At 36.1% G+C, this 144,179-nt stretch overlaps 1 protein-coding gene across 1 annotated transcript; it reads right to left on the reverse strand.

The window, feature by feature from the left end:
• Positions 1–20,069: 20,069 nt before the first annotated feature.
• FGF10 (fibroblast growth factor 10) lies at positions 20,070–108,072 on the reverse strand. The gene is made up of 3 exons (XM_060091678.1): positions 107,742–108,072; positions 31,465–31,568; positions 20,070–20,267 (listed from the first exon to the last, which is right to left on the reverse strand). Exons 1-3 carry the CDS (start codon positions 108,070–108,072, stop codon positions 20,070–20,072), a joined length of 633 nt encoding a protein of 210 aa, XP_059947661.1.
• Positions 108,073–144,179: the final 36,107 nt, after the last annotated feature.

Below are 144,179 nucleotides of genomic sequence, written 5' to 3' on the forward strand. Positions count from 1 at the left end.
CATGTATATTAAATATGGTGAAAAACACAAATGGGATTTATTCAAATACTGAATATATATTTATGAAAACAGTCTTCTAGACTATATATATAAAATTTGTAGTGGTAAGAATATAACTGTTCCCAAATGTTAAAGTTATAAAGAACAAACAAAAGATTCTGATGACTACACCATTAATTTTATTTTAAAATATGTCTTTAATAATAAAAATGTCTATTGGCTTCTTGGACTCTGTGGATGTTAAAACATCTGAAGATTATTTTTAAAATATAAATGCAAAATAACAGCGTCCTACATAATTTTTATGTGATCGAAGAGTAGTGGGGAAAGGTGATAAACTAGAATATGATTGCATGAAAAAGGAAAGGAGGAAGTGATTGCAAGGATCTACCACAGTGGTTTAATGTCAATATTTTAAAAATATTTTTTTGTTATGTAGAGTCTAAATGGACCCAGAACCTGAAAGATGGGTTGGGGTGGAGGAATTAATAACAGAAAGTACTGCATATTTAAAGACCTGGAGGTGACAAAGTTCATGGCACCTTCAGAAACCTGAAATAAGTTCACTATGGCTAGAACCTATGTTGGATTTAACAGAACATCAGGGGCGATTCCATGTGGATATAGAGCAGGATATTATGACTGATCTATATTCATGATTTATAAACATGTGATCTGTAACTACATATTTCTTAAATAATTAGTAAGTCTAATCTTACAATGCCTATCAAAGTTTAAGAAATTTAAGGGCAGGGTAATGTTATCTGGGCATTTCTATAGTTAGAAGCAAATATTCTTATAGAGCCAGTATAAATGATAAGGAAAAATCAGAGTTAAATAAGAAACATACCGTTCTACTTTGTTTCTACTGAATCAGCTATAACCTTAAAAGATACATAGCAACATTTTCCAAACATTAGTTTGGTTTTCAAAATTCTTGGCTCCCTAGGAAAAATAGATCTTGCTATAACACTATTCACGATTTGATAGAATTCACATAATGCTGTTTGATTCTTCATTTATTCACTAATTTAAGAAATAGTTGTTGAGGACAGACCTTATGCCAAGTATGACCTATAGACATATAAAGTGCTCATCTTTATTAATAATCATGGAAATTATTTTCCATGATTATTAATAAATGGTAACAATGAGATACCATGTCACAGGATCAGGTTACTAAAAATATTTTTTTAAGTTCTCAAAGTTCAAAGTGTTGGTGAGGACATGTTGTGATGGGAACACTGTGGGAGTATAATTATTACCATAGTGTGAAAAACCATGTAAATAGTAAATGTTCATACCCCAGCAATTCTGCTCTTAGGTGTGTGTATACTAGAAGATGTGTTTACAGGAGCAAAAGACAGAAACAAGCAAACAAACAAAACCAAATCCTTTTGTACTGGAATAAATAAATAGTGATACTTCATAAAACTATGCAACAATGGATATGAATTAACTGCAGCCAATTTATCAACATGGATGAGTTTCAAACCCCAATTTGGGAAAAAAAGTAACACAGTACATACAGTTTTGTTCCTTTCATAGAGAGTTCAAAAGTAAGCTTAACTAAACAATAAGTTGCTTGGGCATACATCCATATGTGGTAAAACTATTGTGAAAAATGAGACCTTGATTATCCCAACATTCCCTTCCCTTAGTATCTTGCTCCTCCTTCCTTTGATGGCACTATTTATTCTTTTTGCCTCTCCTCTTTCTTCTCCTCTAATATTCACCTGTTCAAATCTTACCTGTTTGTAATATTCTTTAACCACGATCCTCTTCCAGAATTTACCCAGTCTTTTCTGTAATATGTCTTTATTAAATTATTTGTCACATGATACCTTTTATAAGTTTATTTTCTTGTCTATGATTTCTTTTTTATATTGTTACCATCTCAAAGACAAAAGTCATAAGGCCTTAATTTTTACAGCCTCACAGCCTATAGCAAAGAATTGAGAATAAATACAAATTCTCACACATTTTTTATTGAATTATATTTTGACTAAAAGTCAAACCTTTAAAGAAAGCCTCATAGTGAAGTTATAGGAAGAAAGAACTCTTTGATGTGTATCTTCAAATTTTAAAATATAAAGAGGAGGATTGTTTTAGAGGCAAATGTATGAACATTAAAATAGTGAAAAAGGATTCACAGTGTGTGTGTGTCTATGCACACGGGCACAACTTGTTAGAGTTAAGCACAGAAATTTGAAATTTTATAAGTAATAAATATATATGTTTCAACATAAAATCATGTGACAATAGAAATATCTCCAAGCCTCTATTTTCAAATTATTCTTACCACATAAGAAATATATTTACTTAAAAAGCTTTACTTTTCAAGCTCATTGATAAAACCTTACTTTGAAGAGATTTTTTTTAAAACTTTTTCAGAAACTACATGCTAGTTTACCATGTGAGATTGGATTGCACTGTCATTGTTTTTAACCTTGTAAGGAAGCTAAAGCTTGTTCAAGAGTAGAAGTGCAAGTTCTATTTTCTAGTTGTTTGTGATTCTGTTAGTAATGTTATCTTTATTCTGAAATTTTTATATAAATCTTTTAAAACCATTTGTTCATCTTGTTAGAGTTAGTTTAATTAAAACTAGATTATATAACCTGTAAATCTAATTAATTGGCCACATATAAATTCCACAGTATGCTAATATTTTAAAAGCAAATACATCACTGTCCACCTTCTTTCTCTGAGGACACCTCACCTTGTAAGTGCTCATAACCATTGGACAAAGGGCCTATGGGAGGTCAACAGGGTCTTTGTATGTTAGGTATTAGGAAAGCTTTGTTTCCGTTTTACTTTTTCATTTAAAAGATATAATATGAAACACACAGATCATTTTGTGGCTTGTATGCCCACTTTCTAGAGCCTATGAATTAATCTTGTGATTGTCAATGGAGGGTAGGGAGATGAAGATGGAGAATCACCAAAGAAACTTTTTCACAATCAACATGTACATACTACTTCTCCACTACCCCTGGGGAGGATCGTGATATTAGATCCTAATGGCCTTTTACCCATATATAAAGAAAAAGAGAGTTCCATAAATGTAAAGACAACTGACTGTCCAGAATTGAAGGTTATAAACAACAGTAATTCCCCCAGAAGAGTATTCTTTTTTTGTGTTTCTTCAATTCCGTTTTTTTCTTCTCCCACTTCTTAAATCATAGGCTTTCAAAAAAACCTTGTAAAGTTATGTGTAGGCTATAATTCCAATACGTGAGAAGAAATATCCATATGAAAAGAGTTGGGAGAAATAATACCAGAAAAATGAAATGCTAGGTCATAGAATTATGAATTTCATGTTTTAATGAACTTTTTGTTATTACTTTAAATCCAGGCTGCCAAGGTCTGATCCCCTCCATCACTTAATTTCTCAGGGCCTCTGTTTCACTATCTCTAAAACAAATGGTTGAACCAGTTGATCTCTAAGGTATTCCAGTGTTAACATTATGTAAGTTGTATGTGACTGAAAAATTTAGGGGGCAAACTAATTTTTCACTTGAAACAAAAACTGGTAAAAAAAAAAAACCCTTTTAGGTGTTCTCCTCAGAGTTCAAATGATTTTGTGTTTATTGAGCATTTTCCATAATCCAGAAGCTGTGCTAGGAGCTTTACATGTATTGTTTCCAATCTTTATAGCAATATTCAAGAAAAAAATTACAATCCCTCTTTTACAATAATTCATAGCTGACACTGAATTCAGCTAATAAATGACTGAGTTGGGGTTTGAATGTATGTATTGCAGACTCTAATGTTCATATTCTCTCTACTACATTGAGATTGTTGAGGCTAGTTCTTTAATAGACCTGTGAAATAGATTATGAAAACCTATATATTCTCTTACTTTATCTTGGGTGTGTGTGTTGCAGGGGGGGGCAATAATGAGAAGAGGCAAAAAATGATAATGATTTTCATCATTGTACAGTATACTCCTATATTACTGAAAGGAATGGAAGATCGTTCTTTCTCAAACTTGGTCACTAAGTTTGGTTTTAGGCTGACCTGCATAACAACATGAAAAATATTTTCTACAGGTGTTTTTTATTTTCCTGTACCTTTATAAATTATTGTGTATGTGTGTGTACACTATCATATATATTTATTCTTGAATGTAATTCCACATAGGTGGCAACAGGTCTGTTGCATATTTCATGCTCATTTAAAAAGAAATCGGGCTTCCCTGGTGGCGCAGTGGTTGCGAGTCCGCCTGCCGATGCAGGGGACACGGGTTCGTGCCCCAGTCCGGGAAGATCCCACATGCCGTGGAGCGGCTGGGCCCATGAGCCATGGCCACTGAGCCTGCGCGTCCGGAGCCCATGCTCTGCAACGGGAGAGGCCACAACAGTGAGAGACCCGTGTAATGCAAAATAATAATAATAATAAAATAAAAATAAAAATAAAAATAAATAAAATGTATGTAGTAACTTTAAAAAAAAAAAGAAATCTTACAAGATTTCCATGTGTTGTGGAAAGATCGACATCTGTCCCCTATTTAATTAGGTCCATCCTGGTTATGTTAAATGTGTTCTAGCTCCCGTTAAGAAAATTCTCTAAACATACATGAAGAAGAACCTTGTTAAAAATGAATTGTCAGCAAGAAACAGGAGAGATTTAAACAAAGAAGTTCCAAGGAAAGCTTAACAGAGAAATATCTCAAACCTGAATGCTTAGACTGAATAAAATAATAACCCTTCCCCTTCACCTCTCATGACTAATCCACACCAAAATGCAAATGTAACTTGAAACCAATTGTTTTGGAGGCTCCAGAAGTTTGGTTAATTTTCCCTTCCTGTTACTTTTCACTTTGAAACACCTTTTGGCTTCTGGGATCTGACTGGAGCCAGGAGGGGAAATGCCAAAATTCTGTGGGGAAGGCTTGTTCTTAGGGTAATTTAGACCTAACTTGAGGAAGTCAACATTTGCTATAAATTTTATGTTAAAAAACTGAAATTTCCAGTGGGTTGAACAAATGCAAAAATTGCAGATAATAAAAGAAAATTTAGATAATAATGCACAAGTAAGGAATTGTCAGATACTTCATGGGGGAGAGGGGTGGAGTTTAAGCTTTAGATCTTGAAGCTCGGGCTCTCCCCTTTGTTTTACCATTAATTCAGTTATTGTTTTCAAACTTTTCCTCTAAATCTCCCTACCTTAAATATATGCAGCAGTAAAATCTCTTCATGCCCACTCATTAGGGATATACAAGACTTCTAAGGGTGTGCAAATACTTTTTTTATTCACTCAGACAATATTTTCTTGCCTTCTATATGCCAAGAGCTAGTCTAAGTTCTGGGTATATAACAGAGGAAAAAAAAGAATCTGACCTATGTACCTTAAATTCCATTGGGGATTAAACAAATAAATATATGTTAGATTGTATTAAGTGCCATGCAGAAAAACGAATCTATGTACAAAAATATTTTATATAGAGTGGTTGGGAAAGGCCTTTCTGAAAAGTGACCTTTAAGCAGAGACCTGATGGAAATGAGTGAGTGAGCCATGTAGATATCCTAGGGGAAGCGTCCCACAAAGTAGGACTAGAAAGTCTGAAAGTCCTATGTGTTTATGGGTTTGAGAAGCTGTGAGAACAATGTGCTGAGGAGGAGTGAACATGGAGGAGAATGGTAAATGACATGTTCAGGGTATGAACAGGAAAGAGATACTCAATTTTGAGTCTAGAGTACATGCTTATACAGAAAAGAAGCAGTAACCAGCATAGTCATTGAAATTGTTGATGTTCTCCTGTGATTTAGGAGCACAATTGAAAATGCTCTGCTACTTGAGTTTAGAATTTCAGTCTTCCCTTCACCAAATTTGTCACGACAATTGACAGGAATGTAATTTAAAAAGAGGAAACCTAAATATACAAGAGGTAGAAAGCTTGTTTAAACAAGAGGAGGAGACAATTGGAAAAAATTAATTCCCCCCTAATTAAGCTATGAATTTTCAACAATTGAATCAAAATCCCAAAATGATGCTTCCAATTCCTCTTTTCCTTCTCTTCCCTTCCCTGACCTCCCTCCCTTGCCCCTCCTCACTTTCTATTTCCTCCCCTTCCAAAAGGTTACATGCTATATGATTACATTATATAGCATTCTTGAAATGACAGAATTATAGAAATAGAGAACAGATCAGTGGTTGCCAGTTGTTAAGGAAGGGGTGTAGATGAGAAAAAGTGGGCATGGCTATAAAAGGGCAAGATGAAGGATGTATATGGCAATAAAAATGTTCTCTCATATTGACTCTTCTAATTCCAGTATCCTGGTTGTGATATTTGTCCTATAGTTTTAAAAGATACTACTATTTGGGAAAATTAGGTAAAGGGACACACAAGATCTGTGTGTATTGCTTTTTTACAACAGCATGTGAATCTACAAGTATCTGAAATTAAAAGTTTACAAATTTAAAATAATGAGCATTGTGATGCTGGAGGACAACTGACACTCTTCCCCTAGCATCTTTCTGTTAAGGCTGTTCTGACACCAAATCTTCTACAGCATGTTTATCCCTTGGTGCAGTAAAGCAACATTATCCATAATTTAAATTCACTGGTACTCTTTTAGGCAAGCAAGTTGTGATGTACCCAGCTGAGAGCAGGAAAATCACTCAGAAGAGCCAAAATAGTTTTCAGAGGAGCAAGATAATCTGTAAATTCATATAGAATAGAAAAGGGCCACAAGGTACCTTGGAACATTTTTGATGAAGAAGCTAAATAGATCTCTCTTTTCCCCTGTTTGCCAAGAGACCAGCAGAACATGAGATTTTCCATTTCACCAACTCTTCTTCAGTACTTAGTGCTATCAGAATTTCAAATTTTTCCTAATTTGATGGGTGTGAAGTGATCTCTTTTTGTTTTATTTTCTTAGAAATTTTTAGGAGTTCTTGATATGTTCTGCATACTAATCCTTCTCAATATTATGTGCTGCACATGTTTCTCAATCTGAAAAGTTGAGATTATGTGAAATTGTTTCTATACCTTAGATTTATCTTGTTTAAAATTTTGTTAAAACTTGCGTGAAACTATCTGGCATTATAAGCCTTTAATTATTACAACTGTGTGTTGCAGTTGTAGGAATAGACAAAAATTTTAACAGAGAAAACTAATCAAGAAATATACCCACACATTGAATTTGATTTATGATTAAAATGGCTGTATGTCCCAGTTTGCATGGGACTATTCCTGGGACTTATGCCTGTTGTCCAAGCACAATTATTAATAATGCACTTTTCAGTTTCAAACACCTTTTGGTATAGATGAAAAATATATACTGTCATCCTGTATATATGAGAGAGGTGGACCTAGAGTACGTAGAGATATCATTGGTTATCCATATTGAAGAGAATGAAATTTTATCCCTATTCAACACTAACAAAAATACATTCCATATTAATTGAAAATATAAATATGAAAGAAATCTTCATAACTTTTAGAAATAATTATAAGAGAAAAGCTTTACAACATTAAGATGGGAAGAATTTCTTTAAAATGATATGAAATCACAAACCACATTAAAATTTAAAAAAAAATCTTTTGGAGAAACTTTGGAGAGCAACTTGACAATGTGTGCAGAAATTCAAAGATGCTCAAACCCATCTCTAGATACACAATGAAGAGACCTTTTGACCTTGTACACCAAGGGACGTGTATGAGACATTTACTGTGTCAGTGGTCATAAAAATTTAGAAACAACCTGTATGTGCAACAGTTTGAGGATGGATAAATAAATTGTGATATTTTCATAAAATGGAATACCATGTAGCAATTAAAACAAATGCACCAAGTAAAATTTTGCACAGAATTGTATAGGAGGAGTGTCTTTTCCTTTCCTCTCCTAATTGACTCGGTCACTTGTTTTCTACATCTGCATCCCAAGTTTGCTGAAGACAAATGTGCACATCTCGTCAAAGATTATTTTTGTGAAAGTGAGAAAAGAGGGACATTGTATACTTTTATATTTTAAGATTTATTAGCAAACTCATAATTTTAAAAAAACCCTGTGTATAGCATGTTGTATTTTAGCCACCCAGTTATATCTTACATATAACAAAGAACAAGATCTTCAAAAAAATTCAAGGGTGCATATTAGAACTTAAAACACTTCCAAGATTTTTAGCCTATCCTATGTTAAACTCATTAAGTAATATAAAAATATAGTAGCTCATATAATATTTTAGAGCCTCCATAAAAGAAACATTGCACATATAAGGTGATTTAAATATGTGCTAAGTTTTCTTGGGTCAAACTGTTAGTTGTACCCTGTGACTACGTGTAAGACTTGTTTTCATTTAAGTTTATTTTTACATCAAAAGTCTTGTAATCCCTGTATCTATTTCTGACTTTTGGTTATTGAAATATTTCCTCTAATCCATTAAATGAATAAATCCATTAAAATAATATTTACCCTTGTCTCATGGAGGGTTGGATATTTCCACTGAGCTTGAGGAGTGTTTCTATTTTTCATCTTTGGTTTCACTACTGGCCACTGTAACTTTACCTCTGTGTTAAAACTGGCTAAAGGAATTTCTGTCCTGAAGCACATCATTTGCTTCCTAAAATTGGCAATTTGTTGTTGAGGAACCAATCCAAGGAACTCCAAGGTCTGGGTCATAAATAGTATTTCAGGTAAAGGGGAATGGTGGTCTTGTTCTTTGTCAACTCTAATTTTGCTTCTTCATCTCTGAGCAGAATATCTGTCTCATATGTCCCCTTATTCCTCCTTTTGCCTCTTTTCATGCCTCACAGATGATAGAGTACTTAATGGCAGGGCGTTGGGGCAGGGATGATGGCAATGAGGTTTTTAGTAGAATAATTAAGGACCTATTCCCTTCTACTTCATATTTCAATGAGAATTGGGTTATATTGCTGATACCATGAGTTGTCCTATTTGAGACCTATTTGAATAATTTATTTAAACATGTCTTTCATAGAAATACCATACTTTGCATTTTATTCTGTATTTCTTCAGAGGCATTCAGGGTGTGCTCATCAGAATATAAACTGACAAATACCAACATGCTAAATAACAGTGTGGAGTGCCCTTTGACTTGTGAGAAGCGCTGTACCTCATTTCTTTGACTGGCTTTTGCTGTGTGGTAATTGTCAGGGAAACATCTGGTTACTGTCACATATTTTAGTATCCGATCTCATTGCATGACATTTTGTTCTGTGACATTTAGTTCCCACTTGGGACTTGGAACTGGAAACCTAAAATTAAGTTTCATTTCCAACATAATAATAGGGAATTGTCCTGGTTAATGATGTTTGAGGTTCCCAGTAATGGAATTTCAACATAGCACATTGGAAAAAATTATAGTAAATTGTTATCCATGATTTTCTTTACAAAAATACAAATACTTAGGTCCCAGAAACTGTTTGGAGGGGCTACTCTGGAACTTTTCTTAGTCTTGAGAATATTATCATTTGCTTTTTAGACTCATGATAAATAGAAACAAAGTCTCTTAATGTGAAGTTCATATACCTACATATCTCTCATTTACCCTTTACATGGACATTTTTTATTCCTGTAAGGAAACATTTAGGAATATTCAATTTGAAATGTTTGAGTATACTTTTTTTTTTTTTAAGAAGATGTTGGGGGTAGGAGTTTAGTAATTTATTTATTTATTTTTGCTGTGTTGGGTCTTCGTTTCTGTGCGAGGGCTTTCTCTAGTTGTGGCAAGCGGGGGCCACTCTTCATCGCGGTGCACGGGCCTTTCACTATCGCGGCCTCTCTTGTTGTGGAGCACAGGCTCCAGACGCGCAGGCTCAGTAGCTGTGGCTCACGGACCTAGTTGCTCCGTGGCATGTGGAATCCTCCCAGACCAGGGCTCGAACCCGTGTCCCCTGCATTAGCAGGCAGATTCTCAACCACTGCGCCACCAGGGAAGCCCCTGAGTATACTTTTATATATATATATACTTTTATATAGAAAAGTATACTTTTCTAACTTAGGTTTTCCAAAACAGAATTGTATCTATCAGGCATTCTCTCTGCTGGTTCATAAAATAAAAAGGAAAGATTTTAGACAAATTTCCATTTTGCCTCTGCTTGATTTTGGCTATTAGCTTAGTGCCCATGTGCCTCTAGTTCATATTCTGGACTAGATGGGAAACCCATTCTTACTTTCCTATGCTGTTGGCTCAAGCTAGTCCTAACAACTGCTGCTTCTCTCATCAATTTTTTCCTAGGAAGTGTTGTGTGTTTTTAGGTTTCTCCATTGGACTTATTAAACTCACATGTTATTTAAGTTAAAACTGATGCAGCCATCATTCAGAAGAAGGGGTAGCTGGTTTGTTACAGTTTTGTTGAATAGTCTCCACCTTAAAAACAAACAAACTGCACTTATAGGATGTTTTAGATCTAGTTCCAGAGGAAACAGACTCTGTGGTGGAGACTTGCATGTAGTAAGTTTATTGGAGAGTTCTCTTGGGTCATCTCTGTGGGGTGAAGGAAGCAGGGTTAGGCAGAGTAAAAAAAGTTGATCTGGGATGAAGTCTCAACAAATGTTTCAGCTGGTCCCACAGGGCTGACCCCCATTGAATTATTGGTAATTGAGCAAGAGGACAATGGTTTTATACATGACAGTGAGCTGTCATTGGATGTGGCTGCCATAGAGGAGGGGCATGCAACTTACTTTCAGTATCTGGGGAATGAGTGCTCAGGTCCTGAGAAGGGTATCTGAGCAGTGCACCACCTGATAACTAGGCAGGTTTCTAAAAGCTGAATTGTTGTCTTGGAAACAAAGATGATAGGCATATTTCCCCTCATTTCCCAATTTATTTACAAACATATTAAGAATTTAGCAGGAGATAGGTGGCTGCACAGTGCAGAATATGCAAGATATTTTTTTCTGTTTTTGTGTGTGTGTGTGTGTGCTCCCTGTTCCCTGTGTGTTTAACAGCTATCACTTTCATTTTCTATGAAAATGAGGCTTTATTGGGGGGAAAAAAGCTGAAATATTGCTAAACCATTGCTATATTAAGACATATATAACTTTTCTAGAAACTATCATGCTTATAGTGTGTACCCTTAGTTTCAAGTGAATATTTTAAAACATTAGTCCCTCTTGGTTCTTAAACCAAACTTCCCACAGACAGTGCCATCTCCATAACTGAAGAAAGAAAGCTATGTCCATTTGTAAGTTATCTTGGCCTCCTTCGTTCTGATGCCTCAGAAAGCCCATCTTTCCAGGGGAGAAAACTGAGGTTCAAAACCAAAGTACCTCCTCATGAGCTTGCCTACGACCCAGTAATCCACAGTGCTGAGAGAAGCATGATTTTAACATACGTTGATGGTGTAGTCAATGGTCAGAAAAATGTTTCCTGGGAAGAAAGAAATAATACACAAACTGAGCCTGAAATCTGTGTAATGAAGTAATCTCTTGAGTGAATGTGGAGATTTTGAAGGTGACTCAGACATTAGTTTAACACATTAGGAAATTTTTTATAAATATTTACCATCGACCTGCAAGAAGGCAGAAAATCAACATGTACTGAGTACTTACTGCTTGCCGGTCATTATACAAGACTGTTAACTAATATAGTAACATTCAATCCTTACTACTGTCCCAAGTGTTATGAATTATTATCCAAGCTTTTTATTCATTCATTTTTATCTTAAAAGAGGTAACTTTTCTATGTTTACACTGCTAGAAAGTGGCAGAGCCAGGATTGAAAAATAGTCTCTCTGATTGAAAAGTACATGCCATTCCTCCCAAAAGAGTATCTGTAAAGAGAAACGTGTCATTTAAAATAAAACACCTTCATTATCCTTAGAATTACATTTCTGAAAAGAATTGAAAAAAATTGGGTTGTAAATGGTGTGGATCTGATTTTAAAAATCAATTTTTTTTTAAAATTTTGGTAGAGTGCCCATATAATAGAGAGAAGAGTAATTTTGGAATCAGGAGATCTGCATTCATTTCCTGGCAGTAAGCTCTGGGAAAGAAAATGAACTTCAACTTTATCACTTACAAAATTAGGGTGTAAAAGTAAGATGTAAAAGTAGAATTTCAACTAATTTACTGCATTTCATACTGGAGACAAATCTGAACAAATCAGAACTATGTTGTGTCCCAGAACTAATCTGTGATATTTTGAATGTCAGGTACTCCTTTGGTTACATGAAACATTGGTTTAGCATTGGGTTATCCCAGAGTGATTTTATCTCTGTAGCAGACATCCATTTTGTTGAAGGCCTGTTAGCTTTTTGCTTGTTTATTGTACAAAAGAAGATGGAAGTTCAGATGGTAAAGAAAGGAGGATAAAACACTGAACACTGTAGAAATCCTGCATATTATTGGCTTTGCCAGTAAATGATCAGAGAAGGAGAAATAAATGAGGAAAGAAGGGTTGGCAAATGTGACTATAGTTACAAAATGTCCTTGTAGTTTTTTGGTACATAACACAAGCATTCCATTGTTTTATACATCATTGGTTCTGGATGGATTTACTAAAATTTTTGGAGAGAGCGCCCGTTTTACCCACCCATCTTGTAGTTGCACACAGTAGGATGACAGGAACCTATTCAGTCGTGTATTTGGATTCAAAAGTTGACTCTGAAGTTCTACTGGGAAGATTAAGATTTAAAAAATGGAAGCTAGGGTTATAAATTAGTGTGTGTCCAGGTAACTACCTCTGGTGTAAACTGCTATACATGGGTTGAAATGGAAAGTCACTTGGATCAAAACATGCTTGGAAGGAGGTAGGATCTGGGTAAGAGAACAGCTGACTTCTAAGGTGAAGAATATTATTAATAAAAATATAGTCTCCTAATGTTCTACTCTGAAGTGAGCAATATTTATTTATATATATAAATTTTGATATATTAGCCAATTCTATTTAATAGGCATGTCTCCTTTATAGTCTAATTCCAAATATTTTTGAAATAAATATAATTATTTAGATGTTAACTCGTAAAAATTGTTATAATTTACCAGGAATAATTGGAGGCTGCCATAAATAGGTTTATATTTATATGTACTAGTTTGATTTTGTTTTTGTTGTTTCTCTAGTTAACAGAGAAGGTCAACATTTAAAATTATAAGAACTCTCAATAGAATATCTATTCATCACTAAATTTTCTGGCCTACATAGAACTCATCTAAATTGCATATTGAGACTTAAGTCAGATGTATTTATTTGATTTCTGTCATATTTAGGGTCATTGAGAAAACTATAAAATAAATTTATATAGAAAAGTGTGACATGATTCTGGGTATATTACAAAAATCTATGTGTTGATTAAGTAAAGATTTATTAAGCAAAACTGTATATTGGATTTTGTGGTGACATGGTTTAGGAGTTTGTTGAGATTGCTTGATATGAAGGTTAGTGTCAAACAATTCTGTTGTATTGACAAGAAAGCCTTATGGTTCCAGATGTGCCAGAGCACCTCCTAAACTTGAGTTCTAAGGGTCTTAAGTTACAGACTCTGTATTAGTTTTCTCAGGCTACCGTAACAAAGTACCACCATCTGGTTGTATTAAGCAACAGAATTTCATTGTCTCACTGTGCTGAAGGCTAGAAGTCTGAAATCAAGGTATTGGCAGAGTTGATTCCTTCTGAGCACTATGAGGGAGAATAGCTTATAGTGAATTGCTGGCAATCATTGGTGTTTCTTGGCTTGTGGACTCATCACCCCAATCTCTGCTTTCATGTTCATATGGTGTTCTCCCTATGTGCATGTCTGTGTTCAAGTTTCCTGTTTTTATTAGGACATCGGTCATATTGGGTTAGATGTTCACCCTAGTCTAGTTTGACCTCCTCTCAACTAATCACATCTGCAAGGACACTATTTCCTAATAAGGCCACATTCTAAGATACTGGGACGTCAAACCTTACTAGGGCCTATGTTTAAATTTCGTTTTAATTTTTTCCCAGTAGTAGGAATTAATAACTTAAATGATTCTGAACCATTAATTTTATCACTAGGGAATCATGGAGAAAATATAACTTAAAAAAACCCATAGGAGTGTGCAACAATAATTTCAGGTACTCAATATTGTCTCCAACAATCTCTACTAATATTACTGTGGAGTCTATAGTCATTTGATACAGCTGAAATAGATATTAGTTTAAATAAAGTCTATATTTTTCTTGTGAGTCTAATAAGGAAATAGATTTGACATAGCTATTTAATGTCACCTGGAGTCAAAAATTAGAAAGAAAGATAAATTCTTGCAGTTGAAATATGGTGATTTGACTATTTCTTAGGAGATCTTGGAGGATGGAATGCAGAACTTTCCTAGGGTAGGATGAAGGGGAAGGATCGCAGATACTGACTTTAAAATACCAGTATATATTTTTAAAATTTATTTAATTTATTTATTATTTTTGGCTGCGTTGGGTCTTCATTGCTTTCTCTGGTTGCGGCAAGCTAGGGCTACTCCTCGCCACAGTGCGCGGGCCTCTCATTGCGGTGGCCTCTCTTGCTACGGAGCACGGGCTCCAGATGCGCGGGCTTCAGTAGTTGTGGCTCGCGGGCTCTAGAGCGCAGGCTCAGTAGCTGTGGCACACGGGCCTGGTTGCTCCGCAGCACGTGGGATCTTCCCGGACCAGGGCTTGAACCTGTGTCCCCTGCACTGGCAGGTGGATTCCTAACCACTGCGCCACCAGGGAAGTCCCCAAAATACTAGTATTTAAAAAAAAATACTACTTAGTTTCATTTGTTTCCTACATGAGGGTAAGCTTGCATTGTAAAATGAATTTTACATCCAATTTTCAATTTATCAGGAAAACAAGTAAGATGTTTGTATCTTTACTTATTTGCAATACAATGTCAGTATTTCTCTTTCACTTTTCTCAGTTGGAAAGCTCCCTAATAAACAGATATTTTAATATCATTTTTATAGATATTGGCTTAAATATTATTGTTTAACATATTGATAGTGTCATGGAAAAAATGGCAATTGAAAAGTCTGGTGTTTAAATACCAGATGTTAAAATATTTTTAATGTTGAATTGATAACCCTTAACCCAAATGCCTCCTTTAACCATAAGAAGTAGTCTTTTTTTAATTTATAATACCTCACGAAACACTGATTTTAATTTACTGCTCCTTGAAAGACCTCTCTGAGAATATTTGTATTGTCAGCAGCTTAAATTGACCACAGAAATTATCACTAAATAATTTCAAAAATTGTGAGATTATGTAGGCATTTAAGATGTGTATAAAGTAATTAAAACCAAACTTTAGGAGGGTTAAGGCCTTACCATAGTTGGTTATTCTACAACTGGGGTCACTGCCTAAGTTGTATGAAGGCCTATGCTCAATTTACAGTTGTAATGAGGAACATGGGATGTCTTGATTCTTCATTTGCTGTTCTCATCTTTAGAGGATGCAATTGCCTATATTAAAACATGAACATAGGCTCTTTTGTGGAGGATAATAAAAACATGTAAGGTAATACATGCCACATGCATAGATGGTTGGCATATGGCTTTTCTCTTTGAGCATGGAATTGTTGCCTTTAGCTGCTATCATGGAACAGCCACATGGAAATGTTCATTAGTAGTCACTTAGGAATGAGACCAGTTCCTTTGATCTCATTAGTTTGATCATGATTATTCCATTTTAATATGGTTTTGTAAAGGTGTTTTCAGTAGATTATTCACTTACAAGGGCATTTTGTGTTTTATTATTTTCTAATCATCTGAAGAAAATAGATATTGATGTTATAAAGTTTTTTTTCTCTCATATTGAATAATACAAGACATAGTGAGAGACATAGAGCACATTTTCACTTTTTCTTTTTTATTTTACAATTTAAAAAACAAATGGCATTTGAGTTTCAGATTTTTCTCTTCATGTTGATATATTTGAAACTACTAGTACATACTCTTGGGATAAATATAAAGAAATACTTACAATATCATGTTGTGATATAGACTGATATTTAGTATGAGAACCACCTTTTGATTCAGTGCAAACTTGCATTCATCTCAATGACCAGTTTGCAGAATTATAGTGAGCGTGCCTATATTCAGGGCCCTATTCTTGGCTTTAGTACAAAACAAAATGAACACAATCTCTCCCTTTTAAAAAATGTCCTTAAAAATCTTGATATCTCTGATTTGAAGAAAAAGATGACGCCTAATTAGAATTAGCAAAAAATGCAAGATTGTCAGTAGTCTCATTTATATAGATGTAGCTAAGAACTGTTTTTGTTTTTACACCTGTCCTGCACCGCCCTTTCCTTGGTACACTGTTATTCACCAGTTCCAGTTCCAGTTCCAAAATCCCCACGGTGTAGCTCTGGATCATGTAACTGAAGCTTGGCCAACCATAGTGCCCATATGCCTTGTCCTGCTGTTTCCTCTGAAAGTTGGTATCTTATCCAAACTTAGCCAATAAGAGGTATACCTTGGATGTTTCCATTTTGGAATCTTGAGAAAAGGAGGTATGGGGTTTTGGGCTTTGGAGTTGGAAGAAATGAATTGGAGGCAAGCGGTAGCCAAGCAAATAAAGCCAATCAGAGGTAAGAGTACCGGAGAGGAAGAGGATTTTAGTTGCTTCATGTCTCGGTTCTGGTGGAACTCAGAATTGCCATTTTCCTTCCAGTATCTTTCTAAAATACGCCTCTTTTTTTCTTACAGCTTAATTTAAGTTAAAAAAGTCCTGTCTAGTGAAACAGACAAAAATCCTTAATCAACAGGATACTTGTTTGCATGTGAATGTGTTACTTCTAATGCTCTAGATATCTTCTCTTAAATATTTCATGGCTTCCTACAAATATCTTTATTTAAACAAAGTTTGGAACAGCTAAAACATTCCCTGATAAGGCAAGAGTAATTTTTATTTTTGCTGAATAATCATAAAACCTGAATTAAGAAACATCCAAATTATTAGAACTGTGCATACTAATGATGATCTATTTAAATAGTGTCCACAACCTTGCTTGGACCCTGGACTCAACTTGCATTATTATGTATTTTTTTCTCTCTACTTTTCAAATCAAACTCATTGGCTTACTCTATCCCCTTGAAATCAGATTTTGCAGCCTCCTGGCTTTCCTCCAAAAGTCTTTCATTATTTCACAAGCCATCCTTGTTTTTAATTCATCCTTCTTTATCCACTGAGCAAACTAGGTGGACCTGAATACTTAGGAAAAATTGAAATCATTTGGTTGTTATTAGAGTAGGGATAGCTGACTCACACATGTAAAACATTAAAGAAACCTTACAAATGTTTGAGTGATTTTTTTTCTGTTGTTGTGTTGTTTGGGCCTGTGGGGCACTTAACCACATCCTGCCAAGCACACAACACATGAGCTTCTCTCTTTATTACCAGGTATAGTTTTAGGCTAATAAAACAAACAAGCGCAATATTTTCATTTTTTTTCCCAGCATTTTTATTGATTCATTTAATGTAACATACTATACACTGTTCAGCCTTTTGGGAGGTAGGAGGAGGGAGGGAATCTATATCTTTATGAGGAGTCTCCTCGAAATCAACACTCAGATGGACAAACATTTGTGGCTGACACACCTTGACTTTGTAGCCAGGGGTCACACTTCCTACAGAGACAGAACCCCCAAAATCATGATTTTCTTTTTAAACATATGACATTTAGGACTGGAGCTGCTTTTCCTTCAGTAGCACAGTCCAGCTGCAAAGAGGACCAGAATTCTAACCCAATACCAAGCAAAGATGCCATTTTTAAATGTGGAGAATCTCAATACTCCTTACCAAACGGTTTCTGTCTTTCTCTCTGTCAATGTGTGTGTTTTGGGGGTGAGTCAGGGGAGAGGTGAAGGAAATGTTTTCTGTTTTTGGCTTCTGCAAGCTTTGATACATTTTGCTAGAAGCTGTTTTACTGTTGTAAGTACTATAATGATGACTGTTTACACATAGTCTCTTGGTAATCTAAATGGCTATGTGAAATACGAATCCAGTTTGTGCCCTATTTGCTGTTACCATGGTCATCTAATACTGTATTTGTCTCACCAAACATTTAATTTTGCTTGTGGGTGGTCCATGTTCATGTGTCAGGTGCAATTATTATTTTAAAATAAAACATTAAAGATAATCTAGTTCTCATAGGAATGCATTACATTATAGCTCTCAGACTCAGTTACCAATTAAATTTTAACAGATTCCAACCACAAAATTAAACATTTTTAGAATCCCATTTGTCAAAAAGCAAGTTGGAAGCCAAGTACCATAAAATGCAACTTTAGTCATAAGGCAAAACACTCTGCCTCAAATGCATTTTCTTTGAAATCCCAGCTTTTTAAGGAATAAGAAAAATATGACCTTTTATGGGATTACTTTATGGGAAAGTTTCTTAATAAAGCTAATTCTTAAATAACAGATTAACTGGAAGTGCTGGTAAAGCATTGACACAATTAAGTTATTAGAGAGGATCACAACACACCAGTCTTTCTAGAGGTTAAACTTTAGTAAAAAGACACATTTAGTGAGTCTTTCCTTTGTACCAAAATACTGTGTCCAAACAATAAAAATAAACAGACCTTTTCAAAACAAGAAATATGAAGGTAAAACTGCAGCATCAATACAATCTTATAGTTATCACTTAAAGTATTTAGAGCAAATAGTATTTTTCTACACTTTTAAAAATCACTACAGACACTGCAAATAAGGCTTATGTATTTATTTAGTGGAATACTATGTGATGATGACTGGTACGCTCTTATGTACTGTTTTCTATACCTGCTCTAACAAAATGAATTTCAACAAGGTTATATTATGGAACCTTCCAAAGCTCTTTAAATTTACAGAAAATAAGTTTTATTGGGTTTTGTAAAGACTAGATCATACAGCTTGAACAGGTTTCAGTATATGGTTACACATATACCAGAATATATTTGCTCAGTTTAAGCCCCTTGGAGGGTTGCACTTCATACCAAATTCTTTGATAGTTCCTTTGGGGGAGATTCACTATGTGAGACTTATAAAGTGTTCTTATATATGCAGACAGCCTCTTCATCACTTACCACTGTGACATATAGCCAAAAACTCATTAGTAAATAATGAGGCTAGGCTACTAAAATGTATGTAACAATTTTCCTTCTTTTAATATCTTGGAGACCCACTGATGTATTGAAAAAGGAGAATTTGGCCTTCTGGTCTATTTCTTAGGAAAAGAAGCCTTAGGAGTGATGTATGGTTTTAAATGATGGCAAACATCTCTCAATCAAGCCATGCCATAGCACTGTCATATTTATTGTTGATGATTCTTATGGCAGAAGTGCAGATTAAGTCAACTGATAACACATGGGGCACTCACACTCTTTCCCCGATTTTATCTCCTACTCTTGAAGTGTTTGCCAAGTTTTAAAAACACTTTGTCATGAACATGCATGTGATGTGCTAAAGAAAAAGAAAAGGTAAATCAGAGGGCAGCTGATGAGGATACTCTTTAAAACCCCAAAAGATATTTAACATCCTATTAAATAAATAACTTAGAAAGAAATAGAAAGGGATGAAGGCAGAATGCACAAGCATACCATACTATTTGTTTTGTTAGAACAGTTTTACACTACCATGATTATATTTTTTAATCCTATCCAATTCTTCCATGATGCCACGCCCAAAGCTCCTTTGGTTGTGCATATGATATGACCCAAGTGCTTTCCAGTAAATGCTTGTGTGTCTTACTGCTCATTGAATCATTAGGCTTGAATGAGCAATGAAAGTCTTTGATATGAGTTCGTATTCCATAAATAACTTTCCCGAAGATCATTCAACAGACTGTTCCTTGTCCTTTAAGTTCTATCTCAGAGGTTAAAAACAAAAACATAAACAAAAACTTAACCCAAAAACTCGGCCACAATATTGTTCACTTAGGAATAACTTCCATCCCATCTGATCTGCTTATATCTCAATTACAAAGCAGGACACAGAGCTAATTAAGAGAACATCATATGTCAGCAGAGAGTACAAAAACCTTCAAAGGCTTCCTTTCTTTCAACCAAGCAGATACTTGCAATGTGTCTTTTCCTTTTGAGCTACTATCTTCACGAAGAATACCAACTATGCCTGGTTAAAGAGCCTTTGGTTATACTGCATCCACAAACATTGCCTTCCTCTATGAGTGTACCACCATTGGAAGAAAATGAGCTGAGGTGTTTTTCCTTCGTGTTTTCTGTCCTCTCCTGGGAGCTCCTTTTCCATTCAATGCCACATACATTTGCCTCCCATTGTGCTGCCAGTTAAAGGATGCATAGGTATTGTATCCGTTTTCCTCAATCCTCTCCTTCAGCTTACAGTCATTGTTAAATTCTTTCTGCAAGGGAAAAACAAAATCGTTTATTCCTATGGTGATGATACTTGATTCTATTTCACACAAACCATCCAGAGAACTCCAGTTCCTGGGTTTTATTTACTGTTGCCATCTGTACATAAGTTGTGCACTTAATACAAAACATCAACAACAGAAGAGTAAAACTCATAAAGACAAAACAGGTTCTACATTAGAAGGCATGTGATTTATTTTAATCTATCATCATAACCACATATTGGGGCCCTTTTAAAAAGCTGATGTGCTTTGAACATGACATGTTTAAGTGCCTAGAATGATTGTTAAGAAGCAAGCATTCCAGTAACAATATTTGTGATGAGCCAATGATAAAAAGTGTTGTTATAATCCTTTTTTTTCAGAGTAATAACTGGGGTTCCATGGGAAAAACAGAATTACAGGAAAAAAGTGGGCTTATCAAGTTTGCAAATGTTATCTACCTATAAATCCACAATAAATCCACACACAGTGATAAGAAAGCAGATCTTAAAGCAAAACCATAATAGTTCTAGATAACCAAGAGGCCCTGGGATTGAGGGATGTCCCTCTCTTCCAAATACCAGATTTCTCAATTTTGTAAATTATTTACAATTTTCCATAACTTGGAATTTTGACCAATTTTACTCTGAGGTTTAGGAATAGTTGAACAGTAGGACATGAGACAACCTTGCTTTGTGAATTTCCATGTCAAAGAAACTATAAATCTGGTGACTAGCACTGCTTATATTGTATAAGCCTGAAGACTTGGATCCTGGGAAATTCCACTTTACAGACATAGTCCATTAGCTTTGTTTCAAGTGGCCAAGTTTTTTTTTTTTTTTTTTTAATTTAATTTAATTTTTTTTATTTTATTTTACAAATTTAATCAGTTATACATATACATATGTTCCCATATCCCCTCCCTTTTGCGTCTCCCTCCCACCCTCCCTATCCCACCCCTCCAGGCGGTCACAAAGAACCGAGCTGATCTCCCTGTGCTATGCGGCTGCTTCCCACTAGCTATCTACCTTACGTTTGGTAGTGTATATATGTCCATGCCGCTCTTTCACTTTGTCACAGCTTACCCTTCCCCCTCCCCATATCCTCAAGTCCATGCTCTAGTAGGTCTGTGTCTTTATTCCTGTCTTACCCCTATGTTCTTCATGACACTTTTTTCTTAAATTCCATATATATGTGTCAGCATACAGTATTTGTCTTTCTCTTTCTGACTTACTTCACTCTGTATGACAGACTCTAGGTCCATCCACCTCATTACAAATAGCTCAATTTCATTTCTTTTTATGGCTGAGTAATATTCCATTGTATATATGTGCCACATCTTCTTTATCCATTCATCCGATGATGGACACTTAGGTTGTTTCCATCTCCGGGCTATTGTAAATAGGGCTGCTATGAACATTTTGGTACATGTCTCTTTTTGAATTATGGTTTTCTCAGGGTATATGCCCAGTAGTGGGATTGCTGGGTCATATGGTAGTTCTATTTGTAGTTTTTTAAGGAACCTCCATACCGTTCTCCATAGTGGCTGTACCAATTCACATTCCCACCAGCAGTGCAAGAGTGTTCCCTTTTTTCCACACCCTCTCCAGCATTTATTGTTTCTAGATTTTTTGATGATGGCCATTCTGACTGGTGTGAGATGATATCTCATTGTAGTTTTGATTTGCATTTCTCTAATGAGTAAAGATGTTGAGCATCCTTTCATGTGTTTGTTGGCTGTCTGTATATCTTCTGTGGAGAAATGTCTATTTAGGTCTTCTGCCCATTTTTGGATTGGGTTGTTTGTTTTTTTGCTATTGAGCTGCCTGAGCTGCTTATAAATTTTGGAGATTAATCCTTTGTCAGTTGCTTCATTTGCAAATATTTTCTCCCATTCTGAGGGTTGTCTTTTCGTCTTGTTTATGGTTTCCTTTGCTGTGCAAAAGCTTTTAAGTTTCATTAGGTCCCATGGGTTTATTTTTGTCTTTATTTCCATTTCTCTAGGAGGTGGGTCCAAAAGGATCTTGCTGTGATTTATGTCATAGAGTGTTCTGCCTATGTTTTCCTCTAGGAGTTTGATAGTGTCTGGCCTTACATTTAGGTCTTTAATCCATTTTGAGCTAATTTTTGTGTATGGTGTTAGGGAGTGATCTAATCTCATACTTTTACATGTCCCTGTCCAGTTTTCCCAGCACCACTTATTGAAGAGACTGTCCTTTCTCCACTGTACATTCCTGCCTCCTTTATCAAAGATAAGGTGACCATATGTGCGTGGGTTTATCTCTGGGCTTTCTATCCTGTTCCATTGATCTATCTTTCTGTTTTTGTGCCAGTACCACACTGTCTTGATTACTGTAGCTTTGTAGTATAGTCTAAAGTCAGGGAGCCTGATTCCTCCAGCTCCGTTTTTCGTTCTCAAGATTGCTTTGGCTATTCGGGGTCTTTTGTGTTTCAATACAAATTGTGAAATTTTTTGTTCTAGTTCTGTGAAAAATGCCATTGGTAATTTGATAGGTATTGCATTGAATCTGTAGATTGCTTTGGGTAGTAGAGTCATTTTCACAATGTTGATTCTTCCAATCCAAGAACATGGTACATCTCTCCATCTATTTGTATCATCTTTAATTTCTTTCATCAGTGTCTTATAATTTTCTGCATACAGGTCTTTTGTCTCCTTAGGTAGGTTTATTCCTAGATATTTTATTCTTTTTGTTGCAATGGTAAATGGGAGTGTTTCCTTGATTTCACTTTCAGAGTTTTCATCATTAGTATATAGGAATGCCAGAGATTTCTGTGCATTAATTTTGTATCCTGCAACTTTACCAAATTCATTGATTAGCTCTAGTAGTTTTCTGGTAGCATCTTTAGGATTCTCTATGTATAGTATCATGTCATCTGCAAAGAGTGACAGCTTTACTTCTTCTTTTCCCATTTGGATTCCTTTTATTTCCTTTTCTTCTCTGATTGCTGTGGCTAAAACTTCCAAAACTATGTTGAATAAGAGTGGTGAGAGTGGGCAACCTTGTCTTGTTCCTGATCTTAGTGGAAATGGTTTCAGTTTTTCACCATTGAGGACAATGCTGGCTGTGGGTTTGTCATATATGGCCTTTATTATGTTGAGGAAAGTTCCCTCTATGCCTACTTTCTGCAGGGTTTTTATCATAAATGGGTGTTGAATTTTGTCAAAAGCTTTCTCTGCATCTATTGAGATGATCATATGGTTTTTCTCCTTCAGTTTGTTAATATGGTGTATCACATTGATTGATTTGCGTATATTGAGGAATCCTTGCATTCCTGGAATAAACCCCACTTGATCATGGTGTATGATCCTTTTAATGTGCTGTTGGATTCTGTTTGCTAGTATTTTGTTGAGGATTTTTGCATCTATGTTCCTCAGTGATATTGGCCTGTAGTTTTCTTTCTTTGTGACATCCTTGTCTGGTTTTGGTATCAAGGTGATGGTGGCCTCGTAGAATGAGTTTGGGAGTGTTCCTCCCTCTGCTATATTTTGGAAGAGTTTGAGAAGGATAGGTGTTAGCTCTTCTCTAAATGCTTGATAGAATTCCCCTGTGAAGCCATCTGGTCCTGGGCTTTTGTTTGTTGGAAGATTTTTTATCACAGTTTCAATTTCAGTGCTTGTGATTGGTCTGTTCATATTTTCTATTTCTTCCTGATTCAGTCTTGGCAGGTTGTGCATTTCTAAGAATTTGTCCATTTCTTCCAGGTTGTCCATTTTATTGGCATAGAGTTGCTTATAGTAATCTCTCATGATCTTTTGTATTTCTGCAGTGTCAGTTGTTACTTCTCCTTTTTCATTTCTAATTCTATTGATTTGAGTCTTCTCCCTTTTTTTCTTGATGAGTCTGGCTAATGGTTTATCAATTTTGTTTATCTTCTCAAAGAACCAGCTTTTAGTTTTATTGATCTTTGCTATCGTTTCCTTCATTTCTTTTTCATTTATTTCTGATCTGATTTTTATGATTTCTTTCCTTCTGCTAACTTTGGGATGTTTTTGTTCTTCTTTCTCTAATTGCTTTAGGTGCAGTGTCAGGTTGTTTATTCGAGATATTTCCTGTTTCTTAAGGTGGGATTGTATTGCCATAAACTTCCCTCTTAGAACTGCTTTTGCTGCATCCCATAGGTTTTGGTTCGTCGTGTCTCCATTGTCATTTGTTTCTCGGTATTTTTTAATTTCCTCTTTGATTTCTTCAGTGATCACTTCGTTATTAAGTAGTGTATTGTTTAGCCTCCATGTGTTTGTATGTTTTACAGCTCTTTTCCTGTAATTGATATCTAGTCTCATAGCATTGTGGTCGGAAAAGATACTTGATACAATTTCAATTTTCTTAAATTTACCAAGGCTTGATTTGTGACCCAAGATATGATCTATCCTGGAGAATGTTCCATGAGCACTTGAGAAAAATGTGTATTCTGTTGTTTTTGGATGGAATGTGCTATAAATATCAATTAAGTCCATCTTGTTTAATATATCATTTAAAGCTTGTGTTTCCTTATTGATTTTCATTTTGGATGACCTGTCCATTGGTGAAAGTGGGGTGTTAAAGTCCCCTACTATGATTGTGTTACTGTCGATTTCTCCTTTTATGGCTGTTAATATTTCCCTTATGTATTGAGGTGCTCCTATGTTTGGTGCATAAATATTTACAATTGTTATATCTTCTTCTTGGATTGATCCCTTGATCATTATGTAGTGTCCTTCTTTGTCTCTTCTAGTAGTCTTTATTTTAAAGTCTATTTTGTCTGATATGAGAATTGCTACTCCAGCTTTCTTTTGGTTTCCATTTGCATGGAATATCTTTTTCCATCCCCTTACTTTCAATCTGTATGTGTCTCTAGGTCTGAAGTGGGTCTCTTGTAGACAGCATATATATGGGTCTTGTTTTTGTATCCATTCAGCCAGTCTGTGTCTTTTGGTGGGAGCATTTAGTCCATTTACATTTAAGGTAATTATTGATATGTATGTTCCTATTCCCATTTCCTTAATTGCTTTGGGTTCGTTATTGTAGGTATATTCCTTCTGTTGTGTTTCTTGCCTAGAGAAGTTCCTTTAGCATTTGTTGTAAAGCTGGTTTGGTGGTGCTGAACTCTCTCAGCTTTTGCTTGTCTGTAAAGGTTTTAATTTCTCCATCAAATCTGAATGAGATCCTTGCTGGGTAGAGTAATCTTGGCTGCAGGTTTCTCTCCTTCATCACTTTAATTATGTCCTGCCACTCCCTTCTGGCTTGTAGAGTTTCTGCTGAGAGATCAGCTGTTAACCTGATGGGGATTCCCTTGTGTGTTATTTGTTGTTTTTGCCTTGCTGCTTTTAATATGATTTCTTTGTGTTTAATTTTTGACAGTTTGATTAATATGTGTCTTGGTGTGTTTCTCCTTGGATTTATTCTGTATGGGACTCTCTGTGCCTCCTGGACTTGATTAACTATTTCCTTTCCCATATTAGGGAAGTTTTCAACTATAATCTCTTCAAATATTTTCTCAGTCCCTTTCTTTTTCTCTTCTTCTTCTGGAACCCCTATAATTCGAATGTTGGTGCGTTTAATGTTGTCCCAGAGGTCTCTGAGACTGTCCTCTGTTCTTTTCATTCTGTTTTCTTTATTTTGCTGTGTAGCAGTTATTTCCACTATTTTATCTTCCACCTCACTTATCCGTTCTTCTGCCTCAGTTATTCTGCTATTGATCCCTTCTAGAGTATTTTTTATTTCATTTATTGTGTTTTTAATCGATGCTTGATTCGTCTTTAGTTCTTCTAGGTCCTTGTTAACTGTTTCTTGCATTTTGTCTATTCTATTTCCAAGATTTTGGATCATGTTTACCATCATTATTCTGAATTCTTTTTCAGATAGACTGCCTATTACCTCTTCATTTGTTAGGTCTGGTGGGTTTTTATCTTGCTCCTTCTCCTGCTGTGTGTTTTTCTGTCTTCTCATTTTACTTATGTTACTGTGTTTGGGGTCTCCTTTTTGCAGGCTGCAGGTTCGTATTTCCCTTTGTTTTTGGTGTCTGTCCCCAGTGGCTAAGGTTGGTTTAGTGGGTTGTGTAGGCTTCTTGGTGGAGGGGACTACTGCCTGTGTTCTGGTGGATGAGGCTGGATCTTGTCTTTCTGGTGGGCAGGTCCACGTCTGGTGGTGTGTTTTGGGGTGTTTGCGGACTTTTTATGATTTGAGGCAGCCTCTCTGCTAATGGGTGGTGTTGTGTTCCTGTCTTGCTAGTTGTTTGGCATAGGGTGTCCAGCACTGTAGCTTGCTGGTCGTTGAGTGAAGCTGGGTGCTGGTGTTGAGATGGAGATCTCTGGAAGATTTTCGCCGTTTGATATTATGTGGAGCTGGGAGGTCTCTTGTGGACCAGTGTCCTGAAGTTCGCTCTCCCACCTCAGAGGCACAGCACTGACTCCTGGCTCCTCAATTTGGGATGATTTGTTGTCTATTCATGTATTCCACAGATGCAGGGTACATGGAGTTGATTGTGGAGCTTTAACCCACTGCTTCTGAGGCTGCTGGGAGAGGTTTCCCTTTCTCTTCTTTGTTCTCACAGCTCCTGGGTCTCAGCTTTGGATTTGGCCCCGCCTCTGCGTGTAGGTCGCTGGAGGGCGTCTGTTCTTCTCTCAGACAGGACAGGGTTAAAGGAGCAGCCTCTTCGGGGACTCTGGCTCACTCAGGCCGGGCGGGAGGGAGGGGCACGGAGTGCTGGGCGAGCCTGCAGCGGCCGAGGTCGGCGTGACGTTGCACCAGCCCGAGGCGCGCCGTGCGTTCTCCCAGGGAAGCCGCCCCTGGATCCCGGGACCCCGGCAGTGGCAGGCTGCACAGGCTCCCGGAAGGGCGGTGTGGACAGTGACCTGCGCTCGCACACAGGCTTCTTGGCGGCGGCAGCAGCAGCCCCAGCGTCCCACTCCCGTCTCTGGGCTCCGCGCTTTCAGCCTCGACTCGCGCCCGTCTCTGGAGCTCCTTTACGCCGCGCTCTTAATCCCCTCTCCTCGCGCACCAGGAAACCAAGAGGGAAGAAAAAGTCTCCTGCCTCTTCGGCAGCTCCAGAGTTTTCCCGGACTCCCTCCCGGCTAGCTGTGGCACATTAGCCCCCCTCAGGCTGAGTTCTCGCCGCCAGCCCCAGTCCTCTCCCTGCGCTCTGACCGAAGCCCGAGCCTCAGCTCCAGCGCCGCCCGCCCCGGCGGGGGAGCAGACAAGCCTCTCCGGCTGGTGAGTGCCGCTCGGCACCGCTCCTCTGTGCGGGAATCTCTCTGCTTTGCCCTACCCAGGTATGTGGGGAGTTTCTTGCCTTTTGGGAGGTCTGGGGCCTTCTGCCAGCGTTCAGTAGGTGTTCTGTAGGAGTTGTTCCACGTGTAGCTGTATTTCTGGTGTATCTGTGGGGAGGAAGGTGATCTCCGCGTCTTACTCTTCCGCCATCTTACCCGGAAGTCTGCAGAAGTGTGCACCCTCGTCAATGGCCTCCTGTCTGCCTTTGGCGCTGGGGAAAGGCGGACCTGGCTACACCAGAATTTTCCAGGGAAACTTGACTGTTTCTAGTCTGCCCCACTGAACTTAGAGGTATTTGTCCAAGTGGCCAAGTTTTTTAAGGGGATCTTTTGTGACAAAAATTGATAACTCATTCATTTTAGAAATCCAGATTCTCACTCTGGAGTTAATAACAAAGAGGAGATACCTCACTAATCTCAAAACTCTGACTTCAGAAATATCCCTTTCCCCTTATATCCAAACTAAAGCAGTTAAAAAGCTAAGGAATTGGGCTTCCCTGGTGGCGCAGTGGTTGAGAGTCCGCCTGCCAATGCAGGGGACATGGGTTCGTGCCCCGGTCCGGGAGGATCCCACATGCCGTGGAGCGGCTGGGCCGGTGAGCCATGGCCGCTGAGCCTGCGTGTCCGGAGACTGTGCTCTGCGGCAGGAGAGGCCACAACAGTGAGAGGCCCGCGTACCGCAAAAAAAAAAAAAAAAAAAAAAAGCTAAGGAATTGGGGCTTTTGCTCTTCTGGGCCTATCTTCTCTATGCAAACCAAGGGCATTGTAGGCATCTTTCAGCTGAAACTTCTACTAGCAGTTCAGTTTTTCACACCTCAGCACTTTTGGACATTTTGACTAAATTCCCAATTCCTGAATGTGTGTATATTTAAATATCCAGGTTTCTGCAGGCTAGATCCTAATTTTGAACATTATCACAACTGGAATGAGCAGGTATACTTTATGTTAATGTTACCAGTTTAAGCATTGTTTTCTGGAATTTATCCTCTGTGCTTCTCTTCTATAAAAAATATTTAAATGTAATGTTCAAGTAATGACTTATTTGGTTGAAAGTAAGAAGGAAAGGTAAATTATTTAAGGTAATGATTTTAAAATAAAAATTACGCATTAGAGAAGATTTGAATCCTTAATTTAAGTTTATTTTTTTTTCTATTTATTCATCTTAGTCTGTCTAAAACTGTATGTTTTTCAAAGCAGAGAGGGTTTTTTTAACATGAATAATTGTATTTTTTTCAATAAAGAAGGCGTATTTTAGAGACTACAGAAGGATTGAGGTTATTTTAGCTGATTTTATATTTGAAATGGAGCTATGTATAAGAAAGTAGGAATGGATGCTAAATTATTTTTCCTCCCGAAAATTAATTTATAGAACAATGTTTCTGAAAGTGAATTACACCTGTATCAGACCCCTCATCTCAGGTGTTTTGAATATTTAGACCATTGGTCAAATTTTTATATCAGAATCTCTGGAGGAGACCTAGGAATCTATTGTTTACAGCATTTAGGTGAATCATAAATATTAACGTTTCAAAAAAAATCTAGGCTAGAGCAAGATCTCAAAAGTAGGGTTTTGGTAGTTTAGAAAAAGGTTTTGGATTTCCTCAGGATACCAGGGAAATTTCTTCGGTTTTTAAACCATGCCCTACAAGGGCTTGTCCTCTATACTTCAGTTTTATAATCTATTTACTTAGTTCCATCTGTCAGGAGAAAACTCAGTATACAATAGTATACAGTAGACACATTGCTCAGAGGGTGAATAATGAAAATATAAGAGAGATAAGTTTCCCAAAAGGGAAGCGAGGAAAATATTCAAGAGACTAGAATATATAGTGTTGGTTTAATCAGTCCCTCTGGGTTTTTGCCTAATTGCTATTTTCAAGAAGGCTATGGAATCAATGGAAATTATGTGGAAAAAAAAGATAGGAATTATAAGAGTTTGTCACTTGATATACAGAATATATAGGATATGTACTCATGAATTTTTTTTTTGGTATACCCTTTAAATGCAAAGTTCCTAGTCCTATTCTGCCCTGAATAGGACACTGAATTTGAGTAGATTTTTAATTTAATTTTGAATAAGCCATACTTTTTTACTCTTCCTGGTGGTAATGCAAAATTACAGTAACAGTACACTATGGTTAGAGAATGAGCTTCTTTCTGAGACAGGCTGAAAGTGGAATGCATTGGCTATGATGGGCTGAGCTACTTGGAAAGGTAGTTAGGTTAATGCATTATGCTATTCCATGCTGAAGAAATCATGTGGGACAAGGCAAACCCCGTCCTCTTGAAGTCCACAATCTACTGGGAGAAGACAGTCAACAACAAACACATTATTGAGAGAAGTATCTGATAAATGCCATTGTAGATCATTAAAATGGTATGATGTGATAGAAAGCAAATGAGCATCTACATAAGAAATAGAGAGAGAATGAAATAATCCATAAGCCTTAGATCTCAAGAAGAAGCATAGGCACAGTGTGTGAGCTGTGTTGGGATAGAAGAAAAAAGTGGGGGAATGGAAGGAAAAGTATTAACTATTTTTGTGACAGTTCATTTGAGAGCTATCCATTTTTCCTTGATGTCACCTTTTTAAATAAATATACTTTATCAATTAAAAATTATTTCAGTCTTATTGCAATTAAAAATTTTATATTTTCTCTCTCAATCTAAATTTTTATGAACTTTTACTTTAAAGCATTGGTTTTGACTATGCATCAGTATTTCTTCAAAGAATATGTGCCTGGACCGCTTACTCAGTAATTCTTATATAAGAATTAGGGAGGGAAGGGACCTCGGCATGTTTATTGAAAAGAAAAACAAAAAATGTCTCCAAAGTGGTTATGCTGTGAACTTCCAAATGGAACCACTTTTTAAAATGGTCCATTACTCTTCTAAGCTCATTAGTAGAGCTACCTATAATGGAAAAATTTAACTAAAATTTTTCTGACCCCTTCACCCAAAAAGCATTTATCGTAGTCAAAGAGGCTCACCCAAGGTATGCCTGACTCCCCAATTATAAGTGGATCTGATATGAATGAAATACAAAGCTATTGTATGTCCAGACCAATGATGAAATCAATTTCCAGTGATTCTCAAATTGTGGGTACCATACCAGGAGCATTAGGGAAACCTGGGACCTTGTTAGAAATGCAAAGTGTTACAGATTTAACTGAATCAAAATCTGGGAGTGTGTTTTAACAAATCCACTGAGTGATTCTGACACTTACTTAAGTTTGAAAGCTGCTGGCCCGAGGCAGACACTGCAATCATCCTTATACTAATCAACACAATAAGTTTATTTACACATTTTAAAGTGATATTCCCTGATACTTGCTATGGAACACAGGGATGTATGTACTCAAAATGCTGGCTGGGTACCAGCTCCATAACTGAATTAATCATTATTGTTTAGGTAAATAAAATTCTGGAGTTGATTGAACAGTACAGAAAATGTTGAATTTCCTGATGTGTCTCCCCATTTCTCCCCAGACTTTAACGGAATACAAAACACCCACGCCCTTGTTTTATCTTCAGCTATAACACATACACACAGAGTATGTGGTTGTCTACTCAGTCCAAGATCTTCGTTTTCAATGATTCTTCCCCAAGTTGTCTGCAGCAACCATGACAATCTGACCAGATGCTTCCGTGAGAGTCTGACTGGTTAGCTCAGAGCATTCAGAATATTAGCATTCAGAGCACTGACTGATGAATGCCAGCAACAGTCTGCGTGGTAGACTAATGGGTGAACAACAGAGGAGATTACAGAGTTGGAAGAGCTGCCTTGCCAGCCCTTGAAACACTGGTGACGAGCCCTCTGTGGTTCTATTTACTAGCAATAGAATGATAACAAAACTATTTAATGTCTGGGCTAAACATTGCAAAACTGTGGTAATAATTTACTGAAGTGGATTTTTCAAATAAAAGCAGAATACTTACTGAGCCATAGAGTTTCCCCTTCTTGTTCATGGCTAAATAATAGTTGCTGTTAATGGCTTTGACGGCAACAACTCCAATTTCCACTGAAGTTATCTCCAAGATACCTAAAATATACAATTCAAAAGGCTAAACTTAAAGAGTCACATAAATTTAGTTGAAAGAAAGAAAAATCAGAAGAAATTATTGTTTATTTTTTGATGCCTCCAAAATCAAAAACTAAAATAATTGGGGGAAAAAAACCCCAACCTTTTCCACTGTGCCTAAAAGCACAGCAACAATATGGAAAAAAATAGTAAGTCTTTAAATGAATTCCCTTGTATTTTACTCTGCTCATATAGGGGAAAATATTGTTTTAATTAAAATGTTTCCTTTGCTAACTCTGCATTTTCAACCCCATAAATATTGAAACAGCTCTGCTCATCTTAGCCTAGGTTTCACAAAAACTTATCAGAGCACACATCTGTACTATGGTATTAAATTAAACCTATAGCATATGTCAATAATATGTCAGATTTATTTCAACCTGTAAAAACAGTGGTAAACTGTTTCTTCTTTGTAGGACTCTTAGATAAACTAAATCTCTTGGCTACATTTAACTGATAAATTTATTTTTGGCAAATGTGTTGACATTCTGAAATACTGAGAGACTAATCCCAATATACACATTGTCTTTAAAACAGCAGAATCACTACTCTGGGTTGGGAGAAAATCCATTCGTATTTTTTAAAGTTTTAGTTTCTTGTTTCCTAGAAAGAATGAAAAACTAAGGGAATTAGGAACTGATAGACAAGAGACCTTTCCCCCTAATAAACAAGTTTTGGTTGGTGCATCTAAAGATAATTTTCTCTGAAAAGTTGGTAGGTGAACTATCTACTTAAAATGTCCACCTAGTTTAGGTTAAGGAGACCTCAGGTCCTAAACCTACTTCTTAGTTTTAAACCCTTGGGAAAGCTTTCTCAGGGCAGAGAAGCAGCACTGTGATTAGCAAAGGTCTCTGAATCCAGACTGAATTTGAATCCTGGCTTTGCATTTAGTAGTGAATGACCACAGGAGAAGTCACTGAACTGTTTACGTCTCAATTTCATTTGCAAAATGAGCAACATATTAGTATCTCCCTTACAGTTTTGTGATGATTAAATGAAATAGTACATATAACATAATTAGAAAAATAAATTAGAAATTGCTTAGAGCTTACTGCCTCCTTAATTATTATGAGAGGAAAGTTTTCCTCCAACAGTTATAGAGTTTGAAGCTGCTTCTTCAACAAACTGTGTAAATTCTGAACAGAACATACAAATTCCCACTGGCTTAGCCCATAAAATCTGAAAGTCAATATATGTTATCATTTATCCTGTACTTACTATCATAAAAAACACCATCCTAAATGTGGTCCACAAATTATGTTTATACTCTTCCTAGAGGGAAAGAGTGTCTTGTTCTTAAGACATGGACACCTTCTTTCCTTTCTTCACAGGTTAACAAGCCATGTCATGGTCAATAGAAATGCTTTCATGCCCCCAAAGCAAAGCTGACATCACTAGAGAGACTTGTGCCGGAACTACATGCCATAGAACATTCTGTTCCTATATTCTACAGGAAGCCTGTGACCTAACACAGCATACCTCCTCATTAATAGATTGAAACAGATCTAATTTGACAAGCTTAAACAAGGAAAGATTGTGAAGAGTGAGGGAGACAGTATCTGTATTTTTTGTTTTGTTTTATTGGAGTATAGTTGACTTACAATGTTGTGTTAGTTTCAGGTATACAGCAAAGTGATTCAATTATATGTATGTCTGTGTGTCTGTGTATATGTTCTTTTCCAGATTCTTTTCAGTTATAGGTTATTACAAGATATTGAATCAGTATCTGTATTTTAAACATCCCTTTTCCTTAGACTGGTAGTTGCCCTCAAGGTACAAACACATACACACATTTATTTGCACATTTTAAAAAGTACTTTCTTGTACTTACTTCTTTAATTCTCCTAACAGTCATCTAAGGAGGTATGATTATTCTCAATTACAGATGAAAAAAATGGATGATACTGAGGTTTTGTATCTCACAAGGTGATAAAGTGACATAGGTCTGTAATGAGGGACCCAACACCTAAGCCTCTCACTTTCAGACTATTTTGCTCTCCATCTCTGACTATTTTTCCTCTCCATCATATCTCCTGCTTCTTTCCCATTTACACAAGGGAATTCTGCTAGAAAATCAACTGACGTAATGACTCATCGAGATAATAGTCTTTAACAAATTAATATGCTTTTCCTCCCAAGGATCTGGCAGGCCACAGAGGATGATGCCTGAGTCTCAGAGAAGGAAATCTAATATACTTTATTTATATCACAAGCAGAAGATATAGAACAAGGTAGTGATAAGAATCTGGGGCAAAATATTTAGGCTGCTATTTGCTTTGCCTGCCAAAAAGGCAAGTAAGTACTATCAGTAAATTATAAGGTGTTCCCTATGTATGCTTTTGTAACTGGAAATTGTTAGAATGAAAAAGGTTGATTTCAGCAAAGAATTAAAGATTTTTGAATGTGAACAAGAAGTAGTGGGATTAAGCTATAGTAACAGACTGAGTTGGCAAAAGCAAAAATGTTCTGGTGTAATAAATATTACCGAATCTTTGATTATTTCTGAGAGTGCGCTGCACATGGTAGATCATATTTATGCTCAGAAACCCTTGGGTTTCTTTCTGTTTTACACAAAATAGGAACACAATAGTCAAAGAATTCATCAATCAATTAACCATTTTTCTTACTCTGCAATCAGTTAAAGCTAGCTTGAAAAGGTTCAGTATGCTTCAAAATAGAAAGAGGAAGACCTCGATGATTTAAGTCCTTTTGAGTCCTGAAGATGAACTTTTGGATCCACCATATGTCAGTAAGTCATAATTTGATAATCTTGTGGGTAATGGACAATGATGACATGTCTTTATTGTAAATATCTGTGAATGTGTGAGAAACTTTCTAAGGAACTCAAGTCTAGAGGACTTGCCTATTTTTTCATGAAGAATCTCTCCCATATTCTCTGTTCTTTGGTGAGGATGATCAAGTTTGCCTATAAAAGTATTTTTGGAAAGTATGTTTGACCATTGTTGGATTAATAACTTATAGTTCTATGGGTGTATAATTTGATGCAAAATTGAATGCCAACTGAAGGAAAGCCTGCCAGGGGAAAGTGAGGAACAAGGCAGGAAGCTGTTAGAAGTAAGGTTGGGGAGTTGTCAGTCTCAAGTTATCAGCCATCTTCTACAGACTCTAAGGATTTTGGCAAATATGAAATATTTAAACTAAAAATATATAACTTTTAAAAGAACATATTAGAGTAAGCCAATTTTTAAAGCAAATTCCTTTAATAATAGCAATATATTAACTTTATTTTGAATTGTATTTGAAATCTTAAATAATAAAGTTTGATAATCAATAAAACAAAAATGACTGTGACAAAAATCAGCTCCTGTTAATTGGCAAATTCTACCTAATGAGGCATCATCACCATAGTAATGGGGAGGATTTTGCAAACCGATGAACTCCAAGTGGAAATAACCTAGACATCACAATTTTCACATAAATCAGTTATTCTTTTAACTTTAGGGCAAGAGTTATGTTTTGATGAACGACTGAGTTGTCAGTCTGAGGATGTAGCCATTCAAAAGCATTTTTCTCAGTTTATGCTTCTCATCCTTCTCCAGAAGAGAGGGATCTGACCTTTTTTCTCTCCAGCAATTACATTTGACCAAGACTACTCTTTTTGGGCTATGATAATAAACAAGCTATCGGCCTAGATAGTAACTTTCTCCTTAAATACCTTTTCATGGATATAACAGGAGAAAGAAAGTAAAAGTCTTTTAAGAAAATGGATATATACGGGGGGGGGGGAGTTAGATGTAAAAAATAAATGCAAAATCCCATTCTGCTCTCCTAGATAAGCAGAACATGAATATATAAATAAATCCTGGAAATTATTTGAGTAAATTAATTCTGCTAGCATGTACCTAGCACCAGTGTGCAGGGCTTGTGTTAGCTCTCACGATGGGGGATGAAAAAACAAATGAGACACCATCTTTACCTTCAAGGAGTTTTAAAACTGGGTAGGATAAAGACAGCAATAATTTAAGTAATTACAGCACAAAGAAAATGTATTAAGTGCTCTATTAGAAATAAAATATGTTGCCATGGCTTTAAGTAGTAAAGAAGTCATGCTGAAGAAGGTGGTTAGTATTTGAGGTGAACCTTTCAGTGGGTAGGATTTTAATAGGTGGGAATTGAAAAGTCGAGGGGAACATTTTATGTAGAGAAAAGTGAAAGAGTAATGAAAGGCATGGAGGAAGGGAAAGAGCTCAGTGTGCGCCTGAGCCACCGTTGGCTCTCCCCACCGATTGCACTTTGTGGGGGACACTCAGTAAAAATAAGGGTTCTGCCTCATTGAGTAGCAGTGATGCTCTCCCGGGTGAGGAATGTACTTTTTTTTTTTTAATTTTTAAAATTTATTTATTTATTTATTTGGCTGCATTGGGTCTTCATTGCTGTGCACAGGCTTTCTCTAGTTGTGGTGAGTGGGGGCTACTCTTCGTTGCAGTGTGCAGGCTTCTCATTGTGGTGGCTTCTCTTGTTGCGGAGCATGGTGTCCAGGCACGTGGTCTTCAGTTGTTGTGGCTCGTGGGCTCTAGAGCTCAGGCTCAGTAGTTGTGGTGCACGGGTTTAGTTGCTCCGCGGCATGTGGGATCTTCCTGGAGCATGGCTGGAACCTGTGTCCCCTGCATTGGCAGGCAGATCCTTAACCACTGTGCCACCAGGGAAGTCCTGAGGAATATACTTTTCAAAAAATTTATTGTGAAACTTGGAAGCAGCTCAATAAATGTCAGAGCCTTATGAATTCAGAATCAGTCACATCTTACTTTTGTCTAAACATTTTAACTCAAAATAGATATTAATGTTATATATAGTTTGATAGCTTTAGTCAATGTGCTGAAACATATCATGACCAGTATAAGATGATACACAAATTCTATCCTAAGTCTCTTTCTTCCCCATGAATTGTTCAGTGGCCCGAATAGTTCTATTATATACTAATATAGAAAGACCTACGGAGTGCCTTGGCTTGTTGTCATATTTACACCGTATACCTCCGAGATTATGTGACCATACCCAATAGTGAGGGGCTAAATGGCTCCAAATATGGTATTCAGTTTAGAATCATTGTGGGTCTATCTCATTAATTGTGTATCTTTCTCAAAGAACTGTAGTAATCATAGTGGTCTTTTTAAGAAAATTATTAGAACAGTGCATAATTCATAATATGTGCTCAATATGTATTTATTGAATGAACAAATGAATCGTAAGTGATCAGTCCAATGACTGGCTGAGGAAAGAAAAACTGGGTATTCATTAAATAATTTCTTTTTCTTTTGACAGTAATCATCTTTGTAAAATGATGAATTAGTAATTCCACATCCAAATTAAAGTTAGAGGAAATGCCAAAATGTGTGCTTCAAACAAAAGTTGGTGAATTATAAAATATAAATGCTTATTATTCCTTTTAGGTAAATTATAACAAAGGCAATGACAAGGATTGTTTTACCTATTTAAATGCTTTTATCCAAAGTACTATTCTATTCTCAAAGTACTATACTATTCTAGAAAACACTTGATTTTTAGATTTCAAAAGTATTTTAGAGAAGCATACATTTTAGTCCACACAAAGGGATTCACTTCCATATAGACTAATTTTCTAGGTAGCTAAAGTTTTTCAGCTCTCAGGCTTTATTTATTAAAAAAAAAATCTTGGCTCCTAAATCTTCAAGTTCACTCATTTCCTTGTTCATCTATGGAGACTACTAGTCACAAGTTTGTTTTTCTTGATGACATTAGCACTGATGGTTTTCTCTGCTGTGAAAGTACATTGCTCTCATGAGCTTCTACATTAAACTGCCAAATTAATATATGATCTTGTTAAAATTGAATGAAAAATATGAGCAAGGTTTGGAGATTTTCTTTTCTGAGTACAGGACATGAGGCTTTATGTAGAAACCTTAGTATTTCTTTTTGATAAGCTCTCAGTTATATTCTGGAGAGTGGATATCTACACAAGTGTAATGTTAAAATTCTGGGGTAAACATAAAATATATAGCTTTAAGTCTAGAACAAACTGCATTTGTTTCATTATAGACACAAAATTAGATATTTTTATGTCTATGATGAAACATGCAATTTTTCTTATATAGTAAAAATTATAACAGTGAATTTGCAAATAACTTAATGGAGCATAATTTTGCTTTATAAACACTAGTGTTGAAAAATTATACAGAAATTATTTCAGCTGGTAGTTCATTTACACCCTTGAATTTGTTGACAACTTGATTCCACTCATGGTTCTTGAGCATAAAATGCTACTCTATATCTAGAAAGTCCAACAGATTCTAGGTCTGCATGATTATGTCCAGAAAAAATACAAAGAGGTTTTCAATAGCTAAATAATTGTCATCATATTAATTAGAAATACTTCAAATAATGTTTTCACCTCTCTTTAATGTGAAACAGAGCTAAATTAAGTGAAGCCTCGACACATTATGTGAACTGTTGAACTCCCACATAGCACAAAGGACTTTCCTGAACACTGTGCTGAGACTCAGTCAAACTTTACCCTGGCTTCCAGCCTCACTAGGCTGTGTCCCTAAAGGTGACTCCAGCCACCATGCTTAAGAAAACACAACACTGCCAAACTGAATTGTTCCAGCCCCCCTTGCCAAACTATTTTCAGTAATTCTCCATTCCACTCCCTTCTGTAATGTTCCATTTCCACATAGCCACTAGTCTCTTTTTTGTCCCGCCTCTATCACTTCCCCATAATCCCTTTTTACTCCCTCTCTGTTCTCCCTTTAAAACTTCAGTCACCTTTGTCTTAGTTGGAGTTGAGCTCAATTAATACTCTAGTCTCTCTCCATTACTGCAGTAGTCTAAATAAAATCTGTCTTGTAACCTTTAACAAGCGTCTGGTGCTGGATTATTTTGTTTGTTGGTTGGTTTGACAGTTATGTGAGATTAAAAAACATCTCACAAGGATTATAGAGTAGAAAACTGTCACCAAAGTCAGGGGTAGCATATGCAAGCAAAATAGTTCACAACTGGTAAGTGTAAAAGGGAAGAAAAGTATGGCTTTTTGAAAACTGGGAGAGGAAAGTGCCTAGCTGAAAGGTAACAGAACTATGTTAGTACCTCTTAGCTTAAGGGTCCACACGCTTTACACTTGTTTGGGATTGAATATTTGCTTGGAGACCCTAGCTTAACTGTACTGAAAGAATGTCAAAATGTACCTGAGTAATTGCTGTATATTGAGAGTAACTGGAACAACAGCAACATTCGTGATATTAATTTTAATTTTGTATCAGCTACTTATTTTCCCATCTCATTTCTCTCCATCTACACCCCCTTCTCCCTCTCCATCCTATCCTATCTCTGTCTCTCTTACACACACACACACACAAACATGATAGGCAGCTAATAACCACATACACACACATTTTTTAAAGGAAATAGCAAAGTCACATTTCATGTGATGAAATTAATAGAGGAGGCACTTAGGTGTAAATGAGAGGGAAATTAGTGGTAGCTCTAAAAAGCAGAAGAACTTGGCTTAATAGCTCTGCTTCTTAACTAGCTGTGTGATCTTGGATAAGTCAAGACTCAGAGTCTTGGTTTCCTTATTTGCAAGTTGGGGCTAACTGCCTACAGCTCATAGGATTGCGTAGAGTCTCAGACAGTGGATGTTGAATAGATATTTACTGTATGCTGAGTCAGAATGGTGTCAAGTTAACCAGTCTTCTACACCAGTGGTTCTAAAACTTGATCATGAACCAGAATCACCTGGAAGGCTTGTTTAAACAGATTGCTTGGGTTTTTGATTTGGTAGACCTGGGGTAGGGCCAGAGAATTTAAATTTCTAGCAATTTCCTAGGCAGTGCTGATTCTGCTGGTCCAAGGACCACACAGTGTTTTATATACTACATTCAGAGGCAGAGCAGGCCTTTGGTATAAAAAAGCATTGACAGAAACGTGCAGAGAAGCAAAATCACAAATGGAAATAGATACAAATAATGGTAGCAACTTAACATCAAAGTAAAATTGTTAAAGAATGTGGAAAGAAGTACTGGGTTTTTCTTTTGCTTGTTTTTGATAGGTGTGGGATTCAACATCTGCATAACTGAGATAATGTGGATTTGGAATTCATGTACAAGTATAGTACATTGTTGTCTATAGTTAGTTTTTTGAAGACTTGCAATAAGATTATTATCAGAATCTTTATTTTCTTCTCCTCAGTAAGAGTGTGGACATGCTGGTGGAAATGTAAGTACCTTCATCTACCCCTAAAGAAGTATTTTATAGGCATTCTCATAGGGCTAATTGTGTTGACACTCTAAGAATTAAATGACTGTATGGCTTCCTTAAAATTATGCTGATGGCCAAGAAATTGCTACAGATCTGTAGGGATTCACTTGATCTCCCACCCTCTAGAATAATCTCACTACTTTTAAAGGGAAGATACAGGAGTGGGCTAATCATTGATATAGATCTGGTCCACCTTGTACTATTATAGACTCTGGCTGCCTTTTCAACATAATGCAGTAGAGCTATTTAGTTTTTCTATCAGCCACAGTTCTTTCAGATATCCTTGACATTCATTTAGAATTGCAGACAGAAACAGGACCTACATTAGCAGATAATCTTTACCATCCCTATATAAGGAGATATATCTTTGCCAATTTGCTACAGTACAAAATGACCTTTTACATTCTCATAGGGTAAGCTCAGTGACTAGCCTGGTCTTACTGATGAATATGGTGGCAAATTCTAAAACATTTCTCAATTTAAGGCTATATTTTAATTGACCAGTATTGTAATTTAACCGTTGTCATTGACCTAACATTAAAAGTATCAGAAGCAACACAATCTAGAGACTTTATTCCCTAGTTATAAATAAATTTTAAAGTGTGTTAGAGATTCATCTCATTATTTTTTATTTTTTATTTTTTTGTGGTATGCGGGCCTCTCACAGTTGTGGCCTCTCCCGTTGCGGAGCACAGGCTCCGGAAGCTCAGGCTCAATGGCCATGGCTCATGGGCCTAGCCACTCGGCAGCATGTGGGATCTTCCCAGACCTGGACATGAACCCGTGTCCCCTGCATCGGCAGGCGGACTCTCAACCACTGCGCCACCAGGGAAGCCCTCATTATTGTATTTTTATTACAAATGAAATGTGACTCTGAGGTCTTCCACGATGATCATTAGTCAATAAATATTTGCAGATGGTCATCTAATGTAGCTCTTCATGACACTGTACTAGATCAATAGATTTAGTAAACTTAATATTTTCTAAGTTTTTTTCCTCACTAGCAGAGTTTTTTTGGTTGTTCATTTAACTTTATTGCACTGTGTCAGGACATAGACAATTACTAATATTGTAACAGTGCTGTGTTTTCAGACATTACTTCTGTGTTCTCAGGGTAGATTCACAATGAGACATAAATTACATGTTTCTAAGAATAAGAATTTATTTGAAATTCTTGAGAATTTTCCATAGTAAGTACTGATATAACTTTAATTTGAAAAATGAGAAAAAAATGTAAGCCTAATTTTGCATGAAATAAAGACCTAGAAAAGCTTGTGTGCCTCTGGAGATAGGAGCCCTCACCCTACTTCCAACTAACAGTAATCCTGGAAAAAGAACACTGGAAATACTTACATGTTTGAGTCGTTTGCTGTGACCCAAGATAATTGACATTGGATCCCATTGTACAGTGGAATAAATGGTGGGAAATAGCATAAAACAAAAAGAGAGGCTGATACACTCAGAAAAGCCCAGCACAATGCATTTGAATGGTAGGTAATAAGGCCATAATAAGGCAGAAAGTAAATATGGAAAATATTTCTTCTTGAAAGGTAAAGTTATTTCTGTATCAGAAAATATATTTATATATAAAGTTATCAAGCTATTCCCCCCCCCCATTTCCTTTAGTAAACAAATTCTTCAAAAAATTCTAAAATGTTAGAATTCCTGATTTCAGAATTCAGAATTCCTGATGCCTGGGCATCCAGCCACAGCCCGCTTTGGCCCTACTCTTATTATGTCTCTGGTATTTCACATTTGGGGCAAAAGCCTGAGGGAATCCTTATGTGGTTTATGTCTCCTCACTGAGCATTGGAGGGAAGGAAATTTTCTTTCTTTCTTTCTTTCTTTCTTTCTTTCTTTCTTTCTTTCTTTCTTTCTGCTATTCTGTGTAGAAAGGTTGGTCTAAATATCAACCATGTGAAAATAAGGGACAATCACTGCAATCTTATTGCTGCTGGAAAAATCTACAGACAATGCAAAATAATACTAGAAATGTGTTATGTGCTAGAAAAAGCCAAACAACTCTCTAAATTAGATCTATCAAGATAAGGAGGCTTTGGTAAGCATATCAATTGTGATATTCCTCTTCCCCACCCCCCAAAATGAGTCATCATAGATTATTTTGAGAAATATTCTTGGTTCAAACAAAACTTCTGATCAGTCTAATTTAAAGCACAGATTTTAAAGCCTCAAAATCAACTAAAATTACAAAATAAGAAAACTTCATGTCATTTATTTTAGTGAGAAAAGTTCAGGTCATTTAAGGCTTAAGAAAAAGCTAGGTCCTACAAATCGTAGAGTCAGAGAAGAGCTTGATGAAATCTAGAGATTGTCTGGTTTATCTCTTTCCCTTCTGTAATAGATGACACCAGGGGACCTAGGGATATCCAGGGACTTATCCAAGCACCTCTAAAAGATTACTTAGAGCCTGAAATAAATAGTTAGTACATGTTCTTTCTACTACAACATGAGCCTCCTATAAACATTTAAAAACTGTTGGCAGCCAGGCAAAAGTTTTCTATCTACTTAATGTTTTATAGACTAATTTATCTTGCTCATTACACAGAAACAATTCATTCTAGTTGAGCTTGACTGTATATTTTATTTATAAAGGAAGAAAAAATTTAAAAGCCAACATAAAGGGTTAGAGGAATTATTTCATGACATATTTTGCTAAATGATCACCAAGTCAATATATTTACTCTACAGTTATTCTTATAAAATGTCTATCACATTTACTAAAGTTTTAATGAATTTTTTTAATACAACTAAATGTAATATAGAATATCTTTTCTCCTCAATTTAACGAAAAGCATAAGATGGGTCAGTAGAACACATTTTTTTTTGAATTTTTGAATTTTATTTTATTTTTTATACAGCAGGTTCTTATTAGTTATCTATTTTATACATATTAGTGTATATATGTCAGTCGTCCCAATCTCCCAATTCATCCCACAGTAGAGCACATCTTGATGTCGGACTTCTAGTAAGGAAAAGTCTTACTTGATGCATTGAAGTGTTCACAATGTTAGCTAAGCATGAACAGTCCTGAGTAGTTTAAAATACTTAATGTAGAACATATATTAGAGTTCAAGCTCAAGGCTCACTTTGAACATGTATTTTGTAAATTTATAAAGCTTTTAGCATGATATGGAATGGTATATAATTAGTTTCTTTACTCTTTCAAAGATTCTTCCCATAGTTATTTGGGTAGTGGATAATTATAATACTAAGATATATAAACACGACTATTTAGTAAGTATATTTTTATTTGGTTATGCAAAAAGATAATTCACTTATTTATATATACTTGTCAAATTGAAACATTTATTCATTTGCCATATATAGAATCATATATTGCAATAAGGAATTCTGACTTCTGCTGAAAAGGGGAAGTTTAATCAGGATACTCAGGGAAGGTCATAGCTCTCTGGACATTGACCAAAAGGATGTCCTTTTTTGGTCAAACACCAAGGTAGAAGTGATTTTGTCTCCAAAGTTCATGAAAATGCCCTGTCATTTGCCACACAACTGGCAAAGAAAACAGATCTCTTAGGTTGGAAATAGAAGACAGCATCACATATTCATTTCTAGTCACTAGTAAAGCATACAGTCAGTATTTTGCAGAGTACACTGGAGGTAATACTTTCATAGAAATTAATATAAGGGATTTTCCTGGTACTTAAAAAAAGTATTTTGAGACAGCATAAAAATTAAAATTAAAACTTAGTGTAGGGCTTCCCTAGTGGCGCAGTGGTTGAGAGTCTGACTGCCGATGCAGGGGACGCGGGTTCATGCCCTGGTCCGGGAGGGTCCCACATGCCGTGGAGCGGCTGGGCTTGTGGGCCATGGCCGCTGAGCCTGTGCGTCCGGAGCCTGTGCTCCACAACGAGAGGGGCAACAACAGTGAGAGGCCTGCGTACCGCAAAAAAAAAAAAAAAAAAAAAAAAAAAAATCAATGCTTAAATTGGTTTAAAATAGTATACTTTTGAGAAAGAACACACACCCTTTAAGAAAAAACACAATCTATTTGACCCAAGTTTTAAAGTGAAAACTGATGGATAAGAGAACGTTATATGTAGATGCTGGTTCCAAGTAATCAACAGGGCCATATAGGAGAGCTTTAAAAACTGCCGAGAGGCAAATAAGTAGAGTAATATATAATGTGTGTGTGTATAATATATATGTATTTCAGACAAGTGTTATTTCATACTCATCTTGATGCAAGTCTTAGTAAACTGTTATGAATAAAACATGCTGGGGGCTTCCCTGGTGGTGCAGTGGTTGAGAGTCCGCCTGCCAATGCAGGGGACACAGGTTCGTGCCCCGGTCCGGGAGGATCCTACATGCTGCGGAGCGGCTGGACCCATGAGCCATGGCTGCTGAGCCTGCGCGTCCAGAGCCTGTGCTCCACAACGGGAGAGGCCACAGCAGTGAGAGGCCCACGTACCACAAAAAAAAAAGAAAAAAAAAAGAAAAAAAAGTAGTTTAAAACATGCTGAACTTTCAGCATTTGAGAGTAGAAAATAGATTATAACTACTATGTACTTGAGTTCTCATGCATATAAGACATGCTTTCTGGTATCCAGATTACAGGAGAAAAAACAGAGAGAGGAAACCAAAAACTAAAAGTTAACAGAGAAGAACCACAGAATTAAAATTATTCTACCGACTTGATTTTGTATATCTTGCATTCCAATACATATCTAAACCATGCTAATTGCAAATGCCTCACTGTATTCAATTAAATTTTATTCAAAATTGTTAAAATCTTTAAAAATTTGGAAAAAGTATTAAAAGAAAAGTTATCTTAAACTTCTTTGTAGTATACTTCAGTTCAGCTGGATAAAACTCCATATATTATATTTTGAAGAACAGTTTCCACTTATGTTTATTTGGCAAAATCTGAAAGCATTTCCCCCCAAAAGAAAAACTCTCAATATTATTTAATTCATATACTCAATTGCAAGAAAGTATTTGAATTGATTTGCTCAGTTCTGACTCGCTTGTTTTGTCAAATAATTATTAAATTCAACTGAAATAAAATAACTAATTTATAAAATTTATGGTGAGTAAAATTTTAGAGCATGGATATAAGGTAGAGAAAAACAAAAGCTGAAAAGGACAATACAAATTTGAAAATAATTTGTCAAATTGTCATCAGATTGGCAAAACACATTTAGGTAAAGTGGTTGGTTGGTTTTTTAGCAAGTCAGGTTAATAAATTACTGGAAACATCTATAAAGAAGAATGAGCAACATTCAACAGTTTCATACCATTTAATTTCTATTGTAAATGTTTCTTCTCCCACGAATTCTAGTAGGTCAGAAAAAAATTGTGATTGTAATACAGTTGGATTTAGTACAAACTTTGAAATATTTCAGTGTATATTATTCTTGGGTAAAATTCAAAGTAAACCTTGTTTATTTGTTTTCATATAAGAATCTTTACAAATAGATGTCAAATATAGTGTCATAATTTAAGAAGGTTATATATTTTATGCCTCCATATTTACCAAAACAGACTCAGAAATTCAGGACCCATGAGATGACATACATTTCATAGTTACTGTTATTAAATAGATAGATGAATAGAAACATGTACATCTATCTTAGATAAACAAACCAGTGAGAAAAACAATTTTTTAAATTTCAAGAAACTAAAACAAAAATAGACATGCTCTTAAAAAGCTTGAAAAGTTTGATTAAACTCTGGCAAAACATGGAAATGGAACTCAGGGTTAGAACTCTCAAGAAATTTTTACTTATGGATAAGTTACAGCTGTCATGTAGCTGAACTTATTTCTTTATGCATTTTGATACAAGGACTAGGCATATTTTTATGTCAAGGAGAAGTTCAGTATGCAGATGAGAACTATGGTGAGGAAAGAGGAGAGTGCTTTTGGCTGGAGGAAGGAAGAGTTGCCCTTAGTTTATTGAAAGCATGACTCTTCTATTTCTCCAAATGGGCCACATCTGTGCTGTCAGCACCTAGTCCATAGCAGGTACCAAACATATAATCATGGAACAAATTAGTAGTTTATCTGAGGGAACTCATGTGCAAAGTACCAGTTTCAACTTATTTTCCTCTGGAAAGAGGAAAGGAAAGTTCTTCTCCATTGGCAAGTATTTGAGTGTGCCAACTCTACCCAGGGTACTCAGTGGGGTAAAATCAAAAGCCAGTTCATTTTCACCTTCCATGGCAGGAATTTAGAGGAACATACCACCCTCTGCACCCCTCATCCTGTCCCAATTTGTCTTCTAACCTCAGCATGGGCTCTGTCCTGAGACTGATTCCTCGCATTATTTTATGGATGTACATTCAACTCAAAGTAAAGCACAGGTACCTTGAAGGACTGATTATCAAATGCAACCCTATGAAAATCACATTGACAAATATTTGGTGCTTTCTGTATATGAAAGCCACCTACTGAGCATAGAAAGAACCACTGTGACATGTGTGTTATAGGAAGAGAAAGAATAAAATGGAGTCCCAAGAGTAAATTATTCTGCTCAGTCTTTTCCTACTAAATTCTACTCGCTTCAACCACAGCAAAAGCCAAGAACCACTCTGTTCCCTTTCCTTTCATAGGTGTACAATCATGGGAACCTGTTTTAAAAGGTTAAAAAAAGAAGTCTCCTAACCACAAAGTCCAGTATCTCAGTCCACAACCTGGATGTTTTTTTTGCCTCAGAAACTTAGTCAAGGATGTTAAGGTAATGAGGTCTGCTGCAAATGTCCAAATATAAACAATTGCTTGCTGACTCTAAAACCCGGAGTGTTTTCATCTTGAGTGCTTAACAGCTTTCTGACTGGTGGGAGATCCTATCTTTATTCTTCTAGCCAACAAAAAGCCTTCTCATCCCTCTTTGCCTTCTCAGTCAACACTTTTAAGTCTGGAGAGTTTGACAAAGTCTTTATGTTGAAAGTTAAAAGCTACTGAGAAGAGTACAACCATTTCACGCCCTTCCTCTTTCATCATCATCAGCTCCTCTTTTTTATTGTTTCTCTAACATGCCAGTTGACAAAAACAGCCGCTAATAATTATGTTTGCAGTACTAGGCTATGTGATCTAATTGCACAGACTTGTGCCACATGTCTTGTCCAGTTACACAAATTTGATTTCCAGAAAGCTTCAGAGACACTTTATTAGCTGTCTTCCCAGTCACAAACTTCAAGAGATGTGCACACTATACTGTTAAATGGCTGTACTTGAAAACTGTTTTCATGTTTTTTTCTTTCACCTTCATTCAACCCCTCCAAAAATACGTTTCTGTAGAGTGAGCAGTGTACTACTCTTTGGAATCTGATAGTTTTCTTTTTTAATTGCCCTTGCTAGCTAACTACTTTGTAAGGTAATCACATGAAAAGTCAGAGCTATTTTTGACCTTTAAATTGAAGCAAAATATCAGCACACTAACTTTTTTGGTAGACAAGATTTTCTGGCAAATTTATTACAGGCAGAAAAAATATATAATCAGTTACTTGCTTTGCAAGATACTTTTTCAGATTCTTTACATTTCCCTTATTCCTTACTATAACCTGAAAATCTCACTATGTTAATACATAATTTTAAAAATCTAAGGAAAAGCCATATAAGGAAAATTATTTCAAGATTTCTACCCAGAATAACTTGACTTATTTGAAGAACTGATATTATTGATGAAGATTTTGCTCTTACTGTTGGCAAATAAGTGCACCAGATTGATTTCTTATGACTTGGACCAAGTCTAGTTTTCATTGTTTGTTGAAGCAGATCTTTTCCTAATTGGCTGACATATTTTGATCATAGGCTTTTAGCTTGACATCATTGTCTTCTACTTCGACACCACTGATCTAAACCAGCACCCATTCCACATGATAATCCAAATGAAAAATATCACAAAATGAGCATGTACCCAATATCAGAAACATTTGCTTTGACATTCATGGCTCAGAGCTTCTAAGTAGTTCTGGCATGGTCTAAACTAGACCATCTAGTTTCCAACAAAAAACAGCTGGTTTAGGTGGCAAAATCTTGTCAACTTAAAGCACCCAACCCTTAAGAATGAATAATTGGCAAGATCTTGTTCCAATTCATCTTTCGTCTCTACTGAATCTGGACAAATGACTGTAAATTTGTGCCAAATACCTCTTCCTAAATTGGGCAGCCTGGCTTCCCACAGAGACATAGAGTTTCAGAGCATTAGTGTCCCCAGGGTATCTGTCAGTACAAAGCTGGTCTAGGATAAGCCACATTAATAACAGTTTCCTCTTGTCATTCTTAAGCTGTCTTTTTTTTTCTATCATATAAAATATATATTTAATAGTTCTAATTCAAACTCATTTTTAAATTTATGTACAAATTTGAGGAAAAATAACTAGCTTTTATCTTTCATCTTAATTTTTGAAATGAAAGTAATAGTGCAAATACATTTTAGCCATATCACAATGCTATTAAGTCACATGAAAACTATAATTTTTATTTGTTACCACACTGAACTTAATCATAATCTATTTTTTTCTAAAGAGTTTATAACTTTGTTTAATTTATTAGGTGTTATGCTAATTTTATCCAGGAGTTGCCTTGTGAAACACATGGTTGATAGATGTACTGAAATTTATAAGTTTCTAATTACATTATTGAATTCTGGCCCTATCACTTGTGTTGATTACCCTTAAAGTTGATGAATATACATATATAAATTTTTTAAAATACATTATTCTTTTTTTATTAGTTTCTGCTTTATAACAAAGTGAATCAGTCATACATATACATCTGTTCCCACATCCCTTCCCTCTTGCATCTCCCTCCCTCCCACCCTCCCTATCCCACCCCTCCAGGCAGTCACAAAGCACCGAGCTGATCTCCCTGTGCTATGCGGCTGCTTCCCACTAGCTATCTGCCTTACGTTTGGTAGTGTATATATGTCCATGCCTCTCTTTCGCTTTGTCCCAGCTTACCCTCCCTCTCCCCATATCCTCAAGTCCATTCTCAAGTAGGTCTGTGTCTTTATTCCTGTTTTACACCTAGGTTCTTCATGACATGTTTTTTTCTTAAATTCCATATATATGTGTTAGCATACGGTATTTGTCTTTCTCTTTCTGACTTACTTCACTCTGTATGACAGACTCTAGGTCTATCCACCTCATTACAAATAGCTCAGTTTCGTTTCTTTTTATGGCTGAGTAATATTCCATTGTATATATGTGCCCCATCTTCTTTATCCATTCATCCAATGATGGACATTTAGGTTGTTTCCATCTCTGGGCTATTGTGAATAGAGCTGCAATGAATATTTTGGTACATGTCTCTTTTTGAATTATGGTTTTCTCAGGGTATATGCCTAGTAGTGGGATTGCTGGGTCATATGGTAGTTCTATTTTTAGTTTTTTAAGGAACCTCCATACAGTTCTCCATAGCGGCTGTACCAATTCACATTCCCACCAGCAGTGCAAGAGGGTTCCCTTTTCTCCACACCCTCTCCAGCATTTATTGTTTCTAGATTTCTTGATGATGGCCATTCTGACTGGTGTGAGATGATATCTCATTGTAGTTTTGATTTGCATTTCTCTAATGATTAATGATGTTGAGCATTCTTTCATGTGTTTGTTGGCAGTCTGTATATCTTCTGTGGAGAAATGCCTATTTAAGTCTTCTGCCCATTTTTGGATTGGGTTGTCTGTTTTTTTGCTATTGAGCTGCCTGAGCTGCTTATAAATTTTGGAGATTAATCCTTTGTCAGTTGCTTCATTTGCAAATATTTTCTCCCATTCTGAGGGTTGTCTTTTGGTCTTGTTTATGGTTTCCTTTGCTGTGCAAAAGCTTTGAAATTTCATTAGGTCCCATTTGTTTATCTTTGTTTTTATTTCCATTTCTCTAGGAGGTGGGTCCAAAAGGATCTTGCTGTGATTTATGTCATAGAGTGTTCTGCCTATGATTTCCTCTAAGAGTTTGATAGTTTCTGGCCTTACATTTGGGTCTTTAATCCATTTTGAGCTTATTTTTGTGTATGGTGTTAGGGAATGATCTAATTTCATACTTTTACATGTCCCTGTCCAGTTTTCCCAGCACCACTTATTGAAGAGGCTGTCCTTTCTCCACTGTACATTCCTGCCTCCTTTATCAAAGATAAGTTGACCATATGTGCGTGGGTTTATCTCTGGACTTTCTATCCTGTTCCTTTGATCTATCTTTCTGTTTTTGTGCCAGTACCACACTGTCTTGATTACTGTAGCTTTGTAGTATAGTCTGAAGTCAGGGAGGCTGATTCCTCCAGCTCCGTTTTTTGTTCTCAAGATTGCTTTGACTATTCGGGGTCTTTTGTTTTTCCAAACAAATTTTGAAATGTTTTGTTCTAGTTCTGTGAAAAATGTCAGTGGTAATTTGATAGGGATTGCATTGAATCTGTAGATTGCTTTCGGTAGTAGAGTCATTTTCACAATATTGATTCTTCCAATCCAGGAGCATGGTATATCTCTCCATCTATTTGTATCATCTTTAATTTCTTTCATCAGTGTCTTATAATTTTCTGCATACCGGTCTTTTGTCTCCTTAGGTAGGTTTATTCCTAGATATTTTATTCTTTTTTTGCAATGGTAAATGAGAGTGTTTTCTTGATTTCACCTTCAGATTTTTCATCATTAGTGTACAGGAATGCCATAGATTTCTGTGCATTAATTTTGTATCCTGCTACTTTACCAAATTAATTGATTAGCTGTAGTAGTTTTCTGGTAGCATCTTTAGGATTCTCTATGTATAGTATCATGTCATCTGCAAACAGTGACTTAAGCTGTCTTTTTATATGTATGAGCTCATCCATATGAGTTAAATGTTTCACTTTTTTTTTTGCTATTTCAATATTTATCTGATACTTATTCAAAAACTGTAAGTTTTTTCATCCTTTAGTAAATAGCATTTCTATATTTCCCAAAGTATTGGATTTTCAAAAGAAAGTTGGCTAAAAGAGCATTATAAACAAGGTGCAAGGAGACATTGGTAGTTGATACTTTTCTTTCTCAACATATTGCTTATGTTACAACTGAGCAGGTTCCCAGCTTTTATCTCTGGGAGCTGTGAAGTTGACTGCTTATAAGGTCTCATTGTCTAATTAATCCTTACTTAAAATTCACCTAAGTAAGTCTAACATGGATAGGAAGTTGGTTTCTGTTACTTGTTCCACCTTTCACCCTACCACACATCTGGGGAATATTCAGTTTAAGATCAGGTCCAAGCCTTTTGGCATTAACTACTTCAAAACATTAATATATCACCAGCAATTTGCCTCTGCATCAGAAAATTAAAAGCATATTTGAGATACAAACATGAGTATGCCACTAATATTACTGGCAATAATTGAGAGCTGTTCTTTTATTATAATGGGAAAAAAGAATGTTCTCAGATAAAATAGGTAAATTAAGTCCAAATGGTAATATTAACCTCCTAAAATAACTGCATATACACTTTATATGAATGCTAAAAAATAGTTCATTAAATGCTACTGTTTTTCTTTATTTTTGTTTTACTGTTAATGGTAGAGAAAACACATATCCTATACAAATAGTATATAATTGGTTTATCCCTTAGGAAAATCAAAATTACAATTTAAGTTGTTTAAATTGTAGATTATGGATTACTAGCTCAGTTGATCAGACACCATCATTCTTTTGCTAAGATTATTTCCTTTTTAGTTTAAAATGGGAAAATCAAAACCTACTTAGACTTTTACTTTAGACTCTGCTCCAATCTAAGCAGCTGTGTTTTGCATTTATATTCTTGATAATTAAAGTGAGCTTGTGGGTAACTCATTATAAACAATTTTAATGTAAAATTATGACAGTTGATTAGGACATCATTTATACACTGCAGCTAAAGGTAAGAGGAGAGATAGGTAAATCAGGACTCTGAAAAATTTATTCGAGAGGTAGATTTAAATTTCTTTTTGAGGCTAGAAATTGAGCAAGATTAGATATTCCTTCAGGGAGATTAGCTCCATGCTTTGTGAACACCTAGAGGGGTGGGATAGGGATGGTGGGAGGGAGATGCAAGAGGGAGGAGATATGGGGATATATATATACATGTAGCTGGTTCACTTTGTTATACAGCAGAAACTAAGACACCATTGTGAAGCAATTATACTCTAATAAAGATGTTAAAAAAATGATACTCCTTAAAAAATTTATGCTCTTATTTTTGGAGCATTTTTGTTGCTGGGGTCACTCCACCAAAACTTTGCTTCACATTTTTTATCCTGGACCTTTGCTCAAAAACTGGAGCTCTATCTAAGAAACTGCTTGTATTATATCCATCAACATTCAAATGCTTATGCCTAACTAATTTTATGTGATTTTAGTTTTTATTAAATAATTGCATTGACAAGTTAGAGAAAGAGAAAAGGAAGAGGATATTGAAAATGTGGCTCTTTGTGCCTTTAATTGGAGATTCAGAAATTCTTCTCATGCGATTTCCATGTTTGGCTCAATGTTTTCTAAAAAAGCATTGATATTTAAAGCATTCTTTAAAAGGTCCTTTTAAAGACATGTGAGCAAGTTTTACTGAGGGTGTTGTATGTGCAGTTAGGGTTCCTTTTTCTGTAAAGCCTTTCCAGCTTCTTAGATGAATAAGGATCCACCAACTCAGTTTTCATTGCCTTCTGTATCTTTTGGTCTGACATAATGTTGATCCCATTTTGCATGCAAAAAACATATGAAACAGTACCATGAATATTATGATTACTTAATACTTAGTGATTGGTTGGTATTTACATGTGGAGACATGGGACTGGAGCTAGAGACATCTATGCTGTGTTTTTTTGTTTGTTTGTTTTTTGATGTGGGCCATTTTTAAAGTCTTCATTGAATATGTTACAATATTGCTTCTGTTTTACGTTTTGGCCCTTTTGGCCCCAAGGCATGTGGGAGCCTATCTCCCCGGCCCCGATCGAACCCACACCCCCTGCATTGGAAGGTGAAATCTTAACCCCTGGACTGCCAGGGACGTCCCTATGTTGTGTTCTGACAGTAATACAACTGAGTATAAATAAGTGAAGGAAAAAAAAAAGACAAATGACTCCGTTGCTATCTCCTCCCTCTAAGGAAACAACTAACAATATTAAACCCATCATCTGTGTAAAGCACAAGTATGAGCTCCATTTTACCATGAATACTATAGAGATTTGTTTAGCGTCTTGTTAAAATCTTTTTACTCTTGGTAGGGAGTCTGTTGGTAGTAGTTCCAGCTTTGGCTTGGCAAACTGTGAGCTGTATGAATTTGAAAGGGGCAGTTAACTTCTCAGAGTCTCCTTCCTCATCTGTAAAATAAGGAGGTTGCCCCAGAGGTGATTATCAAAGCCTTTTCCAGCTTTACAATTCTATAATCTATGAACAAGAGCCAACATTACAATTTAGGATTTGGCACCTGATTTTATACTATGCTAGTGCCATGGAACTGCTTATTTCATTAATCTCACATGTTGAATTTCTCTATGTAACCTGGTTTGACTTTGTTGTTTTTCCTTTAAAGGAACTAAGCATACTATCCCTTTGGCAACTATGGGTAGTTATAAGAATTTTTAATCATACTTGGGAAATACATGCAGTGCTTAGTGGTGAACATGCCCTACTGCCCTCTAGTGGGTGAAACCATATCTTCCCTAGATTACCTACAAGACTGGCTAAGATAGAGCTGCTCAAGCTTTATTCAAATCACCTGAGGTGGGGTCCCAGTTTCTGCAACTCCCAAGTAATTTCACTGCTGCGGGTCCTAGGACTACACTTTGAGTAGCAAGAATTTAAGTGATTAGTGTTCTTTGGCACATACTTTGTTGAAGTAAGGAAGGAAGCATATTCAGGATGGGCTAAGAAGTATGTTTCTAGCTAGTAGAAGAGGAAGGAGGAGGAGGAAATAGAAGGGCAGGAGGAGAAGAAGAAAAGAGGAGAAGGAAATCAATCCACAAGACTGAAAGGATTCCTGTGGCAAAGCCACGTTCCTCTTGATCACTAGCCCTCTCTAGGAAGTTTCTAAGTCTTAACACGACAGTACATGCGTTTGGACTTACATAGTCTCCTTCTAATATTTTATTATATTTTAGTTAATTAACAGATAGGCCTGCAAAAAAATTAGAACTAGTTGAACCTGTCAGGATTTTACAACTCTATAATTATGTAAAAACATGCATTAAAGCCAGTCTAGATAGAAAATATTCACCATATTTGTGTACCTTATTACATAAGTAGGCTGTATTGATGGAACAATGAGTACATACGGCTGGATGCACTGAACTCTTGCAAGTGGGACTTCTTTCCAGAAAGCAGTGGTCTAAGTTTAGCAGCAAAAAACTATCTATGTTCAAAGCACTGTCCTAGGTACTCGGGGTATAGAGCTGAACCAGGAGGACAGCAGTGGTCATGAGTTCATTTCACAGAAGGGAAGAGAGAAAATGAACATATAACTATGATAAAAGTTAAAACTTATAGCTCTGGACTTCCTTGGTGGCGCAGTGGTTGAGAGTCCACCTGCCGATGCAGGGGATACGGGTTCGTGTCCCGGTCTGGGAGGATCCCACATGCCACGGAGCAGCTGGGCCCGTGAGCCATGGCCACTGAGCCTGCGCGTTCGGAGCCTGTGCTCCACAATGGGAGAGGCCACAGCAGTGAGAGGCCCACGTACCACAAACAAAAAAACAAACAAAAAAAAACTTATAGCTCCAATTTATAAGTATCCCTATGTACTTGACCCTATGCTTAGAACACTGTGGTCATTAACATTGATGGATACATTATATGTCCCACTATATAAATAAGGAAACTAAAATTGAAAGAGCTCAGCGTTAAGGTCCAAACTCTTATATGACTTCAAACGTGCAGGCTCTTAAGCACTAAATGATGTTGCATTTCATTGGTTTTCAAAATGTTAACTAACAAACTCCCTCTGTGTGATTTGATTTCCATATTCTCAACAGCTGCCTCTTTAGTCTGTTAGCAATGGAAGGAGATAATGCTGAGGCTGCCAGTTTGAATAATAAAAGACGTGTGTTGGATCCCACTATCTCTGTGTTTGTATTCTATGTGTTGGGCATGTTATTGTAGGAAGAGGGAGGAGCTGGAAGGAGGAGGGAAGGCAGAGCCTGACACTCTCATCTGTATTTTAGATGTGGTTTCCCACTCCATCAGGGCTTTCCTTCTCTTACACCAAGTCTTCTGGGCCTCGCTTTTTTTTTTTTTCCAGAAACAAATGGTCACCTGGTGCAAAGGTGATTCTCATCTCTCTTGATCCTACAACTAGGAAGGGCAACACTTCCGTTCAATAATAGTAAATGTTACTTCCAATTTTTCTTACCAGTACTTCGCTTTCAGTAAACCTTAGTTGCTTGAAACTTTGTGATGCCCTAAATCATTTTTCTGAATGAGGATATAAATGCCTTATCACTTCAGTCTTTGCATTTTCTCCCATTTTACCTTATTATCCCTGCATTCTAGAGTGAGAATCTAATTGAAAAATACTGCTTCCACTGGCCCTTTCCTCAAGTGTGTTTGGAATATTTCTAGGCCGCCTCTACAAAAATTTCTTGAAACCCAAAAAGAACATAAGTTTTCTTCCAATTCACTAAAAAGAAATGCCTGTCACTGCCTCTCCCCAACTACGAAGGGGAATATGGCCACTTCATACAAGAAGTGAATTCAGAAATGCTTTAGAAGCTTATCAATACACATGTTATTAGAGGTTATATTAAAGAGGTCATATTAAAAATAATTTGGATTAGGCAGAATGACAGAGTGGTTAAATGAATTACTTGGCTTTATACAACTGGTGGTTAGCCCAGCTGAAATTCCAATGCAGGTTTTTTCAATCCCAGCCAAATATTCTTTCCACTAGCTCTAGAAAAAAGGTACTCTGCAAAGTAGTTACCAGCTGATGTGGTAATGCCTGGCAAACAGGAGTGCTGATGCCTGGTATTGCTTAGTTGGTTGGAAAATAAAGATACTGGTCATAAACAAACCCAGGGAAAGCTCAGTCAAAATTGATCATAAAAGCTGGGGAGTAAATCATAACTGACCATGAGAAAAATCCCCATAACAAGACCTTTTCTTTCTCTCTCCTAATCATTCTCACTTGCACATTCCCCCTGTTAATGCTGTAAGATTTTTAATAATATAATATTGTATTTGGTTTAATTTAATCCCTTCCACATAGTGCCAGACTCAGAATTTAACTTCAATGTAAAGAATGGTGAATAATATCATGGGGATAAGTTAAAAGTCTAAATAGCTTGTATTTTTCTAACCATAAGTTATGAGAATTTATGCCTACAGGTGGGGATCACAACATGACAAGGATATTCATAACAATGGTCACTCACCAGGAGACACTCATGCATCTTAATGATGAGAAGAAATGACCTACTCCACTTTCCCTTATGCAAGTGCTATTTGATTGGAAAAGTCTCCAGATTTCTTTTTTGTATTAAGAAATTTTGATAATTGAAAAGCTTCCATTTTGGCTGTATCTCCAATCCTGTTCATATCTAGTGTTCTACTTAGTACATATCTTAGCATATAATAAAAACTCTCTTTTTATATTAAGGACACTTGATCAAAATAAAAGAAAATTTAAATGAAAGTCTTCTTGGGAATTCTACTGGGAAGAAAAATTTAGATTTTATGATCCCAAAGCTACAGGCCACATACAACTTCTGGCATGCTAAATTTATTCAGTGATTTACATCTTGAACATCCTTAATGGAGATCAATGAAATTCTATTTAGGTCACTATTTTAATTCATTTTGTAATACAAGCTAATCATAGAAAACAAGTCCTCTATACAAATTTACATAGTAGTTAAGTTATATGCTTAGACTTTTCTTGTATGTATAGCTTTAATTTACTGTTTTCTTCCCTATTGACTATACATATCAGAAGAGTACAAGTTGTGAAAATGGAAAAAAAAATTCTGTAAACAAACTCTAGAGTATATTCTATATTACATATGCATACCCATTTAAGAACTCATGTAACTATTCATATTCTTGAATATTAAAAGCATCAGAATATAATTAATGAATGTTAATAATGATAATGACTTCAACACCAAAGGTGACCCTCAAACATCCTTAGAACTTATATTCTTCATTACCTGATTCAAACTGAGAAAAGTGTCTACTTTTAATGAGATAAAATACCACCATTACTACCTCTACTATTGTAAAACAATTTCTCCAATCCTAAAAATGGCTCTAGGAACCAGTGGTTATACTTGTGAAAGTTATTAAATATTCTAAAACAGGTAAACCCATGCTGTATTAATAATTCCAATTTATTTTGCCAAAAAGCATACCTCTGACACTGAAATATGATAAAGATAGTACAAAGAAAGCTACCATTAAATAAACTACTAATTAGTTGATTTCAGTAGCACAGTATAGGAAGATGCCATTATGATCAAGTGAGATTTATCCAGCAATTCAAATGTAGTTTGATATTAGGTAAACTACACCCATTGACAGAACTAGTATTTAACATTAACCAAGACGTTCAGGTCAATGCAATATAGCAAAATTAGACAAAGATTAGAAGAATATGTATTGAAAAGAGTAAGCAACACTTTTATTACCTTTGAGTGATAGGATTAGCTAACTTAAATGGCAAAATAATCTACTGAAAACCTTGATAGTTCTTTACTTTGGATCATTATAGGATATTTAAAATTAATAGCTTTTTAAAAATATGCCAACCACTATTAGAAAAGGAAATGAAAATAATCTCCTTGTAAAATCATGAGAAAAAAGCAAGAAATAATCATAAGAGAAATATGCAGCACTTATAAGAAGAAACACAAAATTTTGAGAGATATAGAAGAAAGATGAGTATAAAGAGATAAAATATTGTAAATATTTCAGTTTTTCATTTATTATGTGCTTAATACAATTTCAATCACAATTTCAACATTTTAATTTGGTAAAGTGGTTTTATACTTCATTGGGAAAAATAAATAGTTAAAAATAGTCAAATTTTCCTTAAAAGTATGTAATTTTGAGAACATTTTACTCTCAGGTAATAAAATATATTTTATAGATACAATAATTTAATCAATGTGAGAAAAGTACAGTGAGATTGATGGATGGAATAAATGGCTCAGACACTAATTATCCTATGTATAAAAATTTCCTCCAAGCAGATGATGAGTGGACTTCCATTCAGAAACTTGACATGACCTTTTGACACTCCTCTGTTTGCTCAAGAAGATGTCAGTTCTATCCTAACTCTTCAAATTGTTAATCCTTGTTCTGCCCTCAGCTGGCTGCATTCATTAGTGGCCCCCCTGAGGTTGAATATTCTTGAATTTATGCCTACTCAATGTCTTTCAAAAGCTTGTATAAGAGTATCAGTAATTATGAGGGATATGCAATACATTCTTAGGAATATTTTTAAAACTATACTTGAATTAAACTCATCAAAAAACTAAAGCCATAGGCTTGAAAATAGCAGGTTAATACAACGGAATTTTTAGTGTTGTTCTGTTTGTTATAAAGATATAGTAAAAAATATATTTCACCATAGTACATAGTGTTCTTCTTTATGGTTTCACTGGGCAGAAAATTTGTGATTTTTTAAAATTAGTGATTTTTAAGAGCATTAGTTTTTTAATCTGTGAATTCTGAATCCCATAACACACTAAACTTGCCTTTTTTCCCTAACTTTTTGAAAATCTAAGGGGCACTATTTATGGCCTATTCTTTGTATAGGTATAACATTTGAAGGCAGAAAATTTGTGTTAACTCATTCTTGACTCTATCTACAACATCAATTATTATTTTTTCTTTGCTTCATTTTACTTATTTTGCCTTTGTTTTATCCTTTATACATTTTCTTAAGTAATTTGGAACTAGACACAGTGTAAATAAATGATAAATAATAACAGTATGTCAAATATAGTTTACAATTAAGATAGCATAAAAATTAGAAAGAGTTATTATAGAGTGCTGGATAATTACATATTTGGGCAAAAAGGGGAGTTATTGGATCCTTTTCTCAAATCAATAATAAACTCCTAGTTAATGAAAACATTACATATAAAAAGCAATACCATAATATGATCAGAAATAAAAATATAGGGAAGTAGTCTAATCTCAAGGTATGAAAAACATAAAACACATTGACAAACTCTCAAAGTGAAAATTATGGATTTGAATACTTAAAAAGTTAATGATTCTGTACATCAAAATACATAATAAAAAGAAAAGATTTTTAAAAAGAGAGTATTCTCTACCACAAATTTGACAATGGAACTAACCTAAGTCTTTAAGAGCTCACAAAAATTGATAAAAAAAAAGATAAACTAAAACTCAAGAGAAAATTGAGCAAATAACATAAATATATAATTCAAAAGAAGAAAAATACATGTTTTAAGCATATAAAATATTTAGTCCTCTAGTTAGTAAAGTAAATCCAGATTAAAACAAGGTAAAATATTTTGCTTATCAAATTAGCTAAGATGAAAAAAAATATAATAGCCAGTGATGGCATTGGTTTGGTGAATTGCTGATAGGCCTGTAAACTAGAACATTTTTAAAGCAGTTAAGCACTTACTAGAATAGCCTTCAAACTGTTATGCCCTTAACCAAATAATTTCAGTTTTAGAAATCTATGCCAAAGAAATGGTTACAATTGCCAAAACCAGATTTATGTATTAAATGTACATTGAAATTATTAAGTAAAACTGACAAACAGAAAACAATCTAAATGTCCAACTAAAAGTGTTAGATAAATCATTCTTCTAACTTATGATTACATATTTTATTTCCACTAGCAATAATAGAAAATGCCAGAAAAATGTTAGAAATAACATTATTTAATGATTTGAGGAATTGCTAATAATGTAAGCTTTAAACATGGTACTGTATGATCACAATTCCATAAAAATGACAATTCGGCATATATAGTTATATATCAGAAAGGAGGAAGATAATCTAAAATAACAGTGATTATTTCTGAGTGTTGGCTTTATTGGTGATTTTTATTTTTCTTTATAATCTTCTGTATTTTCTACAACCAGTATTTAGAACCTTTTTCCCAAGCATAGAGTTGACTTTTGGAAAAGATAACTTAAAAAAGTTGAGCGATACTAAAAGAAACAGAAATTATGAAGTTCCATGTAGACCTCGTAGAGTTCCTGCAGTGACAGGAGCTCCTGTCTGCCATTTAGAGGAGATAAATGCTATATCTCCATAGGAAGATGGGGCACAGATAATTCAGATTGACAAAAGCATCTGTCCAGCATACTTAGCTTCCTAAGGCTTTGATGTATTTAAAAGATCAGCAAAGCTTTCCCTTTGCCTTCCCTCACTACAGCACAAGTTCAAAGAAACATTTATTATGAAGAGGCTAAATTGTAACAGAAGCTTCTCTCTAGCTTTGAATTACAATGTAAAGTTTATCTATAACTTTATATCAGAAATGCCCCAACAGCTGAGTTAAAGTACTCTATTAATTTTCATTAGTGGTTTGTGATTTATGTGTTCTGTTTCAAGTATCAAAGACAAATAATAGAGACATTTTATTGTTCTTCAGTGAGGAATGCAAGAAGATAACATAGAGAATTAATGTAGAAAAGCAAGCTATATTTAGGTTGAGATTATCTAGCCATCTATTTAATAATAAATTTAAAGCATGTTAAGAATGTCAATTAGAATTTGGATAGCTGTTCATGTAAAGCCAAATCAATGAATCTAATTTCCTGTTCTTTTAGGGCCAAGTATATTTAATTTTAAAAAGCCCCTTTCTGTTTACTATTTTCCTTCTAAAAGTGACCAAAGAAAACAATGAATATGATTTAAATATGGTAGTTTTGAAAATTTCCAAAATATCTAAAGTCTCAAAACAGAGATTAAAATCCAAGCACAAAAACATTTTTAAAAATCTGATTATTTTTATTTGAAGCCTGTACATCTAAGGTTCTAAATGTCGTAAAGTGATGGTCAGAATAGATAAATCATTTTAGAATTCAGTAATCCAAGTAAATGTAGATTAACCCACCCCTCAAATATGTTACACATAATTTAAGTAGGGTTTAACTTTTAAATGTACAAATGATTCTGCCCTTAAAATATATTAAAGAAATGTGACGTTGGGGAAAATAGAAAAACAAAACACAAAATAAAAATTTAGTATAAAGCATTCTATTATGGAAATTATCTTTTTTTTTATATGAATAGGTTGTGCTTTGCTCTAGCAAAAGAATTTTCCATGTCGTGTATTTGCAAATTATCTAAAATACAGTGATAACCTCCTATCAACACTCTATATGTGAAACTGTAACCCATTCGGCCCATACTGAGAAATTCCACTTATTTCTTCCTTTTTCACTTTGAAATTCTTTGAAAGGTGTCCTCTTATCTGAAAGGGCCCCTCTGGCCATTTGACCCCTATCTTTAATATCTTGCTTTCTGCTCTTTGTTCTTCAGCGCCTCACTTTCTCACTTTTGACTGCATTCTCCCCCTCTTACAGACTCCTTATTATTTTGAACAAAGGATACCACTTCAGGCCATCTGCCCCCATTCATTTTACTCTCCTATCAACACCCATATTTTGCCTCTGAAGACTCAGGTCTCCGCTCTTACACACCTCTTTAAAATAAGGTACAACCTTGCTCATTTCCCTTAACTTTACAGGTCTTTCTCCACTATTTGGTTAAGAGGACAGAAAATGGTAAGAAATCAGAATTCAAGGGAGACTGGGAGTGGGAGGTTTTAGAATGCAGTCATATCTTTGCCCCACTCACCAATTGCTGGTCTTGCCAAAGTGACCATGAAATTTTCCACTTCACACACATCTACCACTTTGGACAATTAAGGAGGAGTGGCAATAAAGATGAGAAGGATATATTAAAAATGACATTAGCAGTTGAGACCAAAAGAGTAAGTGCAGGGAGAAAGCAGAACTATGCACCAACACAGAATTGGAAGGTGAAACGACAGTGGCCCAAAGAACAGGAATGACATGCCTTAGATTTGCTTCATTTCCAATTTCCTCAAGGATTGCCTGAGAGTTATAAACTTGAGTGAGCGTCATTAACCTTTGAAATCTACCCTCTACACATACAGTTCTCATCTTTTAGGTTTTTGGTAATCCCCTTTAACTCTTTAAAAAACACACCCCACTGACATAATATTAAAATATTATGAAACAATAAAATATTGAAAGTTTAAGAACATGGCATATACAGGCATTAAGACAAGGAGTGTTAACCCCAGGACACAGTTAAATGTTTCTTTATCATGATGGCTATAGGTATTATGTTTTGTCAAAGAGATAGTTTTTCTTTTCGTTATTCCAACAATAGTAATATATAGATTGCTAGCCTGTAGTGTTCACTTTATGACTGGAGCGTGTTACCAAACATGAAATTCATTTGGACTCCAATGGAATAGCTGTCCTATTTCTAGGATTTTGGATTTACCACCTTGAATAAATTCAGAAATACAGAAAAGAAAATAGAATTAGGATTTTATGTATTCTCCCTTACTCAAAAGGGAAAAAAAAGACATGGAAGTCAAAGGTAGAATCAGCCCAGGAAGAAGAAAATGCACTTCTCTATATAAATCCTAGAAGTTAACATGAGAACCATCCAAATGGGTTTATACGATGATCTGAAATATATCATCTATGTAATATGAGAAAAATTTATTCGAATCAGTTCTTCCTTTGTTCTTATTTTTCAGCATCTCTGGGGTCTGTCTGATCTATAAGGTACCAGAGTAAAAGTTTGCACATGAGTTCTAGGTGAAATAAATGGCAGTAAATGTTTGTTAATATAATAACTTTTATAGTATAATGTTTTATAATGGAATTTACTTTTTTCCTATTTATATTATACAGACTCATTGAACACGTGTTCTTGGAAATTTAATATATGTAATAAATACTGGGCTAGATAAAAATTGGTTGGATTTAGCTTTTAAGGAATTCTTAGAAAGAAGAATTAAAAAAATAGAACTACATCACTCAATTCTACTTCATTAGGTTATGGATCTGATTTACTGAATAAGTGAAAGACCATCAACATAGTCCATTATTTTACATATCCAGGTAGGTATACGAGTTATAGATAGATAGTCTCAGCTACTCATCATTAGAAAACAGTGACACAACATTTATCAGAGTTTACAAGTAAGTGAGTTATTTTAAAACTCAAGACATTGGACGAAACAATGAAAGTCCTATAATGTCCACATTATGGACCACCCCCATTATAAGGGAGTCATCTTGGAAGGGATTTTACACCATTATTTGAAACCTAAATCAACTAGGGAACCCTTAGTGTTGCTCAGTACAGTCAGCATCATGGTGGATCGGTTCCAGGAACTGTTGTAGATACTGGAATCTGTGGATGATCAAGTCCCATAGTTGGCCCTGACAGTTGGCTGGAGCTGACTGTCCTGCTATTTATATGACCCAAAGGTAAGAACAGAAACATTTGTGAATAGGAGCTGTACTGACTGGGGGGAAATCATGGGACGGTGGATTGAGCACAGAATTTAAAACCAGATAGACCTGTCTGCCTTCTATTATTATTTTGGGTGATATTAAACAACCCTACTTCATAGAGTTTATATAAGAGAATAAATTTTTTAATGCATGGAAAGTGTTCAACAAATAATGGTTATTCTTATTTCTATATTCTAACTGATCCAGCAGGCTTTGCAAAAATACCTTTGGTGATGATGAAGGCAGAGCTGGGAAGGCAGCATTGTCTAACATAAGCTTTAAAAACTAGGCATGTATTCCTTAATAACCCCATTAAACCTTTAATATTTGTGAATTTAATCCTATTTGGAAGTTAATGAACTTATACTTTCAGTGGATACCACCTCTTGTTAGTTATTACTTAGTTAACTGTCTCCTCTATAAAGTTATATTATTTTAGTCTTAAATTTGATATTCATAAGCATCACAGACAAATAAATGACCACTTGTGAAGTACCACATATATATTATTTACTACAGGATACAAGGAAGTGGAAGTCACACTCTAGCATCTAGATCTTACTTTTAATTAAGCCACTCAAATTCACTAAACCCTGTATTAGGTACATTCTATCAAGGGGCAAAAGAATGTTTGAAAAGTTAATAAATATTAGATACAGATGTCCATATGTAATATATATGATGCCAAGTAAATTGCATAAAGAAGAACTTCAACGGGAGTTCAAGAGAACAAGGATTTTGGATTAGGAAGGTTATGGAAGGTTTTATTGGAAAAACAGAATCCATTATTCAGAGTATTTACTGACTGCCAGCTTTAGGTCAAGCACTCTAGTAAAACACAGGCAGAAGGAGGGAGGCAAGGGACCCTTACGGTAAAGGAAATGAAAATATGATAAAATTCTTTATAACCTCGCCCATGTTAAAGTTCATCTACATTTTAAACAAATCAATTACATACTTTGAGATATTCCAAGAATTTTAGGTTGAGGAATGTTTCTCCTTAGAGGAGTTCAGTGATGTCTGCAGACTGAATGACGTCACTTTTTACTCTCCAAGAGTAAAAATGCTGCTGTGTGCAGACAGATCAAGGCAAGGCTATGACCAAGGAGTCATAGAGGTGGAAAGATATAAATCCAGACATAGGACCAAGAGGACAAGCTAAGTTGGATGGTCAGAAATCTGGACAGAGAGCAAAGGGACATCTAAAGAGAACAATGAGAGGGGTGAGCATGACAACACAGAACAGGTATCAGCTCTGAGGCTGAGGCAAGCTGTTTTCTCAGCCTAAGTACTTCAATGCATTCCATTGTTATAGTCCAGTTTTGAGGCTTAACCAAACTTCATCCCTGCATGGTGATAAATCCAGGTAGATAATGACACCATGTCCAATTAAAGACTAATCATTAGCAGAATAACATTTGGAAAAATTGTACTTCACACTAGGTTTGCTATAAAACCAAAGGATATATGATTTGAAAATTTTTTAAATATTAAATGAATGGGTTTTGTTTCCTAAATTTAAAACACCGTAAAAATGACAGATTTAAGCTGAATGATATCTTGGGTAAAAGTTCACTTTTTTCTTTTTAACAAAATTAGGGTTTTATAGTTTTGTTTTGTTTTTTAAGCAACTCCCTGACTGATTTCTTCCTGGGACAAATATTTTGTATTTTCAATACTTAGGATTGAGAGATTACAAATTTTCTTTTAAGATGACTTTCTTTTAAACATTTGCTAATAATAACAGTAAGTTTCAGCATTGTTCTAATTTTATGGTATGTGCTGGGTCAGTGGTTTTTAGGGGTCAGTAGAGGAAAGGAAGTGTTTGGACTTTCAAAGGATTTCATTTGAAAAATAACTTTTTGAATTTGGATAAAAGCACTCATATATTCCTAGTAACTTTCCAGATTCAGGCTACAGTAGTATATACAATTATTTGTTGGCTTCTTTTCATATTGTATATAGACCTCCCTCCAATCTGCGTGCCTAAAGGATCTCAGTTATTATGATCAATGGTCCCCTTGCTCATTGTCTGTAACCTGAATAAGCATCATATCTAATGAATATACACTATTTCTCAATAATTGTGGAAATTTTGTAGTGATACAATTGATTTTAAAGCATTTTGTAGTGATAAAATTTATTTTAAAGCATACCTACTAGCCTTCCATCATTAGGTAGTTGTAAGATTTCATATGGGAGTCTAAAAATATATTAACCTTAAACAGAGTCTGCAAATGTTAAAAGGTTGTGAATTACAGTATATTATTTGTTTATAGTAAAATAATAAATGATAGAGAAAATTTGATTTGAGAATACTTTGGGGAAAAATAAGCAAAGTTAAACTGAACTAAGATTATAGTGCCTGAGAATATCAGATTTCAACCAGATTTTTTTATTCTTCTCTTTATAAGAATATTAATACATTAAAATTTTGCATCATCAAAAAATTTTGCATTATCTTTGAACTTCTGTTCGTCTTTGTTCAAGCAAATGACCATTACCACCATCAATGTCTGCCCCAGTACAGGATCATTCTCTACAGTATGTCTGGGTATTGCTAATCTTCAAACATTCCTTTGACCTCAAGCTTTTCTCCAATTTTTCTCCATTTTTTTCTCCCCTTCTCAGCAAAGTATAAGTTGTCTCAATATACCCATTTTTCACTTTTCATTCTCTTCCTCAGCTCAGTGAAACTGGGCTTCATATTGGCACCCTTTCATCAGGCACCAACAAATTCCATGCTGCTAAGTTCCGGTGGTCTCTTCTAGTCTTACCCCAACTGCTGTGGCATTTGAAATCACTGTTCTTCCGCACTTCTAGAAACAATTTTCACACTTGACTTCTGAGAATTCGCTCTTTGGATTTTTCTCCTATCTCTTTGGTACTCTTTCTAAGTCATTCTTCTATCTTCTCCCCTTGCTCTACTGAATATGGAGATAATTGGGTTGACTTTGGACTCAGACCCAGCCAGGTATTCTATTGCTGTCTCCACAAGGATCTCTCAGTTTCATGACTTTAAATTTGATACATATGATAATGATGCCCAAACATACATCTCCAGCCCTGACTTCTTTCCTAAGCTCATAAACCTCTAACTACTTGCCAGCTGCTCTTAAATTTTAATAGTGATCTTAATATCTCCAAAATTAAACAACTGATTTTTCCTCCCAAAGCTGTTCCTTGCCCCCGCAGATTTCTTCATCTTAGTACAAAGCAATATCATTCACTCTTTCTCTCATCTCTTCACCTCCCACCCCCGTTTACTGTCAAAAACAAAGATTTGTTTGTTCTGCCTCCAAATTGTGTCTGGACCCTACTACTTCTCTACAGCTTTGTTGTTAGTGCAATCCAAAGCACTAACATTTTTTTCTACCAGCATAATGCTTTCATTTTCCCCCCAACTATCTCTTATCCACAAATAAAGTGATTATAAAAAAGAACAAAACATAAATCCCATGATGTCATTCATATATATTAATTCATTCATTTGCTTCCTATTAAGTTAGAATAATTGTCAGACTCCCTAGTATGGGCCTCGGGAACCACAATCTACTTTTTAAACTTCTCCCACCATTCTCTCCTTCACATTCTCCAGCCCCTCTGGCTTTCTCTCTCTTTCTTGAAAATATTGATTTCATTCTTCAGGACTCTTGCACTTGTGTCCTCTGCCTGAGCTTTATTTCTCCTGATTTTGACATGGCTCACTCTATCCCATCATTCAGGTTTTAGTACAAGTATCATTTCCTCATAGATAAACACTTTTATATAAAGAATCTATCTTAAAGTAGCTCCATCCTGAATTTCTGCAGTGAAAGAAATGTTTGATAATCTGTGTTGTCCAATATGTAATTATTGAGCACTTAACATGGGGCTAGTGATACTCAGAAACTGAATAATTTAATTTTCATTAATTAAATTAATCTAAATTAAAATAGCTACTTGTGGTTAGCAGCCACCATATTGATTAGTGCAGTTCTAGCACAGCACTTCATTCTATTTTTTAAAAATATAATTTAAAATCATAGTATTATTTTTAAATTTGTTGATACACTTTTGAAAAAAAACATTTTTCTTCTCTACAGTATAAGCTTCATAGAACAGGAACATTTTTGTCTGTTTGCTTCTATGTACTCAGAACCCAGAAGAGGACCCTGTACATAGTAGGTACTCAATAAATATTTGCAGAAAAAATAGATAAATGAATGAATGGATGAACCCAGCCCTTTTGTTTCTGGCTGAAGTCAAGCTGGTGTTGTAGTATCTTTAGTTCAGACTATTGATAATAGTTTCCTCCCTGGATGACCTCATCCTACTTCTGCCTCACTCAAATCTCTCCTTCATGTCACTAAGTGACGATTTTGAGTTACTTCTGTGATCAAGTGACACACTCCTGCTTAAAACACTTTGGTGTAGATCACTATCATGAGCTTCCCTTAATGATATGGTGACTTCTGCATAGATGGCTCTCCCCACCTCTCATCTTACACTCAAGAAATACTGAGGTACTAGCAGTTTTCACACATCTTAGGCTGGTGGGAACAACCCTTCCTCTTCATGTTTGGCAAATCCTCACGTATCCTTCAAAAACCCAAAGAAATGTTTTGTGTGATTATTCACCCACGGCAAATCTTCCTTCTCTTGCTGAGAATAGCCCCTTTGTGTGTATGTGTACATTTAATACCTTATTCATACTTTGATGGCTACATGAATATATTGTACTTGGTTTCAGGGACTGTGGTTTACTTTTATAACCTTAGCACAGAGCAAAATTCTAGCTGTAGCACTTAGTAAGTGCTCCATTGATAATTGTTAATTAAATTCAGCTCATGTCCTTATAGCAGGGTTCCATTGTACTGATGGATGGGACCCAGTGGGTCTGGCTAAAGGCTTTTATTTTTCCTACAGAAAAGTAATTATTTTCTTCCATTTTTACTACATAGAACAATTGTTTTTAGTGTCTGAGTAATATGATTTTTATTTATGTTGGGGCCATGTTATATTTTTATTGAATTTAGAAGGTAAATATAGGCGTCTTCCATACAACCATTCTGCAATATGTCATTTTTCTTAAGACTGTCAGATTTTGGTGTAAAATATGTATTGAACCTGTCAAAGTGAAAATATTTTACAATTATGAGGATAGTTAGAAGATCTCAAGGATTCTACTTGCCTTCTAGCTGTACCATGGATGAGGTGGTTAGTAAGGCATAGCTAGTCTTGCAACATTTCTTTAAGGAAATGTGTGAACTATTCCAAAGAGTTGTGCATTTAAAGGTGGGCCAGCAGTGAGCTATTAAAAATGTAATTTTCTTATATGAAACCACTGATGATGGTAGGATGAAATATTCTATAAGTATTAAACAAAGCTAATGCTAATAAAACATACTAATGGAATAATCCTACCACAACAGGAGCAGAACTAGAGACAGAAAAAAGGACACTGTTTTATTCTAGCCGGGCTGCTAACAAAACACTACAGACCAGATGGCATATAAACAGCAGAAATTTGTTGCTCACAGTTCTGGAAGCTGGATATCTGAGATCAGGGTGCTAGTGTGGTCGGATGAGGGCCCTCTTTCCAGGTCACAAACTTCTCAGGTCCTAACAGTGCACAAAGAGCTAGGGAGTTTCTTAGGATCTCTTCTATAAGAGCACTAATCACATTTATGAGGGTGCCACCCTCATGACCCAGTCACTTCCCAAAGACCCCACCTACTAATACCATCACCTTAGGGGCTTAGGATTTCAACATATGAATTTTGAGGAGATACATTCAGACCATAGCAAGCACTTAACATGGGATCTGTACTTCATAATAATTCTGACACTAACTGTGCATATTTGCTTTTGCCCTATCCTCTAAATTGTAAAGAAAATTCAGCACAAATTTCTCTCACTCCTGTCCCAGATAAGGCGGAACCTGTCATCCTTCCTGTTATCTCTGGATGTTATTAGGAGTAGGTTGCAGATTTAGTAAATAAAAATACAGAATGCTTAATTAAATTTGAATTTCAGATAAACAGTGAATGACGTTTTTTTAGTGTAAACATATCCCATGCAATATTTAAGACACATTACCTATGGCTCTAAATTCTTGTTTGCACTAAACTCTCAATCTTATGTGTCCACTAAAAGTTCAACCACACTTTCCATGAATCTTCTCTTCTTTATGCTCACACTGCTTGTGTGAGCTGTTTCACACTGTGAAACAGGGCTTCTTTTCTGTAATGTTCCTCTAAACTCATTCAAAGCATTTGTGTATATAGTGGGCTTCACTTAACATTTACATTTGAAACTAGGGAGAGGATACAGGTCATAGCGGTTTAAATAATTTAAGATTAAATAAAAGATGTGTTTATTTTCTAGCATACTTTAATCACACTTCCTACCCCCTTCCTATTTTTCACTATGACCAGTTGCTCACTACCCACTTGTCTCCATAGTCTTTTGTCTCCTCTTTTGTTTCACCTCCTCTTTAATTTCTTCAACCTTCTCTCCTGTCTTGCTCCTCAGCCCAGTAGCGATTTCTAAGTTCACATGTAATGCAATTTCTCCACCTTATCTTCTTCACCATCACTTTATAGATCACTTCTTCATGGCCTTAATTTTTTAACAAATAGCAATTCTTCCCTAAGAGATATCATACACACACACACACACACACACACACGCACGCACGCACGCACGCACGCACCTTTGGCAAAAATCACTTTATTTCCCTTGCTGGAATGTAGTCTCTTTATTTTGAAATCAAATTAGACTTGGCCTAGGTGTATATGTCATACCAGTTTGACTCATACTAGGTTTTGAAAATAGTTTAATATTCTAATTTTAATCTGGTTAAATATCTTGAGAAAAAACTGAAAAGCTGTTTGGGAATGTGTGTTGGTAACTTTAAAAATTTGAATACTCTTTGACCTAAAAAGTTGGCTTCTACAAAATCATTTAAAGACAGTGAAGCTGAGTGGCTAAGAGCATCGTGTTTTGAATCATACAGACAATCCTTGTTTTGTCATCTACTAGCTATGGAAAATCTAAGTCATGTTTATCTGAGAGATTGGGATAAAAAGAATATTAAACTAATAAGATTATTTTGAATATTTTAACTATTGACATATATATTTCCTCAATATATATCTAATAAATATATATTATATGTAAATGGGTAAACTATGATATAGATATGTCAGAATCTTATAGGAGTCTTAAACTAATATTTATGAATATTTTTAATAATATGAAAAGGTGTCCAAGAAGAAACAAAGTTATAACCAGGATAAAATATAGTATGTACAGTACGATATCCACTAGGAATATCTGCATAATATAGAATTATATAATCATAGACACAGGGAAAGGAATGAAAGGAAATTGACCAAAATAAAACAGCAGTCACCTCTGGGTAGTGAAATTATGAGGAATTATTATTTTAATACCTCCTTATCTTATATATTTCTAACAATGGACATGCAATAATAATAGTAATAAGAAATATATGTGAAATATAAGAATATATGTGTATATATAAACACATGCATAACACATACATATGTAACATGAGTATATATAATATATATGCTCTTAAATTATATATAAGAAATATATTCAGTTTAAAATCATCAATAATAATTTTTGAAAGAAGATTATTTTAATTCTATCCATGGTTCATTACTTGAAAAAAAATCAGTATCTATGTTTAGCAAATAGCTTATTAAATAACTATAGTAATTCTTGGTTTTGATTCATGCTTTAGATAGCAGTGCAGTTATATATACTTTTTTTTTAGGACAATGTTTTTAGTAGCTTACATGTTGAGAAGACTTGTTTATATTTGCATCATTAGGTAGCTTAGAAAATAATGCTAAATGAAAACTGTTATATGTATAAAATTGCCCCTAAGAATTTCAAAAGTACTTAAGTAAATATTGAAATTAATATTGAAAATTAATCTTCTCAGGTCAGATTGCTTACTCTGGTTGTTAAATTAATAAAAAAATAAGCTAATTCAATTTAGCCCATGTTGAAATTTGAATTCTCTTGGATTTTAAGTACTCCTATTCTCTCTATCTTGAGAGAAGATAATCCATGATATGAGTTTCTTATTTACTGACTCCAAATACACTAATCAGCTGCACAAGGCATGCTTTAAAGACATGACAGTGTCTATGAATATCCTTACATAAAAGACTGGCTTAAATTATCATCCAATGATAGACAGGTTACATAGAGAGATAGAGAGATGGATGACAGATAAAATGAGTTAGGGATTTGTTCTTATATTTGTAATGCTTAGAGGCTATGCTCAATGAAAGATAGTCTCTGATTTATTCCATTTGATATGATCTAACTTGTTTTTAAGGTTAAGTGGTTTTTCAAGTATTTAAAAACAAAAGTCTTTGAAGAATTGAGAACTCTAATTAAAATTTGAATTAGAGAATCACAAATACCGTGTGCACTTAATTAAACAGAGACACATGCTACAATGTGTGCTTCCCTTCTGAAAACCAGAAGTATGTAATTTCCAGGCCAGCTCATCACTGGAATCTCATCTTCTCGAGGAAAGATGGCTTCCAGGTTACCACTGCTAAATTTCTATACCATTTCTATTGATATTTTGCTACTACCAATAGTTTGGTATTTTGCAGATACTAGACTGAATCGTGTAAATTTCCATTTTTATACATAAGATTTGGAGGAATATAGTCAATAATATATGATTCAACCTAACAATCTGTGCCAAAAGATGCACAATGGGTGTATTCCTTTCTTCACACCATTCACACATATACATAATCTAGAGTTAAATATTTATTGATTTATGTCTTTTTTTTTTTTTTTTTACTTTAAGGTGTGAATTTTCCAACAACTAGGATACTGTGTTTTAATATTAATTCAGTGGTAAAAATTTAGAAGCTAGTGGATATTTGTAGAAGCAATCAATTATTTTATTATTAATGATTCCATCTCAGGCTAAGGAGGGCCAAAACTTATAGTCCATGTAAGAGGATCACATTTAGGGTACACTGACATGTGGGAGGGTAACTGTCATTCAGCCCTGGCCACAACATTGGGCTTGATGAACAAAAAGAACACCATGCTACTGACCCACTTAGCAGGTGAGGGCTTTGGCTTTTAGGAGCTTTTCTGAAGTTTCTGATGAACAAGTGCAGGATGTGTTGGAATCTACTGTCAGAACTCAAGCGTTCAGTAAAAGAACTAATTGTATACAATGCAAAACCTGCCACAGAGGAAGCTCATGCCTGACACTCCATGCCCTCATGCAGCAACAATGCAGAGGTGGCATGGCCCTTACCTGGGCCAGGGTACAACCAAGGATCTTTGGGTTTGGAAACAAAGTATCAACTGTAGGAACTCTACCTGACTCCTACCAAGCTTCTATCAGAACTTTGATTGAGATAACTGAGTTTTGAAATTGGTAGTCTGAAGTCCAAGAGTATCTATCAAGATATTCTAAGACCCATCCCTGCATTAATTCAGATCACCAGGAGTATATGATTTGGACATTACCCAGGAAAGTTCCAGGTTCTGTAATTATGGGAACCTAGGCCAGTTGATCCCTCTGTGACTCCTTTTCCTCATCCATAAAATAGGGATATTAATAGTATCTAACACAAGAATTTTTCTCAGGTTCAAATGAATTAATGTATAGTATGTGCTCAATAAATGCTTGCATAAGTTGTTTTGTTATTTTTAAAAATAAATTCTCAGACTTCTTACTTAGGCTTGTTACAAGAATGGATATGAGAAACTTTCTTAGCAAAAATGTTCTGGAGTTAAAAAAATTTTCCCTTAATATGACATAGTGCCATGTGTAGGTAGAATGAAACCGCATATCCTCAGTGTTTTCATTTTTCTCATGTAGATAATACTAACTGACCTCATAGAGATCTTGTGACGATTATAAATTAGATTGTGTGGATAAAGTATCTAGAACAGTGTCTGGTCAATAGTCTTTTCTCGGTTAACATTAGTTTCCATATCTGTAATCCATCCTCCCTCTTCAGTATCCGCAAAAGAATCCAATGCCAAGAAATATTTTTATTGTCCAGATAACCTCTCTGTTATTGTTGTTGTGGTAGTGGTTGTTTGTTTTTGCTCTGTTTGTTTTACTTTGGCTTTTTGTTGAGAACTATATGCTTTGTTCTGTGTTTTCTTTTTTCTTTACATTTTAATAAGTTTAGAGCTAAATGTTATGCTCAGTAGCAAGCCCAAACATAGTTTCTAACAAAACTATTACAACTAAGCCCTTATTATATAATTCCTATATATTCTTATTTCCTTATTTTAATGGTTTTGTTTTGCATTTGTATTTTATTTTAAATTGCCTCAAGTCCTTTGGTAATTAGGTAGAAATAATAAAAGAAATCCTGAGGGTACTTTTCAAATATCATAATGAGAGCTTCTCAGATACCTTCTAAATTGAAGATTCTGTTCGTAAAATTGGATGTATCTGGAAAATTTTTCTTTGGCAGAAGAAGCTGTGGGGTAAGGAATTTGTGGAGGCTCTACAATCTCATCCTATTAGCTTTAGGATTATGTGAACTGTCTTCTAAGTCATCACTGGGGGAGGAAACTCAGTAATTTATCATGAAGAAAAAGGCTCTTATTTTCCTTGCTAGAATGCAGCTGAGCTTGAAAGGGTACTTCTAGTTTATCCAGCTAGCTCATATGTTGCCATTTCTAAAATGAAATGAAATTGTAACAAATGCACTTATTCCATAAATAATTTGAGAATTTTCCCCTCTATCTTTGACTCTCATACTAAAGCAGTACAACTAACTAATAAAATAAAGAATAAAATAAGATGGTGAATAACAAGCTATAACTCTCTGGGATTCTTAGTTTAGGTGGATTAGAGTATGTTGGATCTACCTTACTTATTAAATGTTAGAAAGTTCCCTTTTCTTAGGGGAATACAAAAAAAAAAAAAAGAAAAAAGAAAGAAAAAGACTGCTTAACAAAGAACATATAAGATTCTTAAATTGCATCTCTAGCAACATTTAAATCTTTTCAAGTAAAATTCGTAATGAGTGACATGTTAAAATGTCTGTGTTCTCAGTTCTTACATGTTTTTGTCTAGCATGCATATTGCCTTAATATTGTAATGAATGGCATTTCTCAGAATGGTTGAGGAAGGTACACTTTTAATTAGAAGTGTTTATTAAATATAAATTTAATATAATCTGTACTATATTATATTTAATATATCTTCCTTGACTCCAACTACCTCATGCTAAAGGGCAATTACATTGACTTTTATAAGTCAAGTAATTAATTTGCTCTTAAGTCTAATTGTAACTGAAGACCTTAAGAGTCCTCAAATTTTGTTCATTGTCCTCGCAGAACTGTAAACATCACCTAATGGGTGGATGTATCTAAACTTTTCATTCCTTTCAGAAGGTATCCAAGTAGACCCCGGTCTTCATATAATATTAAAATCTCTAACAGTGGTAGTATGTTTGGTTATAGCACCACCAGGTTGTGTATGGGAATCTGTTGCATTAGAAAAGTTATATGCAGCTGGTGTTTTAATACTAAATCTGTGATGGATAATATCCAGGGCTACTGTTTTGGCTACTGCCTGCCCTGAGTCACACTATCTCCTCTCCAAAACACATGTAACACATTAACAATCTGATAATTAGTGCACATTCCTGCCTGCTCCTTAAAACCTCACTCCCAGATGCAGCTTTGGTCTGATCTTGTTTTTATTAGCTTTCATGATTCACTACTGTTGTAATACTAGTTCCCTTTTCCACTCATTAGGCTTTCTATCTAGCTAGGCAGTGTTGATGTAAACTCAGGTCTTAAAAAGACAATGACTTCATCTTCTTTGCATGTACCCAGTCTCCAAATTATGTGTCCATATAGTGTGGAACTATGGTCTGAATGGCATGAAAAGGAAAATAGGACTTACAAGAACATTTATTTCACTTGTATTTAGAGTTGGAAAAATGGTGTAGGGAAGGAGACAGTTGATTCAAGAAGAACAGCCATTGTCTCCTGGACTCTTCAGCATATGTAAAGCCTCATCCTACATACACTCTCATGTATGTGGCCCCAACCTAATATTACAAATGATCTTCTATGGGGGCATTTATAGAAAAGTCAAAGTATATTCCCTTTCTACATGGGATAATAATGTATTTGTTGTAGACATAATAAAAGATTGAACAGAAAGAGAAAACAACTTACAAGGATCTGACATGAATAGAATCAAGTAGAACAGGAAACTTGCTGAGGACCTAAAATTGTGGGATATTCTGGTATATATTTACAATCTACATTAAAATGGTATCATTTACTAAGAAAGAGAGAACTAACAAGCATCTCAGATTCCTGAGCTCAAAACAAAGAATGACTTATTAGGTATTAGTACACAAAGGTATAATAAAAACAAGGAGAGTCCAATGGCCCATATTTTTCTGCAATACTTTAGCAACACTAAAATGATAACAGTAAGTACAACATAGCATAGAAGAGAAAACTTCTTATATATGACTCCGTGTGGCTATTATGAGATTAGGGTGTATTTATATTTAAAGCATCATGATTCCGTTTTCCTAATCTGAATTTTATAAGTAGGATAAATTGAGATAAATTATCTTAAGTGGTACTTTGGGCCAAATATGCAAAGCACATCACTGCTTTTCCCAAGAGGCTTGAACCACTAATGCTTTAACAAGGGAATGCTGATCATACAGCTCTCAGTGTCAGAAAAGGGTGTGAGGTGAAGCTGTTACAATCTCCCTTAGGAAATCAATGATTGGAATCTAAGGATTTAATTTCATCTCCATTCCCTAACTTTTACCAACTCCTTTCTGGCTCAGAGTCCATAGGTCAGCCAACAGGGATAATAAAGAATATTTTTTGCCAACTTCATTTTAACAAACTTGAGAATCAAAATCAATTAGATAGATGACCATTAGCAATTCAGTTGAGATTGGCTAACTTCTCCCACTGAAAAGGAGTGTTTCTCATGGGCAACATCTAGGTAAGAGATCTCACCGTCTATTATCAACAAAAAGTTGAGTATGTTTCAGTTTATTGAAAAATCAACTCTCTTTGTCCCCTTTGGGGGAGAGAATTAGACCCAAATTCAACTCAGATTTAAGTCTAAAGTAATTTAATTAGCTGATCTACCTAACACTTTATTACACTATGCATTCAGTGCTGTAAACATGATTTTTGGCAATCTCTTACTTTAGCTCAAGAACTGAGTTGGAAAACACTGGATAACATTTGGATAATGACAATCTCATCTTGTCTTCTTTGGAGAGTAATAATGTAAACAAAATGAGATCTTCACTGGCAGCCAAATGCAGTGGAGCTTGTGTCTGTTCCTTTTCTAATATCAATGTCTCAGGGATATTTTCTGAGCATGTTTCTGGAGACAGAAATGTTCCATGCCTTTATTCAGTAAGGGGATCTTATATGGCATTATCAACTGTTTCTCAGTCAGACTCTTGTAGTGAAAAGAATTTCTCAAGAAAATCATTACTATATCTGCTATTTTTAAAAGCAGTTTTAAGTTCTCTGATACTTTAATGGAGGGAGTGTCCATGAAAAGGTGTCCAGGATGGTTTTAGTTGTTAGGAAGGGCAAGAGAGCCTTATCAAACTGATGCAATATTACTCAACTGCTACTCTGAAGAAGCAAGAATGAGGTGAGAGAGAAAAGAATTACACACTTCAGACTAACCGGGTGACCTTATAACCCTTTCCCTGCAATATACTTTGCTTTCAAAAATCTAATGTTTCACTTCTTCCTGCTCCAACTGCCAAAACTTTTAGAAAAAGGATTGTTACGAAGAAAAAAATGTATGTACGTGTAGGTGAGGGATGGCATTTAGATCACTAACACTTATCTGTAATTTCCTAAGATTTTATGAAAAAACAAACATTCTGATGCAATTTGGAAACATGATGAGATATTTTGGCTGGACAACAACAAATCTCTTGAGTTGGAGTAATTGGATGTTAGACCTGAAAGGGGCTATAGACATAATCTACTTCAACCTCCTCATTTTACAGCTGAGGAAACCTGAACCTCAAAAGACCAAGTAATTGCACAGTCACACAGCTCACCAGTGCTGGGATAGGACAAAAACTTCTACATCTTGTCATCTGTGTGTGTGTTTCTTTTCTCACTAGTTTACAGATGTAAAAATTGATCTATATGTGAATTCTAAAAGTGAACTTGATATCAGAGAAGTGGATGAAATTAAAAATTTCCAGTTGCAATTTTGTTTAAAGCATACCAGGTAATACAGATCAAGTCATTTAACTGTCTAACAGCCCTCTGAGAGAGATACTATTAGTATCCTATTTTACTGAAAGATAACAGACACCTGAGGTTCAGTAACGTGCCTGAGGTCACATACCTCATTAAGGTGAAGCCAGGATTCAAACTCAACATCAAATCCAGTGTCCTTGCTCTTAATCTTATGGTATTTCACCTCTCTTTATAAGGTGCTTAAGTAGTTTAATGACAAAGATGCCAATTTGTGGCAAAATTCTCCTGCTTTCTCAACACCTTGGTGAATATAGGTTTCTGTTTATAGCTAAGTACAGTCTCTTTTTCCTCACAAGCTACCCAATTTTTTTTTTCTGCCATGGAGGTTCTTAGGAAGACCTGTAGGAATTATATATTTCCCTCTATTGCCTTCAGAACTTATCATACCCACCAAATTATAAGATAATGAAACAGAAGTCATGTGAGGAACAGTGGAACTGGTGTACCCCAGAGGCTGAGTGACTGCAAAAACAGGAGGCTTGATGGAAGACAATTGTATTTCCAGGTCAAATTAGACTATTGGGTCCCCAGGTTTTTTTTGTTTTTTTTTGTTTTTTTTTTTACCCTTCCTTTGTTTAAGAACTGAAAGAGTGTTACAGATAAGAGGATTGTGACTCATTGACAATTAGGAGGCTTCTACATGGCAGAAATTCCAATAGATAAGGCAGAACATACTCAAGGGAGAAGATCTTTAACTTACGCTTCTTGGGTAACTTCTTTATAAAACTCCTGCAGGTAAGGAAGGCTCTCAGCACTACACTATGTACTTTCAAGTTTTGGGTCAACACTGGAATTCTTTCCCTGTGGTGCAGTGAACTGCTGTCCTGGGGCACATAATCTTAAATTAACAACCGTTCCTTGAGATAGAGAATTTATATTCAAGGTTTTGGTCCTCTTGGCTCTTCATTATTTGGCTTAATAAAGCATACATTAAGCAAACAGAAAGGCTATTTGAGTCAGAAGCTCTGAAAAACAAAAGGACATTATAGAACACAGACAGCTAGCTGCTTTCTTGCTCTGCTAATAAAGGACTCCGTCCAGATTGTTTATTTAGTGAGCAGAGAGTGTCAACTGATGTGAATTGTCCTGGAAACTTTCAGATGTAATTAACCTCAGTAGCCTCATAATGCAGTTTCACCTATAATCCACAGCCCAGTCTGTACCCCAGAAGAATCTCACAGCTAACTCACCCCAGGATTGCAACATTTCATGAAGAATTTGTGATTAAAGCCAGACATATAGACAGTAAGAAACCATGTGGTGCATATTATCTCCACACATCAATTTTAATGGTACATGCTCTACCCATGACAACACTAAAAGTTAGTACATTGTATCTTAAATTGATGTATCTATTTTTAAAGCCATGAAAAATGGAAATTATATAATGAATAGATTTAGCTCCCCAAAATAGAAAATTTCAGAATGATATTCCCTAAGAACAACTCTGTTTTTGCATACATTTGTTTTTCGTGTGATGCAATACACACAACCCCAAACGTCCAAACCTCAGTGTGCACAAAGGCTCAAGCCTTTCACCAGTTGATTATATGCAGTCTTATTATACCCCAATGAGAGCCTCCTACTAAGATTTGAAATCTTGTAAAGGTCGGGGGGTGGGGCAGGGTACCATCTTACACTGCTTTTGAACCATCCACAGTACCTTGCAGAGTGCTTATATCTAGTTTATGTGCTAGTAGAGTCTTGAGATTTTCTCCCTGCTATTAGGTATGCTCTGAACCTGCACATTTTTACATAAAGGATCTTGCAAGGAAAAATTATATTGAAGTACATTGGCAAGGTAGTATTAAAAATCAGATGCATATTCAAAGACAATGACATATGATATTCTGGATCTCCTAGGGAAAATAATCCTTAATTATTTTATGTGGCATTATGCAGCTTTCTAAGGAAATCACAAAACCTTCCACATTACCTGGGAGAGGGGAATTCCATATTAGATAAGCCTCTTTTGGGCCAGTCCTGCAGACGGAATCAAAGCGAGGGTGTTGTTCATTGGACTTTTCAGTAGAGACCTATCCAACAGCACATGTAATCATTTGCATATGGCAGATACTCTTTAATAGTTGGTTACTTTGCCCCTTGGTTCCCAAGGTAGCTTGTGCTGGCTAAGTAATGGTGGTCTAATTTGACTAGACTGGAAAACCTAACTCCATCTTGAAAATTTGTGATCTATGTTTAAATCTGTGGTTGTTTAGAAATTGCCACATTCCTGGACTGAATCCCCTTCTTGGAATACCTGTACCCTTTTAGGAACCCTAAGAGTTTCCCCTTTCAAATCATCCCAATCCTCACAGTCCAGAGAACCACAAAAAGGCTTTGCATTGACAAGTGTTCATTTGATGCTTTGCCTCATAGTGACATATAAAACTTCATGGGATGATGTTTGTCAAGACACATTTGGAGAATTTTGAAGTCCAAATGTTACAATTCATTGTTCCACTATAAAATGACATTATCTAATCACATAAGGATCATCTTTAAAACAGATTCCATTTAATTGTTTAAAATACTCCATCAAGAAATTTTGAAGGGTAAGACAGTTAGTGTGTTGATTGAACTTTCCTACTTAACCTTACATTTGAGTTTCTCTAATGGCTCTTGATATGCCCATTTAGCTTTTCCTGCCAATCTCCTACACTCTCTTCCCTGTGGCAACCATTCATTCTCCTACAAGCGTCTGTCCTTGATCCCTGAGCATACTGGCCACATTTCTCACTTAGGCCATGGCCACCACCTTGTGTTCCTTGCCATCTCAGACACTTGCCTAGATTGCATATTTCCTTCAAAGAGCATCTCTCAAGTGACTGCCTCTATGGCTTCTTCATGCCTGCCTCTCTATTGATTTTATATACTATTCCTTTTGTACTCAGTAATTAGAAATTTTTATAGGTACTTATTACATTACCAACTTCAATCTTATAAACTAGATTGAAGACTCAAGCTTGGGAGCTGGAATATTATGCCTGTTTATGTTATGCCTGCAATCATTATTATCACTGCCATTAAAAGTAGCAAGACACCTCTAGAAACCCTATCGCCAATTGACTGATTGTCAAAGAATATTAAGGGTATGACTTTCTCTAGAAAATATACTGTCTTAATGATATTTCAAGATTTGGGTCTTCTAAGGAGGCCTGGTGCTGATGAAAACATAGGTGAATGCCTAATTTTTGTCTAGTTTAAACTTCCAACTTTTTCTGAATAAATGTCCTGCTAGTTATCTCAGTGGCCCAATATAGAACACAAACCCAAGTGCCCTGAAATATCTATATTAAAAGGTATTCTATGGACTTATGAGCAATAATAAAAATTTTAAATGGAAAGACTTGCCTTGCAGAGGCAACTCTGTGTCAAGATTATTCTTCAGTGTTGAAATCTTGACTGGAATGATGACAATCAGAGTTTGCTAGTTCAGCTAAAAACAGCTTCTGCTGTCCCACAGAAGCTCTATGGGCCTTCTTAGCTTGTAGTTTATTGCTTTCTGAGTTCAAAAAATTTTTTTAATTTGGAGAAATAACAGCTGAGATTTTTCAGACACTCACAAGAGACTTCTATTTTAATACTGAGGCATTTGAAGGCCACTCAAGGGGTCCACCCAACCCTATCCTCCCCAGAGGCAGTGTCATAGATTTGAGAATCTGACAGTCTCCAAGAACTACTGGGTGCATGGAGATGACCCATAGTGTTAATGAGGAGAGTAAAGCTTGGTGCATCACTCTGAAAACCCAATGAAGAGTAAGAGTTCCACTCCAGATGACTGTTCATCAAATAAGAATTTGGAAGGGGTCAAAGCATCTGGAATTATCTCTCCAGATAATAGCTCTGTTTAGGAGCTGAGCCAGGGAGGAGAGAGAAGTCTGTCTTGCATAGTCTGGCAAGACTTAGAAATGTTGGGCTTCTACAGATTCTTTGTGCCTTACAAACTCATTATTATGTAGCACTTAATAAATCTGCACTTGATATTTTCTGTAAGTTTACTTGAAATTTTTCACCGATTTTGGTTTGTCTGCTCAGCAGTTTTGTAATTCCCATTTCCGAAGCACCTAGATACTATTTCTCATTCCCTTTTATCTGAATTTGCAAAAAGTGTCTCAAGTATACCTACACACAAAGCCACCTCCTACCACTCTCTCAATTGTTCCCTTTACCAGAAAGGTGATCTGTATTTATTTTGTCCAAACAAATCCTATGCTTTTATACCTTCTGCTTCCATTTCTTTTAGATCCCTTGAGAAGACTATAATCTCTAAAAAATCTTACTAAATCAGATAACATACACAGAAGGACAGTATTCCATAGTGGTTGGATTCATGCAGATCTGGCTTGACATCATGGCCCTTCTACTCACTGTCCTCATCAACTTTCACAAGTGATCCTTTAATTCTCTGAAAAATGGGAAAATATCAACTGTTCCATGTATTTTTGATAGAAGTAACCTAGACATATGTAGAGTTCCTGTAACCCCGCATACAGCATAGCAGCTATTCTTATATTTCCTCATATTTGATAACACTAATATTATTCACAGTAGCCGATCCTGCAAACTTTTTGTCATATCCTCTGTCCTACGTAGAGATATCAGAGTATCAACGGATGCTATGTGCTAGAGGATAAATATTGATAATAAGTAGGGCATTTTTAATTTTCCTAAATATGACGAATTATTTCAATCCTATCTGCCCTTATATGTGCTATTCTCCCTCTATTTACAATGTCTCTAATATCTTGGAGATATTCTATATATGCTTTATACTCTGCTGAAGAGATTCCCCCTGGAGAAACTTGAATTGATATTACTCATTTCTGAGTGTTCCCGCCCAAAACGCTCTGAGGCAAAGTTAATTCTTCCCTCTTTTTGTGCCTCCACTGCACTGTTCTTTTGCACTAACAGTATCATATGATTATGTGTTTATGTGTCTATTCCTGGTTCTAGACTGTGAGTTCCATGTGGGAGACAGCAGTGACTAATTTTGTTGTCCCCAAAATATTTCACAGGACTTGGAATGTAATAGGTAGTCAATAAATATTTGTTGAATAATGAATGTACTCCTGAATAAGTGTGCTCTGTGACTTTTCCAATTGTCCATGACAATATCAATTTTCCCAGACTTCACTTTGGGGAAAAACAACAGATGAAAATAATTTACCTAAAAATTACATGTTACAAAAAAACATGTAATTTTGTTTCACTTGCCTCAGATCTCTAAATGCCCATCATTTAATGCACTATTAATACAGTTTTAACTTGCAATACAAAAGATAATGGCTCTTCAAGTGAAAACTTGTATTAAAATAACTGGTGTATCTCAGTTAAACATAATTCTCATTTAATAGCTAATTGTGAATGTCATCAGGACACTTAGATAAGTAGAAGTAATAAGTAGAAGTAATGAAATTTACGTCCTTTCATAAGGATGTAAATTATTACTTACAGTGAACCAGCAAGACTTAGCTGTTAGGCATTCTTGAAATCAATAGCAAGTTAAAAAATATAGATTAGAAGCTTTTAAAGACATCTCAAATAAAGCTTGACCACTCTAAATTTTCTGTGAGAACCTTGGACTAAGCACGTTTCACAGAGCTTGGACTTTCACACCAATGATCTTATACACCCAAGGAGCACCAAGAAAAAGATGTTTGTTGAAAAGTGAAAAATGAGCATAAAGAGTTTGTGACTTTCCAATGAGGTTATTGACAATATCTTTCCAATGAGGTTATTGACAATATCTTTCTTCATTGATTAATGAGACCCTCTTTACAATATAAGGGAAGTAACTTTTGGCAACCTGGTATTCGTTCTTTGTAATTAGAAAACTTATTATTAACTTAGAAGGTAGAGTGTCACTGACTACATATTCACTTGAAATCACTCATAATTTATATACACTTGTGGTCTATGGGAAATCTTAATTATTCTTTTTGCTTTTATTAGCTATTTTCTAGGTCACCCTAGATAAAATTTTCCTTTGTAGTTTGTCTCTTCAGCTCTTTCATATGCCCCCACTTACACAAGTAAGATAGCCCTGGATCACATAGTAATGAGGCAACAAATTATCAACTGGTAATAAACACAACTTCTTTATATTTGAGTTGAGTTGTAGAATTCACTATACATGTCAGAAACTGATAGCTTCAGAGAGTACTGCAAAAAGGAAAGAACACTTCAGGGCTCAAATCTTGGCTATAGACTGAGACCTTGGCTTTGGAGACTAAGAGACTTCCAAACTCATCTGAGTTACATCTTCTTCTTTTGTAGTTTAAACGTTTAAGAAAAAAAAACTTTTTGAAGAAAAAAAAGTTTACTGTGACTCTTTCTAAAGTAAAGATGGAAAATTAGGATGGGAAACTGAAAGCTTTAGAAGTATTAAGGGAAGGTACTAGATTATATCCTCTGTGAGTGGACAGGCACTCATTATCAAAAGATGACAATGCAACAATCCTATGAATATTAATAGAAAGATACACATCTTATATTTGGGGAATTTCATGATATCTAACAGTAACTGAATACGGTTATTCTCCAGATAGGATCAGATTGTCAGTCTCCTAGCCCATGGACTATGACAATGACAATTTCTGGTTGTAACAAGTGGGAGAGGACTATTACTAGCATCCAATGGGAAGAAGTCATGGATACTGCTAAACATCCTACAACTCATCAGGCAGCCTTGCACAGCAAAGAGTTATCCAACCCAAAATGTCAGAAGTGCTGTGGCTAGGAAACCCTTTTCCAGGAGAAATATAATAGTACAGTGGAAAGATTATTAATTAGTAACCAAAGGAAGAGAATTCTAGATTAAGTGCAATATGATTAGTTTTTTCACATATATAATGAAGATATTACCACCTACCCTGCCTAATTCAAAGAGCTATTGTGAAAACCAAATAAGATCATATATATGAAAGAGTCCTGTAAAACAAGTAAAGTATCTGAATGAATTCAGCTACAATATAACTCCTTTTGATTCAAGGAAATCAAGATAGAAATGTGGCAAAATAATCTTTGTGGATGGTTTTCTATGGATGGTTTTTACATTGAAAATGTAAAGTTGCAGGATACAAAACCAACATATAAAAATCAGTTGCATTTCTATACACTATCAACCAACTATCTGAAAAAGAAATAAAATGATCCCATTAACAATAGTATCAAAAACAATAAAATGCTTAAGAATAAATTTAACCAAGGAGATGATAGACCTGTACACTGACAATGATAAAACATTAATGAAAGAATTGAAGACACAAATAAATGGAAAATGTAAAGATTTTAAGTAGGTCATTATAAAGATATTAAGTAGGTTACTCAGTTACCTCTCGTGCTCACTGAGAAACCAAGACATAATGAGCTAAAATTAGAGAACCAGAGCTTTAAGATAAAATTTTAATATACATCCAGATATTATATCCAAACACTAGAATTGGCTATTAATGAGTGTCATAGATTCTCCGATTATGATGCTTATTGTCAAATACCAGTATAGGCATGATATGTCTAAAATGACATAGAGTGGGTTTTGTGGAGGGAGAGTGGAGGTGATGTAAAAGGCCTCTGAAAGCTTCTTCCATACCTCCAACCTCCACTCAGACTTTATACCCCAAGATTAGCTGTCAGCAGCCTCTAGCAGATTGTCCTGTAGGATTCCAGACATTGCCACATAAGGAGCTCTTCAATCAATTGCCTCCTTTTCACCTCTTCATGTTCCTTTCCTGGTGGTCAATCCAGTTCTCAAATAATTGGCCAAAAGAAAAAGCTATCTTCTTGTTATTGTCTTCCTTTCTTCATAAATCTTGATTCTGTAATGTTATTTTAAAAATACATTTGGAAGGAAACTCAAAACCTTCTTTTTGCACCTCCCCCTTCTTGCTCCATGAAATTCCCACTCCTCTGAGCCATGACTAACATGTACAGCATGCTTGCAATGAAAATTGTTTTTTCCCCCTAAATGTCCTAACTCCAGATTTTTATTCTTATGACTCTAAGCCTTGATTAAGACATATGTTAAAAGTAAAACTCTGTTTCACCCTAGGAAGTTTTCATCCCATTCCTAGGTTCCTTCCTTTGTCACTAGGTACTTGATAGGAAGGTCTAACCTTACTAAACTTTGCAGATAATTTCAGCATGGAGAACCACAAACAGATAATGCTATTAAAGCAGAAAAATACACAAGGTTAGAAGGGGGAAATTAACTACAGACATAATTAGCCAAAAATGTGTGGGTTGTGTGTATCTGGGCAATAAGAGAGAACATTTGACTGTCCCTCCAAAGTACAGAAATAAATGAGAAATGTTAAAAATAATATAGCTTGGGCATAATTGCCCATAGTTGGACAATTTCTGGATGCACATAATCAATATAAAGTCTTTCCCTCCCTCCTACTTCTATTTTAGCAATCATCTTTGATTTGATCCTTTTGAAAACTCTTATATCACTCTGATCATAATATTTCCAGATTTTAGCCAATCTACTGTAAACGTTCACTCTCACACCTCTGTAACAATTATTTCCTATTTTGTACTGCTTCATTTTTTCCCTCCCTCCCCCTAATGGAAGCCAATTAGGATGATGAGGGCAAAAGGTTATACATACATCTGGTTCCCCCATTTAACATCTTGGTTTATCTTTTATGCTTTGTTGAGAACAATAGAGAGAAGTGGGCAGAAACACTTCCTTGAACATTTTCAATGCCCCCCCAAAAGGATTCTACATTTTGTACATATGTGACATCTGAAATAACTCAGACATGGCAACATTAAGGAAATCATTGCTTCTTAGTTTCATGTTTCATGTTTAATTGTCAGAACCAGGAAAGAAGGAGGTGAAGAAAGAAGGCAGGACTTGCATGGGCTGACACTCTTTGAGGGACCGAGCTGGAGCAGGCATGGCTTTCGTTATATTTAAGTGAATTAGTCTGTTTCCTTTAAACAGGAGAGATTAACAAGCCACCAAGGGCCTGCTGTGGGATTTTGACACTTTTAGTGGCTTGTGACATATGATTTGTGAATATCAATTCACCTTCAAAAGCAGAAAGCAAATCTACCATTAGCATGAGGTATGTCAAAAGCTGATTTTCGGTTAGTTTGGTTGAAATTCATTAGGATAAGATGAGAAAATAAATATTTTATTTGATCCAATATTTGGATCGTTTTTAAGTTCTCCTTTGAGCTTAAAAAATGGCTACATGTAGATGTAGGAGTTTAATATGGATGACTTTCTTTGATAAGGAGAATACTTCAAGTCTTGAACTTGGAAACTATTGAGACATTAAGTAAGAGGGAAAAGATCAGCAATTCTAAGTAAACTTGTCTTAATATTTTGCTTTCTTAGTGAAAGAGTATGTCTTTGGGCAGTTTGGCATCCAGACAACTATTTCCCTAACTGCAAGAAAACAGAATAAATATTTTCTTTTCATATGTGATTAGATTAAAAGTATCATCTTTGATATTAAATGAATGATATAAAGAATGTTAAGCTGAAAGAATTGATAGAAAAATGAACTCATACTATAAAATTTATTTTTGAAACATTTCCAGTTTGTCATTCTTTAAAAAGGTTACTACTGGAAAGGTTCATGTATTTTTTGATCTGTTTCTTATTTTAGTCATTGTGAAGATAAAAGTGATCGGGGCCAGATTTTTTCAGCTGCAGGTACAAATCTGTAGGTGGCAAGAAGAGATATTCTTTGGTCTTTATGTAGACAAAAGAGTCAAGAAGCATGTTGAGTCAAGAAGCATAGAATACTATATAGGGCTCCTCCAGCTATAAAATTTAATTTGCTGATGTACCACAATGCCGTTTGCCTCTGCTTGACTAAAGGATTTCAAATTGGACTAGTTACAGGTTGTATCTTATTGAAGGGTACAGTATTATGGTGTTTAAGTATATGTGCACTAGAGCCACTCTACTACAGTTCAAATCCTAGTTCCACCACTTATTAAGTATAATACTTCAGTGAAGTTACTCAGTCTCTTAGTGGCTTCAGATTTTCCCATCTGTAAATTGGGATGACACTAGTATCCATACCGTAGGGTTACTTGAAGATTAAATGAGTACACGTGTGAAGTATTTAAGACTAGGTATTCAGTATCATTAGCTGTTATTATTATTTTATCTCATTCTAAAAACAGCTGAAACAATATCTAAAACCATGGAGCTTGATATCAGTAGTTGAGAATATTCACCCAGTTTTCACCAATCATTCAATGCTGACTAATAAAATCCCTGTTACCTTAAAAACAAAACAAAACAAAACAAAAACCCCTTTACCTGTTTATTCAATGGATTCTGCTGATGTCCAAAATGATTTTTTAAAAAAAGCACAATGTCGCATGAAGAACCCATATGTTACTTAAAACTGAACTGCCTCACAACATTTTCCATGATCAACATAGAAACATGAAAAATGTTTATTTAGTCAGTCTAAGAGATTTTAGAATATTACTGAATGCTTCATGTATTTTTAATGTAAAATAAGAATGAAATTAATAATAAATTTATTCCAAGTTCTAATTTTTCTATCTAGTATCCGGCTCTGCTCCATCAAAAAATTTCACTGTTACTAGTTGAAAACATTGTTAGTTCAATTAAAGTGTTAGTCACTGAATAAGAATATGGGACGGTAACAAGGTATAGAACAAGGAGCTTTTATTCTATAATCATTGCCACCAAAAAAGAAAATAATATGGCAATTGATGGTGAATAAAATCAGCAGTGTTCAATTTCAGATTCTTTAAAAGTTGAAATAATTTGATGCCTTCTTTGGATCACAAAACATTAGGGCACAAACGCCTTGGGCTAATTGCTTCATATAGCACGACAGGATATAACAAATAATTTCAAACTCCAGGAAGTCTTTTTGGGTTGTGAAAAGCCCAACCACACTGGTTTAGGTTGCTCAGTACAATAATCATCTCAGACTAATAAATTATGGCCAGTGTCAGTGGTTACACACTGCTAAGCTCAGCTGAACGTATTCTGATTAATCTTATTAAATGATTTTGAAGCCTTCAGAACAAAGAAAAAGATATATAAAAAGAAAAAAAGTAGATGGAGGAAAAAAAAGATGCCTCCAAGGGTGTGCTAAGTGTTTTCAATTTTATTAACATTTCCAGATCCATATTCCCTGTGACTTAGCAGTAGACATTCCTTTTACATTCCATATGGACTGTAAATCTGGTCCAAGGTGTCTTTTGTAAGTATAAAGAAATGTCACTGACACCTGGAGGAAAACTATAGTTTGCGTACTCTGGAACATCCAAGGTGGACATAGTCACAGCTTTTACTGTAGTGCCAGTCTCAGTCATATGAAGAGAGGGTCATACACAGGAACTGAAACAAAGGTACTTCCCACAGCTGAAAGAAAAAATTCCTCACGATAAAGAGAAATTCCTCTCAAGAACGCATAAGACATTAAGGAGCTGTGTAAGTTTGAAAGATCGTTCCCGAGGAAGCTATAGAATCTCACCAGTATTCCTTTTTCAGTTTTTCAGCTTTGGAAGCTGTACTACAAACTCAAGTGATTACTTTGAAGGCTAGGTTTCTGCCAACACTTCTAGGATTAGAGGCGCTTATGAACAAATTCCTGTGGCTTAAAAAAAAAAAAAAAAAAAAAAAGTGAGAAGGATCCCTGAATCTCTAAAAGTTTTTTTACGCAATTGTCATTTGGTGTAGCACCCCCAGCTCTTCCTCGTATATAGCAGTGGCAGAGTATTCTGACATGGTGAGAACACAGCCAGTTTTAGACAGGTACCGTCTCTTCTTGCCCATCACCCCAGATGTAGCGTACACACAACTCATACACTTACTGTAGTGAGCTGAAAACTGACTAATCTCAGATTTATCAGAAAATCTTCCACCAACCAAGAGGTATTTAACTTTAGCATATGTCTTAACTTTAAAAATTACTTTCCCTTTACAGAATATACTATCGCTTTCTTCTTTCGCAGAATATGTGCAAAAATGGAATATGTCCATGAAATTCATTCTGCCAAATTTTTCAGATTATCCCAAACTCAAAACACCTTTGGCCTTTCATTCCTCACCACTACACTTAACTTAGTGTCACCCTTAAGTTTATTGTTTCTTAGAGGTTCATTGGCATTAAGAATTGCTTGGGGTGTTTAATAAAGTTCAAGTTCCTGTGTGTCCCCTCTTATCCATCTCCTCTTCCCTTGTGCAGTACTTCTGGAATAGGACTCCTAATGTGCTTTTTTTTTTTTTTTTGCGGTACGCGGGCCTCTCACCTCTGTGGCCTCTCGGAGCACAGGTTCCGGACGCGCAGGCTCAGCGGCCATGTCTCACAGGCCCAGCCGCTCCGCGGCTTGTGGGATCCCCTCAGACTGGGGCACAAACCCGTGTCCCCTGCATCGGCAGGCGGACTCTCAACCACTGTGCCACCTGGGAAGCCCCTAGTGTGCATTTTGAGCAAGCACCTGGTTCGTTCTCATCATGTGGTCCATAGTCCCAACTTTGAAAACTACCTAGCATTACCTATTATTATTAGCTGTTTCAAATCTGGCCTCTCCTTTTGCTTCAAATCTCTTTTCTAATGCCTTATTAAAAGGAATCTTATTTTAATTAAGAGAAACGGGTAGGGGACTTACCTCGTGGTCCAGTGGTAAAGAATCGCCTTACAAGGCAGGGACCGTGGGTTCGATCCCTGGTCAGGGAACTAAGATCCCAAATCAGCGGGGCAACCAAGCCCGTGCGCCACAAGTACTGAGCCCAAGTGTCTCAACAAGAGAGCCTGCATGCCGCAAACTACAGAGCCCATGCGCCCTGGAGCCTGCATGCCACAACTAGAGAGGGAAAACCCACACGCCACAACTAGAGAGAAGCCCGTGCGCCACAACGAAAGATCCTGCGTGCCTCAATGAAAGATCCCACTTGCCTCAATGAAGATCCCATGTGCCGCAACTAAGACCCGACGCAGCCAAAAAATTAAATAAATAGATAGATAGATAGATAGATAAATAAATAAATAGATCTTTAAAGAAAAAAAAGAGAGAAATGGGTAGGGGCTGGATCTCAAACCATAACTCGCAACTGACTCTCTGTGCATTCTACAGTTAAGAAAGTTTCAGAAGCCTGTTGTAGATCTGTATGTACCTATATTATTTGCCAGGTTTCAGAGACTATAAGTACCACCAGGGCTGGTAGGATTGATCCTCCCCGTTACATGCTCACTGTGCTCGAGAATGTTCTGGATCTGATCTTATACCCAGTTTCCATGTACCAGAGCCTTATTTCTAATTGCACTCACCTTTCCCATTTCACCACCATTACTTCTCTTCTCAAAATTACTATAACCCCAGCACTCAGTTAACAATGAATGTTAAGGATAAAAAGGAGTATGCTCCATAACACTCTAAATTAGGAGATGCCACTGTTAACATCAGCTTAGAAAAAGCCCCATTACCCTAAGACATGACAATAAAACATTTATCTATTGTCTACCACTACATAGCTTCTATTACTGTGAGAGAAATTAATTTTCTGGACAAGGAAATGCCAGTTTTAGAATCCTTCTTTTCCAGGCCTTTCCTTAAAATTTCAAGATACAGAAACAGTCATGGTAATAAACTTTAGGAGAGTTATGTTAGTATGGAAACATTTTGAGATGTGAGAGGCTTAAACATGGGATGTTCCATGAATTCTATCCATAGTGAAAGAGGATAGATGATGCAGGGTATAGTTTCAATGAGAGCACAAGTATAGTAACTTCAATGTATTTAAACATGAAATATTTCAGAAAGTACCACTTGCTTACATTTTAATTATACTAATTATCCATTTATAAAATAGATCTTTCATCATCCTTAACTGTAAGTTGGAAATGTTCCCATGGTTTAGCATGCATCTTCAGGACAGTGGCTCTTGGACAAGTGAAGAGGAAGAGAACAAATATTCCTTAATACAGATTGAATTTACAACCCAATGGAAAAACAGACCACCTTTATAGCTAGGTTCTATGTCAAACAATCAGAGCTCTTCCTTTGGTCTTGTAGTGCCCAGCAGTCAAAGTACTAGGTGCAAATAAACTATATTTTTAGAACAGTGTTTTACAGATATTTAGTCATTTAAACTTGTCATCAATTTAGATTCAAGTAAAATATGGGGTACCATTATGAGCCTAGTACTTTTCTAGATATTTTTAGATAAATTATTTTAATCTTCATTGATCAGATGAAGAATCAGAAGCTCTGAAACCTATCTCAGTCACACAAGTAGTAAGTGGTGGATAAAGTGTTAGGACTTAAATTTATTTGATGTAAGAAATCAAGAAAGCACTAAGAAAGCTTAGTGCTTTCTATTATAAGATACTGTTTTTGTCAAATCACCATTAACTTGGGCCACATAAATCTGTCATAGGTTACTGTATTATTTTCCTAGGGCTGCTGTAACAAATTAACACAAAGTTGGTGGCTTAAAACAACAGAAAGTCATTCTCTCACAGTTCTGGGAGCCAGAGATCCATTATCAGTTTCATCGGGCTGAAATCAAGATGTTGGTGGAGTCATATTCCCTTTGAAGGCTCTCTCAGAGAGAAACTCTTCCTTGCCTCTTCAAGGAAGGCACATTTCTTGAGGCATATTTCTTGGCTCATGGCCTTTCCTCTATCTTCATAGGCAACCGTATAGTATCTTCAGATCTCTCTCTGCTTCCATCATCAAATCACCCTCTACCTTCTGTATGTCAAATCTCCCTTTGCTTCTATCTTATGAAGACATTTGTGATGGTATTTAGGGTTTACTTGGATAATCCAGGATAATCTCAATCTCTTCATCTCAAAAATTTTAATCTAATCATATCTGCAAAACTTTACTACATAAGATAACATTCACACATTTCAGTGATTAGGACCTGATATCTTTGTTTTTGTTTGTTTGTTTGTTTTTTAAATTCTTATTTTATATTAGAGTATAGTGTTAGTTTCAGGTGTACAACAAAGTGATTCAGTTATACATTTTCATGTATCTATTCTTTTTCAGATTCTTTTCCCAATTAGGTAGTTACACAACACTGAGCAGAATTCCCTGTGCTATACAGTAGGCCCTTGTTGGTTATCCATTTTAAATATAGCAGTGTGTACATGTCAATCCCAAACTCCCTAACTATCCCTCCCCCCCCACCCTTCCCCATGGTAACCATAAGTTTGTTCTCTAAGTCTGTGAGTGTTTCTGTTTTATAAATAAGTTCATTTGTATGTTATTTTTTTGTTTAGATTCTGCATATAAGTGATATCATACGATATTTCTCTTTCTCTGTCTGACTTACTTCACTCAGTATGACAGTCTCTAGAGGACCTGATATCTTTGAATGGTCATTATTCAGCATACTACAGTCCACCTTCTGGACAACCAAAATTTATATCCGTTCCATACATAAAGTGTGTTCACTCCACACCAACATCCCCCCAAATTTCCACACATCATAGCATGAATTTCAGTCCAAAATCTCATCTAAATATCATGAGCTCAAAAATCCCAAGTCTCATCACCTAACCTAAATTAAGTATGGGTGAAACTCTAGGTATGATCCATATTGGGGCAAAAGTCCTCTATATCTCTGGATCTGTAAAACTTGAAAATAAAGTATCTATTCCCAAAATACAACAGGGGGGAAGGTATAGTACTAGTGTTACAGACATTCCCATTACAAAAAAGGGAAGGGGAAAAATGAAGGAAGAAAAGGGTCACCAGTTGCAACTAATTTCAAAAGCCAGCAGGACAAATTCCATTAGGTTTCAAGACTTAGGATTAGTCCTTTGTGGCTGGAGGGTCCTGCTTCTGAATCTGTGGTTCTGCATTCTCTGCCCAAGGCTCTGCCCTCACCATGACACTTCCTTTTCTTGAAAGCTAGTATGTGTTTGCAGCTGAATGGTTTTGTCAGCCTGTTTCCTGCTTGTAGAATTTGGGAAGTCTGACAGTTTTCCTTCATTTTGTCCTATCTCAGTTTCTTTCAGTCCAAGCTGGCAGTGTTTCTGCTGATATAATGTTCTCAAAAACTTTGTGGGTCTCCTGTGTATATCACAAGCATTCATGTCAGCAGACAAGATGGTGCTCCCCAGACCTTTGATAATTTCTATTTCTGGCTTCTGTTGAGATGCCTGAGGGAACCCATCAGTCACATGCACTAGCATAAGCTGTTCAGTCACACCGTTGGCCTTTTCTTTAGAGCATACTTTCCAAATAGTGAATCTTTTAATTTAGCATCTTTTGCAGTCTGGATAAGTTGAGAAGTTCCCAGTCAAGAGTTGGTTCCATTTTACTTAACAGTTCTTTCTTCACTTTATCTCTTTCCTCTCACGTTTTACTGTAAGCATCAAGAAGAAACCAGACTACACCTTCAACACTTTCCTTAGAAACTTCCTCATTTAAATTTCCAAGTTCACCACTTACTGCTTTCCACACAACTATAAGACACAGTTCACCTAAGTATCTGCCACTGTATAACATGGGTTTCCTTTCTTCCAGTTTCTAATAACATGCTCCCTGTTTCCCCTATCTCTCAGCATTTTTAATATTTCTATTTCTACCAACATTCTCTCTATGAAGATACAGGTATTCTCTAAGATGACACAGGCTTTCTCTACTGTGCTCTTCACTTCTTTCTGAGCCTCACCAAAGGGCCTTTAATATCTATATTTCTCCCAAAAGTACATTTAAGGCAATCTAGGCTTTTTCTATCATGTGCTTCAAAATACTTCCAGCCCACACTCATTACCTAGTTCCAAAGTCATTTCCACAGTTTTTGGTATATGCTACAGCAGCACCCCACTCTGAGGTATCAAAATCTGTGCTGGTTTCCTGTGTCTGCTGTAACAAATTATCACAAATTTGGTGTCTTAAAACAATAGAACTTTATTCCTTCATAGTTCTGGAGGCTGGAAGCCTAATATTAGTTTCACTGGGCCCAATACAAGGTATCAATAGGGCCAAGCTCCCTCCATGGGCTCTAGGGAGAAAATCTGGTTTTCTCCTCTTTCAGCTTCTATAGCCACATTCCTTGGCTCTTGGCTCCTTCATTTGTTTTCACAGCCAGAGCTTTGCATCTTTATGTATCTCTTTGTCTGCTTCCATCATCAATGTGCCTTCTGCTATCTAATCACCCTGTGTGTCTAATCTCCCTGTCTCTCTTTTATAATAAGAACAAGTGATAGCATTTAGGACTGACCTTGATAGTGCAGGATAATTTCCTCATCTCAAGATCCTTAATTTTATTACATCTGCAAAAATTTTATCATATAAATGTAACATTCACATACTCTGGGGATTAGGACATGATATCTTTGGGTGACTGTTTTTCAGCATATGATAGTTATTATCTCCTAAAATAAGTATGCTCCTAGAATCCAGTCCTTAGCCTTGGAAACGATTGAACAAAAATATTTTAATAATTGTATTTGGTTTAATATACTCATTTCATAGATTAAGTTTCTGAGGCCAAGATAAAGTAAATGATGTGCCTGATTGCACAGCAAATGTTTTGACACAGCCAAGACTATGAACCATATCTCTTTACTCCCACTCTTTTGCAGTATGTTCTTCTCTAAATGTGTCACCAAGAATTGCTCATTTCTTAATTGTCACCAAATTACCCCAGAACCCAAATACAACTCTGAAACTATAAATAACTATCCCACAGTCAGCATCAATTTTAAAAGAGAGTAAATTCATCATGTATCTCTACTGAACAGTCAGTAGTAACCTGAGGCAAATAGGAGAAATATGGGAAACAACCCATTTCAAGGACTACACAAACTTTCATTCGGAAGTTTGTATGAATGCAGGTATTTAGCATTTACTTAAGTAATGAGGCCTGATTTATCTTCTAAGTTCTCAGAATTGTAGAACTTAGAACTCAATGGAATTTTAAAAGATAATTTACTTCAACCGCAGTTTTCAGGTGGGTAATATGTTAATCACACTTTCCAGACCAGGTGACGAGACCAAAGAAAGTCTTAAGTGTCTTGGCTCAAGGACACGTGGTTAAAAGGAGAAATTTATCTAATAAACATATAGAGAGGACCCATTATATTTCAGACAGTATATTAAGGCCTGGCAGGCAAAGGTCAGTGTGATGCATACAGTGTTCACCCTCAACAAGCTTTCTGTGTATGAGGAAACTAGGTGGGTAAATTAATCAAGTGTGAGATTGTGTTAAAATACTAGATACTGAGTGTTGGGTTCTGTGGAGATAATAGAGTGGTCAGGAATGTTTCCTAGAGATGACATCTAAGTGGGACCTGAAAGAAAGGGGACAAGGGGCAGGAACATCACTCCAGCCAGACCTAGGAGTGTGTGCAAAGGCTGCATGTGAAGGAACAAGGTATGTTCGGGAGCTAAGATCAACTCAGTATGTCTATGATGGGGAGTAGAGTAAGAAAGGAGGTGGGGATGAGGGCTTTACATGACATGCAAAGAGATGAAGTTATTATTTTGAGGGTACTGGGAAGAAACTGAAGTATTTCATAGAGAACTGGCTTGTGTAGATTTGTGCTTTACACAAATCAGAATGGCTAAGACTAGGGTGATTTTGTAATGCGTTACCTTGAGAGTGAATAGGGTGCTACTGATAACATGCCAGAGCAAGAGGCACATCTGAGACCGCTCCAGGCAAACCAGGATGGAAGGTCACCCTAGCCAAGGCTGTCCTAGGTTTGAATCCTGCCTCACTTATGGTAACTATATAACTTCAGCCTGGCACCATAACTTTTAGACTCAGTCTTCTCATCTAAAGATAGTATGGGAGTAACAGTGACTCTTTTACCCATTTCACAGAATTTTTCTGTGATCCAACTGATGAAAACATTAGAATTCTTTATAAACTACAAAATAAAGTAAGGTGGTATATGATATCACGTTTCTGTTTAATTTTTTATTATCTTATGACTTAGGGGTCTTTTCAGAAAATGGGATAATTAAAAAGCAGAAACTAACACACCATTGTAAAGCAATTATACTCCAATAAAGATGTAAAAACAACAACAACAACACAGTAGTCACAGCATAAAATAGTAATAAGAGCTAACATTTTTGAGCTCTTAAAATGTGACAGGCCCTATATTGAGAAATTTACATTTATAGTCTCATTTGTAAATTTACAAACTCATCCTTCTAACAGTGATGAGGTAGGTGATATTATTATGCTCACTTAACAGTTGCACAGATCACGTCCCTGGGAGTCCTTTGTCCAAGGCCACACAACTATGCAGTTTTAGAACCCGGATTCTACATCAAGAAGTATGTCTGCAAAGCTCATGGTCTTAATAGTGGGTTAAAAGACTTAAGTATATTCTTTCACAAGAAAAAGAGCTGTAGTCAATTTTTTCCCCCTAATCACCTAAACCAAGTAAATCTGAGACAATTTAGAATGGCAATGACAAAAAAAATATACAGGTGGAGCAAGTAATATTGATGCCTCAGTAGTTCCCTTTGGGAATCTGCTGTGAAATTGTAAAACCCCTTCCCAGTGATATGTGTAAGTTAAGAACTTCTGCAGGAGGAAGTATTTTAAAATTTTAAGTAGTGATCATTTAGCAAATCAGGAATGCTAAAGATGATGCCATTTGGTATAGATCACAGGAACTACTTTTTCATGTCCCTAGTATGAAAGTAGTTATGGGTTTTTTTTTTGTCAGATCAAGCTACAGTTTTAATATTTTTAGGTTATGTGAATTATACTATAATTTATACCCTTTTCAAATATCTCTCTGCCTTCTCTTTTTTCTTTACTTCAAAAAGTAAAACAAATATAAAATAGAGAAGGCCGATTTTAAATGCAAACTATATAAGTGTAATATTTTAGCAGAGAACTTCAGTCCTCAAATCTAGGTATATTTACATACTTCCCTCTCACATAATGGCACATTCTAGTGTATTTTGCTTTGTATTTCATAAGATACCCACTAATTTGTAAATTCTGCTCCACCCCAGTGGCCTGCCTGTTGTTTCCTGAAAACTTCATGTAAGGTTCTGTGCCTTCTTTTAGAATATTCTTACTCCTTTCTTCTTATCTAATTCTATCTGGAGTCCCTTATCCTCAGTGTGATACTCCCCTCTCATTCATCCCTCCCTCAGTTACAGGTTGCTGTTTACTTAAATTCCATCCTGCTTCCTTGGAATTTAGTATAAACTGCCTTATATTACCTTCCAGCCGCCTGGGAAGATCTGTTTCTACCTCTAGATTGCAAACCCTTTGAGGGTATGGGCCAAAAAGTTCACAGTCATGGGATGAGAAACAAGAAGTTTAACTAAGAATATCCTGAAAGCTGAGCATCTGTGATAATCCTGGTTCAAAACCATATCATAACTTGAAATATAAGATTTATTTTGAAATATTTAAAACTTGAGTCACTTTTAGTTTTTCCTTTAATGCAGTAATCTGTCTTCTTCTAATCTTCATGGTTACCTGTTTTGTCCTTATTTTGTTGTTGTTGTTTTTCTTTCTTTTGTTCTTTTTTATTGTTGTGTCCTTGAACACATTTGTTACCTTCTATTCTTTATTTTTAGTTCTTCACTTTCTACTCATCTTCACTTTTCAAATGTCTGCTACTAGTCTCTTAATGAACCAGACTTCTATGCTTCCCCCAAACTTCAGAACTTTATGGATACTACAATTCCAAATCTTAAATTATTTCAGATGTTCTAATATTTCTGTTTTTAAAAAATGCCAAGTGCATTCCTCATTCCTTCTTTTTTCTAATAGTTTTAGTTTCCACTTCATCAAGTAATCTGCTGGTTGCTTTCCCGATACTTTCCCTTGAAATAAGAGAAGCATCACATTTACTTTTCCTTTATATAATACGCATTTGATGAGGGCACCATTAAACTACTACAAACACTAACTTCAACTTCTCCAAACTTCTCACCAAATCCCAGGCTCAGTGTGCCTTTTCTGTACTTCTTGGAGGAGGCAACAAACTCTCCCCATGCTGTTCCCTTCCTCCTACCTCCCATCTTCAGAAGGCTTCTCTAGCCTAGAATAGTTCCCAATTGTTTTCTGTTACAGTACCCTGCTTGCTTTCCATACAGTTACCCCAATTTTTCACCACATATCTCTTTATTTGTTTTTTTTTTTTTGATATTGTCTGTGGAGTGAAGCTCTGAGAGAGGAAAACCAGCATCTTTGTTTAGCATGTATTTAAGTGTCAGACAGTATCTGACACAAAGCAGGCACTTAATGTATTTCTGTTGAACGAATAAATGATCTCATTTAATCTCTACCATGTAGAAAAGAGATAGGTATTGTTAATATCCTTATTTTACTGATGACAACTTGCCCAAGTGATACACTATTGTCTGGCAGATTGAAGCCTCAAATGCACCCACTTCTGTGTCTACAAAGCTTACTTTTGATCCAGGCCCATAATTGTAATCACTTTTAATCAAAGACCACACTTTTAACCCCTCTACCCTTCTGCCTTTTTAGCAGGAACTCAGATTTAGCCTTCCTTACTCTGATACCGTGGCTGCGATTACTTCTGTGGGATTCCTTTTAGATCACAGGTTCTCATTTCAGTTAATTTAACATCCAGTTGAATGCCAGGGATTGGGTTATATTTCCCTCACACCTTTCTTGTCATGTCAGCCCTTTTGCAGCGCTACTCATTAGCTTGATCTCCTTCCTGAGAGTTCAAAACCCTTGTCTTCATCACTCCAGCAAAACATCTCCTCCTCCTTTCACAGTCTATGTCTAAATGCTCCATGGCCTCTTCTGCTTTTCCTCTGGCTTCTAACATTCTAATTATATGTTCTTTACCATCTCTCTTGCTTCAGCTTTAAAGCACTTATGTAGTTTCATTCGCCAACTTTTTATACCATAATCTGATTAATATCCCTAGCACTTTTTCTCTTCATCTTTGTGGAATCATATCCTTCTACAGAGACATTCCAAAAAATGCCCTAGAAATCTGGCTTACTACATTGCTAATTACTGTTATTAATAACATTGTAAATATATCTCACTTCAGATCATAAATAGTAAAAAAATTAGTGTCATGTTTCCTCATGTTGCAGAATATTAATTTTTCTTTTAATAATTCTATCAATAATTCAAAGCTATCCCTATAGATAGATGGAAATCCATCTGTCTTTATCTGTATCGATCTATCTATATAATTTGAAACAAACTGTAAAAAGAAGCTTGGCTTTTAATTATTATTACAGTAACAAACCAATCTAACATATGTAAATAGTCAGATTCTGCATATAATAAAAATAAATCTAATTCAGCAATCAGTGCCAAAAGGTTCTTTCTTGAGAAAAGTATGTGAATACACATATGCTATGAATTTAAATTTTAACTCCTGTCAGTGTCTCAATGTTTTCTAATAAAGCTATGTGCATTTCTATATTTGGTCAACCTGAAATACACATGCATGTATGTTTTACATTTTGCCCTTTGATAACCAGTATTAAAATGAGAACATTCGTTTCATTTTAAAGAGCTACAGTTGGCAGGAGTGTACAGAGAAGCTTTATAATCTAAGTGAGGTCCTGGAAGTTGGAAATATTAAAGACCTCCAAATTAGTGTTCATCTTTTTGAAGTAAATGATGACTTCAAAAAAAAGCAAAATAATTATTTGATTTCCTAAGTCATCTTCACTTTCTTTCTCTTATAGGAGTCCAGACAAATGCAAAAAGGTCAGAAAATTGACAAAGTAATTAGTTAAATGTTGCATATACTGAAACAACTTTTAGAAGAAAGGTGAAATGAATGTGTAGGGAGAGTTACTGGGAACAGAATATTTAACCTGAAGGAAAAATGCAGATTGATGATTTAGTAACTAGACAATCAGCATCCATTCTCAGAAGATGCTGATTCGTGCTTTGCCCACTTTGCTGAAGGCAAAGCTTTAAGAAATTGGCCTGAGTGCTGGGATAATGGGACTTCATTGGAGATTAAAAATGAGAAGAGCCACCTGATGGAGTATGTTGAATTTTCATTGCTGAAGACTTTTTTGCATAGAATATAAACTACATGTTTTGGTTGCTTATGTGCCCAAGTGATACATCCAAAAACAGCTAGGCTACTGGTTCTAAATGTAACATGGGATGCTAAGGAATGATAATGGATGACTTTCCCTTGCTTCAGTGGTACATAAGGGGTTTAGACATGAGGGAAAAGAAAAAAAAAAGAAAAGAAAAGAAAAGAGGAGAAAATAATGAAGTGGTGAAGGGGTGATAAAATATCAGGGATTCACAAAGCCTCAGATGGCTGATACTTCAGATGTTTAACTGCCTCAAGATAGAACTATTAGAAAGCTGTTGATGGGTCTTGAATTGTAGATTCTATGAATATGTCAAGTTATCCTCAAACAGGGGCAGTGCCTCAAAAAAGGTTAAAGATGAACTAACACATATGTTTATCAGTAAAACATGTTAACCTAAGGTCCTTGAAAGAAAATAATAATGATGATAGGAAATAATAATTATTATGGAAAAATGCCTGTTTAAAAGAATTCTTAATTTTTCAGTTAGGATTAATTAATTAGAATTATTAAAGTTAATAATATTTTTAAAGTTCTTAATTTTGCTCTTTAGAATTAAGTTCCAGTTAACCCCCACTATTCATAATTAAGTTATCATTGTAGTGAAATTATTAGGTTATATTTAGTTGACAGTTATGTGAAGTTGGGGATATATTGACTTAATATTTTACCTCATCTATTATTGTTAATTAAATGATTCATTAATATCTTAATGACACTGCTCATTGTAGGAAGCATGCCAAACATTTGAAACTTCCTCATTAACGATAACACACATACTGACAGATTAGATATAGGTAAAGGTAGACAGGTTTAGGCTGAAGAATTATTAGGTGAAGTATAAAATGAGGCAATACTTTACTGCCAGCACCATGAATCTATCAAATGGTAATTGGATGCACGTGTTAGCAGCAGTAAAAAGTCACTGTCCAGTTGTCCACCTTACATGGGAATCTACTCTAAGTGCCATCTTTGATTTATTGTTCCAATTAGGACATAGCGTTCAAAGAAAGAATACAACTGACCTGATTTAAAAGCAAGGAAATCTTTAAGGCCATTATTTTGTGGGTGACTCACCTCCGTTTTAGATACCTTGAAATTTTCTATTTGTGCAAAATCTGTACTAAATAAATACTTGGTTTTAAACTAATTCTGTAAAACATTGACACATTTTATTCATTAATTCAGTACCAGAGTGTCACTGGTGGCTTCCCAAGATGCAGGTATATTTTCTTACACTAATTTTAAAGGCATGTTTCTAGGTTATCACTTGTTATACCGACTGACCAGCGCAGGTAGAGGTAATAGGCACTGAAAAAACAAGTCCCAATTATGAAAAGTAAATAGTTTTAATCTGCAAAACCAAGTAACAAACACCATTTGTCAAATGGCAAAGGTAAATGATCTTAAAACATTGCAATATATCAATACCTGAAAAATTAAGATACTTCTACATAAAAAGCTTGAGACAAAATGAGTTTCATTACTCTGCTAGATTGTAATAAAACTGTATTAAAATTAACATAAATCTTATGCCCAATTTTACTGGAAAATTAAAGGAGAACTTTAATTTCTAGGAGGGAAATGCTAATGTTTTACTTACACTAAGCAAACATCAACTATTAATGCTGACAAATGTTGGAACAGTAATACTAAAAACGTCATCTGAATTACTCTTCATTGCAAAGTTCACAGAATTAATGTTAAGATAGATTAAAATCACTTTGAACTAATACGCATGTATTATTCTTCCTTCTGAGCATAATAAAGAAATATCATTTGTTCTGCAATTTTGGATAAGTGTAAAGACATTTAAGGCTTAGGAAAGATGGAGATATTCATAGGCAGCTCATAAATGTGAGGAACATTAGCTCCATTTCAAATGAGCCGTCAACTTTTTTCCAACATTTTGGCTTGTGTAAAGTCAGCCGTTTGGATAATAAATGGGGTTTGCCTCTGAACATTAAGGTAATTGTGTAGGAGTTTAAAGTGCTCATTCAGGTTCTACCATAAGTTCATTAAAAAATGAAGAAATGAACTGGAGTAAGGCTTTTCGCTCTAAACTGGGTAGGAAAAATGTACAGGAAAAATGCATGCAATGGCGTTTCCTTCATTGTATAAGGCACAATTCTTCTTCTTTTAAGTTCTGTGCTTAAACATCATTTTGAAAACACCTGTTTTTAAAGAATGGTGCATGCCTTTCGGTAATAGATTACTAAAATACTCAAGACCTAAAGATTGGTGTCTCTGAATTCTCATACTTCAGTATTGGCATGTGATTTCTTCCAACTGTTTTCTTGAGTTTCTTGTAGTAGATGGTTATAAATCAGGTTTATAAAGAGGAAACTCTCTGTAATTGTGCATTTTTAATGGATTTATGATAAATCCATCAAAGTGGAGGGTCCATATGGTAGGAATGTGGTAAAGGTAACAGGACAGTGTCATGTAAACATTAAATAGTGCCTTCCACCTTCATAAATCCTCGATCCTCATGATTAAATGCTGCCAGTTATAAATTATGCAACCAAATTCTAGAAACAACCACAACTTAAATAAGACACCAGTGGAAGCCATAAGTTGTATGTAGGTTTTCTTCCCAGAAAACTGTTGTATATTTATTAGGAGATAATATTCAAGTCCTTATTTTCCTCAAAAATTATTTTCTTATTTAACTTCCTAAAATAAGCTCTAGTCCTGATTAAAAAGTAATAATGTAAACCTTATTTACAAGACAATAATCAGTCATTTCTATGTGGTGAAATACCTTTTTGATTTGCGGAGTCATTCTAAAGCTTTAGGTCTCTAAGTTTTGTTCCTTTTAGAGTCATACATCAGGAGTCTCTTCAACAGCCCAATTTCACACTTGTACTTACAATCAAGTTGTTTTATTACATGTGGGAACAATTAAACATTTGGCCCTCAGCTGTAAACAATTACTATATACAATGCTATTCATGGATTTTTCTTAGTCATGTATTCCTAATGCCTTCTGTGAGATGGATGTATGTGTACGTTGTGTGTCCATGAGCAGTTATATTCTCAAATATAATATCAAAAGAGAGATTCCACCTAGAGAATGCACTAACATTGTCTGATAACATGCAGACACCTGCAATGGTAACTTTAACATACTCACTCTGTGCCACTGTCATTTTGCTACTCTTCCAATTTCCTTCTGATGAATAGTTGGTGTGCATAGCAAAAAGCAATTAAGGATCTGGATAATTTGGTTTTTAGAGTTTTGTGGTGTCTACTTCTGATATATTGACATCAATGTTGTCAGTAGTAGTGAGGTAGAAGAAATAAGTAACGGTAAAACCAAATCGACTTGGGCTTGAATCTGGCTCTGTCAATTTCTAGTTGAATGACCTTGGGTAATTTACTTTTTTTCAGGGTTAGTTTTCATATTTGAAAAATGTGGATAGTCCTATCTAAATCACAGAACTATTATGAGTGTTAAATGAGGTATATATTTAAAGAAATAGGGCACATACTGCATACTCAGTGCACACTGATTTCTCTAATGTCTCACATACTCCTTTCCGGAAAAGACTCATAAGCACTGTGGCTTTCCATTTTTAGAGTATCTATCCTTGGCTCTCTCAAGTTTAGGGATACATTTTCTTTTCACTAGACTCCCCTTTTCTATAAGTGACAATCAGGGGAGTAGCCCACAGCTGTTTTACTTACATCCAGAAGTAAGTCCACCGGTTCCAGTTGCACGGGTACCTAACAGCTGTATCCAGCCTTTCTAGTAGGCCAGAACTGGAGCCGAGTGGTAATGTTTCAAGGGCAAAGCTCTAGATGTAAAGAATGATATAACAAACCTAAATGAGCCCGAGCATATCTAGTGACAGATACGCCACAGCTATTCTAAATTATTCAAGCTTTCTCAGACTTTTAGCAGGAGAAACATAATTCATCACTGCTCCGTTTATTCTACTCTCATATAATGGCAAAGGAGGAAACAAAAAATACCCCACCCCTAAAAATTTATAATAATCACTCAAAATGAAGCAGAGTTTCTCTAGCATATGTAATATTTTTAGAACCATCCAATTTCTGGGAACCAACTTTGGAGGTAGAAGTTAAAAATGATTTTTCAGTGCTCATGGGTGATTTCCTTACTTCTCTTTTGTTAACATTTTGCTGGCAAAAAGCCAGTAAAACAGTTGTTTAATTACCCAGGACCATCACAAACATGTAACCTCTTAGATAAGCTGTTACTGTATTTTAGCAGCAGTAATACTAGGGTCAAAAGTAACAAAGAAAATTAAGCTTCAAATAAGCAAACCTTAAAAGAACAGCTTTGTGTATTGAGAATAATTAATAAGTTATTTAGGAAAATGTTACTGAAATGTGGTTTTTGGACAAGGAACTGACACTCTTCAGAGGTTAGATACCCTAATATTTAACAGGCTACCATTTGGTGCGCTGGCTGGCTGGTTACCCTGTAGGCATAGCAAAAGTTTGTTCTCATGTAATTATGCAACATTTAGACAATATCTTAATGATACCATGTAGTTCAGCTGAATCAGTCCAGCTGGAAATTGTAGCAGCATTCTTATTACCCAGCCACATGTGAAATGAAAGCTGTTTCAACCTCTACTATTCACTTGCTATGTCTTGATACAGATGTTCTTGGAAAACCTGAATTATTTATGGTTTGACATTATTTAACATAACAAGCTCCACCCCTTTTCATTTTCAACCATTGATTAGGATTGCATTACTATATAAGATATTATAATTTTAACAGGGACTATTAGTTATCATTTATCACATGGAAGACGTATTCGTATATTTTAGACAGTTAGGATGAAAATTTTCCACACTTGTTTTTACATGATAAAAATCATATACTTTTCTCTTTGCAGATAATTCTTACTGTAAAAAGATATTTTAATGTGTACACTGGAAACCATTTACTAAATGGTTAATCACACAGTGATCATTATTTTAGAAAATAGTAATTTAAGTTGCATAAACTACTATAGATTGCTCCTTACATCACATGATAAAGACACTTAAAATACAGCAATAGCAAAGTCAAGTTAGTGTAAAAAAAATTTGCTCAAGGTTAACACTCTGAAATTTTATTATATTTCTTTGAGTTATTTCCATGAACTAAAAATACAAAGAATTTCAGTCCCTGTGAATTTTTTTTTTTAACTCCAGCTCACTCTTCAGTAAGTGTTTGGGCCACTTCTTCCCCATCATCCTACCTGGATGATATCACAACCATTTTGTTTTAGAAGTGAATAAAAGTATTAAAATTTTAAATTAATAACCATAACATCTATACATCATATCTAATAAATTCAGGTAACAAACTACTTTGGAGCAAAAAAAAATGACTATTTCAGCCACTTCTTATGAATAAGAATGGAAAAAATATAGGTAATGGACTATAGGTACATCTCTGGTAGTAAACATCAAATGGAATACTTTAAAACACACAAATCTTTTTTATTACTTGTAAACATATTGTTAATTTTAGTAAATGGAACTAGCAGCTGAGGAGGAACAGAAGTTAATGTTGAAGGTATGTGCGTCCCCAAATAAGAAAAATGTCTTATTTCTTGTAAATCTTTATTTTTAAAAGATAATGCTAAGTTCTGGTTAACTGTCTTTCCCATTAATACCAGATACTTTCTGGGCTAAGGAATCATGAAGTATATGACTCACGTATTTAAGTTAGCTAGCAAATATATGCTTGGAATTCCCAAACAACTGACAAAAAAAAAAAAATCCTTTGAAAAGGTGACTTGTAACTACCATTGAGATAATACTAAATGGTCATTAAAGATGTTTAAATGTTACTGTCTACTGTCTTCAGTGTGCCATTACATAGCCTCAGGTATCCTTTCAAATTGCAATCAATAGGGGATGAATAAGTCTCACCACTTGAAAGTAAGCAGGAAAGGAAGCCAACAGAGTAATCTGGCTTTGCTGGACTGATTCAGGAAGAGACACAATGTTCACTCCTCCTCTTCTAGTTCTCCCTCCCCCTACCCAACCCACATCCCTACAAGAAAGAAAGAAGAGAAAGAGCTAAAGAAGGAAAGAGGGAGGGAGAAAGGAAAAAGGCAAGAAATCCAAGGATGGAGCATAATTTGTACTGAGGTGAAAACCTCATCCTATGGGATAAACCAACACCATGGAAACAGACTTATGACTTTTACTTTGAAAATAAAAGAATGACAATGAAATTTGTGTGAGGTCTGTGTGACTCCAGTCCCAGATGTTTACAGTGCTGTAGTACTATGGCTCTGCAATATGAGAGGTTTGAGAAGAAACGAGTACAACAGGACACCACAAAGCAGCGCATATGCTATTGACAATGCAGACTTGAGCATCATGTTACCAAGAGAGAAGGCAGGCAGAAGACAAATAGCAGCGGTGGTGCCTGAAAAGCTAACTTCATGGACTGCAATCACTCAAACCAACATGAGGGACCAAAAAAAAAAAAAAAAAAAAAAAAAAAAATCAAAACCAGAAAAAAGCTTTTGCTCCTATCTAGAGGGGTGGTAGGGTAAAGGGATGGGGGTGGGGGAGAGTGAAATTGACTTTTCTTTCTTAAATAAAGTTCCCATAAAGTCCCTATAATTGACAGCGGATAATTATTTTCAGCTTGAGGAAACTGTCCTGAAACTCTTAATAAGATTGCCAGCCAAAAGAACAAAATGTGTTTACTTGAGCCATTTCCAGAAGGGAGGGAAAGGAGACCTTGGGATGAGGTGGGGAAGGGCGATGGAGACAGAGAGGGGCACCTATGCACTGCAACAACTCTTGGGCGCCCTGCGTGGTCCCGCGAGTGACAAGCCAGAGAGACGGGGCGGGCAGGGTGGCAAAGAGCCTGGGTGGGGGGGGGGGAGGGATCGCGCTGCGGGGAGGGGGTTAGGCGGCGCAATGTATACACCCAGGGAGGGGGGGTGATATAGTGTGAAAGTATTCCACTTAATCATTTTACAGGAGTTGGGGACGTAAATATTTAGCTGGCCACATCTGGAACAGATTCCCCCCCCCCGTGGGGTGGAGTGGATAATTGGAAGGAGGGGAGGGCGCATTTGTTACTTACTGTACGGGCAGTTCTCCTTCTTGGTACCGCTGACCTTCCCGTTCTCAATCTTGAGAAAGTACTTGGTGAAAGAGAAGAGCTTTCTCCAGCGGACATCTCCTTGGAGGTGATTGTAGCTCCGCACATGCCTCCCCGCACTGGAAGGAGAGGAGAAGGACGAGGAGGACGAGGAAGAAGAGGAGTTGGTGGCCTCTGGTGACACCATGCCCTGACCAAGGGCTTGGCAGGTGACAGGGACGGAAGACACTAAGAACAGCAACAAGAAGCAGCAGCAGCAGCCGGGCAGGTGGAGAAAGGCTGAGGCACAATGTGTCAGTATCCATTTCCACATTGTACTGAAACTCTCGGCACTGGAAATTGTCTCATCAGAAGGAACATACTGGAACGGTAAGACCTGGTGCGAGGCAAGGAGACAGCTGGAGGTGGCGGCCGCTGGTTAGCTCCCTCTGGGCTCGGATCTGGCCAGAAGTGAAAGCACCAACATCCATAACTCCTCGGAAGGGCCGGCTGCCTCTTCTCTCCCCTTTCTCGGATCCGCTGCCGCGCGCCCCTCAGTCTCCCGGCGAATGTGGACGTGGGTGGCCGCAGTAGCAGGAGCTGGTGGTGGCCGTCGTGGTGTGGGTAACCCTCGATCTTCGCTCCCCCGGGACTTACTTTGTTCTCTTCTTCACTCCTTTCTTCACCATGTTAGATGCAGAAAAAGGTCTGAAAAACAGATGACAGCACGGTGAACAAAACCCAAAGGGGCTGGGGTGGGAGGCTGGGGGAGGTATCTGCGCCCTTCTGCGGTTGGCACCTTCTGGTCCCTCTCCGCACAGCCCCAGCTTGCCGGCCAGTTCTAAAAGTGAGTCCCTCTGAGTTGTCAGAACTGGAGTCAGCTGCCCGGTCGCCGCTGTTCTCTTCCCCCGCTTGCTTTCTCTTTTTGGTGGTGCCTGTTGATTTGAAGCCTCCAGAAAGTCACTTCTTGTTTGGAGGGGATGGCGGCTGGTGTTTTGTTTGGCCCTATTTCCCTCCCCCCGCCCCCCCTTCCTTTGGAAAGCCCGCTTGTAAACAGGTTGAAGCCTGGAGTCTAAATGTCAGTGATTCTAAGCCAGAGGTGGGCTCTGCCTCTGCTGGCCAAACCTCATTTGCAGGGGTGGAGAAGCGGGGGGCGGGCGGGGGGAAAGGGGGTCAAACGGCGGTGGGACATCTGAAACCCTCGGCTGCTGGGAACGCCGAGGAGAGGGAGGGGGAGGGGGAGGGAGGGGGGAGAGCAGGGGAGCGAGGAGAAGGGAGCGCGATGCCTCTGCCTGGAGCTCGGGGGCTGCGGGTCCCTTCCTCGCCACCCGGGCCGCCGCAGCCTGCAGCCTCCGCTAGCGCCTCCAGCTTGGGCTAATTGCTGCGAAAGCGTCCCTGTGCTCGCAGCGCCGGTCACCGGAGCGAGCCGTATCCTCCCGCTTTCCGAATTTTGCTGTCTTCCAGTCTGAACCAATCCCCTCTGGGGAGCCCCTTTCTCACTTGTTTTCCAGTATAGGATTTTTTATTTATTTATTTATTTTTTTCCTTTTGGCAGCGAAGTACTTGAGAGCCACCTGGAGCCTGGGGTTTGGCTGACTTTTTTTCCTCCCTCGCTCGCAGAAGCAGGGGAGGGCTGAGGGAGAAAACAGAAGATGCTGAGGATCAACCCTCCAAGGCAGTAGATTATAAACTGGTGGGAGCGAGCAAAGTAAAGGAAGACATAATTAGCTTCCTTTCCTCCTCTTCTGCCAGCTTCCAAGGAGGTCTCTGCTTTAATGAATCACTGATTTCTCGCTTCCTTTGCTGAAGTAAAAAGTTCACACTTTGGCCCTCTCTGACTTTTAAGCTCAGGGAGATTTATCACCACCCTTAAAAGTCGCCTCTCTCGGCGCAAATGAAATCAGGGACCGAAATGACCTATTTCTGATAGCTAACAAGGGTCGTTTACAGAATAACGCGTGCACTTCAAAGCGAGCTCACTTTATTGAGATTGCGAAGATTTAACCATACGATTTTGCCGAATATTCTGCTGTTTCCTAGGCAATTTCCTTTGCACTTTGCCATCAAGAGGTATTTTCTTTCTTCTGTCTTCAAATTTTAAACATAAAGGGCTCTATTTTACAGTATAACTGTACCACCAGTCTCCCTCTGTTTTTTCACATTCACCACCCTGAAACTCCTTCGTTGCTAATAAACTTGCTCATGTCTCAGGTACAGCCAGAATCAAGTCCCTGGCTAGGCAGCCTTTGCCAAGGATTAAGAGGCACAAAGAAGGAGATACTGTGATAATCCGTCCCAACCTGAGTAAGAATTCCTAGAGAGTGTCTTTAAGAATTACTCTAAACTAGGGACAGCCTGACTGGAAGAAGTGACTGAAGATGTATTGATATAAAGTATTTATGTTCTGTAAGGCAGTTGGACCTTTGTGTTACGTTGAAGCATGTGAAATTGCCAATATGTTATGGTTTTGACCTTCAAAAGTGGCAGTTTCATATGGTTCAACCTAATTTTTAGGCAGCTATCCTAGGAGGGTGAATCACTTCAAGGTGAACTTGGGAGTTTGACCTCTGCAACTGTAATTCGGAGGGAACTCATCAGGGGAGCTTGTGTATATACTACAAATCAGAGTCCCTGCAATGTGCACTTGGTCTCAGTCTTCATTGAACAGGACAAAAGACAAAGAAATAAAAAAATCTAGCTTTGGAAATGGGCTTTAGGAATATTGCCTAATTATGTTGTTTGGTGACTTGAAAAATGACTTTACACTGTGCTCTTATAGTTGCCTGTGCATTCAGAGCCTTTGAAACAGAACATTTTAATACTAGAATCAGGATTTTAACTGCATTATTTATAAACCATTGCAATGCTTATTCAGAAGACTTTGACAATGTGGTGAACACAGTAGATCTTTATATTTAATGTAATTAGCTCTGATTTCTGTAGCTATTAATTGGAGAGTTAAGCAAATAAAGAGCATATGTCAAACAAGTCTGGTTCTTTCATTAAAGCATGTATATTTAAAACTAAACTCACAGTGCTAATTTCAATTTTCTAGTTCACAGTTTTATACCTGAGCTGAAAAATGCCTAAAAAAGAGTGTAGTGTTTCTAAGGAAATAGTTTCAGCCCAGTTGTTCAGCAGAATCCAAATGTTTGAATTGACAAGTAATTAAACCTACATGTTTTTTTGGAAAAAAAAAATGTTTGATGAAACCGTACAATAAAAATCCTGCCATGAAAAGTTACAAAACACATGAAGTTATTATTTTGAGGTTTCTCTGCACTGGGCATCAACAGTATTGGTGCCAGCTTGAGATCCTTTCAATTCTTTTAACTCACAATAGACAACCCCCCACCCTAAACCTCGAAAGTAGTCTCTCTGTCTCTCTCTGTCTCTGTCTCTCTCTCTCACACATACACACTCTCTCTCTCTGTCTCCCTTTCGCACACACACACATCTACCAACTTTCTTCTCCAGTAGAAGAAGCTGTTCAGACATTTAAGTTAGAGGTTTTGTGTTTTTATTCTGTCCTAAATGGGAAAAGTACATCTTTAAAACTTCCATATTAAAAGCTGCTTGCAGCAGGTGCAGTATTTAAAAGTTCTAGAGCCCTTTCGCCTCTCTTCTGTACAGCGTGATGACAGGAAGGGCATTTACAAAACAGCCCAAAGGAAAAGCTGACATAGCTTTTTAGATTATATCTCATTCTTCTTTCTCTTTTCTGTACAGCCTTTCTTTTATAGCACAGTTGAATCCCTAAATACTCCACTGCTTTGCATTGTTAGGTCACCTCTTAGGTTAGCCCGAGAAAGCCTGAGAAAAGTTCCACAGGAAAGATGCACTATTTAACGGAATTCAATCTCTCCCAATAGATTTGAATCACTAACATAAATGTATGAATGTAGATTATATCTCTGTAATGAGGCCTGAATCATTCTCAGTTACTTCAAAGGACTGAAATTCTACCTTGCTTTTTTAGCAGCAATAATCAGGTCTTAATGGATTCCTTTATTAATTGTTTCTCTGCAACGATTGCAAAGGACAGTACAAGCTTCAGATTCGAATGGTACCTACTCATTCTAAAAGGCAGTTTTTCTCTTCTTTCCAACCTCTGGAAGGCATGCTTTATTTCTATGCCCTAAACATATCCAGTAATGTTAGGCTAAATCTTTACTGGGGGAAATAGATGTGGCCTTCTGTTAAACACGATGTCTTGAGAAATTATTGAGGCTTTTAAAAGCAAGACTATGGCAGCAGCCATTGAAGAATCCTAAAATGTGGTTATTTGACCTTAGAGAAGCAGTTTGTGTATTTGCTTCCAGATCCTTCAGTAGCTATTCTGTTGAAGCAGTTTACGTTTTAAGTGTGCATTTCCTGGATCCTGTATGTTGCCTGGCACTGTCTGTGGTTCACTTACAAGATGTGTGTTCTATTATGTGCTATGTTATTGGCAGTGTCAGTAAGCTGCTTTAAATAATACAAAGTCAGGTCAAAAGTCAGCCAGGCTGTTCTACAAAGTAGACATGTGCAGGCCTCATTTTTGAAGTTTGCAGTGCAGACTTCATGAGTATGTACTCCAGCTCATTTTTTCTTTTGGATATGGAAGATGCCAGTTTTAAGGTTTTGTTGGGGCTTGTGATCTTACCAGGACACAGCTAGAGATGATGCTAATAGTCATAATATCTGGGGGGAAATAAAATAGTGATATATTATTTGTTTTTAACTAGGGGTTTCGAATGAAAGGAAAAGAGGTCTTACCTCGTGGAGAGTAGTGTAATATACTGCAGAGCCAATGGGACTCTTAGCAATAATTGAATCTAACTCATTCATTTCATAGGTGAATGAACAACTGATGCCCAAGTCACTTAGTGGTAGAACAGAGTTTAGAACTCAGGTACTAGGTTATGGGCTATTTTCCTAATTTTTTGGTAACACCTGTCTTGTCTATTTTCTCTTTTCCCCTCTCTGCTCCTCTTCTTATCATTGACCACTCATCACTCTAATGTCTGAGATGCCAGCAGGGAAATGATAAAAAGGGTTAGGAGGCTTTACTTATGGAAAACCAATATTTTTTTGTTGCAGTAGATTAGCCAGAGAAAAGTAATAAAATAGTTTAGTGTTGAATTGTTAAGTACCAGTTGACTAGCCAAATAAATATTGATATTTATTTGGCAAAGGGGGCTATTTTATCAAAGCCTGTGAAATGAACACAATTGGAAAGCAATGTATATACATATTTCCAGAATATTGAAGGATTTTTTAAAATATATAATCTGAATTTATAAGTTATCCTGCAGAAAATTTACAGCAACTTCTAGAAAAGTAGATTTATAATTTGATTCTGCTTTCTGTATTCTACTATTAAGTTTCCATAAAGCAGTGTGATATTTCAGAGCACAGGTATTGGCTTAAACAATTTTTTTCAAAGTTTGAAACTAATGTAAATTTCCTATTCCCTAGCTTTCAGACAGACTTAATGATCTCTTATTGAGAAGGAAAAATGGCCAAGATGGTGAAAAGGACCTTTTGAAGGAAAAAATATTCTATATAAGGATGTTTAAATCATATAATAAATCACCAAAAATTCCTGGAAACTGAACTCTGCATCTTGGCACCAAACACAACAAACATATTTCCACAAAGCTGCTGTTTGTCTCCTTCCAGCTGATGGTAAACAGAACCTTCCCTTGACAAAGCTGTGAAGTCTCTGAAGAGTTCTGTTTGTTTTCTGTGTTCTCAGCTGTCCCTTTGTCGAACTGTGCCTCCTTTCACTTCAAACTCTCTAGGTTTCTTAGTCCTGTATCCTAGATCAAAATTTTAAACATTTTGATCTCAGTCATTTATGTTTGTGAATTAATTGGCAGGTCGTAGTGTTTTCTTTAAAGTCGCAATGCTTTATAACAACAGACATTTGTAGTATCTTCATTTCTCCATCCATTCACTAATTGGTTTTTATTCAACTAATGTTTATTGATACCTATTGTGTGCTAGCTGGGCATTGTACATTTTGCAGGATTTTACCAATAAATTAGAGCAATTTACCTTGCAAAGAGGATGAATGTATGAATGAATGAATGAATGAATGATTTTAGGCACTTTATTATTGATGGACAAAACAGGGTTATCTTAGGACTCAGACAGCAAATGCAGAGATTGAGAAGAGAAAGAAGAGCCCCTGAAATTTCTTTCTGGTTGTTCTACTCCTTACAGGAAGAGCTGAAGGGAACCCTGAACTCTATTCTCAGCTTCATGAAAGAGCAAGACCCGGTCTTTGGCGGCTTTATGGCCCTGGCACAATCCCTACACTTTCTCCTGCACTCTGGGGATTTTGGCTATGCCCTTTCTGCTGACTAAACCTGACTCAGTTTCTTTTCCTTCTGTTCTCAGACTCCTGGATGCACATTTTGTGTTTTCTAGCTCATTATTTTAATTATTTCCCGCTAAGATTTCCCTAATCTATCTGCTGCCATATGCTTCCCATTAAAACATACATATCATCAAATATAATTTGACCTAACATCCGTTCTCCCTATTTGACAAATTTTTCTCTGATAAATAGACTTTGACAAAGATTTATTATCAATGAATTAGTATTCATAGAATACTACAAATTAGTATTAACAGAAATATTATTGTTTTGGAGGAATGCAGTATGCACAGTGCTGGTTTTTCTTGGGTTAGTCCCCAGACTGATTTTCTGCCCTTTTCTGCTCAGCTCTGTTCTGACATCTGTGCATCACCAGTGTCCCTTGGACGGATGACTTGCAGTTGGTTTTGGAAGTGGGAGAATGGGATCTTCAGAAGATCAGAGAACTTCTGGGTATTTCTTCCTCTCCTCCTCTTTGTTTCACTGTCAGTTTTCTAGTAGTGGCTGTGTCCCTCCAGATCCTCTCCTCCAGGGCTCCAGCTACCACTGGAGTTCCTACAATAATATTTCCTCCCCTCAGCCCTGAAGTGCAAGGAGTGGTAACAGTTCCTCTCTATTGCTGATCTGCATCATCCTTTGCTCTTTCTTTTCACATACATACACCTCTATAACTAGTAACTTTGTTCAAGTCTCTTCACATGAAGCAATGAGGGTAAATTTTGTGTCCTAGTCAGGACACCAACTACGGTATATATATTCTGATAACCAGCATATAATAATATACATTTTGTATATATGCAAAACTCCACAGGAGAGTGTAATTTAATACAAAGTACCTTGGGGAGCATCTAGTGCTTGCTTGATATGCTCTATTCCTTGAGCTGTACGAAAGATAATGACACATGTCATTTGCCCTCAAGGAGTGTAGAATCTAGTATTAAGTTTTGATTGATTATCGTGGAAGTTTTTTGATTTGGTGAATGATTTTGAAGTACAAAATTAAAGAGTAGAACATTTTGGTTACCAAATGTGCAATAGAACACTTTTACATAAATAGATTTAGAAAAGGAATTCAGTAAAGTAGAAATTGTGTTCATAAAAAGGATATGTGTTTGTGGAAAGCTGTAAAAAACTCTATATTAAAATTAGCTTTCTTCTTTTTAGTTTGATATGAAAATTTAACTATTTTCTAATTTAAATCTTTACTAATCTTTAAAAATCATTATTTTTTGCGAGTAAATTTGTTGTACTAACTGACATTTGCTTATAGTTTAGTAAAGAAAGGAAGGAGGGGAATTAACAATATTATTATCTGGCCTACTTTGTTTTTATATAAAGACAAATCTTTAAGAACAGAGATGTAGGCAGGCTTGAAATATACAGTTGGGCATAAAAGCTGGTTATGGTACCCAAACTCCCCAAATTAAATACATATACAGATAATTTTGTGGGCTGACCACCTTTCAGACAATTCCACAAATTTGACAGAAGTATAATTTCTTATAGAAATCAATATAGCCTAGAATATATGGAGCTCAGATCAAGGATTTCACTTTTATCCTCTCACTTTATCACCCTGAACAATGATAAAGCTTTATAGCTGGAAAAGATTTTTAACTTCCTTAGTTCTTTATAGGTGAAAAAGGAAGAAGAGAAAAGGCCTGGGAAGATGAAGCAAGCTGTTCAGGATGACAATGATGAGCTAGTACGTATGCACTAAAATAGCAAATTGCAAGAATTTCAGCTTTCACATACTTAATGGATGTAATCTCCTTGCAAGAACAACAGTGGCCCCTGCTGAGGCTGTGGGACAGGGAGGGAGAAAAGGAACATTTCAGAATCTCCAGGGCATTTAGCATGCTGTTTGGAGAATTCTCAGGGTTTATTCCAATGCATACCTTTAGAAGAGCAAGTCCCTGTGGTTAACATATGAAATTACCCCTGAAGTCGGAGAGCATCTACATAAATCCTAGCTAAGGGGTAAAGAGATTGCTCTTGGAATAATAGTTCAAAATATGTCATTTTAAAATTAATCAAGAATCTATAAGGGCTTCTTCTTGTCTCTGCCATTCTGGCTTTTATTTTCCTATTTCAGTTATCAGTGGAGGTTTGGATATTTTGGTTTGATATATTTAAATTTTATGGGCAGAGAGAAAAAGGACTTAGAAATATTTCTTTGGCTAACTTGTGAGAAAGAAATATTATTTTGCGTTAACCAAAATTATACTCATTTGTGCATGGATTAGGGTATGCTCTTCCTACTTTATAGCATTACATTTTCTGGATTTATGTATTTATCTGGTATTGTTTTTACTGTTTCACCTATATTTGCCATGGTTAAAAAATAGGAAAGTATATATGAGAAATATTTTAATCTCATATTTTCTGCAATTAGAAACTTAATTGTGGGAAATCACCTTACCCATTCCCTCATTCCTATCATTACACACACACACACACACACACACACACCCCTCTAAGCACTTCTTGTTAGCTATTTAGTTTTGTTTTGAATTATTGAAAAATAAAGCCTGTCAGATCATTTAGAATTGATTGAAAAATAATTTTTTTAACTCCAAAGCTTGAGTTAGGAAGATAGCCAAAAATTACAGTGGCTCATTTTCATTATTTTCTCTTTTATTCCAGTTTTACTGAGAAATAATTGACACACATCTCTGTATAAATTTATACAGCATGATGATTTGATCTACATATATTGTGAAATGATTACCACAACAGGTTTAGTTAACATCCATCATATCATATAGATAAAACAGAAAGAAAAGAAAAAGAAAAAAAATTCTCCTTGGGATGAGAACTCTTAGGATCTACTCTCTTATCAACTTCCCTGTATATTATACAGTGTTAGCTATAGTCATGTCATCATGTTGTGCATTACATCCCTACTACTTATTTATTTTGTAAACCTTTTGACCACCTTCCTCCAAATACATAAACAACTTTTGCACTAGTTCAATATTTACCTATAACAGATTTTTGTTATTTATACAAATTAGTACTGGATGCTCTCTGTTTTACAAGTCAACTTCTAGATTGACAGAAATAAAACTAGCAAAAGAGGGCCTCCCTGGTGGCGCAGTGGTTGAGCGTCCGCCTGCCGATGCAGGGGACACGGGTTCGTGCCCCGATCCCGGAGGATCCCACATGCCGCAGAGCGGCTGGGCCCGCGAGCCATGGCCGCGGGGCCTGTGTGTCCGGAGCCTGTGCTCCGCAACGGGAGAGGCCACAGCAGTGAGAGGCCCGCGTACAGCAAAAAAAAAAAAAAAAAAAAAAAAAAAAACTAGCAAAAGAATTGCTTCGTGGAACAGATTAAGTAGTCTATTGTAATTGGAAGGCAACTATGAACATTTGGTTTATCAAAGAAAGTTAAATGTTACAGTAATAGAAACTGTAGACAAACTGTGAGTTCTTTGTCATCAATGAATAAGATAGCGGAGGAAGTAGAAAGGAGTAGTGACCTTAGAAGTACACGTTGAAGTCCAGGGAGGTGGAGTAACCTGCCCAAACGGCAGGATTCCCACACAATCCTGTGAATAGAAAAACACTGGGTACACAGATTGAGTACTTTGAACCTCAGAAATGCCAGTTAGCAAAGTTTGGGGGTATCTGTTGGGAGGATCCAAGGGGTAACAACAGTGGTACTTTGTAATGATGTCTTTTTGTATTTTTCTTTTTTAGATACCTCATTTTATTATTTCTTCCAGAAAGTTCAGGGTTCTGAATGTAGGCTCAAATGAAAGTATGTCCTCTGCTTCTTTATTCCTTTTCTAAATGCAGACATTTGTTCTGCACAACTGCTTCTTCTGCTTCATTATTGATATTGCAGCAGTAACAGTTAAGGGAGCCTTTTCCTGTAACTTGGGGGCTGTGCTTTATGTGTTAAGTTGCCCTTCTCCTCTTATCCCTTGGGGGCAGAGACCTGACTCCTGAGCTAATTTTGTGCCAAGATAAAAAATAATTTGGTTATTTTGCTTAGGAATTGAAGGCTGATGGTTGCACATAGATTCTACATAATTAGTGGAGAAAAAAATATTTCAAACTATTTGAGGACATTCCCAGTGAGCAACTGGAACTTCCTTTGGTGAGGATACTTAACACAAGACCCCAATCTGACCATTAAAACCTGAGGCATGATGCCAAATCATTTTTTCAGAGAAAAAAGGGGGCCATGGGGGTAAAAAAATCCCTACTCGTTGCTTAAGAGTTAGAATTTAGGTAACAAACTGCTGCCATTTTCAACTTTGCTTTTGTACTTTGAGTTTGTCAATTGAATTTTTATTAATGTACTTTAAAATTAAGTAAAACTTTAAATTAGAACAAACATGGAACACCTAAGGACAGGATCTCCCATTATCAAAATCCAAAATAAAATTGACTGTGATGGTAAAAAAATATTATTACTAAGCAAAGCCAGTGGGAAAAAGTGACTAGTTTATCTTTTGGTAAATAAGCAAGGGAAATGAAATACAGACAGCAAGGAAGCCACATATTTGGTAAAGAGAGAAACCTCAGTTTTTTTTTTAAATAAAGCAATTTTCAGATTTAGCAATATAAAGTACAATTAGTTTTGGTATGTAAGAACATTTTATTGATAAACACTACCCTTTTAGGCCTACTGAAAATACACAAGGCACATGACAGCAGATAGATGTTTTAGGAAGAAATTAATTGCTGTATAAAGTTTTGGGAGCCAGTTTCATTTACATCATTTTTTATCTTGAAGATATTTGCTTCTGTCATTTGGAAGGAATCCTTTTTTTCCTGTTTGAATTGTCTTTGTTACCAAGTAGATTTTCCAAAGCTATTCTGCTAAGTGACTATTAGGGAAAATTGGAAATCTGTGCCTGGCCTTATGTTGGTAGATGGAGAAAGAAAAAGCCCTGTGCCCTCTAACTTCCATCAGGAAAGAGCAGAAGCTGGAAGTAAATTACTATTAAGAAGGGATGAAGGGAAGGTGAAATATTTTGTCACACAGGCTGTTCCCTCCTAGGGCCCAATGATGGGGGATGGAGAGAGCCCCACCACTGTGCTGGCATGCAAATGGAGGGGGTTCTGATCCAGATCCCTGCCTTTCATCAAAGCAGCTGTAAGACGAAGAGCCTGAGCCTTGGCACTTTCCTCTTTTGGTGGAGAGAAGTAGACGAGGCACTGTTCTCAATTCTAAAGGTGTGTGAGGTTCAGTGGAGGAGGCTGGAAGCTTAGGTAGGAGCATGACAGGAGGGAGTGGTTGCTCCTTTGGTGCACATTTTTTAAAAGCAATACCACTTTAAGAACCCTAACATAAGTCATCACTCTTCTCTTGTAATGTTTTACTTTCAGTACTATTGTATGGATATTATCAAAGTTAGTAATAGTAACATGCTTTTGTTTAAAAGAGAGAGAATCTTTTATAGAATGAGAAAGCAATGTGTTTGAAACTGGGCAATATATGGAAACTCAAATCAGTCTTTGCCTCAGCAGATATTGTGTATGCTGTGTGCTGTTGAATATTATTTTGGGTTTATTTTCTGACAGAGGTGTATTTCTTGGAACTGTCTCTTATAGGAAAATATGCAGTTTCTCAGCCTTCACTTTCTATACTTTCACATGGCTGGAGACTGCCCAAGTCTGTCCAGATGCAAGTTAGATGTAGAATAGCAAATGTTTGTTAATCTGTGTTTTAATTATCTCTTCTAATAGTATCTCCTACAGTTGTTCATGTCGGGGGAAAGAATAACTCAGAATATTTGTCAGGCTTTTGTATAATATTATATTTACAAGTGTAATCATTATAATTATTACATTTGCAGGTGAATAGGAAAAGAGGGAAGGGCACTAGTCCTGGAAATTAGGAAATCTAGATTATATTTCTAGTCCTAACACTAGTAAGGCCTAGGACTAATATTTAGGTAAAAGAGTAGATACCCTTTGGCTCTAAAATTCTCTAACCTGTGAGACCCAGAATAATGAAGGATGTATTTTACCAGTACTGCATATGGCACTAGTAGGAACAAATAGCATTTAACATTGAGAGTCTGATCTTGTCACTTGAATTATTTGTGGAATCATGGAATGATAGAACTGAATGCCCATTTACTATCATACTCTACTGTCATTTTTCTCCCTACAGTTGCACAGGAGGCAACTATGGTCCAGAAAGGAAAAATTACTTGCCCAAGATTATCCAGCTAATTAGTGACAGAACCTGTAGAAGCTGTGTGCCCCAACTTTCCAATATTCTTTTCTCTATATCCATCTTTTGAAGCAAATGGAATATAAAATTTTGTTTTTAGAAAGATAATAAGTAATAGAGTGAGAAATGTAGTGAGCAAATGCAAATGTAGATGAAGGGGAACTCTGACTAATGGATTTTTAAAAAAAATCTTATGCAAGTTACTATAAAAAAGACTTTGGCATAAATCTAGCTACTTAGGATGGGAAGAGGTTGGAAGTCAAGTCCATGGTACTTGATTAAAGATAAGAAATCAAGAGTAACCATAGGTGACCCTGATGGGACAAGACAATTCTGTTTGATTACTTATTTATAATTATATTTTAGAGTCCTCAATGATACTGAAATAATCTGCAGTTGAACGTTCTCAGGCAATAGAAATTAATTGAAAAGAAATTATCAAAAAACTACATGAATGAGCAGAAAAATGATGAACTCTTTTTTAAATTTTTTTTTTATTTTTTAACATCTTTATTACAGTATAATTGCTTTACAATGGTGTGTTAGTTTCTGCTTCATAACCAAGTGAATCAGTTATATATATACATAGGTTCCTATATCTCTTCCCTCTTCCTTCTCCCTCCCTCCCACCCCTCTAGGTGGTCACAAAGAAACTAGCTGATCTCCCTGTGCTATGCGGCTGCTTCCCACTAGCTATCTATTTTACGTTTGGTAATGTATATATGTCCATGCCACTCTCTCACTTTGTCACAGCTTACCCTTCCCCATATCTTCAAGTCCATTGTCTAGTAGGCCTGTGTCTTTATTCCCGTCTTACCCCTAGGTTCTTCATGACCTTTTTTTTTTTTCTTAGATTCCATATATATGTGTTAACATACAGTATTTGTTTTTCTCTTTCTGACTTACTTCACTCTGTATGACACACTCTAGGTCCATCCACCTCACTACAAATAACTCAGTTTCATTTCCTTTTATGGCTGAGTAATATTCCATTGTATATATGTGCCACATCTTCTTTATCCATTCATCTGTTGATGGACACTTAGCTTGCTTCCATGTCCTGGCTATTGTAAGTAGAGCTGCAATGAATATTGTGGTACATGACTCTTTTTGAATTATGGTTTTCTCAGGGAATATGCCAGTAGTGGGATTGCTGGGTCGTATGGTAGTTCTATTTTTAGTTTTCTAAGGAACCTCCATACTGTTCTCCATAGTGGCTGTATCAATTCACATTCCCACCAGCAGTGCAGGAGTGTTCCCTTTTCTCCATATTCTCTCCAGCATTTATTGTTTCTAGATTTTTCTGATGATGGCCATTCGGACTGGTGTGAGATGATATCTCATTGTAGTTTTGATTTGCATTTCTCTATGATTAGGGATGTTGAGCATTTTTTCATGTGTTTGTTGGCAATCTGTATATCTTCTTTGGAGAAATGTCTCTTTAGGTCTTCTGCCCAGTTTTGGATTGGGTTGTTTGTTTTTTTGTTATTGAGCTGCATGAGCTGCTTGTAAATTTTGGAGATTAATCATTTGTCAGTTGCTTCATTTGCAAATATTTTATCCCATTCTGAGGATTGTCTTTTCATCTTGTTTATGGTTTCCTTTGCTGTGCAAAAGCTTTTAAGTTCCATTAGGTCCCATTTGCTTATTTTTGTCTTTATTTCCATTTCTCTAGGAGGTGGGTCCAAAAGGATCTTGCTGTGATTTATGTCATAGAGTGTTCTGCCTATATTTTCCTCTAAGAGTTTGATAGTTTCTGGCCTTACATTTAGCACTTTAATCCATTTTGAGTTTATTTTTGTGTATGGTGTTAGGGAGTGTTCTAATCTCATACTTTTAAATGTACCTGTCCAGTTTTCTCAGCACCACTTATTGAAGAGGCTGTCCTTTCTCCACTGTACATTCCTGCCTCCTTTATCAAAGATAAGTTGACCATATGTGTGTGGGTTTATCTCTGGGCTTTCTACCCTGTTCCATTGATCTATATTTCTGTTTCTGTACCAGTACCATACTGTCTTGATTACTGTAGCTTTGTAGTATAGTCTGAAGTCAGGGAGCCTGAATCCTCCAGCTCTGTTTTTCTTTCTCAAGATTTCTTTGGCTATTCAGGGTCTTTTGTGTTTCCATACAAATTGTGAAATTTTTTGTTCTAGTTCTGTGAAAAATGCCAGTGGTACTTTGATAGGGATTAAACTGAATCTGTAGATTGCTTTGGGTAGTAGAGTCATTTTCACAATGTTGAGTCTTCCAATCCAAGAACATGGTATATCTCTCCATCTATTTGTATCATCTTTAATTTCTTTCATCAGTGTCTTTAAGTTTTCTGCATACAGGTCTTTTGTCTCCTTAGGTAGGTTCATTCCTAGATATTTTATTCTTTTTGTTGCAATGGTAAATGCGAGTGTTTTCTTAATTTCACTTTCAGATTTTTCATCATTAGTGTATAGGAATGCCAGAGATTTCTGTGCATTAATTTTGTATCCTGCTACTTTACCAAATTCATTGATTAGCTCTAGTAGTTTTCTGGTAGCATCTTTGGAATTCTCTATTTATAGTATCATGTCATCTGCAAACAGTGACAGCTTTACTTCTTTTCTGATTTGGATTCTTTTTATATCTTTTTCTTCTCTGATTGCTGTGGCTAAAACTTCCAAGACTATGTTGAATAAGAGTGGTGAGAGTGGGAAACCTTGTTTTATTCCTGATCATAGTGGAAATGGTTTCAGTTTTTCACCATTGAGGACGATGTTGGCTGTGGGTTTGTCATATGTGGCCTTTATTATGTTGAAGAAAGTTCTCTCTATGCCTACTTTCTGCAGGGTTTTTATCATAAATGGGTGTTGAATTTTGTTGAAAGCTTTCTCTGCATCTATTGAGATGATCATATGGTTTTTCTCCTTCAATTTGTTAATATGGTGTATCATGTTGGTTGATTTGTGTATATTGAAGAATCCTTGCATTCCTGGAATAAACCCCACTTGATCATGGTGTATGATCCTTTTAATGTGCTGTTGGATTCTGTTTGCTAGTATTTTGTTGAGGATTTTTGCATCTATGTTCATCAGTGATATTGGCCTGTAGTTTTCTTTCTTGGTGACATCTTTGTCTGGTTTTGGTATCAGGGTGATGGTGGCCTTGTAGAATGAGTTTGGGAGTGTTCCTCCCTCTGCTATATTTTGGAAGAGTTTGAGAAGGGTAGGTGTTAGCTCTTCTCTAAATGTTTGATAGTATTCACCTGTGAAGCCATCTGGTCCTGGGCTTTTGTATGTTGGAAGATTTTTAATCACAGTCTCAATTTCAGTACTTGTGATTGGTCTGTTCATATTTTCTATTTCTTCCTGGTTCAGTCTTGGCAGGTTGTGCATTTCTAAGAATTTGTCCATTTCTTCCAGGTTGTCCATTTTATTGGCATAGAGTTGTTTGTAGTAATATCTCATGATCTTTTGCATTTTTGCAGTGTCAATTGTTACTTCTCCTTTTTCATTTCTAATTCTATTGATTTGAGTCTTCTCCCATTTTTCTTGATGAGTCTGGTTAATGGATTATCAATTTTGTTTATCTTCTCAAAGAACCAGCTTTTAGTTTTATTGTTCTTTGCTATCGTTTACTTCATTTCTTTTTTGTTTATTTCTGATCTGATCTTTATGATTTCTTTCCTTCTGCTAACTTTGGGGTTTTTTTGTTCTAACTTCTCTAATTGCTTTAGGTGCAAGGTTAGGTTGTTTATTTGAGATGCTTCCTTTTTCTTAAAGTAGGATTGTATTGCTATAAACTTCTCTCTTAGAAGTGTTTTTGCTGCGTCCCATAGGTTTTGATGAACTCTTTCATCAGTTGATTTGTAGGAACTTACCCCAAGAAAATAATCCCTGGCCTTCTCTGTCATCTGTGGAAAGATGACTTAAGTTTTAGTACCTATCTCACTATTGCACTAACTGGACTTCAACCTTGCATATTTTGGTCCTGTCTCCTCTAGGATACTTCTTTAAACACAGAAGTTTGCTTTTATCATCACTTTGTGGTTTTTGTTTTTAATATGCTTTTGTTTTGCTTTATTTATTTTGAGAAAACTTAGACTTTTCATAAAATCTTAGTCTAATGATTTCTCTTTATCCATATATTTTCTCAGTATGATTCTATACTACTCTGTGTACTTTCCCCTTAGAATGTTCTCCTTATTTCTTATATATCCATGATTAGGGGGTTCATACATTGAATTCTTAATCAACACTAATCTCACTTCCATTTAAGTGGTTCTTCCATTAGCTGTAAATAAAACTGATTTTCACTTTATAAATTTCCCAATCCCATTTTCATAAAATTATCTAGTAATTAATTTTAACAGAACCACGTTGAACAATTCTGGGGTCCATCATTCCTGTGTTAGTCTATGTGAAAAATTTCTGCTGGTATTTTTCAATGCATTCACAGTGCTGAGATTTATGTAGCAGACACTACTGGCTGCCGATCCAGGAACTATTGCCAGCCTTTCTCTTTGTGACATAGTTGCTAATTTATTTGGTAAATCCACCCTCCTCTTCAGGGCCATATAACTCACTATATACTATTGTTTTTGTTGGTGATTGGTTTTAGGATGGGCATGTGACATAGTTCTGGAATATGGGAAGATTTCTGGCAACGTTATTGATAAATAAAGTGATGTATTTTTTCATATTCCATCCATTGTCTTATGTAGATGAGGTCTCTGGAACAATGGCAGTTTGTGTCTATGAAGGGAGGTGTAGACTACAGTAAGCAGCCATCTGCGGTGACTGAAACTCTGATGGAAAACCACAGGCTTTCTAGTCTGAAACACCAAAATACAGAGTGATGACCTTAACCATTGGAAAGTGAAGGTCAGTTCTGGAAAGTGAAGAGTCAGAGAATTGTAGTCCCAAGTTTTCTTTACAAGCTCTGCATAATTATCTGGTTAACCACTGAATCATGCATGTGTGGAACAGACCCTAGCTAAAGATAAAATAACTGAGCTGAGATCTGAGCTACTGAAGAATTTGTACTTTGGATCCAATCAAATTAATTAGCCAGATAAATATAATAGAATCCACAGCATATCATTTCCAATGTCCAGTATATAACCCCAAATCACTCAACATATGAAAAATCAGGAAAATATGACCCTTTCTCAAGAGTAAGGACAATTAGCAGATACCAATACCAAGATAACCCAAATGTTGAAATTAGCATAGAAGGACTTTAAGGAGTTACTCAATGAGACAAATTAAGGTAAAGAAAAATATGCTCAAAATGACTAAAAAGGTAAGAAATCAAATCATAGTGATAAAAACATTCAAAAGGAAAAACAAATAGAAATTCTGGAGCTGAAAAATACAACATCCTCAATTAAAATGTCACTTAATAATATAATTGATATTTCAAGGAAAATAATCAGTGAGACTCAACTGGGTGAAGGCAATTATCTAAAGAATATAGAGAAAAAGATTTTAAAAACATAAAAGAGACTCTGGAGCTTATAGAATAATATTATTAATTCTAATATATGTGTAATTGGTACCCCTATGGAGAGAAAGGAGAAAATATGGCAGGAAGAAGGAGGAAGCAGAAGAGGAGGAGGGAGAAATAGTGGCTGAAATTGTGAAAGACAAAAGTTTATAGATTCACAGGAGCTCAGTGACTTATATGAACAATATCCCTAGATCTCTTAAGTAGCTTGAATTATTATAGAAAATTTTATCATGGAATAAACTGCAGGCCGAGAGGGTTTCACTGATAAATTCTAAGAAACATTAATGAAGAAATAACCCAATATTACACTAAACATTTCATGAAAAAGAGGAAAAATTTCTCCCAAATTATGATGAGACTAGTAGAAAGTCTGACTAAGGCACTCCAAGGGAAAAAAATAAGAAAGAAAGAAACTAAAGAACAACATCCCTTGTGAATATAGACGAAGTATATATGCTAATAACAAAGTATTAGCATAACAAAACATTAACATAAAAAGCACATTAAATCTTGACTAAGCAGTTTATCTTAGGAATGCACATTTTAACATTTAAAATCTATTTTATTAACTATATTAACAAATTACTTTATTAACAAAATAAAAATTAGTTCAATAAATGCAGAGGAAACATTAGAGGAAATTCATCACCAATTTATGATAAACATTCCCAGCAAACTAGGAATAAAAGGGGATTTCCTTAATCTGATAGAGGACACATGTAAAAATATACAGCTAATATCATACACGTTGGCAAAATATTGAACATTTTCTCCCAAATATTGAAACAAGGCAAAAATACCCACAGTCACCCTTTGTATTCAACATTGATTGGAAGTCCCAGTCATTGGAATGAGACAAGAAATAAAAATTTTAAGATGTAAAGATCAGATAGGAAGAAATAAAATTGCCTTTAATTCACAGGTGATATGATTATTTGTATAGAATATCCTAAGGAGTCTATAAAAAATACCAGATATAATAGTTAAATTTGAGAGTGATGCAGGATACAAGCCTGATAGGGAAAAAAACACAAACAACAAAAAAACCCAACCTATTGTACTTTTACATACTAGCAGTAAACAGTTGGAAAATAAAATATTAAAAAACTGCATTTGCAATCATGTCACAATACACATAATACTTAAGGATGAATTAAACAGTAAATGTATGAGAGATCTCTGCACTGAAAACAACAAAACATTCGTGAGAGAAATTAAGAAGACCTATATAAAGAGATACCCCATGTTCATGAATTGGAAGACTCAGTATTTTTAAGATATTAATTCTCCCAAAATTGATGTATAGATTCAATGCAATCCCAACCATAATCTTAGCAGATTTATTTGTAAAATCTACAAATGATTCTGAAATACATATAGCAATGCAAAACGATTTAAAATACTTAAGGCACTCTTCAAGAAGAACAAAATTGGATGATTGAAAGCCTTACTATAATTCTGCATAACAAGACAGCATGGGACAGAGAAAAAGACTGATAATGGAACAGAATAGAAATCTCAGAAATAGACCCATATTTGTATGGTGATTTGATTTTCAGCAAATTGACTTAAGCAATCCAGTGGTAAAGGAAAATATTTTCAACAAATGATGTAATAACTGGGTATCCAGATTAAAAATAAAAAGAAACTTAGTTGAGATTGAGGGTTTGGAAACCAGCGTGTAAGCTGTTTAGAAGTTACCACTCCATCCTAACAACAAGTAAAAAGCTGAACAAACTGAAAAATCAACAGTTCTTCTTAGATCTGTTAGAGATTCCAAGGCCATAGTCCAAACCACTACCCCAAATATTGAAGAGACAGACAGGTAGATAGAGAGTCACAATTTACGAAAGCAGAAATCCATCAGCAGAAATCTCCACAGGAGCAAGTGCCAGGGTAGAAAAATGTAAACGGTAATTGGCAAATTGCTGGATGATCAGTATGTATGACTTTGAGAGTTAAAAACTCCATGGGGACCCAGTCATAGGAGTGCTCCCACACTTCTGGAAGGAGTTTTACTTCCAGGAGCTCTACCAGATCCTCAGAGTAAATTTTGGAGAAAAATCTTATGCTTCTGCAAGGGGAGGAAAAAGGAACCATTTTGAAATATGCCAGAGCATTCTGGTCTTCTTAATGAGGACTTCTCAGGAAAAACTATTTTATCAGAGCCTAACCTTCTGGGTTTTATGAGAATCTAATCTACCCAAGGGAAAGGAAATATCCAACTCTGGCCAGCTCTAGCCTTCCAGGTAGGAGAAGGGAAATACCCAAATCAATTTTCCTCTAGCCATTCTGTCCCACCAAAGGTCAGGGCGATGTAGAGTTTAGAAGTAATGATGAAGCTCACAGTACAGCAGATAGATTCACCAAAAGACTCAGACATAATCATAGAACTATAGAATGCTTCTTCTCCCCTCCACACACAGAGGGAACTTCCAAATTTTGATAAAGAACAATTACCAAAAACCTATAGCTAACATCATTCTTAATGATGAGAAACTTGATGTTTTCCCATAAGATCAGGAACAAGGGAAGAATGTCCCGTATTACCTCCTGCTTTTCAACATTGTACTCTCAGTCCTACCTAGTATAATAAGACAAATAAAATAAAATAAAATACATACAGATTAGGAAGGAAGAAATAAAACTGTCTTTGCAGATGACAATTGTCTATGTAGAAAATCTGGATTAAAAAAATCAACGACAACAAAAAAAACACCTCATGGAGATTATAAACATTTATAGCAAGGTTGCAGGATAAAAGATTAATATACAAAAGTCAATTGTTTTCCTATATACCAGTAATGAACAAGTGAAATTTGAAATTAAAAGCACATTTGTATAAGCATCCCCCAAATAAAATACTTAGCCGTAAGTTTAACAAAATATGTACAACATCTATGTGAGGAAATCTACAAAATGATGGTGAATGAAATCAAAGAAAAACTTAATAAATGAAGAAATATTCCATGTTCATGGATAGAAAGACTCAACATTTTCAAGATGGCAGTTTCCCCCACTTGATCTACAGATTCCATGCAATTTCAATCAAAATCTGAGCAAGCTATTTTTTGGATACTAGCAAGTAGTTGTAAAGTTTATGTTTATATAAAGAGGCAAAAGACCCAGAAGAGCCAACACAATATTGAAGGATAAAATAAAGTTGGAGGACTGACACTACCTGACTTCAAGAATTTTTATAAAGCTACCAGTAATCAAGACAGTGTAGTATTGGTGAAAGAATAGATAATATATCAGTGGAACAACCCAGAAATAGACAAACATAAAATAAATATAGTCAACTAATCTTTGACAAATAAGCAAAGACAGTAAAATGGAGCAAAGATAGTCTTTTTAACAAATGATGTTGGAATAGCTGGACAGCCACATGCAAAAAATTTAATCTAGATATAGACCTCACACCTTCCCCAAAATTAACTCAAAATGAATCATAGACCTAAATGTAAAACACAAAACTATAAAACTCCTAGAAGATAACATAGGAGGAAACTTAGATGACCTTGGGTATCACAATGACTTTTTAGAAACCACACCAAAGGCATGATCCATGAAAATAAACTATAGATAAGCTGGACTTCCTGAAAATTATAAACTTCTGCTCTGCAAAAGACAGTGTCAAGAGAATGAGTAGGTAAGTACAGACTTTGCAAAAATATTTGCAAAAGACATATGATTAAGTACTGTTATACAAAATATACAAAGAACTCTTAAAACTGAACAGTAAGAACATGAACAATCTGTTTTAAAAATGGGCAAAAGACTTTAACAGACACCTCACCAAAGAAGATATAACAGAGAGCAAGTAAAATATAAAGAGTTGTTCAATATCATATGTTACTAGTAAATTGCAAATTAAAATCCAGAATTTTAACAAAATCCAGAATGTTAACAATACCAAATGCTGATGAGGATATGAAACAATAGGAACTCTCATTCATTGCTGATAGGCACGCAAAATGATACAGCCACTTTGGAAGACAGTTTGGCAGTTTCTAACAAAACTGACCATATTCTTAACATATAATCCAACAGTCATGCTCCTTAGTATTTACTCAAATCAATTGAAAACTCATGTCCACACAAAAATCTGCTTATGGATGTTTATGGTAGCTTTGTTCATAACTACCAAAACTTTGGAGCAGCCAAGATATACTTCAGTAGTAAGTGGATAAATATACTGTGGTACGTCTAGACAATGGAATATTATTCATCACTAAAAAGAAATGATCTAAATCAAGCCATGAAAAAACATGGAAGAACCTTAAATGCATATTACTAAGTGAAAGAAGCCAATCCAAAATGGCTACATACTGTATGATTCCAACTATATGACACCTTGGAAAAGGCAAAACTATGGAGACAGTAAAAAAATTAGTGGTAACCAGGCTTTAGGGGGAGGGAGAGATGAATAGGCAGGGCAGAGAGGATATTTATGGTAGTACTGTACAATACTGTAATGGTGGGTATATGTCATACAGTTGTCAGATGCCATAGAATGTACAACACCAAGAGGGAACCCTAATGTTAGCTATGAAGTGTGGGTGATAATAATGTGTCAATGTAGATTCATGGATTGTTATAAAAGTACTCTGGTGCAAGATACTGATAGTAGGAGGAGGTTATGCATATGTGGGGATAGGTTGTAAAATGGAATTATTGAGAAATGCAGACTCATGCATTCAGTCTTTTGACCCCTCACTCAGTCACCAAAAATGGACCTTGGTCCTGGAATTCTTCCTTACCAACCAGTAAAGGGCCCACACAGCCCCGTGCAGGGCTTATAGCTTTGTGTGGAACTATCTTTCCCTTTCAGGAGCAATGAGTGTTCCTTTATTCTGCTTAAGCATAGGAGTCAGTTGCCCTCAGGTATTCCCCCAACTTTCAGTATTTCATATTCCACAGGGAGGGGTCAGGGTTTCTTCCACCAAGGCTAGAGAAGGATGTGAGCAAGCAAATTGTTCTACCAGGAGAGACCTGTTGGCTATGGGATACCCACACCAAATATTGAAACTGATCTTGCTCTGTCTCTTCTCTATTTAAATAAAGTATAATTCTATCCAGTGCTTGGCTGTATTGTGTTTCCCTTGGTGACTCTGATACAAATATGCAATAGGCAGAAGTGTTTGCAGTCTTGCCCTGTGATTGGTAATTGTTGGTACAGAGTGCTTTGACCAACAGGAACTCTCTGTACTTTCTGCTCAATTTTGCTGTGAACCTAAAACTGCTCTAAAAAATAAAATGTATTACTTTAAAAAAGCAGCTTAATCTCTACCTCACCCTACACACAATAATTAATTGAAGATGGATTATTGACCTAAATGCAAAAGCTTAAATCATCAAACTTTTAGAAACAATATATAAGAATCTTCTCATTATGTGTGTATAAGCAAAAGGCAAAAGTTTCTAAGGTTAAAGAAAGCAGTAACTATAAAATTGACACATTGTACTTTGTCAAAAGTTAAAAATTATGTTTATCAAAATACACAATTAAGGAAATGAATAGTCAAACCACAGATGGGGAGAAAATATACACAAACGTATGTCTGACAAAGAAGTGGTGTCTAGGATATACAAAGAAAATCTGTAACTCAATAAGCAGAAAAGGAAACAGCACAATTAAAAATCAGCAAAATATTCTAACAGACATTTTACCAAACAAGATATATGAAAGGACAGTAAGCATATGAAAAGGTGTTCAACATCATCAGGCATCAGTAAGATAAAAATTAAAACTGATTTCTGAAATTTACTGTGAAATGTATCAAAAATAGGATAGCTGATTGGCTGGATGGAATGAGGAAAGAGATGGAGACACGTGACAAAGCAAGTAAAGTAAAATATTAATGGTCAAATGTAGGTGATGAGTACTGAATGTTTACTGCAAAATTCTTGCCACTTTGTTGTATGTTTAAATTTTTCATAATGAAACCTTGGAAAATGTAAGGACAAAAAATGCAATAAGAATTGAACATAAAAAATCATTTTAATTCAATTATAAGATATCCAAAGTGATCTGGAATATGTAAATTATACATTTTTTTTAAATGTGATAAATGCTATAAAAGAATAAAGCAGGAAAGAATATAGGGATTGGGATGTGAAAGGTGATTAACAATTTTAAATAGGGTTGTTCTAGAGTTCATTCTGAACACTTGATCTGTCTTAAGTTAAAAAGAATTATTCTTGCTATGTGTTGAGAATAGATTGTAAGGTAACAAAGGTAAAATAGACCATTTTGGCAGATAGGGCCATGATCTGGAAAAATAAATAATAGCTTGTACCAAAAGTTGTAATATTAAAGGTAGTGAGTGAGAAGTGGTTATATCCTGTATACATATTAAACTATAATCAACCTGATTTGCTGATTTATTGTATGTGTAGCATGAAAGAAAGAGAAGAGTCAAGGATGGCACTAAGTTTTTTGTCTTGAGCAAATGGAAAAGTTGAGGAGAGGGAGAAAGAGGGGAGCATTGCTAGAGTAACAATGTCCTTGAGTAGGGCATGAGATTCAGTGCATGAACAGAGAGATCAGATTTAGAGAGGAGAATGAATACATCATTTATAATGGGAGGGAGGACATGGTATATGATACAGATTCTGGCCAGTTGTAAATCTTAAATCTCTTTGAAGCAGTTTGTGAAGGTTCACCTCTGATTGCTTCTATTTTCTCAATAAAATGGGAGGAAAGGTCATCAACTGAATTTCTTTTTAGCTTGTAATATTAGAAATCAGCATATGGGCTTCGCTGGTGGCTCAGTGGTTAAGAATCTGCCTGCCAATGCAGGGGACACTGGTTCGAGCCCTGGTCCGGGAAGATCCCACATGCCGTGGAATGGCTGGGCCCGTGCACCACAACTACTGAGCCTCGGCTGTAGAGGCCATGAGCCACAACTACTGAAGCCTGCGTGCCTAGAGCCCGTGCTCCGCAACAAGAGAAGCCACTGCAATGAGAAGACCACGCATTGCAACGAAGAGTAGCCCCAGCTCACTGCAACTAGAGAAAGCCTGAGTGCAGCAATGAAGACCCAATGTAGCCAAAAATAAATAAAATAAATAAATTTATAATTTAAAAAACCCACCAGTGACACTAAAAGAACTCAAAACCTCCACACTGTTTAAAAAAAAAAAAGAAAGAAAAGAAATCAACATACTCTTTGACCCAGAAATCCCACTTTTAGGTATCTATTTACAGAAATAAAACACTGGCCTATAACGACACATGTACAAAATATTTTAGTGTAGTATTATTTACAGAAACATCTTTAATGTTAATCATTCATAGAAAAATAATTTAATACATTCTGGGTTATCCATGTTACTGAATATTTTCTCTTGGTCTGGTGAGATGCAAGGGTATGAAAGGCAGCTTTCTCGCCCTGGAACAGGATAACTCAGGTATAGCCTATAGGGGCAGGGTCTTTGTTGAAACTGTATTCCTTTTTTTTTTTTTTTTTTTTTTGCGGTACGCGGGCCTCTCACTGTTGTGGCCTCTCCCGTTGTGCAGCACAGGCTCCGGACGCGGAGGCTTAGCGGCCATGGCTCACGGGCCCAGGCGCTCCACGGCATGTGGGATCCTCCCGGACCGGGGCATGAACCCGTGTCCCGTGCATTGGCAGGTGGACTCTCAACCACTGTGCCACCAGGGAAGCCCTGAAACTGCATTCTTGCTTGGCTTTTCTCCTCCGTGTCCTGCTTCTCCCACTCCCTTACTGGTTTTCCTGGAAGTACTTTCTTCATAAATCACTTGAACATGTATTCTTGTAGCTGTGTCTATTTCAAGGAAATTTGATCTAAAAAAATATGCTTTTAAATTCTCACCCTGTCATAATCAAATCTTCACTCTTTAGTCTTCTGTCTTGATAGCCAACAACTAACTAAACTGTTCCAAAAGGGGCTTGATGACTTCGGGTTCTTTGAAGTTTCTCAGATTTTATATAAATTTGCTTTTAATAGTTGCTTGTTGTCCAGCAGTGACTTCAGTGTTTAAAATTCAAAGCTCTATTTGAAAATTGAGGCAATAAAAGCATATGTTTAGGAAGAGCCAAGTCTATCAGCTTTTTTCAAATGAAGTTACATTTGTTACCACTTATTTCACATTCCTAGAAATCTTCTCTGTTAGAATTAATTTCTATACTAGATAATTTTTAAAGCCAATTTGCTTGCTGTCTGCTATGTCCTAGGTCCTTTAAGTATACCAGTTTGTCCACCTTATACCCCACGTAGAATAAGGAGAGCCAAAGGCATTAATCCTGGTCATTACCTCCCAGTTCCTAATTCTGTCCTGTTGTTTCCTGATGTAGCCTTGCCTGGATTCTTGGCTGTGTTAGCTTTGACTATCAGGCTTTTTTGGTTTGACAGCACATTTGGGCACATTTCTGCAAATTGACCCTTGACATCTCTTCTTGGAACACAAGTGGTATTTGGACTCTGGTGCCATGCACCACAGATGCAAGCAAAGGCACTTCTACCTTCTGAGGCAGCCCCTCAAACTCCAGCCAACTGGGCCAGGCCTGTCTACGCTGTCCTTCAAGAGGAGGATTGGAGAGTTGCTGCTAATTGACTTTCCCAAATGTCATTGCTTAACCAGTGTTCTGAAGACTGAGTTTCGTGAACCTTGGACTGTTGCCTGTGGTTATAATTCTAAAATATATTATCCTTATTTTCAGCCTTATTTTTAGTTATTTGTTTCCTGAATCTTGAAAACACCTATAATCTATTTACATTTGTTCTAATCTTACTTCTGATCTTGATTTTAAGAGGAAATCTAATCTCTAAGTTCTATAAAGCCCCCAAGTGTTATTTTTGAGTTCTAAGATGTACTTTTAAGTTTTTAGTGAAAAAGGCTTTGTAATCAATTTTCTGAAGATTACCAAGAAGACAATAGTTAGCACTTACCATAAGGTAGTTTGCAGTCTATATAAAGAATATTATATCTGGTTTATAAAGTGACAAGTCATTTTCTTTTTCTGAGCCTCAGAGCTATACATATTTGATGAATAAATGATTTCTTCTCAGTCTTTGTTCAAATTTTACCTCTCACCTAGTATTCTTTCTTCAGCCCCTAAGCCTACATAAGTTCCAATTAATATTCAGGTTCATCTCAAATTTCTAGCAAAGATTCCAGAAAAGTTGGAGTTGAGGTATAAGGTAGGACTGGCAGGTATTTTTTAGCAACATGATTACCAGAACACATGTATTTGCTCCAAGTGATTTTTTTTTTGGAGGGTTGAGAAGTTTCCTTGTGGGGTGGAAAACTGTACTTTTTCCAAAATGTTAAACATACAAGTGTAATTAATGGTTCAATAGAAAGATCCAAAAACCAAGGTACATGGAGAACCTTGAACCCTTGCAAAAGTTTTTGATTCAGCAGCATGGACTGAAGAGCAGAATGGAATGGCAGTTCTCAGTTTGGTGTGGTGCTCAGTCCTAAAACCAGTCCCAATCTAACTACCCTAGAAGCATGTGTAGAGCCTGAGGACATGAAGGGCTGCTTGTGTGGATTGGAAGAGCTATTCCACCACCTTCTGAAACACTATGAGCTGTGGCAGGCATAGTCAATTATCTTTCAAAATTTCATGAGTTGTTACTGGAAAATGACATCTAACATAACGTTTCCCAGCTGTCCATGCCTTTAGGTATTAGCATGTGACTGAGTTCTATCCCACTGCATATGATAGGAAGTGATAGTGCTACCTCCAGGCCTGGCTCATAAAACTCCTTGTGGTGCTCCTCTGTGTTCTGTTCTCTTTCCTGCCACCTATAATGGACTTCTCAGGAAACTTTGGAAGCCATGTGCTGAAGATGGCAGAGCCTTCATCAGTCCAGGTCCCTGAAAGACTGTATGGGAGATGGCTGCCCCGCCAACCTGTTGTCTCACCGAGTACTGTCACATGATCAGAAAATACACTTCTATTGTTCTGAGCCTTTTACAATGTTGAATCTACTTGGTATAATTGTGAGTTTACTCTTACTAGTACAAATGCCCAACCCATCCTGCTGTGGAACCCCATCTCTTCCAATTGACCTTAATATAGTGGGATGGAACTGCAAACGCTGTTGACATATTGAAGTACCGTTAGGGTTGAGAGCATTAATGTTGGGAATGAAAAGGTTAGGATATGCACCTTTCTGAGATTAGAGGTTTATGTGAGATAATCAGCAGTGATGGTGAATGTAGAGCTTGGAGTAGCAGTGAACAGTGGGGAGTTACAGTTCAAACTGATGTTGGAGCATATAGAAGACCCTTCTTATTGCCATGGCAGTGGGGAGGGTCAAAGCATTTGAGTTCCTGAATGAGCAGATGGGATGTTGGAAATAGGAATATCCAAGCACTAATATTAATGTGACCTAAGATCTGTCATAGATTGGTATCATGCTGTCCTATAATCAGGCACAAAGCAGGCGTTCAACAAGTGCTTGAATCAAAAGATGAATGAGTGCTGTGTTGATGACAACTGAAGACATATATTGAGAGTTTTCTAGTTACATAGACCTGCACTCTGCAATAAAATCTATGCTCTTAGCAAAACCTAGGCATTCAGATCATTCTATTATTTATAGATGTAGTAACATGTCAGAACCTAACTACTCATTCATTCACTTAGGTGTTTAAAAATATTCAGTGAACATTTGTTCTGTGTACAACATGGTGCTAGGCACTGGTGATACAAGGAGGATTGGCACAGTCAAGATCTCTCTCTCTGCCTGGGGGGAGCTTATTTGCTAGTAGGGAAAATAGCATAAAAATTATTAAGTGAGATGACAAATGTTGACATTGGTATTATGAGGGAAATAAAAACGACTCTTTAATAGAGAATATCAGGAAATGTGAAATTGAGAAGGTATTAGACATGAGAAGAATGTTCTAAAAAACGGCAAGCACAAAATCACTGTGACCAGAAAAAGTTTGGAATGTCCAAGGAACTTGGAAAAGGCTGATGTGGGTGGAACATGGTATATAAATGCTGGTCAATATAAAATCGCATATGTTGCTGGGACCAGATCAGTAAAGACCGTAAGTCATCGTGAGGCTATTGAGTTTTATTCTAAAGAAAATGAAAGTTTTAAGCAGAACAGTGCAATGATCTGAGAGTAAAGTAAGCAGTTAGGAGTCTATTGCCAAAAATAAAACAAGAAATGATGGTGACCTGAAGTGGTAGTAGTAGAGATGCAGAGAAGTGGATGAACTTGAGGAATGTATTAGAGGTAGACTCAGTAGGATTTACCTTGCTGGTTAAAGGAAAGGGGGAAGTCTAGGATTCCTCTGAATTTCCTGCATTGTAGCTGGGTGGATAGATGATTGGGGATGGATCAGGTGTAGGACAGAAAATCAAGTTGTCTTTAACATTTTCCGAATTGTCTCCCAGCAGAAAGTTTGTTCATGCATTTAACTCGAGGAAAGATAGATGCAATACACACACACACACACACACACACACACACACGCACACTCTATTGATTCTGTTCCCCTTGAGAAACTTTACTACTATACATAGCTACAGGTGAGGTGGTTGTCTGTATCTCCAACCTCAGCTAACTATCTAACAAATTAATGGGCAACTGAAGATGGTGTAGGGAAAACTCCCACTGGCATTTGAAAAACAGTTCAGTGAATTGGCTGTATCATAAATATGTAAATTACCAGCTCATTCCTGTAAGAATTAACATCTCAGCAGAAAAACATAAATATTCTCCATGTGATACAATAAAATTTATTTATTAGATCTCAAGTCTGTCACTGAGACCAGAGTGTTCTCAACTTTGGCAGACATTAGCATCATCTAGGAAACTTTTAGAAGACACCATTCTCTGATCCCTACCTCAGAAGAATTGATCAAGATTTCCGGAGGAGGGGCCTAGGCACATGTAGTTCTGTTTTGCTTTCACTCATGCAGTGACTCTAATGTGCAACCAGTCTTTAGAACCACGGATTTAGACTTAAAGTTGGGACATGGTAGTCATTAGGCTTCACCAAGCCTGATAAACTGTCTTGCTGAGCTAGCTCTGTGTTTTTAAAAAATAATAATTTGAATGCTTTGCAGTATGTATCTATTTTGCGGTTCACCATAGGTCCTGCTCCTCTCTGCACCTTACACCTGCCAGTTTACAAATTAATATTACCTTCCATGTCTCTGATGGCTTTTGAGTTCACAATCCTCGAACTCAAGACCAAAAATTATATCATTTACAAATAAATGTCTCAGTTGAAATTTACTGAAATATATAGGATTGCAAGATAATTTAAAGTAATTCTTTAACATGCTTACATTAATACCATAAAGATCTTGGTTTTCTGATGATGATGCAGGAGGAGGGGATGAATGTTCTAAAACAGGATTGTGTTGGCTATTAGTTTACTCCCTGTTTATTATATAAGTTAAATCTGATGGAGTTGTAATAAAGAATGTGTCAATTCTATTGTCTAATAAAAAATACATTTTTGTTAGGAATGTGTGGTTAAAAATCTTTCTTAGTGTTTAAAGAGACTCAGAGGTGACATTGATAAGATGGCTTAACAAAAAAGATGTAAAATCTGGGGTAATTACAAATCACAGCTTTGTCATTTGACCATTCTTTGCCATTTTGGCAATAAAATCTATCCAAAAACCTTACAAAATTCAAAACTGAATTAATGACAGCTTTTATCTGGACTTCCCAGGTGGTCCAGCGGTTAAGACTCCGCCTTCCAGTGCAGGGGGTGTTGGGTTGATCACTGGTCGGGGAACTAAGATCCCACATGCTGCGTGGTGCAGGCAAAAAAAAAAAAAAAAAAAGAAAAGAAAAGAAAGAAGAAAAGATAGCTTTTAGCTGAATATTGTTCACAGAAGTTTTAGTTTTATAGCATTATCCTAAATCAAGTTGGTACCTGTCATTAACAACATTTACCCATAGAACTGCTTTATATCTATAAAGCAACAAATTATATTATAATGATAGTTAGTAGGGGCTGTAGTTAGTGGTTTGGTCATTATTTTTGATGATATGAAAAGAGTTTCTCAAATTTTAGAAACCTATTTTGACACCAAGTTCAAAATTATCTATTGTATAATGAGTTAAATCCTGTTACTTATGCTGCATTTTAATGAATGGGGTAGGGCCACATAAAATGCTCTTTGTTTAGAAAAACTTAAGACTTTGGTGGGCTCAGTGTAGCTGACCCCAGTCAATGGCCAGAGCTTTGGTTTAATTTTCTAATGGTATCAAATAAAAGTCAAGGCTATAGTTCTTGATATCAGTCCTTTTCCTAGATCTAATGTTGGCAAAATTATCTGTTGCATTTCATTTCAAACTAAAAGCATGTGGGGGATTCTTGGATAATTCATTTTATGCAGTTGCTCGTTTATCCATATAGAATGAGTCTTTGAAATTCTGAATCATTTTGTTTAGTCTCTTCATTCAATTAATAGCTATTTGCTTTGGTAATCAGTGCCTCCCTTCCATGCTTAAATATCTCGTGAGCATTATCATCAAGTTCTGGAGCTTTAATATTGTCTTGCCCCTGACAGCTATAATAATCTTTTCAAAACAAAGGAAATAAATAATTCATAAACTGGAAAATAGGCCCCTGGATAATTGAGTTCATAACATTTGAATAGATACTAGGAATCAACAGACCACATTCTGTTTTAAAGACTCATTATGGTACATAGATATTAATGTACACTGTATGACTCAGAGACCAAGACACAGTTATTTAAACTTAGAAGTATAACCTTTCCAAGAAAGGATATTTCCCCCCTACTAAGATTCTTCTGAGTTTGGCTCTAAAACTAATTGGGAATTTATCTGTTTAATCATGATGCGTATTGATTAACAAATTCTCTGAATTTTTATTAAGATTCAAATGGATAATTGAAGCATCATGATATGGTATCTTCTGTCTAGCATTATTTAAAATGTATGCAATATTTTTGGGATTAAGAAAAAGATTCTAAAGTACAGTTATATATTCTATTTTACTTTAAATTGCAAATTATTTTAAAAGTATAAAAATAAAAACTGATCATTAAAATTCAACTGAATACATCTTTTCATCACATTGCAACTTATTACTAATAATTAGCTCAAAGAACTTTATTTACATAATGTGACTGTATATTGGTTGTCCTTTTTCATCAAGCAGAATACTTATGCCAAAAAAAAAAAAAAGGGCATTTGAAGAGCAAAGAACACTAATATCATTCATGTAGAGGATATTTAAAGGTATGACAAGCAATTTTCCAATGTCACCATCCTTTGCCAGAAACCAAGGGTTTCCAAGAACGAGGTGTTCCCAATTATAAGATGATATGCTAAGATATAAAGGAATAAAGCTGGTAATGACTCTCATTTCTAGATTTTGGCTTTACTTTTTATTATCTTATTATTATTATCTTTATTATTTCCATCTGTAAATTATAATAATAATACTAATTTGTTTAATTATTTCTCAATTAGGATGAAATGGGAAGAATCTCATGGCTGATGATCAGAATGTCTTATAAAGTTTATATAAAAAATATATTGTCTGTATTCAACTCATAAGAATTTTCATTCACTTTTCTGGGAATCTGACGGAACATCTGTATTTTTTAAATCTTTCACAGCCAAGGTTGAGAGCCATTGGATTAGATTATCTAGAGTATAGATAATGAAAAAGAGGGAAGCGATACAGTTACATAAAAAATGAAAATTTTATTAGCTGAAAAATACTTTTAAAAGTTGATTACGTATGTTTACATATTCAAGAGATAATACTATGAGAAACAAATTAAAGGGTAAGTGAAGTAAGCCAAAGTGGCCAGTTGAGCGTCGCTCACCACCCCTGGATTCCAGGAAGCAGCAAGGAGGAAATTGAACATTGGTTTCTGGCAGATTTGGAACATGATCTCATCAGAAATGTGAAATGTGTGTTTCTATGGCAAGAAAGCCCAACAAAAATAGTCGTATATCTTTAACCGTTATGCAAGACTATTCAGGAGGGTGATTTTGGCAGTATGTTGGGAGAGAGATTTTAGAACTGTATACAACAACCTCAGATTAATGCTGCTAAGCAGAGTTTTATGCTAATTACGTTTATTAACATAACTCTGTTCTAAGAGAACTTGAGAAATATTGCACATATAGAAAGGATATTAACTAGCTTAGTATACTAGATATTTTAAGCCATAACATATACTAAAAACATTTAATCTGGGTCTGTTACTCTGGGTCTATTCAAGCAGTTGATGATAGGGAGTTCTAATACAACTGTTAAACAGCCGATGTTGTATAAAACTTGCTATTCTGTGTTAAACAGATCTGGACTGTTTAACAGATCCAGAATGAATGGATCATTCTCCATTTTCAATTGATATAGTCTGATTAAAAGCAGCTGAGAGGGCTTCCCTGGTGGCGCAGTGGTTGAGCGTCCACCTGCCGATGCAGGGGACACGGGTTCGTGCCCCGGTCTGGGAGGATCCCACATGCCGTGGAGCGGCTGGGCCCATGAGCCATTGCCGCTGAGCCTGCGTGTCCAGAGCCTGTGCTCCGCAACGGGAGAGGTCACAACAGTGAGAGGCCCGCGTGCCGCCAAAAAAAAAAAAAAAGCAGCTGAGACAGTGATATTACAATAGTCTTTTAGAATAAACGGGAAAAAATGATTATGATGATGATAATGATGATGGAGGATAACATTTACTTTGTGCTAGGCACTATTCCAAGCTCTTTACCTATATTAACTCATTCAACCTTCATAGCAGCACTATGGCATTAGGCACATTATTATCCCCGTTTTACAGAAAAAAACCCTGAGACTTTATCTCATTATTTTATTCATTAAATGAATATTAAGAATGTATGAGGGAACAGAAAAACATTCTGATTAGAAGTTAACTAAAAAAGTTAGAAAAGATGGTGACACTCCTATTTACATTTCATTTTGTCCTAAAATTTGATTCATTCAATGCATAATTGACTACCTAATGTATACCGGAATCCAATCACGCAAGAGGTACACGATTCAGATATGGTTCCTAAAATTCCTGGAATTTATGATATTTTTAGGAAGACATGTAATTTCACAAATAATTAATATTTGTTCACTTTTTTCATTGCTAAATTGAGCCTCAAAAGATCAGGAAGAGTCGTCAGCCTAGGAGATCAGGGGTTTGCTTAATATTTAGAAAATTGTCAGGTGTATAGTTCTCAGTGTCAGTGAATTAAAAAATTCTGTTTGATGTTTTGACACTGAATTGATTTAAAATTTTTTTTTAAATTTTTATTTATTATTTATATTTGGTTGCATTGGGTCTTTGTTGCTGGGCGCAGACTTTCTCTAGTTGTGGCGAGTGAGGTCCACTGCTCGTTGCGGTGCACGGGCTTCTCACTGCGGTGGCTTCTCCCATTGTGCAGCATGGCCTCCACACACATGAGCTTCAGCAGTTGTGGCGCGAGGGCTCAGCAGTTGTAGCTCGTGGACTCTAGAGCACAGGCTCAGTAGTTGTAGCGCACAGGACCTATTGCTCCGCAGCATGTGGGATCCTCCTGGACCAGGGCTCAAAACCGTGTGCACTGCATTGGCAGGCGGATTCCAAACCACTGCGCCACCAGGGAAGCCCAATATTTATTTCTAATGTAATAATTTATTAAGACTCCAGATGAAACCCAAGTGTAAGGCCATGCTTGCAACCAATAGCAACAAGGCCTCCAAGTAGAGAAGGACAAAGTATAGAAAACACTTAAAAGCTGTTTTAGGGTTTATCCTGAAACACACCCACATATGCACATGATAGGATTGGTCATAACATATTTGAGTCTAGCAAGATTTTAAAAAAACAAACTGTGCTTTTTAAAAAAATTTTTTTAACATGTTTAGATTATAACTGCTTTACAATGGTGTGTCATTTTCTGCTTTATAACAAAGTGAATCAGTTATACATATACATATGTCCCCATATGTCTTCCCTCTTGCATCTCCCTCCCTCCCACCCTCCTTATCCCACCCCTCTAGGTGGTCGCAAAGCACCGAGCTGATCTCCCTGTGCTATGCAGCTGCTTCCCACTAGCTATCTATTTTACATTTGGTAGTGTATATATGTCCATGCCATTCTCTCACTCTCACTTTGTCACAGCTTACCCTTACCCCTCCCTGTATCCACAAATCCATTCTCTAGTAGGTCTGCATCTTTATTCCCATCTTGCCACTAGGTTTTCCTGATCATTTTCTTTCTTTTTTTTTTTGATTCTATATATATGTGTTAGCATACAGTATTTCTTTTTCTCTTTCTGACTTCCTTCACTGTGTAGGACAGTCTCTAGGTCCATTCACCTCACTACAAAAAACTCAGATTCATTCCTTTTTATGGCTGAGTAATATTCCATTGTATATATGTGCCCCATCTTCTTTATCCATTCATCTGTTGATGGACACTTAGGTTGCATCCATGTCCTGGCTATTGTAAATAGAGCTGCAATGAACATTTTGGTACATGACTCTTTTTGAATTATGGTTTTCTCAGAGTATATGCTCAGTAGTGGGATTGCTGGGTCATATGGTAGTTCTATTTTTAGTTTTTTAAGGAACCTCCATACTGTTCTCCATAGTGGCTGTATCAATTTACATTGTCACCAACAGAGCAAGAGGGTTCCCTTTTCTCCAAACCCTCTCCAGCATTTATTGTTTGTAGATTTTTTGATGATGGCCATTCTGACCAGTGTGAGATGATATCGCATTGTAGTTTTAATTTGCATTTCTCTAATGATTAATTATGTTGAGCATTCTTTCATGTGTTTGTTGGCAATCTGTATATCTTCTTTGGAGAAATGTCTCTTTAGGTCTTCTGCCCATTTTTTGATTGGGTTGTTTGTTTTTTTGATATTGAGCTGCATGTGTTGCTTGTATGTTTTGGAAATTAAACCTTTGTCAGTTGCTTCATTTACAAATATTTTCTCCCATTCTAAGGGTTGTCTTTTCGTCTTGTTTATGGTTTCCTTTGCTGGACAAAAGGTTTTAAGTTTCATTAGGTCCCATTTGTTTATTTTTGGTTTTATTTCCATTTCTCTAGGAGATGGTTCAAAAAGGATCTTGCTGTGATTTGTGTCATAGTGTGTTCTGCCTGTGTTTTCTTCTAAGAGGTTGATGGTGTCTGGCCTTACATTTATGTCTTTAATCCATTTTGAGTTCATTTTTGTGTATTGTGTTAGGGAGCATTCTAATTTCATTCTTTTACATGTAGCTGTCCAGTTTTCCCAGCACCAGTTATTGAAGAGGCTGTCTTTTCTCCACTGTATATTCTTGCCTCCTTTATCAAAGATAAGGTGACCGGGCTTCCCTGGTGGCGCAGTGGTTGAGAGTCCGCCTGCTGACACAGGGGACACGGGTTCGTGCCCTGGTCTGGGAAGATACCACATGCCGCGGAGC

The sequence above is a fragment of the Mesoplodon densirostris genome, chromosome 3 (genome assembly GCF_025265405.1).
Source record: "Mesoplodon densirostris isolate mMesDen1 chromosome 3, mMesDen1 primary haplotype, whole genome shotgun sequence".
NCBI lineage: Eukaryota > Metazoa > Chordata > Mammalia > Artiodactyla > Ziphiidae > Mesoplodon > Mesoplodon densirostris.

Excerpts from the sequence above, each read along its gene's own strand:
- FGF10 (XM_060091678.1), bottom strand. The coding sequence starts at position 108,072 with ATGTGGAAATGGATACTGACACATTGTGCCTCAGCCTTTCTCCACCTG. Across the intron at positions 31,569-107,741 it reads GAAGGAGAACTGCCCGTACA|GTATCTTGGAGATAACTTCA; the intron begins GTAAGTAACAAA and ends TGTATATTTTAG. Across the intron at positions 20,268-31,464 it reads AGGGGAAACTCTATGGCTCA|AAAGAATTTAACAATGACTG; the intron begins GTAAGTATTCTG and ends TTTCCCTTGCAG.